The 144,179-nt window shown below is 40.2% G+C and overlaps 1 protein-coding gene across 1 annotated transcript; it reads right to left on the bottom strand.

The window, feature by feature from the left end:
• Positions 1 to 39,824: 39,824 nt before the first annotated feature.
• Positions 39,825 to 142,262, bottom strand: CFAP95 (cilia and flagella associated protein 95; the record flags this gene model as incomplete). Its single annotated transcript, XM_080709527.1, has 6 exons — positions 39,825 to 40,013; positions 72,817 to 72,874; positions 101,945 to 102,013; positions 102,852 to 102,970; positions 113,257 to 113,365; positions 142,111 to 142,262. The coding sequence occupies 6 exons, from the start codon at positions 142,260 to 142,262 to the stop codon at positions 39,825 to 39,827; spliced, it is 696 nt and encodes a 231-aa protein (XP_080565653.1).
• Between the last annotated feature and the right edge of the window lie 1,917 nt (positions 142,263 to 144,179).

Raw genomic sequence — 144,179 nt, 5'->3', positions numbered from 1 at the left:
CACCAGGCAGGTGCATCCGGCCGCCTCGATGACCTCGAAGAGCTGCACCACGTGGGGATGCTCCAGTGTCTTCATAACAGCGATCTCCTCTCGAAGGAACGGGTAGTTGTTAGACACGACCTTCACTGCCACCAGGGTCCCCGTCAGGATATGGCGGGCCAGTTTGACGTAGGCAAAACTGCCCTCCCCGAGGTCCCCCAGGACCAAATAGTTGTCCTCGAGGACATCCTCGCAGGGAGAGGGGGCCGTGAGGCCTGACCTGGCCTCTCTACACTCACTCTTATTATACTCCATCGAAAGCCGCAACAGCAACTATCGATGCTATATAAACAAAGAAAACAACAACAAACCAACAAACAAAAACTACAGCAAAATAACAAACCCAAACAAACAAACACACACAAAACAACAAAGCCTAAAGCCGAAACCAACAAATCAATGCAAAGCCACCAACCGCCAAATCGCTATCTATCTGGGAGTCCGACAGGTCACCACCAAGAGCTTCCTGCACAAATGGACAAAACCCAGCAGCAGCGGGGGCCTTATATAGCCGATCCCGGAGACCCTCTCACAGCGCGACCTTGTGAGGTCAGGGGCGGGTCACGGCTGGGCGTGGTCCACTGTGGCCTGCTCACTTTTGGGCCTCCAGGGCGTTTCACTTTAATAAGGACCCTAGAAGCTTTTTGCTTCAGTGGGTTGTGGAGGCTGATGTTTACTTGTTTAGAAATTAAAATTTGAATTGCATCTCCCTGAGATTCCATCTAACCCCAGTCAGAGTAGCAAGCATAAAGAAATTAAACAATAACAAATGCTGGCGAGGATGTGGGGAAAGAGGAACTCTTTTACACTGTTGGTGGGAATGCTAACTAGTTCAGCCGCTATGGAGATCTGTGTGGAGATTCCTGAGAAAGTTGGGAATAGATCCACCATATGATCCAGCTATACCACTCCTGGGTATCTTTCCAAAAGGGTTGAATTCAGAGAAATACAGCAACATATGCAAACCTATGTTCATAGCAGCACAATTTGTAATAGCCAAAATATGGAACCAACCCAGACCACCATCAACAGATGAATGGATAGCAAAACTGTGGGAAATACACACAATGGAATTCTATTCAGCCATAAAGAAGAACAAAATTATATCATTTGCAAGAAGATGGAAAGCCCTGGAGAGCATCATGTTAAGTGAGATCAGCCAAGCACAGAAGGAGAAGATACACATGTTTCCTCTAATATGCCCAAACTAGAAAACACAAAGGATACCAGTAGGACCCCAGATATTAGAGGGGAAATACTAGCTAAGTTTTAATGGAAAGATAGGAGAGGAGAAAGGCCAATCTGGATTAATGAGGTTCTACACCTGAACATGTGTAAAATTATGAATAAGACATGGTTAACCTGGACAACCATTGGTGGGGGGGAGGAAAGGGGGCGGGGGGGAGAGGGCACCAAATATAGTATAAATGTATACTACTTATGTTCAATAAAAAATTGTTAAAAAAGAAGAAATTAAAATTTGAAGCTGGGCGTGGTGTCTAATGTTTGTAATCCCCATGCTTGGGAGGCAGAGACAGGCTTAAGAGACCCTGTTTCCAAAAAAAAAAAAAAAAGTATAAAATAGGTCTGGGAGTGTAGCCCAGAGGTAGAAAATCTTCCAGGAACCCCAGTACCACCAAATAAATAAATAAATAAATAAATAAATAAATAAATAAATAAATAAGAAGGAAGAAAGAAAGAAAGAAAACTTGAGCTAGGAGTGTGGCTCAAGCCTATAATACCTGGAAAAAGAGATTGTTCAAGGACGGCCTCAGCAAGTAGTAAAACTCATCCACCTAGTGAGACCCTGTTTTAAAATAAAACTTAGGACTTCCGGGAAGATGGCGACCGAGAAAAGCAGCGTTTACAAGTCCTGCTAACACTCGATCTCTATTGCCACAAAATCAGCACTTTTCATAGCCATGAAAACACTATCAGCAGAGAAATAAAAAATGTAAACACAAGGGACAGAGAAAAAGACTAGAAGTACAGCTGGAGACCAGAAAAGAAACCAGCCCACATTGAGGCAGCGGAGCTGCGCCGGCACCATCTTGCCTCACAGCACCAGGCCCCAGACAGGAAAGGTAAATAAGGAGCTGAAGTGAGCAGCTGGGAATCATTCAGGTGTAATTCAGCAGATCTTTCAGCACAAAGAATGTCTAAAACTCCCAGTGGCCTTCTCATCACGCCTTCCAGGGACTCAGAACAGAGCTCAAAACCAGAAATGAAATATGCCAGCTTCATGGCTAAAGGCGTGGCAGCAGCGCCATATTGCCAGCAGCAGTGGCAAGTTCACCATGCCCGCAACAGCTTCAGATCAGCACACACAATAGCCGTAAGTGAAATTGTGGCCCCTAAAGGAGAAATCCCAGCACTGCACACCCAGGGACTTGCGCAGTTTTGATAATCTCTCTGGGTCTGAGATTTTGCAGTCCAAACCAGTGAAGGAGTAGTGGTGGCAAAGATACCACATCCTAGTCGCAGCTCCCCACGGGAAAACACCCAGCCTGGCACCCCACGGTCTTGCGCAGCCTCGATGAACTCCCGGGTTCTGAGACTTTGTGATACAACCAAGTAAAGGAGTAGTGGCAGTTGAGATTACCACAAACTCGAGATCCAGAGCACCCTAAATGAACTTGTGGTGACCCAGGGAGGAACCCAGAGAAGGCACAAACTTCTGAAATCATGGGAAAGTGGAACAGCAGTAGAGCAATGAACACCCACAACTCCATAATATCAGAACCTGATAACACAGAAATCCAGAGATCTCCAGAAGATCAAATCAGGAATATAACTGTAGAAATAATACAGGGCCATCGAAAAGGATTTAGAGAAAGTCTAAAAGAAATAAAGGATGCAATCATTGAAGTAAGGGCATCAATTCAAACTATAAACAATCGATTAGACCACATGGAGAATAGAATCTCACTCCTAGAAGATGATCACTCCAAAAATGAATGCATAATTTATAACTTAGAAAAAAAATCACACAGCAGGCAGGACTCTGGCATTGAAGCAATATGGGCCCAATTTAAGAGAACAAACCTAAGAATAATAGGAATAGAGGAAGGAAAAACCAAAGGTGAAACCAAAGGGATCAATAATATCTTCAAAAATATAATAACAGAAAATTTTCCAAATATAGAGCAAGAGGTTGATACACAGGTCCAGGAAACTTATAGAATTCCCTTTAGACAGGATCAGAGAAAAGGTTCCCCATACCACATAACTGTCAAAATGACCAATGTGGAAGCCAAGCTAAATAGATAATGAATCTCCAAAGATTTTTATATGACCACATATAAAAATCTTTGGAGATTCATTATCTATTTTAGTCTTTTACCTATTTCTAAATTTATTGTTTGCTTTTATTGTTGCTAATTTTTAGGATTTCTATTTGGAATATTAATATACCTTCAGATATAGCATTTGGAAATATTTTATCCTATTCTATCAGTAACTTTTAATTCTGTTTACATTTTCTTTGGATGTACAATTTTTTTTTATTTTTTATGAAGTTTATTTTTTGCCTGTGCCTTTGGAATCATATCCAAGAAATCACTGCCAATTTCAATGTTTTCAAGTTTTGTGACCCATGTTTCTTCTAAAAGTTTATAGTCTTAAGATTTACATTCAGGTCTTTTATCTATTTTGAGTAAATATTTGTATATAGTGTTAGGTAAGGGTCAAATTTTATTCTTTTTCATGTAATTATTATGTTCAACAATATTTAGTGAAAAGATTATTTCCTTCACTAAATGTTCTTGGAAACCTTGTGAAATATAACTTGACCATATATGGAAAATAAAAATAAAATTAAAAAACTTAAAAAATAGGGCTGGATCTAGGTGTGGTGGCGCATGCTTGTAATCCCAGCACTTGGGAGGCTGAGATAAGAGGATCGCATAGGTTCGAAGCCAGCCTCAGCTACTTAGTGAGGCTCTCAGCAACTTAGTGAGACCCTGCTTCCGAATAAAATATAAAATAGGTCTAGGAGTATAGCTCGGAGGTATAAAGCCCCTGGGTTCCACCCCCAGTACCACCAGAAATAAAAAATAAAATAAATTGGGTGTGGTGGTGCATGCCTATAATCCCAGTACTCAAGAGTATTAGGGATTGAACTCAGGAGCATTCTACCACTGAACTACCCCTCCAATTTCTTTTTTAAATTTATTAAAATGCTTTTATTCCAAAACAGGATCTCACTAAGTTACTGAGTCTGGCCTTGAACCTGTGATACTCCTATCTCCACCTCCCAAGTACTAAAATTATAGGCATGCACCACCACACCCAGCTATTATTATTATTTGTATGGTACTGGGGATGAAACCCAAAGGCATTCTACCTTCAAACTATACCCCCAACCCTATTTTGTTTTTAAACAGGGCCTCACTAAATTGCTGTTTTAGCCTTCCAAGTACAGAGATTACAAGCATGTGCTTCCACACCCAGGTTATTTTTACTTTATTTTTTTAATGTTTTTTCATTTCACCTTCTTGACCCCAATAGTCTTCCTTTCCTCTTTGTCCATATCGATAAGGATCTGAACAGTCTTGTGCTTCACAATAACCACGACTTCAAAGAACAAGGCAAAGGCCCTGGGCTGGCCTTTCATCTTAACCTTCAGTCTGTGATTCCTCCTTAGGCTCCAGAATGAATCTCAGGATCGTCCCTCAGGATTCATTTGGCTCGTTTTGGGGGTGATGGAGGTGGTGGTGGTACTGCGGATTGGACCAGGGGTGCTTTACCTCTGAACTACACTCCCTGCCCTATTTTTTATGTTTTTATTTTGAAACCTCGTTTTACTAAGTTGCTGAGGCGGCTTTGAAACCTGGACTTCTCCTGTCCCACCCCCCAGGGCACAGCTGTGCTCCCCGTGGGCTCATTGGGGTCTCTTGTGGGCCAGCTGTGTCCCCTTTTCCCATCACCACCACCTCTGTAGTATGTTTCTTCTCTGTCCCGGGCACCAGGACCCCAGGACCCCACGCTTTCCTGGCAGATCCACCTTGCCTGGCTGGTCTCCGTGGCCCTAACCAGAGCGGCCCAGCGGACAGAGGCCGAGGGGCCCTGGCGACAGGGTGGCCGCCTCCACCCCTCGCCTTACCCCGCCCACTCGAGGCGCCACAGCCACCACCAGCTGCTGCAGGACAGAGGCCACGGGAGGCCAGGAGGCGGCTGCACCCAGAAACCGCCAGGACTCGGGGAGAGAGGGGGTGGGGGCGGCGGCGGGGAGCACGTGGGGAGGGCTCGGAACCCGGGCTGGTTCTCAGGTGTCTCTTCCGTCCTCTCCCATCGCTCCCTCCCAGTAGCTCTCTGCACCTCGCCCTCCTCTTCCTTGCTGGTGGTCCCCAGGCCTGGCCGGTGCTCGTCCTGGGTGCTCGCCCTTGGCTGCTGCAGGCTGCTGACCGATCTCCTCCAACTCTGCTTTCAGCAGGTAAAGCCGCGGTTAGAAGTTAATAATGCTCTCTAACGCCAGGAACTGTCCCTTCCGCAGGTCTTAGGTCCTCCAGAATCTACCCATCGGACCTTTCCCACTTTTAGGATGGGATTTACAGATGGTGGTTTATAAAAATCTGGTATCACTCCCCAAAGAACTCTTAACAGATGTGGAGAACGCTTGGAAACCATTATTTTTATAAGTGTAAATAAGGAGAGGAATCAAACATTTATGTCTTTATTAAACATGCTGTCCCCAGGGCACCCTCATAGCGTTCTTTTAGCAGTCCACACGCCTCTGACACAGGAATGCCCCGAAATCCAGCTTGACTCTGATTCCCGACTCCAGATCTAACTACCAACCTACTGGAAGTAAAAAAGCAAAGAGGAGAGGGGAGAGCTGGAGAGTGTGAGTGAGCACTGTAAGTTAAAAGGAAATGAACAAAGTGGCCAGGCATGGTGGCGCACGCTTGTAATCCCCATGCTTGGGAGGCTGAGACAGGAAGATCGCACAGCCTCAGCTACTTAGTGAGGCTCTCAGCAACTTAGTGAGACCTTGTTTCCAAATAAAGTATAAAATAGGTCTGGGGCTGTAGCCCAGAGGTAGAAAATCCCCTGGGTTCCACCCCCCCAGTTACACACACAAACACACACACACACACACACACACACACACACACACACACAGAATGAACAGAGCCATCTGGTGGGCTGGTGGTTCAGGAATTGGGGGCAGGAGAGCCACATGGGAGTGACTAAGGAGACCTAAGGAGCATGGGTTTTGTTTTGGAGTCACAAAAATATTCTGGAATTAGATATAATGGGTTTAAAGGGTGGAAGCAACCCAAGCATCCATCAGGAGATGAATGGATAAACCATGTGTGGTGTTTACATACATTAGACTATTATTCAGCCTTAAGAAGGAAGGACACAGCCAGAAGGTGGCACATACCCGTAATCCCAGTACTTGGGATTAAACCACACCAGTACTTGGGAGGCTGAGACTGGAGTAGCGCAGGTTGAGGCCTCCTCGGCAATTTAATGAAACCCTTGGCAACTTAACAAGACCCTCGTTCAAAATAAAAAATAAAAAGGGCTGGGGCTATGACTTTGAGGTAAGACACCCCTGGTTTCAATCCCTAGTATCAAATTAATAAATAAACAGATAAATAAACAGGAGTCTAGGCGCGGCAGGGGCGGCTCTGGTGGAGCCAAGGGAAGTTCATGTTACGAGCTTTCCTTGGCTTCCAGGATCTCCAAGGCTCAGGATAGTTCACTGCAGCTCTCTGGACAACCACAATCCTTCCTCTGGTCCTGTCTGTCACCCATGTGGACATCACTTCTTAAAGCTAAGCCTTGGGGCTGCAGACACTCTCCCTGAGCCTGCACAAGCAGCAGGACCACAGCAACAGCTGCAAGACAATGTCCCCATTCTGACCAGGGCAGCGTGTCCCCTGCCCAGCTGGAGCGGCTCATGGACAGTGCGCACTCCTGAGCAATGACAGGGGTGACTTCCTTCTGGGGAAAACAGGGATTCCTAACCCGGGTCCTTGGAGGAGCTTCAAAAGGCCCACGGTGCTCCTTAGACCTCATAAAAAGTTTCTGTCTCAAGTGTGTGTGTGTTTCTGACCATGGCCTGGCCTAGCTCTGGGCTGACGAGGATGGTGGGGGCCTGCCTTTCACTTAGGGTTAGCTGGGACGGACTCAGCAAGGTGGCTTTGAGCTGCTTCTGCTCACAGAGGGTTGGGGGAGAGGCATGGTCACACAGCCACAGCCCAGGGATCCCAGCCCAGGGGGTTTTCACAGAGCCACCAAAGATAGAAGAGGCAGAGGGCCGGCAGAGCAGTGTGGAGTCCACGCACCTTCTTCAGGTACTCGCTTGTGTGCCGCTATTGAAAATTTGCACCGGTATTCACTTCTAATAAGAATATAAAAAGCAGTCGGAGTCTGGGGACCAGGCAGGCACCCAGGTACCCAGACAGGGAGAAACACAGCTTGGCCTGTGAGACTCCAGAACCTCTTATCTCCCCCGCCCTTTGTCCTAATGTTAACCCATAGTAAGAAGGTAAAGGCAATTAAAGCCTTTAGCCTTAAAAATATGTAGAGGCAACCAGTGCCTCTGTTTCCCTCCTATTCTTTGTGAAGCGGTCTTGGTAATGGGACATGTAAACTTCACAGGTTACTTCAAAGCACCTGTAATTGAGAGGCAGGCAATACAGCCTGATACAAGGTAGAAAAAGATTATTAACCCCTACAGTTAGTAAGTGCACTGCCCGGAGACAAGAAGGCACCACCTGCCTAAAAATAAGTTACTAGCCTGTTGCCTTGGCAACACCAATAAGAACATACCAATAAAAAAAATCTATATTTAAGGGCCAGGGTTGAAAAGGTGGGGCAGAGTTCCATTTTTCATTTTCAGGATCTCCAGTATGTCTGCCACGCATGCCGCTCGTCTCTTCCTTTTATATTTACTACTGAGTTTGCAATAAAGATTTGTTGAAGCTGCTGCTGAGCTATTAGGTTTTTAAAAAATCTTTTATTGGTGCATTGTAGTCATATATCTTAATGGAGAACAAGATGGTGGAGGCATACATGCACACATCACCCAATCAGCCCTTCCCCAATTCCCTCCCTCTCCCTTCTCATGTTTGGTTTAGTGATTGGCTTTGATATGTTTGTTAATGTACATCATGTGCATTAGAGAATTTCCCTCTTCCCCCTCCCATCCTCTCAGTTAGGTTGCTCATTTGCTCATCTATAGTATCTCCTTCTTTGTCTAGAGTTCCTCCTATGACTTATTTTCTCCCTAGCTTCCACATATTTGGGAGAACATCTGATTTTTTATTTTTTGTGACTGACTAATCTCACTTAGCATAATGTTCCCCAGTTCCATCCGAGCTATTAGTTTTAATTTCCTGATTCAACTTATCTATTTGAATTGAGGAAAAGAGACCTCAGTGCTGTTATAGTTGTAACACTTGCTTTATTATTTATTTATGTGGTACTGGGGATTGAACCCAGGGGAATTCTACCTCTGAGATACACCCCCAGCCCTATTTTATTTTTATTTGGAAACAGGGTCTCACTACATTGTGATGGGCCTCACTAAGTAGCTGAGGCTGGACACAAACCTTCGATCCTCCTGTCTAGGGCTCCCAAGTACTTGGATTATAAGCATGCGCCAGCATGCCTGGCTTCGATATTCTTTTTCTAATTTTATTTATTTTTTGTTGTACTGGAGACTGAACTTATGGGCATTCTATTTCTGATCATTCTATCTCTGACTCTACACCCTGCATTCCGTTTTGTTTTGATACAGGTTCTCACCAGGTTGCTGAGAGTGTCTCTAAGTTGCTGAGGCTGTCATCCTGTGATCCTCCTGTCTCAGCCTCCCAAGTACTGGGATTACAAGCGTGCCCACCACACCTAGCTTCTTTAACTGTCTTAAAACATATGGCTTCTCCAGAAGATTTCACTGGTTAAGGACTACATTGCTAAGAAAGTTAAATATTTTGCTTGGGCTGGTTCGTCCCCTTCTTCCTCCTTCCAGGCTCATATTCTCTCTGTTCACATCAACAGTAGCTTCATTTTATACACACAATAGGTAATACCCCAAGCATTTCCCTGGAGCCAGGAGGATATAATCCTGAGAGAGTCATTGCTTCCTGTGCATGAGAGGATTCCCAAGTGTGGGTTCCTCTTGGATCCTTTAAATAAATCCCTGCTGCTGAGTACTCAGGGGTACCTCAAGGTCCCCGTAGGCCTTTCTGAGCCTTCAAAATGTCTCCTAAGGCTCCTAGAGAATTATTTTAATTACATTTATTATTTATTTAGTAAATATCTCTGTCAAATAAATGAAACTTAGGTTGTTTTATTTTTAAATCTGTCTCTTGAATTCAACACAACCCCAATACTAATATTTTGAGATTCCAAGTATATTTCAAAGCTAGACTTTCCCACTGGTCCTTACTTTGGTCAAGTGACTTATTCCATTCTCTGTTACAATATTTCCTGTGGACTTTGTGTGAGTATTTTTTGGGAGTAGTGATGGTGGTACTGGGGTTCTTGGAAGCCCTTCTGCCTCCAGGCTACACTCCCAGACCTATTTTATACTTTTTTATTTTTGGAAATAGGGTCTCGTAAGCCAGTGCGGCTGGCTTCGAACCTGCACGATCCTCCTGTCTCCACCTCCCAAGCACGGGGATTACAAGCGTGTGCCACCACGCCCGGTGTTTTTTTGAAATTTTAGAAAACTGAGGACACTGTCAGGTTATATTCTCTGCCCTATTTGTCTGTCAGTCAGTCAGTCTATCTGTCTGTCTATATATCTATCTATCTGCTATTTATTTGTACTAATGATTGAATCCGGGGGCATTCTATTTCCAAGCTACACCCCCAGCCCTATTTTATTTATACTTTGAAACAAGGTCTCACTAGGTTGATGAGTTTTACTACTTGCTGAGACTGTTCTCAAACCTGCGATTCTGCTGTCTCAGTCTTCCAAGTATTAGAATTAAAGAAAGCCACCACACCTGACTTTTTCTGCGCCTTTTGAAAGTTGATTTTCTTCATTCTTTTTTAGAAAGTCTTAAAGATGGGTAATATGAAATATCTTTGTTAATGGAACAGCTTAATTACTTGAGAATATCGTGTTCTTTGTAATGTTTTAACAAACACAGATAACCAGATGCACATTGAACTTTTGAAAGAAGAAAGAAATCCCACCTTTCACTCTGGAAGTCCAAGACACTTATGCCTACATTCTCTCCACTTTGTCTACTAACCTGCGGTAAGTTTCCGCAGAAACTTGAATGTACCTTTATCTATTACCTCATTGTTCCACACAACCAATCCGAGAGAGCTGGATGTTACTCTTACCACAATGGAGAAGAAACTGAAAGTCAAAGATAAAAATCAGGCCCACTCAAGCTGTGTAGGTAAATTCCAGAGCCCAGGGTGGAACCTATGCGCAGCCTCTTTTTAGTGGGAAGGCTTAGCAGGGTCAGGCCTGGCCTGGCCTCTGTGCCCTGGAGTTGGGCTCCTCTCACCTCTGACCCTGGAGGCTGAAGTGGTGGAGTGGCGAGTGTAGACAGTCCCCGGACCCACCAGTCCCACCTTTGCTGGACGTGACAATCCACTGTTCCTTGGCTCTCACCTCTCCAGGCTGGAGTGTTTCAGGCAGTAGGATCAAGTTAAACCAGGATCAGACTTTTAGCAGAGGCTGCAGAAAGTCTGTACAGAAGCCTTCCTCAGCCTGACACCATAGTTGGGAACGTGGCCTCTGAACCTGGGGGAACCGGGGAGTGCCAAGGCTGCAGTGCAGGCGTGCCCCCGATGGCCCGCTAGCCCCAGGAGAGCGCCCGCACTTGCTTGCACCCAGGCCTGGCACGCTGTTGGGCTCCTGTTGTTCTTCCACTGACTCAGATATCCATCTTTTGTTTCCCTAGAGAATTCAATTATACCTGTACTCACCACAGCGAGCCCCTGGGCCTGGTCCTCCTCCAGCCCCGAGCCCGACACAGGCTCCAAGCCTGTGGCCATTCTCTTCCAATCCTTCCAGTCCATAGCTCACTCATCTGGAAGATGATGTGAAAATAAAATTCTCTCTTTCTGTCTCTCTCTCTCTCTCTCTCTCTCTCTCTCTCTCTCTCTCTTTCTTTTGGTACTGGGGATTGAAGCCAGGGACATTCCTCTGAGCTGCACACCCAACCCATTTTATTTTTATTTTGAAACAGGGTCTCACTAGTTGCTGAGAGTGGCCTCAAACCTGCGATCCTCCTGTCTCAGCCTTCTGAATACTGGGATTACAGATGTGCATCATCATTCTTGGCTGAAAACAGAACTCCTAATTCATTCTCTCTCTCTCTCTCTCTCTCTCTCTCTCTCTCTCTCTCTCTTCTCTCTCTCTCTCTCTCTCTTATACTAGAGATTTAATTTAGGGGCATTCTACCTTGGAAATACACCCCCAGTCCTTTTTACTTGTAATTTTGAAACAAGGTCTCTCTGTTTTGCTGAGGCTGGCCTTGAACCTGCAATCCTCCTGTCTCAATCTCCCTAGGATTGGGATTACAGGCATGCACCACCATGCACAACTTTTCTTCCTGTTCTGAAAGAGCCTACCAAAGGCAAAAACCTTTGTAATAGATGACAGCTCCCATATTCCAATATCAAGTCCTAGAAATATCAAGTCCAGGTCAAGTGAAGGGATTGGGAAACTGCTTCCTTCTGCCCATCACCCAGCTTCTACTTACCAAGGAGTGGGTTTGAAGAGGGGCTGGAGGGAGAATTCCTTGGAGAGGGAGCAGTATACTCTGTATCCCTTCAAGTGTAGAATCAGAGCTTGAATTGTGACTGTCTAGGTTGAGAATTAGGACATCAGATTTGTAAGAAGTCGTGTCTAGATCAGTTATAGACAATAGGAGAAAGACACAGGCCTGTCCACTCTTAGTGTGGGGGCTGAGGGGTAGGTGCAGAGGTGAAAACTTCCTTGGAGCAGAAGGAGACAGGGCTGGAACCTGTAGGGCAGATCCACCCAAACATGGCAGCTGGAGTGGTAAAGTGATCCCAGGGCCAAGCTCAGGAAAGCTTTCCAGAAGTCCAGGTCTGAGGTGCTCTTGGGGTATTGGTGGGTGCACTACAGATATTACAGCTCAATTGCCCCAGAAGGGAAAATTCAGAGAGAGAGAATTCACTTTTATCAGGGTTTAAAGCAAACTCAGTCAGGTATAGCTGTGTTGGTTCTTTTCCCAAATTCAGAGCTTTTCGAACTGTGCACTGTGAAATCAAATTAGTGTGTTGTAATTGACTTTAGAAAAGTAATAAGACTGAAAAATACAGCATGGATGGTATTGTTTCCTGAAGTTCTTGCTTCAGTGTTTCAAATTGGTGTTAGTGAGAATTTTATTTTTTTCATTGTGAATGCAGTCAAAAGAAGATTGAAAATCGCTGTTTTAGTTTCTTCTCCTTGTGTTAAGGGTTAGCCAAATGCAATATGGTAGGTCAGGAGCAAGGCTTTGGAGCCAGTTCAACTCTGCAAACCGGGGTAACTTATTTTACTTCTCTGTGATTTAGTGTCTTATTCATAAAACAGGATAATGATAGTGCCTACCTCATAGGATTGTTAGGTGATTAAAATGATTAAATAAAGGGGGTAGGGCTATAGCTTGCCTAACAAGCAGGAAAACCTGGGTTCAATCCTCACCACTACAAAGAAAAGGAGGGGAAAATGATTAAATGAGTTGATCCATACTAAATTACATCAGTGGTACCTAAAAGACAATTTTATTCAACAAATCTTTTTTTAGTGATGCTTAGTTCTTCCCATGGCCAAAGATAACATGAGAGTTTATAGGCACAGTAAATCTTTCCCTATATTATTTGCAGAGAGCCTGGTTTTATTTATCTCAAGACAGTGATTTCTATGAGCAAATACTCACTCCACAAGTGTTTGTGGAGCAGTCATCATGTGGCACTCTTCAATGTGCTAGGGCTCAGAGCAGATGGACATAATGTCCCTGACCCTGAAGAACATATGGTTTCCCAGAGAAATTCTAATTTATTTTGTTAGGAATAAATATCCAAGATGGGCATGGTGGTTCAGGCTTGTAATCCCAGTACTTGGGCTGCTGAGATAGGAGGATTACAGGTTTACAGCCAGCCTTTGCAATTTGTAAGGCCCTCCACAACTTAGTAAGACCCTGTTTCAAAATAAAGAATAAAAAATTAGGGCTGAGGGTATAGCTCAGAGGTAGAATGCCCCAGGGTTTCATCCCCAGTACCATAAAAAAAAAAGAAAGAAGAAAAAAAAGGTAAGCAAATAGGTGAACAAGAGTTCAAAAAAACATGTATGTTCTTGTGGCCACAGTTCCTGGGAGGCAGAGCCTCTCCATGGCCATAGCGCTCTCCTGCTTCCTGGAATACTCTCCTCTTCCCAAGTACCTCCATGCCAAAGGATGCTGTGTTAGTTTTAGGGCTGCTATACTGAAGTGCCATGAACCAAGAGGTCTGGCCAACAGAATTGTCCTATCCTACAGTTCGGGAGGCTGGCAGTCTCAGATCACGGTGTCAGTCGGGTTGACGCCTTTGCAGGGCTGTGAGGGAGAATCTTTCTGTACCTCTTTCCTGGTTCCTAGAGATTCCTTGGAATATTTGGAACTCGTTGGCTTACAGAAGCATCAGCTGCTGTTTGCCTCAGTGTTCACAGGGCCTTCTTCCTGTGTGTGTGTGTGTGTGTGTCTATGTGTCCAAAAGTCCCCCTTTTTACAAGAAAATCAGTCATACTGAATTAGGATCTACCTTTAAACTTGATTAGCTCTTCTAAAAGACTCATCTCCAAAAAAGGCCACATGGTAAATATTGGTAGATAGGACACCAATGTGTCTCTTTTGGGGGAGGGGACACAATCCAATCCATAACACATGCTAACCGCATCTACCATTGCCAGTCCTTTGGGGCGTCACCATTTCTTGTAGATTAGCTTGGATTCTACCACACCTTGATAAATGGTCCTTTCCTTAAAGTCCTTTAGAATCTGCAAGGTGCTCTCTGGGACTCTGACCCATACCTCCACTTTGGGAACTATTTAATCAGTCCACAGGACTCGGTAAGGAGTGGCTTGGGTGGTGGGTGAGGCGAGGGAAAGGGAATTGTCAATTGTAATTTCCAGTTTTCTGCCTTGTGTAATTGGTGGATGTGGTGCCTTTACTGAGATCAGGACTGGGAGATAATGGAAGGACTAGTTTGGGGATTACAAGAAAGATAATGAGTTTGTGTTTAGACCAATGAAGAATGTATCTCTCTCTCTCACACACACACACACACACACACACACACACACACACACACACACACAATTATGATGTTTACATATCCTGGACATACAAAGTCAGCAGCAAGGATGCAAGGATTCAAATCCCAGTTTTGCCATTTACTAGTTGAGCTATTTAGAACAAAAGACTTAGCTTTTTATTACTTATTATGTCCATTTTTATCTTTAAAATGGTCATGATAGCTGGGCATGGTGGCGCACGCTTGTAATTCCAGTGCTTAGGAGGCTGAGACAGGAGGATCGCACAGGTTCGAAGCCAGCCTCAGCTACTTAGTGAGGCTCTCAGCAACTTAGTGAGACCCTGTTTCCAAATAAAGTATGAAATAGGTCTGGGAATATAGCCTGGAGGTAGAAAGCCCCTGGGTTCCACCCCCAGTACCACACACACAAATGGTCATGATAGTACCTGTCTCAGTTTGCTTTAAGGATTGGTACATTGAACCACATAAAACAGTAACATACTTACTTTATATCTGGGCAAAGTATCAACAATAATAAAGGTTTTGAAATAAGTTACCTAAGTTGGGTGAAATTTCTATTTTCCACTGCAAATTTAAAATTATTTTAAATGCAGTGCAGGATGGAAATAAAGTTGCTGGCAGTCTTGTGCTTCCAAAACTTTCCCTTTTCCATTTGTTTTTGAACCCAATAAGCTTATTTAAAAGAATTCCTAACCTTGATCCCGGGAATCAATTGGAGATATGGATAAATTTCAAAGCAATGCAGATATTTTAGGACGTCAAGAGACTTTGGAAAATAATGAAGTCTGACCTCTAATTTTCAGATGATGAAATTAAGACTAGAGAGGTTAAGTGATTCATCTGAGGCCATGCAACTGGAGGCAGAGTGGAGACTGAAATCCGGTCCTCATGACTCATACACTGGCCCTTTCATCTCTAGTTATGGCAGCCTCCAGCAAAACAGTCCAGAAAAACATTTACTGCACAGAATTTTCAATTTACATAATGAACTCAACTCCATTCTATATATACAAATTAGAGCTAGGAACAAGAGGCCAAGGCAAGAGTTCAGAAATGACTATGTTCGTATAAATCCACTAAAATTATTCATCTGAAAAATAAATTAATGATGATTTAACTGGCATTTTAAACTTTTAAAACTGTATGCTCTGAGCAAGGAGCCAGACTACTTTCACACATGGGAACAGACTTCTACCCCTGAACTGTGGCTTGTTGCTTTTTAAGTTCTCTTTTGAAGCCTTTGTGATTTTTTTTTCTATAGCAATCAATTAACTTAGTGCTATGTTTAAAATTATATATCTTAAAGAGATTCTATTTTAAGGTAACCTGGTTCAAAGAACTAGTGGAATGTTAGGAGGTTGTTATATGCCTCTTTATAATTAACTCGGTTTTCTGAAGATTAAGAGAAAAAGACCTAAATATCACAACTGGGTCTTTGATGTTGTGATACTTGTATATAATTGTGTGGAACTAACTGAGTCAGTTTTCCTGCTTGGATAGAAGGAAAGCCAGAGACATAGTTTATTTTTCCATGTCACCTTTTCTGGTAGAGGAAGGAGATTTAAGAAAAAGGAATTTTGCTACAAGGCAAACTGGAAGAAAAAAAAAGGCATTTTCTAATGAGAGACATAACTTTTTGTATTAAAAATATGTTGGGTAGATGAATTCAAGAGAAAAGCCAATCTAACTGAACTGGATTATGTTAAAAGATTCTATTATCTCAAAGACTTGGTATCCATAGCAACCGGGACATCTCAATACTTGCTCTTTCTATCCCGGTGAGGGAAATAAACAGCCCACTAGCTTGCCATTTTCCTGATATCCTTATACCATGGCCAATAAATTACTTTTTGAACGTAGTGTCTTAACAAATCCTACTTTTGTTTCACTTTGAAAACGGGATCCACAAAAAGAAGAAACAACAGAATCTAGCCAAAAACACAGAAATGAAAAACCAGCTCACAAGTTTGTAGGGTGGTGTGGTGTGATAGCACTTCCAAGGAAGAAGGGAGCGGTTCTCTGGGCTGCATTCTGGGCTGGCCGATGTTCAAGGTAGAGTAGCATATATCTGAGCTGCTGACAAGCTGCAGGCCCCTCATTTTCCACGCAGCCCTTGCTGGTCTGAAATGGAGTCCAGGTAAGGCAGACACCCTCACACGCCCCATAGATACTCAAAATGGAAGGTCCAAGCCATTGCAACTGTGTGCTTTTCACATGCAGAACTGATTGCTATTACTGGATAATAATTATATTAATTCATCAGACACATGCTGTGTATCTATATGTGCCAGACACTATGTAAGGCTCTGAGGATGTTAGATGTGGGTAACATAGTCCCAGCTGACAAAGGCATGAATTTTGCATAGAATCTAGGCATCGAATTTCTTATTGACAGCCGAGAAGGCTCATTAACATCCCCCTATGGTGGGCAGGTAATTATTTAATACTCTTAGGACCCAGTACAGTTTCTTGCAAACAATTGACACATAGTATATGCTGATTGAATATAAAAGCGCTGGAGGATTATCAGGATGAAGCTATCAAACACCACCAAAGTTATTTGTAGCAAGGAGATCTTCAAAACACAAAGCTTTGTTAAAAGTCTTTCTAAAGTTGGGGAGATTATGTGAAAGGGGGTATGAGGGACTTAACCCAAGGGTATTCTACCACTGAGCTACACCCTCAGACCTTTTTTTATTTATTTTGAAACAGAATCTTACTGAATTTCTGAGGATCTCACTAAATTGCTCAGGTTGGCCTTGAACCGATGATCCTCCTGTTTCAGCCTCCCAAGTACTGGGATTACAGGCATGAGCCATCGTGTCTGGCTGCAGAAAAGAAAAAGAAAGGAAGGAAGGAAGGAAGGAAGGAAGGAAGGAAGGAAGGAAGGAAGGAAGGGAGGGAGGGAGGGAGGGAGGGAGGGAAAAGTTGCTGCAAAGTGCAAACTGCTAAAGTTTAGGAGCCAACCACACAGTTTGAACGACAGCTGCTCATTCATTCATTTATTCACATGCTAATTTATTCCACCAATGTCCATCTTGTCTTCCTGAGCCTGGAGCTCTTCCAGGCACCAGAACTAGCACAAATGGGAACACAGTGAGTCATTGTTCTCATGATCGTTTCCCTCCATTGGTCTTAATAAATAAGCAAATCATAAGCAAATACACCTTATGATTTGCTTATTTATTAAGCTTATTGATTGCTGTCTGTTTCCCCTTAACAAAATGGTAATTCTATGAAGACATAGAATTTTGTGTTTGCTTCCAGAAGTATCCCAAGCTCCTAGAACAGTGCTTGGAATGCTGCAGGGATTCAGTAAACATTTGTTGAATTAGTCAGTCATGGAGCTTATTTTTTAGTGAGGGACAGCATACGTTTTCCTTCTTGTTTTGTGCATTGTAATTATACATCATAGTGAGGTCCAGAGTGATGGACACACACGCACATGGCACTTGCTGTGTGGTTCCCTCCAACGCCTGCTCTGCTTCCTTCCCGCTCCATATCACATTATAATTAGTATTGATAACCTCACATATGAACACAGGATTATTTGAACTGTTTCCATGATCAAATCTCCCCTTTCACCTCCTTGCCTCTCTCCCCAAATCCCCTTCCCCACTTCTTCTAGTATTCCCCCTTATTTATCTGAAGTCCTCTTTGTTCCCCAATTGCCCTCTAGCTTCCACATAGAGTGAAAACATATAGCAAATATTCAGGATTAAATGCAGGGTACAAATACAAATTCCTATGCCACCTTTCTCTAAATATTAAACAGTGAGAACTCTGTCACTATTGGACTTAGAAAGATAGTATGATTTTCTTTAATTTTTTATTGGTACATTGTATTCATTCATCTTAATGGGATAAAAGATGGTAGAGACATACATGTACACATCACCCAATTAGCCCTTACCCAATTCCTGCCCCCGTATGAGTTTTAAGTAGGACTTTGGAACCTTGGAAAGACTGCAGGCCATTAAATATAAAAAAGCTTCCTCAGCCAGGCGTGGTGGCACACACTTACAATCCCAGCATTTGGGAGGCTGAGACCAGAGGATTGTGGTTCACAGGCAGCCTCAGCTACTTAGCTAGGCCCTTCGCAACTCTGTGAGACCGTTTCAAAATAGAGACTAAAAAAATAGGGCTGGGGGTGTAGCTCTGAGGTGCAATGCCCCTGGGTTCCATCCTCAGTCTCTCTCTCTCTCTCTCTCTCTCTCTCTCTCTCTCTCTCTCTCTCTCTCTCACACACACACACACACACACACACACACACAGCTTTGGAGACAACCCTGTGGGTATATTTATCATTCTCAGTGTGACTTCAGCACATCAATAAATGTCACAGGTGACTTGATGACTAGGTACCCTTCCTTCACTGCCCTTCAAAAACCCATACTGGCCAACATTTTCCCAAGTTTGAGTACTGCACTATTTACTTGGTTTATTCCTATATTCCTCATTCCTCTTTCAGCAACCCCTCATTTATTTTTAAAATAGTGCTCTCAGATATGTTACATACCATACAATTCACTCATTTAAAGTCCACACTTCAGTTTTTAGTATATCCACAAGTATGTGTAACCATCCCCATAGAAAATTTCATGACATTTTTATTACATCAAGAAGAAACCCCATACCCTTTAGTTATCACCCTCATATCTACCCCTTCCCTCATCTTTCTTAAGCAAACACTAAAACACTAAACAGGGTCTTGCTAAGTTGCCCAGGCTGGCCTTCAACTTGAAATCTACCTGCCTCAGCCTCCCGAGTAGCTGGGATTCCAGACATGCTCTACCTGCCCTGCTAGGTAGGAGGCTTCTGTAGATTTCCTTTATCAGGCTGACAAAATTTCTTTGTGCTCACTTGTTGAGTGTCTGCCTTATTTGCTGGGATACCATAGACTCACATTTCTTACCACATTTTTGTAGAGTTTCTCATATAGATGTTTCTTCGTTTGCTGTTTGTCCTTAGGAGCCTTTCCAGGGGCTTTAAATTTATTTTTAATGATTATCACTAGCTTCTCTGTGGAGCAGGTCCGCTGAGTTCCTTACACTGCAATGCAGGAAGTCCAGTTACCCTTCATTTGAAGTACTCATTTTTAGCTTACAGCAAACTGGCTATGGCATATACTTATCCACTCATTAATGCTAAATGGGGTTCAGCAACCATGGCATCCTGTAAGATCCCCAGTTAATAGTGACAAGAGGCTTTTGGTGAAGTGGCGATGTACCTGGGTAAGACCAGAGGCACTAAGAAAAGAGCTCATGGAAGGTTTGGGTTTGTTGGTAACTGGTTAAACAGTGTACGGTACCACAAATGATTAAACATTTAAAACTCCACCTATTGTATGGGCTTTGAAGAAGCTGCAAGCCAATTAGTCTTTTTATCTTTTGGAAGCAGCCTGAAAATGGATTTTAATTCAAGCCCAGTTTGATTTCTGGGCCGTGCAGAACAAGAGATGTCGATGGTAAAAAATGAAAAACCATTGATTAAGTCTCATCTGAGTTTTAAAAAGCTAAATGCTTAGAAAAGCTGTAGTCATTTGCAATAATCACGTTTACATCTACCTTGATGGAAATGAGGCAGTGCAGAACCTCTGAATGATGCTCGGTTCTGGAAGGGATTTCATACTGTATAAATCCGACAGAGGCGCTCAGCGGAGGACCTGCTGCTACATCTGAATATTAAGAACACCAAGGCCTTTTTGATTGCAATTGCAGCCTCCTTTGATGCTAAAATCCAAGAATCATTGATAAGTTTAAAGTAGAAAAGCCTGCAGCTTCTAAAGATGTTTTGGGAGAAAAAGAGAAAGTGTGTGCTCAAATATGTCTTCTTTGACTTCAAGTTTTGATTTTTCTCTCCCTGCTCTTAGTGGACTTAAAAGTCATTTTTTAGACTCCTCAATATGATGTAAAATTTATAGTGTACTAAATTAAAAGAATAAAATGAACCAGGAATCTAAAAATCATTTTCATAATACTTTTTTATCTTCTAAGCACAAGATAGGGGAACAGCAGGATTTGACATTTAGTTCATTAGATTATAGCCATGATTTCTTTCCCTGGTGCCTGTGATTCCCAAAGAGGACACTCTTCTCAGAGAACACCGACCCCTACATCTGTCTCCACAGCCACCAGGAATGTTATTTGCCTATTTTGAAAAAATAAAATCACCTTTTGAATCCTTCCTTAGAATTCAAAAGCACCATATTCATTTGTGGCATTTTCCACATACAAATTAAATAATATTATCCATGAATTACAAGGACATGAATATACATACTTACTATATAACATAATCTGCTCTAGTAGCGCTTGTATGTTCATTAATCATCACAACCACCATATGAGCAATATGAGGCACAGAGAGATAAAGAAACTGGCAAATGGCAGAGCTGCAGTTTGAGGCCCTGGCCTCCACTCAGGGTGCCACCTCTCGATAACTAACACTATCGTTTCTTTGGGCAGAGTGATCAGTAGAGTGGTCCAAACAATAAAGTCAGAATGGCTTCAGGGCTCCATTCTCTCTCTGCTCCCCAGTTAACTCTTGGTGAGGGTCTTATATGCATATACGTATGTAAGAATTATGTTGCCATAGTGGGCAGGTAAAAATAGTGCAGTGATTACTAAAGCTTCGCATGGCATCTTAGCATGGAAAGAAAGGCTTCAGGCTGAGAGGACTGGACCCTTATGGGTCCACTAGATACTGGCTAAATACTGACGTGTTTTCCAGGAACAAGTGCATTTATGGAGATTCTGATGTTTCCATTCAAAAACAACTTTTAGATCTCTTACTGGTACAAAAAAAAAATCATCTTAGAGCTGGGGAGGTGGTGCACACTTGTAACCCCAGCATTTTGGAGGCTGAGACAGGAGGATCACGATTTGAAGACAGCCTTAGCTACTTGGTTGAGGCCCTTTGCAACTCAGTGAGACTCTGTTTCAAAATAATAAAAAATAGGCCTGGGGAGCTGGGCATGGTGGCGCACACTCCTGCGCTTGGGAGACTGAGACAGGAGGATCATGCAGGTTCGATGCCAGACCCTGTTTCCAAATAAAAAGTATAAAATAGGTCTGAGAGTGTAGCCCGGAGGTAGAAGGCCTCTGGGTTTCATTCCCAGGACCACCCCCCCCAAAAAAAAAATAGGGCTGGGGGTGTAGCTCAGAGGTAGAATGCCCCTGCCATCCCCAGTACCACAAAAACAATCATTTTAAACATTAACATTGAAAACAGAATTTTGGAAGCCCATCCCAATATGCATATGACTCCACCACCCCATTCAAAGCCACCAGTTTCAAGTTTAGAAAAATAGTCAAACCCCAGGCCAACTGTATGGGCGCCAACACTGAACTGAGAAGATTAATTGGCTGTGCAAAGAAATGATCCATCATCTGTCAAGAATTAGTACTTGTTAATGTGAAAACATCATTCAGTTGAGTCTGTAACCTGGCAGCTGTGTCTAACTTAAAATTATCATTCATACAATTTAATTAATAATCTCTTTGAGGAACAAAGATGACATCTCACACATCTTTGTGTATCTATTAATGTCTGACATATAGTAGGTGATCAAAGCACATCTAATAATTTAGCCTGATGCAGTAGTCACTGTGACATGTTGGAGAAGTATATCATACATAATTTGTGATATATCCACACTGAAGATCACCAAGTGGCATGATTTGGGGATACCACTTCTTTGCAATACCTGTGCTTTCTCATCAGAAAAAAGGAGAGTTGGATTGGATCCAATTGGAGGAGAAGGTTCTGCTCTGAGAGCCTAAATTCAGACCAGTAGCCTATGTCTCAGTAAGAAGATTGATTGTCAAGGTCATGTACTTACTTGCCTTGTTAGCTCTGTTTGAAGTAGAGGATGATGGGCAGTTGGGGGCCTATTTATAAATATTGAGATGTACGAGTTTTCCCCCATTAAAAATCACAAGCAGGTCAGGGAAGCAATATCCATATATGAATAAAGAATGAAATTCCCCAAGCTGTGAATTCCTATCCAGTGTATGCTTCTTGGGCTCTAGTTAAGAATGGAAGAAAAATATCATCCTCCAGTAGAGGGAGCCAGATTTAAACCTTAACCAGACCACAGAGCTAAATATTAATGTTCTATGACAATGTTTGCCAGATCTAAAAAGAAAAAATAAGAATTTGATATTGAATCTTCATTTCTGGCTTTTATATAAAAATCAAAACTGTTTATGAGACCAATACTAATTCTCCAAAAGTTAATCTTTTTCCCAGTAGTAAATATTTGTACTTAAAACAAAACAAAACCCTTCTCTATTCATTTTATCAGAAGTGGTAGGATTTTTTTTAAAAAAATGTATTTAGCCTGTGAAGATATGAGTTAAAATGTAAAAACAACATACATATTTATGAAAGTGAATCAGTAGTGACCTATTTGTAGATGTAATTAGTTGTGTCATACAGAAGTAGGGTGAATCCTTAATCCAGATCCACACAGGAAGAACAGCACATGAGGATAATGCAGGCAGGAGCTGGGAAAGAGGCAGAGAGTGGGCTCCCTCACAGTCCTCAGCAGGAACCACTGTGGATGCCTTGATCAACACACATGGCCTTTCATAATCTGGCTCCCGTGTTCCTCTCTCACCTCAACTCCTGCTTACCATCTTCCAAGCTATGGAAACTTTCTAAAATGTGTCATGTTTCTGTGACTTCTCTAGCCATAGCTTCTGTCTGTCATTCCCTCTCCATCCCACCTTGTACCACATCCCCACACCCATTTCCTTTTAGCCACATTTATTAACATCACATATCAACTTCTTCACGTGCCAATTTGCGTGTTCCTCCTTATTGAGAAACCTTCTCTGATTTCCCCTAAGAGACCAAAGAACATCTCTAGACTCCCACTGCATTTGCATACATTGCATGATAGCAATTATTCTAATATATTATAGTTGTCAGCTTATATAATCTATGGTTTTAGAGACAGGCCAGTTCTTTCCCAGTGCCATCCCTAATAAAGAAATGGACAACATGCATTTCTAACAACAAAGTTGTTTGTTTGTTTGTTTGTTTGTTTTATGATCCTGGTGATTTAATCCAGTAACATTTTACCACTGGGCTATATACTCATATCTTTTTATTTTAACACAGGGTCTAAGTTGCCCAAGCTGGCCTCAACTTGTGATCCTCCTGCCTCAGCCTCCCAGGGTGAGCCATAATGCTCAGCCCTATTTCTAAAAAATACACAGTTCCACAAAGTCCTCAGCTATGGAATATGGAAAGTGTTTACTATTCAGAAAGCATTTGTCTGTAGTAAATTTTAAGGAATACTGGCAAACCTCTCCAGGTCAATTTTTTTTTTTTTTTTTTTTTTTTTTTTGGTGGTACTGGGGATGGAACCCAGGGAAATTCAACCTTTGAGCTACACCCCCAGCCCTATTTTTTTACTCTTTTTATTTTTTATTTATTTTTTATTTTTATGTGGGTCATACTGGAAATGGCATATATTCACACAGTGCTTGGTGCCCTTCCCTACCCCCTGCTTCTCCTTCCCCCTCCCAACAATGAGTGTCCAGGTTGACCACTTAAACACGGATACAAATGTAGCTTCTCCATTAATCGCCCTCAGCCTCCTTCCTCTCCTATCCTTCCTTTCTAGCTTCGCTGAGGTTTCCCCTCCATTTTCTGGAGTCCCTCTGATCTCCCAACTACTAATTAGGGTTTTTTTTTTTTTTTTTTTTGGTACTGGGAATGGAACCCAGGGACATTCTACCTCTGAGCTACACCCCCAACCTTATTTATATTTTTATTTTTTGTTTTGAAACAGGGTTTTGCTAGGTTGCTGAGAGTATTACTACCCTGCTGAGGCTGTCCTCAAACCTGTGATTCTCTTGTTTCAGCTTCCCAAGTACTGGGATTACAGCTGCGTGCCACCACACCTGGCTAAATTTTTTAACAAATTAAATGGTGCAATATTTTCTGCATCTATTTAGTTGAAATATCTCTATTTCTTCTTCCTACCAGATGTTTTGGAACCATCAATTTTGCTAACTTCATATAGAAGTGTTTTCATCATTTAAAAAATAAGATATTGTACCCAAGAGAATTAATTTATGGAGAAGAAAATAAAATTCTACATCACAAGGCTTGGGAGGTTTGTCTATTCCCTCCCAATTATGCATTTACTTGATTGTTTACTTACATAAGTGTGGATTCACAGACATTTATTTGCTACTTTGGGTTAGAAGCCAATGCTATTTATTTTACTGTTCAAAGTATGTTCCAGCTGTGACCATTCCACGCTCATTCAGTAGACTCTTGTGGCCCTTTGACTTATCTCCCTCAAATTGTGTGTGCGTGTGCATGTGCATATGTGTGTGTGCATGTGTATATGTGTGTGTGCATGCGTGTGTGTGTGTGTGTGTGTGTGTTTACTATCTGGAACTACAAGATAATCCAGGCTCATTTTCTACACTTCCCACCAACCCCTAGAATCAAACATTTCTCCCAGGATCTCTCATACCATAATCCCTTTAATGACATGTATCACTTCAAGCTGAATAAGTGATATAATATTCGACTATTTAATTCTAAAAGTCCAGAAAAGTTTACAAATTTCACTACTGATCTTTTTCCATGAATAATCTCCCCCTCCCCCTTTCATTAGCTGTGTTTCAGAGAGGAGACAAGACAGTGATCCTCAACTCGGGAATCTTCTTTCTCTACTTCAGGACATCAATGGAGGTAAGCCTGTCTTCAGAAAAATCCAAGATTCTGTAGTGTGCCATCTGCCTGGCAATCCCTGGAGATCAAGTGAGAGGCATTAAATTTGCCTCTGCATCCACTTCATCAGCTATATTTTATCGTCTTGTCTTGCCTTTCAACTACATATTTCCTTGAGTTTTTTTTCTTTTAAAGCCACTGTTTTGCTATTCAATAAAAACCGTAAGTGCCAACAGATTTTTTTCTATTCTCCTGATTTGTGAAAGAGATTTTTGTACATTCCATCAAACTTTAAACTACTTATGGGAAAGAGACCTTCTAAAAAGAAATACTCTTTATGACTTCTCGGGCTTTTCTTCTTTAACTGGCTTGAATGGAAAATGTTTCCTGATTTCTATATTTGCTTGACTCTTTATAGAGCTATTTCTTTGTATAATGTACTTCAACTTTTAGAAAACCACAATATATGAGCATAATTTCTTTTTGCTTCTTTAAGTCATTACTAAGGACTTTTCTGTGGCCAACTCTTGGGTCTCATTAAAACCGCCCAGTCAACCCTTTAGTTATCAGTCTTATTAACTCTCTTGCTAATAAAAATGTGAACCTGGAGCAGAATAGAAGACCCAGAAACAAGTCCACACACTTTCAGCCAATTGATTTTTGACAAAGAGGCCAAAAACATACACTGGAAAAAGCCTCTTCAACAAATGGTGTTGGCAAAACTGGTTAACCATATGCAGAAAATTGGATGTTAATCCCAGTTTTTCACCCCGTACAAAAGTCAACTCACGATGGATCAAAAACTTGGAAATTAAACCAGAGACTTTGAAGCTCCTTGAAGAGGGCATAGGTCCAACACTACAACACATAGGCACAGACAAACATTTCCTCAACAAGACCCCAAAGGCACAACAAATTAAAAGGAGAATCAATACATGGGATTGCATGAAACTGAAGAACTTCTGTTCAGCAAAGGAAACTATCAAGAATCTCAATCGAGAGCCAACAGAATGGGAGAAGATTTTTGCCACCTACACCACTGATAGAGGACTAATATCTAGAATATACAGAGAACTCAAGAAACTCAACACTAAGAAAACAAAGCATCCAATAACAAAATGGGCAAATGAACTAAATAGACACTTCACAAAAGAAGAAATTCAAACGGCCAATAAATGCATGAAAAAATGTTCAACATCACTGGCAATCGGAGAGATGCAAATCAAAACTACCCTGAGATTTCACCTAACTCCAACTAGAATGGCCATCATTCAAAACACAAACAACAGATTCTGGCAAGGATGTGGAGAAGTGGGAACTCTAAGACATTGTTGGTGGGACTGCAAATTAGTGCAACCACTTTGGAAAACAGTATGGAGAATCCTCAGAAGAATGGGAACAAATCTACCATTTGATCCAGCAATACCACTGTTGGGTATCTACCCAAAAGAAAAGAAACCAAACTACCAAACTAATGCATGTGTATCTATGTTCATAGCTGCACAATTCACCATAGCCAAACTATGGAACCAGCCAAGATGTCCATCAACAGATGAATGGATTACAAAACTGTGGGATATGTACACCATGGAATTTTACTCAGCCATCAAAAAAAAAAAACTCAATTACATCATTTTCAGGGAAATGGATGGAACTGGAGGACATTATGCTAAGTGAGATTAGTCAGGCACAAAAAATAAGAAATCAGATGCTTTCCCTATTATGTGAGAGTTAGGGAGAAAAGAGGAGCAAACAAGACAACCTAGAGGAGGAGAAACGAGGGGGGAAGAGGAAAATCTCTAAAGCTCACAATGTACTTAAACATATCGAAGTCAATCACTAAGCCAAGCAAGGGAGGGAGGGATGGGGAGGGAATGGGGTGGGATTTGGTTAGGGGTTAAATCAGCGATGAGTACATGTTTGTACACACAAGTTTTTTACCCCAATAAGTTGTATGAATATAATGCACCAATAAAAAAAAATTAAAAAAAAAAAGTCCGAGGGTTAAAGCAAGGTGTGAAGCATGGATGGAATATTTGTTTGGTTGTAAGTTTTATCCCAAGATTGTCCCAAATGGGAAAAGTAAGAAACGGGATAAAACAAGAAGGTTAAAGCATGGTGCAGAAGGTGTGTGATAAGTTGCAAAAAAAGTGTTTGTGATATGTTTGGGTATGTGATAAAGATGGATTATTAAAAGAAATACTAAAGTTCACCAGCAGGGATGTACTGTGAATAAAAAGGCTAGAGGATTACTTTTTGCCATGAAATTAGGAGACCCCAAAGTCTGTAATAATTCTTTAAAACTAGATTTAAGATTGTTTACTGAAAAAAGTTACCGTGTTAGTTTTAGTCAATACCTTTACAGGATAAATAAAAGCTTTTGCTTGTAAATCATAAATGGCCCAGAAATTTATAAGGGTATTACTCCAAAAATTAAAGTGATAATAGACCAACATTTAAATCAAAAGTCACCTCTGAAAATAGATTCTAATTTATACTATGCCTGTCATCCCCAGTCCTCAGGAAAGATAAAAAAGGCAAATGGAATTTTAAAGTGACACCTTCTCAAACTAACCCAAGAGGTACAGGCCCCCTGGTGACAAGACTTGAGTTATTGCTTATTAAGTTGAAGGCCCCCACCACACAGTCCCAACACCTTGATCCATTGCAACTGCATATGAGATGGGTCACAGGTTGCTTATTGGTAATATGAATTAAAATGCCAAGTCTGAAAAAGATTTACTTTTTTTCAAATAAAATAGTGTTATAGGCTTTATAAAATGATATTAAATAGAAAACTTCTTTTCTCAACCAGTGGTGAGTAAATGAATAATAAGTCCACTGAGGGTAGAAGCTGGATAATTTTCCTCACTCCTCCCTTTTGCAATATTACCATGAAAAGCTCTGTTAAAATAAATGTGCTAATCATATGAATCTTAATGAAGGCCATTCTGATTGTAGGACTGCAGTTGTATTATTTATCCACACATCCACTCATCCCAGTGTATGATTATGCAGACATCTTTATACTAATTCCTTCAGCATCTCTGAGTGTCCACTGTGTTTTTGACACCAGTGGCCCCCAGATGAGTATGCATGGTTCTCACTTTCCAAGAACTCATGTGAAATGGCCATAAGACAACCAGACAAGTGCCATGAAAGAGACATGCAACAAGCACAAATGTTTGGGAGAACTACTAATTCTAGACTTGAAGATAGGACCAGGGAATATTTCAGAGGGACAGAGTACCTCTCAAAATAGGAGTAATAGGACACAATTCTATGTTTTGAGCATCTTTGCTTTTTTAGCATCCATATGTCCTCAACTTAGTAAAAACGTGGTAAACAACAGCTGGTAAATACCATGGAAAAACAAGGCTTCCACATGAATAGAACATCTGACAGGCACAGACTACAAAAGAAGTGTGAGCTGGCTGTCTGGTGGAAAGATTGGGGTGGGCCATGAATCATAGGGCCATTTGATCAACTGGCCATAGGCAAGACACCAGAAAGTCACAGGCTAAATAGACCATGTCTGCTTAATCACTAAGAACTGTCACATTTGCCTCAATGGTGAGCAGATGAAGAGTGATAGAATTGTTTTCAGAGAATATTGGTTCTAATTGTAGAAAGTCCTTTACCAAAAACTTGATATTAAACTTTTCAGCCTCCTAAACTGTGAGAAAACAAATATCTGTTGTTTAGCACCCAAAAGAAAACTTTTGTTATGGCAAAACCAGGTGACTAATACAATCCCTGGGCCCCTGTTTGCTCATCTGAAATGTGGGATCGTGAGTCAAAACAATTGCTAAGATTTCTTTTATTTTTTATTTTATTTTATTTGCTTTTAAAAGAATTAAGAAATATTTGCTTGAAATCCTTTTTTTCTTTTAAATATTTTTATTGGTGCATTATATTCATACAACATATTGGGGTAAAAAACTTGTTGTACAGACATGTACTCATCGCTGATTTAACCCCTACCCAATTCCCACCCCATTTCCTCCCCGTCCCTCTCTCCCTTGCGTGGCTTAGTGATTGACTTTGATATGTTTAAGTACATTGTGTGTTTTAGAGATTTTCCTCTTCCCCCCTCCTTTCTCCTCCTTTAGGTTGTCTTGTTTGCTTCTCTATAGGATTTCCTCTTTCAAGAGTTCCTCCTATGACCCATTTCTCGCTAACTCTCACATATTAGGGAAAGCATCTGATTTCTTATTTTTTGTGCCTGACTAATCTCACTTAGCATAATGTCCTCCAGTTCCATCCATTTCCCTGAAAATGATGTAATTGAGTTTTTTTTTTTTTTTTGATGGCTGAGTAAAATTCCATTGTGTACATATCCCACAGTTTTGTAATCCATTCATCTGTTGATGGACATCTTGGCTGGTTCCATAGTTTGGCTATGGTGAATTGTGCAGCTATGAACATAGATACACATGCATTAGTTTGGTAGTTTGGTTTCTTTTCTTTTGGGTAGATACCCAACAGTGGTATTGCTGGATCAAATGGTAGGTTTGTTCCCATTCTTCTGAGGATTCTCCATACAGTTTTCCAAAGTGGTTGCACTAATTTGCAATCCCACCAACAATGTCTTAGAGTTCCCACTTCTCCACATCCTTGCCAGAATCTGTTGTTTGTGTTTTGAATGATGGCCATTCTAGTTGGAGTTAGGTGAAATCTCAGGGTAGTTTTGATTTGCATCTCTCTGATTGCCAGTGATGTTGAACATTTTTTCATGCATTTATTGGCCGTTTGAATTTCTTCTTTTGTGAAGTGTCTATTTAGTTCACTTGCCCATTTTGTTATTCTTAGTGTTTTGTTTCTTAGTGTTGTTTTACCCCTTAAGTTTTGTTTTCTTAGTGTTGAGTTTCTTGAGTTCTCTGTATATTCTAGATATTAGTCCTCTATCGGTGGTGTAGGTGGCAAAAATCTCCCATTCTCTCTCTCAATTGAGGTTCTTGATAGTTTCCTTTGCTGCACAGAAGCTCTTCAGTTTCAGGCAATCCACATATTGATTCACCTTTTAATTTGTTGTGCCTTTGGGGTCTTGTTGAGAAAGTGTTTATCTGTGCCTATGTGTTGCAGTGTTGGACCTATACCCTCTTCAAGGAGCTTCAAGGTCTCTGGTTTAATTTCCAAGTCTTTGATCCATAGTGAGTTGAATTTTGTACAGGGTGAAAAAGTGAGATTAATATCCAATTTTCTGCATATGGTTAACCAGTTTTGCCAACACCATTTGTTGAAGAGGCTATCTTTTTTCCAGTGTACGTTTTTGGCCCCTTTGTCAAAAATCAATTGGCTGAAAGTATGTGGACTTGTTTCTGGGTCTTCTATTCTGCTCCATTGGTCTATATATCTGTTCTTTTGCCAGCACCATGCTGTTTTTATTACAATGGCTTTGTAGTATAGTTTAAAGTCAGGTATTCCTCCTACGTGGTTTTTGTTGCGGAGAACTACCTTGGCTATTCTGGGCTTTTTGTTATTCCAGATAAATTTAAGGACTGATTTTTCTATGTCTGTGAGGAATGATCTTGGTAGTTTAATGGGCATTGCATTAAATCTGTAGATCACTTTTGGGATTTTGGACATTTTAATGATATTTATTCTGCCAATCCATGAACATGGACGGTCTTTCCATCTTCTAAGATCTACTTTGATTTCTTTTTTCAATGTTTTATAATTTTCTTTGTAGAGATATTTTACCTCCTTGGTCAAGTTTATACCTAGGTATTTTATTTTTTTGTGGGAGATCCTGAGTGGAAGTGTTTTCTGAATTTCTTTTTCAGTGGATTTATGGTTGGTGTACAGGAAAGCTTCTGATTTTTTAAGATTGATTTTGTATCCAGATACTTTGCTGAATTTGTTAATCAGTTCTATAAGCCTTTTGGTTAAGTTTGTTGGGTTTTCTAAATATAGTATCATGTCATCTGCAAATAGTGAAAGCTTGAGCTCTTCTTTTCCTATTTGTACTTTTTAAATTTCCTTTTCTTGCCTTATTGCTCTGGCTAGAGTTTCTAGTACTATATTGAAGAGAAGTGGTGATAGTGGACATCCTTGTCTCGTTCCAGTTTTTAGGGGGAATTCTTGAAGTTTTTCCCCATTTAATATGATGTTGGCAGTGGGCTTATTGTAGATTGCCTTAATAATGTTGAGATATGGGACTTCCAGGAAGATGGCGACCGAGAAAAGCGGGGCTTAAGAGCCCCACTAACAACCAATCTCTATTACCACAAAATCAGCGCCTTTCATAGCCAGAAAATACCATCACCAGAGAAACAAAAAAAATCAACAGCCCCAGAGAGGAGGGGGTCTCATAACAGAGCTGAGAGCCACAGAGGAGATACGCCAGCCTCACGGCCGAGGACGCAGCAGCAGTACCTTACTGCTGGCAGCAGCGGCGAGCTCACTGGACGGCTACGGCTACAGACCAACACACGCAACAGCCCACCAGGCTCCAGAGAGGAGCGGCGGGCAGCGAGGCGATGTGAGCCTCTGCAGAAGAGCCCAGACAGCGAGCTGAGGTAAGCCGCTATGGAAGAGCCCGGCGGCATTCAGCAGATTTTTCAGCGCAGAAAGCATCTAAAGCTCCCAGTGGCTGGGCTCAGCACACGCAGCGGGGACTAAGAGCGGAGTTCAAAAACAGAGAAGAAATACGCCAGCCTCACGGCTGAGGGCATAGCAGCGGCGCCATATTGCCACCAGCGGCAGCAGCAGCAGCAGCAGCGAATTAACCGAGTCCACCAGCTCCATCTGCATATTCAACAACAGTGAGTCAAATTGCGGGCTCCAGAGGAGAAATCACAGTACCGACTCCCAGGGACTTGACCCAGTGGGGGAGTGGCGGTGGCAGAGATATCACACCATAGGAGAACGAGCAACATGGCACCCCACAGTCTAAAGCAGCCTCTATCGACTCCCTGGATCTGAGACTTTGCGATACAACCCAGTAAAGGAGTAGTGGGGACTGAGATACCACAGACTTGAGATCCAGAGTATGTTAAGTGAAGTCATAGTGACCCAAGGGAAGAACCCAGAGAAGGCACAAACTCCCGAAATCATGGGAAAGAGGAATAACAATGGAGCAATGAATGCCCACAACCTCACAACATCAGAACCTGATAAAACAGAAATTCAGAGATTCCTAGAAGATCAAGTCAGGAAAATAACTGTAGAAATAATAGAGGTGTTTCGAAAAGAATTCAGAGAGAGCCAAAGAGAGATAAAAGATGCAATTAATGAAGTAAAGACCTCAATTCAAAGTACAAACAAGCGATTAGACCACATGGAGAATAGAATCTCGCTCTTAGAAGATGAGCAATCCAAAAATGAACGCATAGTTTCTAATCTAGAAAAAAAATATCCAACAGCAGGAATCTGACATTGAAGAAATATGGGCCCATTTTAAGAGAACTAACCTAAGAATAATTGGAATAGAGGAGGGAAAAGAAGGTGAAACCAAAGGGATCAACAATCTCTTCAAGGAAGTAATAGCAGAAAATTTTCCAAACATAGAGCAAGAGGTTGATACACAGGTCCAGGAAACTTATAGAACTCCCTTTAGACAGGATCAGAGAAGAGGATCCCCATGCCACATAATTGTCAAAATGACCAATATGGAAGCCAAGCAGAGAATCTTAAAGGTAACAAAAACAAAGGGCCAAGTGACATTCAGAGGCAAACCAATTAGAATCACTCCAGACTTCCCAAACCAAGTCATGAGAGCCAGAAGGGCTTGGAGTAACATATTCCAAACTCTGAAAGAAAACAACTTCCAGCCAAAAATTTCCTACCCAGCAAAACTTTCTATCAAATTAGATGGAGAAATAAGAAGCTTCCATGACAAACAGAAACTGAAGGAATTTATGTCTTCAAAACCAGCACTAGAGAAAATACTCAAAGAGATTAACTATAAAGAAGAAATAGGTAACACACACCAGAACCAGAGAAACAAGATTTTCCATCCAACAGACAACTAAGATTAGTTATCTGTGGAGATTCATTATTTATGTTAGTCTTATACCTATCTCTAAATTGTATTGTTTGCTTTTATTGTTGTTAATTTTAGGATTTCTAGTTGAAATATTAATATACCTTCAGATATAGCATTTGGAAATATTTTATCCCATTCTATCAGTAACTTTTAACTCTCTTTACATTGTCTTTGGATATACAATATTTTATTTTTTAGGGAGTTTGTATACCCTTTTGTTGCCTGTGCCATTGAAATCATATCCAAGAAATCACTGCCAATTTCAATGCTGTGAGGTTTTATGACCCAGATTTTCTTCTAAAAGTTTATAGTCTTAAGATTTATATTTAGGTCTTTTATCTATTTTGAGTTAATATTTGTATGTGGGATTAAGTAAGGGTCCAATTTTATTCTTTTTTATGTAATTATTATTTTTCAACAATATTTAGTTAAAAGATTATTATTTCCTTCACCAAATGTTTGTGGAAATCTTGTCAAAAATAACTTGACAATATATGGAAGAATGTATCTCTAGGCTTTTATTTAACTCCAATGGTTTATATATCTGCCTTTAGAACAGTACGACACTGTTTCAATTATTATAGCTTTATATGGTTTGAAAGCAGAAAATATATATCTTCTAGCTTTGTTCTTTTTCAAGATCGTTTTGGGTATCTAGAGTCCATATTCCATATTAGGATAGATTTTTTCTGAAAAATAAATATATAAATATATGATAGTTTCACCTAAAAAAATATTCTCTGGTAAGAAAGAAAGCAAAAAGAAATACTGAAATGTTATCTTTAAGTTATTAAAAGCTTGGTATCAGACAAATGAAACTGTTATGTGAGACTATCACTTTTAATTTTGGATAAATTGCTATAATACTAGATGTCAACCACTATCAGACAAATGAAACTGTTATGTGAGACTATCACTTTTAATTTTGGATAAATTGCTATAATACTAGATGTCAACCACTAAACCAAGCAAGGGAAGGAGGGATGGGGAGGGAATGGGGTGGGGATTGGGTGGGGGCTGACTGGCCAATGTGTGCATGTATGTCTACAAAAGTTTTTTGTATCCCACTATGATGTATGAATACAGTGCACCAATAAAAAATTAAAAAAAAAGAAAGGTAGCCGGGCATGGTGTCAAACACTTGTAATACCAGCATTTGGGAGGCCGACACAGGAGGATCATGGTTCACAGCCAGCCTCAGCTACTTAGTGAGCTGCGATCCTCCTGTCTCAGCCTCCAAGAACAGGGATTCTAGGTGTGTGCCACCATGCCAGTGTCAGTTAGAGTTTGCAGCAGTAGAGACACTTTACCCTTAAAAAAAATAATAATAATGTTGAGATATGTTCCTTCTATTCCAATTCTCTGCAGTGTTTTTATCATAAATGGATGTTGAATTTTATCAAATGCTTTTTCAGCATCTATTGAGATGATCATGTGGTTTTTGTCTTTGATTCTGTTTATATGATGAATTACATGGATTGATTTTTGTATAATGAACCAGCCTTGCATCCCTGGGATGAACCCTACCTGGTCATGGTGTATGATTTTCTTGATGTGGTTTTGAATGCATGTTGCTAGTATTTTGTTTAATAGTTTTGCACCCAAGTTCATCAGAGATATAGGCCTGTAGTTTTCCTTCCTTGAACTGTCTTTATTTGGTTTGGGTATTAGTGTGATGTTGGCTTCATCAAATGTATTTGGGAGAGTCCCGGTTTTTTCTATTTCACAAAATAGTTTGAGTTGTATTGGGGCTAGCTCTTCTATAACGGTTTTATAGAATTCACTTGGGAAACCATCTGGTCCTGGGCTTTTCTTTGATGGTAAGCTCTTTATTGCTGTTTCAATCTCTTTGATTGTTATTGGTTGGTTTAAGTGTTCTATATCTTCTTGACTCAGTTTAGGAAGGTTGTATTTATCTAGGAAGTTGTCGATTTCCTCCAGATTTTCCATTTTGTTGGAGTATAGATTTTCAAAGTAGTTTCTGATAATCCTCTGGATTTCTACGCTTTCAGTAGTAATGTCTCCTTTTTCATCCCTTATCTTCATAATTTGGGTTGATTCTCTCTTTTTTTTAGTTAGGTAGGTTAGTGGTTTATCAATCTTGTTAATTTTTTCAAGAAACCAGCTTTTGGTTCTGTTGATTTTCTGTATTTTTTTATTCTCTATTTTGTTAATTTCTGCTCTAATTTTAATAATTTCCCTGTCTTCTGCTGGCTTTGGGGTTCAATTGTTCCTGCTTTTCAAGGGCTTTGGGGTGTGTCGTTAGGCTATTTATTTGAAGATTTTCTGTTTTTCTTATGTGAGCACTCAGTGCTATAAATTTTCCTCTTAATACTGCCTTCAAAGTGTCCCAGAGGTTTTGATATGTTGTATCTTTACTGTCATTTGTTTCTAGAAATTTCTTGGTTTCAGCTCTTACATCTTCTATGACCCATTCTTCATTCAGAAGTGTGGTGTTCAGTCTCCACATGTTTATGTTGTTTCTCTGGGTCTTCTTATAGTTGATTTCTAGTTTCATTCCATTATGGTCTAAAATGACACAGGGAAGTATGTAACATTTTTTAAATTTGCTAGTGCTCATTTTGTGTCCCAGGATGTGATCTATTTTGGAGAAGGTTTCATGAGCAGCTGAAAAAAATGTAAACTCCGTGTAGTTGGGTGAAATATTCTATATGTGTCCAACAGGTCCATTTGGTTAATGGTGTTCTTTAGTTCTGAGACATCTTTACTGACCCTTTGTCTGGAAGATCGGTCTAGTATTGTGATAGGTGTGTTGAAGTCTCCCAGTATTATTGTGTTGGAATTTATGTGTGACTTCATTTCGCAAAGAGTTTGATTTATGAATGTAACTGCCCCTATGTTTGGGGCATAGATGTTGATTATTGTTATTTCCTCTTGCTGGACTATTTCTTTTACCAGTAAATGTGACATTCTTTGTCTTTTCTAATAAGTTTGGGTTTGAAGTCTAACTTGTCTGATATCATAGTTGCTACTCCTGCTTTGTCTTCGAGTACCATTAGCATGGATTACCTTGCTCCAGCCCTTTACCTTGAGTTTGTTCCTATCTTGTAAGGTGTGTTTCTTGTAAGCAGCAGAGGGATGGATTCTGGCTTCTAATCCATTTTGTCACTGTATGTCTTTTTATTGGGGAGTTGAGGCCGTTTACATTCAGTGTGATTATAGAGAGATAATTTTTAATTCCCAACATGTTAAGATCTTATTTCTGTTTGAGATACTGTTTATTCTTTGTTTAGTTGTCTGCTGGATGGGAATTCTTGTTTCTTTGGTTCTGGCGTGTATTACCCAATTCCTCTTTGCAGTTAATCTCTTTGAGTATTTTCTCTAGTTCTGGTTTTGAAGACATAAATTCCTTTGGTTCCTATTTGTCATAGAAGGTTCTTATTTCTCCATCTAATTTGATGGATAGTTTTGCTGGGTAGGAAATTTTTGGCTGGAAGTTGTTTTCTTTCAGAGTTTGGAATATGTTACTCCATGCCCTTCTGGCTTTCATAACTTGGTTTGGGAAGTCTGGAGTGATTCTAATTGGTTTGCCTCTGAATGTCACGTGGCCTTTTGTTTTTGTTGTGTTTAAGATTCTCTCCTTGGCTTCCACATTAGTCATTTTGACAATTATGTGGCATGGGGATCCTCTTCTCTGATCCTGTCTAAAGGGAGTTCTATAAGTTTCCTGGACCTGTGTATTGACCTCTTGCTCTATGTTTGGGAAATTTTCTGCTATTACTTCCTTGAAGAGATTGTTGATCCCTTTGGTTTCACCTTCTTTTCCCTCCTCTATTCCAATTATTCTAAGGTTAGCTCTCTTAAAATGGGCCCATATTTCTTCAATGTCAGATTCCTGCTGTCGGATTATTTTTTTCTAAATTAGAAACTATGCGTTCATTTTTGGAATGATCTTCAAGAAGTGAGATTCTATTCTCCATGTGGTCTAATCTGTTGTTTATACTTTGAATTGAGGCCTTTATTTCAATGATTGCATCCTTTATCTCTTTTTGACTCTCTGAATTGTTTTCCAAAGTCCTCTATTATTTCTACAGTTATTTTCCTGATTTGATCTTCTAGAGATCTTTGGATTTCTTTATTATCAGATTCTGATGTTGTGAGGTTGTGGGCATTCACTGCTCCATTGTTATTTCTCTTTCCTATGATTTTGGAAGTTTGTGCCTTCTCTGGGTTCTTCCCTAGGTCACTATGAGTTCCCTTAAGATGCTCTGGATCTCGAGTCTGTGGTATCTCAGTCACCACTACTCCTTTACTGGGTTGTATCACAAAGTTTCAGACCCAGGGAGTCAATCGAGGCTGCTTAGACCGTGGGGGGGTGCCAAGTTGGGCGTTCTCCAGCGAGGTGTTGTGACTATGGTGTGATATCTCTACCACCGCCACTCCCCCACTGGGTTGCACTGCTAAAATCTTCGACCCAGGGAGACTATTTGCGCAAGTCCCTGGGAGTGCAGTACTGGGATTTCTCCCCTAGGGGCCGCAATTTGACTCACGTTATTGAGTGTGCTGATAGAGCTGTAGTGAACTCGGTGGATTCGCTGCTGCCGCCACTGGCAATATGGCACCACTGCCACGCCCTCGGCCGTGATGCAGCGTATTTCTTCTCTGGTTTTGAGCTCCGCTCTGAGTCCCTGCCAGGTGTGCTGTGCCTGGCCCTTGGGAGCTTTAGATGTTCCCTGCGCCAAAAAAACTGCTGACTGCCGTCCAGCTGTTCAGCACCTGCTCACCTCAGCTCGCTGTCCACCCCTCCTCTCTGGAGCCTGGTGGCTGGTTGAGTGCGTTGGTCTTCAGCCATCTGGTGAACTCGCCATTGCTGCTGGCAGTAAGGCGCTGCTGTCGCGTCCTCGGCCCTGAGGTTGGCGTAGTTCTTCTCTGGTTTTGAGCTCCGCTGAGTCCCTGTGGGGTGTGCTGATCCCGGCCCTTGGGAGCTTTAGACACTCCTTGTGCCAAAAAAACTGCTGATTGCCGCCCAGGTGTTCAGCAGCAGCTCACCTCGGCTCGCTGTTCGCCGCTCCTATCTGGTATCTGGTGGCTGGTTGAGTGCGTTGGTCTAGGGACATCTGGTGAATTCGCTGCTGCCGCAGGCAGTAAGGCACTGCTGCTGCATCCTAGGCCACTAGGCCGCATACCTCCTCTCTGGATTTGAGCTCCGTTCTGAGTTTCCCTCCTCTCTGGAGCCTGGTGCTGCTAGGGAAGTTGTAGGCTGTGCTGTTCCATGCTGTGACTCCAGCTGCTCCTGCCGCTTTGCACCACAGCTCCGGCTGCTCCGTGACGCGGCTCAGGCCGCTCCGGCCACTCCGGCCATTTCGTGCCAAGGCTCCGGATGCTCCACGCCGCGGTAGCTGCGGCCCTTTGGGCTGGTTTCTTTCTGGTGTCTTGTTTTTCCAGCCCTCTTTTTCTCTATCCCTTGTATTTACAGTTTTTATTTCTTTGCTGGTGGTGTTTTCTGGCTGTGAAAGGCGCTGGTTTTGTGGTAATAGAGTTCGATTGTTAGTGGGATTTGTAAGTGCCGCTTTCCTCCGTCGCCATCTTCCCGGAAGTCCCTAAGATTTCTTTTATATCTAGCATGTTGACTGTGGTTTTCATAAAACCCCTATGACTTCACTAAAATTATGTTGTCTACATCCTTGCTATTTCATATACTGAAAAGATTTTTATCTGGAGTAAGGAAAAACATCATGCTGACCAAATACAGTGCAACCATCTGCCACAGATAAATCAAAGTCTGTAAAAAGACACAAGCACACACACACACACACACACACACACACACACACACACAATACACACCATTATTATAGGGTTAGTGTTGCCCAAACTTCAGCCATTTAAGTTTTATGTCAAATCAAACTATTGCCCATATTTTTATTTATTTAGTATTTGTCTTGAAAGTGGAGAGTAGAACAGTAGTCACCAGAGGCTAGGAGGAGAGTGGGGGAGAAAGGATAGAGGGATATTGGATAACAGGTGCTAAAATATAATTAGGAAGGAGGAATTCCAGTGTCCTATAGCAGAGTAGGAAGAATATGATTAAAACAATTAAAAATAGCTAGAAAAGAGAATGCTGAATATTTCTAACACAAATAAATTATAAAAGTTTGAGGTGGTATAAATGCTAATTTGATCATTATGCACTGTATACCTGTATCAACATCATACTGTACAACATAAGTATAATTGCTACATGTCAATTAAAATATTTATAAAAAAGAAAAACAATCTTGAAACAGAATTCAAGTTTGCTCACTAAAAAAAAACCAAAAAAACTAGCCACATATTAAGCAATCAGAAGTTTGACTGGTTAGTTTTATCCATTTTTTCCTAATAATTATTAAGAGAAATGTATCAGCCAACAAAATAAAACTGCCACTGGTATCACCTAGAATTTTGTGTTGTACCCTCAGTGGTATGTATATTAAACTTTGTAAACGACAGGGTAGCTTATGAAAATATATAAACATTTGTCTGGAATATAAAATTTTGTGTTTAAAGGAAACTATATAGCTGGACATGGTGGCACATGCCTGTAATCCTATTACTTGGGAGGCTGAGGTAGGAGGAGCACAGGTTCAAGGACATCCTTTCCAACATGGCAGGAATCCCAGCAACCTAGCTAGGCTTTGTTTTAAAACAAATAAAAAGGGCTGGAGGTGTAGCTCAGAGGTAGGATGCCCCTGGGGGGTTAATCTCTAGTAGATCAGATAGATTAGATAGATATATAGATGGATAGATAGATGATAGATAAAAGAAATCTACTTCCATTGTTTTTATTATGACAAGAAATCATTACATCCATTATTCTTTTATTATCCACAGACTCTGATACAATACATTATTTTAAAAAGGGAACAATAGGACTAACAGTCAGTGAGTAGAGTTTTTGTTTTACATCTGAATTAGCATAAATCCCGCTCTCGTCATGCCAAGTGTTGATGCCAAATCTTTTGGAACCATCTACATCTGTGAACTGAGAATGGCATTTTCTGTGGACTATTGAGTAATCATCTCGACAGGGATAACCCTATGGGGAGAAAAAAAGAGAAATATCACCAAATGACTAAAGTATGTAGAAAGGAGTGATCTTCAAAAGTTGATCTTAATATATTAATCTTATGATCAAAGGTAAAGTTTCAACAATTGATTAATTTGGTCTCTCAGCAAATGCTCAATGAATAGCCTCTGTATTTATTAGTAATTTAAATCCTGAAAGAAGAATCTAGCTCATGGTTCTTTATTTATAAAATTAAAATGGTAAATGGTTCTACATGTACAATTTTTCTAAACCCAAAGCACATATATAAAGATCAATTTAAATTTTGTGATAATTGAAATAAGGCCAAAACAATTACAATTTAACTACCATTAAACATTTTGCTTTAGTTATTGTTTCTGCTAATATAGTTTATAATCATTTAAAAGAACAATATCTTGGACTACATTTTTAACAATTGCATTCAAGCCATACTTCCTACAACAGTGTAAGTGCCAAGCTCTAAGATTCATTCCTATGAGAAATTTATCTCAACATAACCTGGTATAAAGAGGTTGATCTTGAGGTCACTTCATAACAGCCTCATCATTATAAAACCAGACATTATCATTGGCCATTTCCAAAGAAAATATTGATTCAGAGTACACCAGAGGTGATGGAAGACATGGAACATAACGCCTTTTAACTGATTATCTCACTTCTACTTTAAATTGCTTCTAATTTTAAAGCACCAGGACTACTGAAATTAAATCACCAAAGCTATAAAACAATGAAAGAACACTAAAGTAGTTCTAATCTTAGATTTTTAAAAAACCCTAACCATATGTTTGACCATAAGAGTTTCCATTTATCTACTGAGTAACTACTATGGGTAGAACACAGTACTTGAGTTTTTCTGTCTTTTCCATAACCAGGCTCTGAGGTATGAATTATTTCCCCCCCATTTCATAATAAGATGATTTGATTAAAATCTCAAAGGAAGAGAATTTAAAGAAAGCCCATAATAAGTGACTAAGCCAAGACTACAAACTCAGTCTGTCGATGAGTTCTACCCCCAGTGCCACAAAAAAAAGGGGTTCTAAAACTATAATGAGAATTAGATCTCAAAAACTATTGGATAAGGGCTAATTGAGTGATGTGAGCATGTGTGAATCTACCATCTTGTACTACATCAAGATGTATGACTACAATGCACCAATAAAAAGAAAAATCATGTAATCAGTTTATAAAAAATCATGTAAACACTGTAGTTTATAATACAATAAATCATTATTTGACACAAAAATATAAAATACTGATGCATGCTACAACATGGGTGAACCTTGAAAACATTATGCTGAGTGAAAGAAGATAAACCAAAGACCACATATTATATGATTTTGTACATGAAATACCCAAAGAAGGCAAATCCATAGACAGAAAAGTCTGGGAGTTATGGGAGTGACTGCTCATGGGTATAGAATTCTTTTAGGGGTGTTGAAAATACTTTGAAATTGTATTGATTACTGTACAGCCCTGTAATATACTAAAAAGCAGTGAACTGTACACTTAAAAAGGACAAACTTATGCCAGGTGTGGTGGCGCATGCATGTAATCCCTGCACTTGGGAGGCGGAGACAGGAGGATTGTGAAAGTTCGAAGCCAGCCACACTGGCTTAAGAGACCCTGTTTCCACATAAAAAAGTATAAAAATAGGTCTGGGAGTGTAGCCTGTGGGAGTGTAGCTGGAGGTAGAAGGGCTTCCAGGAACCCCAGTACCACCACCACCAAAAAAAAAAAAAAAAAAAAAAAAGGACAAACTTTACAATGTGTGGAATTGTATCTCAGTAAAGCAGTTATTTTTCAAAAGAATGAATGCCTTGATGGGGAGCAATTCTGAAGTTACTAGTAAATCAACAACCCAACTCTAAAAACAAACGAAAAATCCAATTTGTATCATTTTCCAGTTTCTTTAGCATAAACACTCTTGCTAGGGCTGACCAGGTGACCAGAATGAAGCAGTGAATACTGAGTTGGGTTAATCAGCTCAAGAAAACTGTTATGGGCTGGCTCCAGCTCACCCTAGAATCCACTTCTCCCATTTCCCAATGTGTAGCTGCCAGAGACTGAATAGGATTGGCCCCAGTCCCAGGTCTAAGGGAAGAAGCTAATTGGCTTAATAAAAAGAGCACCATCTCATCCCATTCTCAAAAATAAGGATAAGGATATGTTCAGTTGGTTGTGTGACTTGACTGTCTCCAAACAGATTAAAGCCCAGGACTTTTGCTCAATAGTTTGAGTTAAAGAGCTCTTTTTCCACTATTGGATGTAAATGAGAAAGTATCTAGCCCAGGTTGCTATTGGCAGCATCCCTATAACTAGTTTAGCATAAACTCAACACCCTCAAAGATAGATTTGAGAGTAAGAAAAGTGATCCATTGCTGTGTTTCAATGCTTTCTTAAAGTACAACATTCCCCCCTCAAAAAAAAAGTGAGCCAGTAAATAACTTTTATTGCCTGATTCAGTTTGAGCTGTGTTTTGTGCATCTTACCAAAAGCATCCTAACATATACCTGCATGACACACAGCACTGGAATACTGAGAAACTTAGTGCAAGAAAATGAGTCTAAACCAAGGGAGCAGGGCATGCATAACAAAGTAAGAATGAAGGCAAACAGTAGACTCACGAGGAGGCAGACAATGGGGAATCAGAAAGACGCACATATGGAGTAGGTGAACAAAGCAGTGTTTTAAAAACAATTGGAACAAATTGCTAGGAACCTGGAGGATATAATTTATCATAAGAAAGCAGAATGAGTATGCTTTTCAAATTTTAGTACATATGGCATGAAGTAGAATAGAAAAATAGCTGGTACACTAAGAACAACCTCAAAGGACCTTAATATTGACTGCAGCTTAGACATAAGGCAAAACTGAGGTGGTCGGGAATCTGGGACGTGCAAGTAATTTGCTGTACCAATCAAGGCAATACAGAGGGGAGTTGTTTTTTCCTTTCAGTGTATGGCACCACTCATTTGCCCAAAAGGAGATTATAATTTGTTTCAAGTACATGCCAACCAAACCGCAACATGCAAAATAGGGTTTGTTTTTTCAGCAAGACAATAGCCTCTAATCGAACACACAGTTTGAAGACCTTAGAGTATCAGTAGGCAAACATCAGATCATAAAGTTCTCCAAATGTACAGGGGAAATATTCTTTGCTCTAAAGGCATAGAGAAGAGTTAGAGAGAAGGAAGATAGGGAAAAGTTTATTTATCTGGGGAATTGTAGGAAAGTAAGAACAAGGGGAAAGGAAAGCAGGACACAAGACAGGGACACTGTATTTCCCAATTTTCCCATTTCTGGGAAATCAGACAGAGGCCCTTTATCTTGGACAGAGAGAAGAGCAATAGACAAATGAGAATAATGATATAGCCCCATCCCTTTGTACTACTCTTGAAATAGACCACCTTGAAGACTGACATGATCAGGCAGATGGATCCTCTAAGAGTTATCTATCTTGAGCAACTTTGGACATCTTGTGACAGAGACAAGATCCAGAAGGTAGCCACAACTCTGAAGAAGTGGGTCCTAACAGGTGCTTACAGAGCTGAACATTGCAACGGGGATGGAATGGGAGTCGCAGAAGGCTTCTGTGGGGTCTACAGCATTAATGGAAGGAGTAAGGCTTTCTGGGCTCCAACCAAGTTCAGGGATAAAGAGAAAAAGATTGTCAATTACACAACGCACACACATTAGCCACTAATGCCATCTAGGAAAAGAGCACTAGGGATGCCAGAGCATCACCCCCAGAGACCCAGAACAGGCAAGAAACACTATATGACACTACATATGCAAACCCTTGCTCTTCCCTCTGGCATCAGTATGCCAAGTCACATATGTCTACTATTACTAGATGTCCTCTTAGAGACAGTTGCCATTCCTATTGCTGTACAATCCCTCCCCAGTAATATAAAGCAGTAGCCATCTTATTAGGTCTTGTTTAGGTCAGGTTTGGACAGGGTGCAGCAGAGTTAGCATTTGCCTGTTTCACGGTATCTAGGGCTTCAGCTGGTAAGATTTGAAAGTTGGGGGTGACTTGAGCACGAGGGGCTGGAAACAACTCTCATTCCTACTGGTAGTTAATGCTGGCTGTCCCCTGGGATCTCAGCTGGGCTACTGGCTGCAATAACCACACAAGTCCTTTCCATGTGCCTTCTTGAGCTTCCTTACAACATGGCGACTAAGTTCTGAGAATGAGCATACTACAAAGTGAATCAGGAGGAAGCCATATTGCTTTTTTATCACCTAAAAACTCACATCACATTACTTCTACCATAGACACAGTACCCAGATTCTAGAGCGGGTAACACAGACTGTGTGTGTGTGTGTGTGTGTGTGTGTGTGTGTGTGTGTATGTCTTTCTGAGTACAACATGTATTGTACTCATGGCTATGATTTATTACAGCAAGAGGGTACAAAATAAAATCAGCAAAGAGAAAAGGCTCATAGGCTGAAGTCCAGAGAAGCCAGGTGCAGATCTCTCAGAGCACGCTCCCAGTGGAACCACACAGGTGAAAACAATTCCCTCAACAATGAGCTGTGAAATGCCGTCTCCTGGGGAATCTCATTAGAGACTCCATGCCCAGGGATTTGGTTGGGGATTGCTCACATAGGCATCCTCTGTATGCCATGTACTAAAATTTCAGATTCCCAGAAGGAAAACAGGTGTTTGCCATAAACCACATTGTTTGCACAAACAGATTAGGCACAGTGGGCCTTTCTAAAGAGGGAATGCTTATCCTGGAAGCCAAGTTTCTAGATGCCAGCCAAGGGCCGACTTTGTAATCAGGCTTTTTAAAAGAGAGTAATCTCTACTCTGCTATGTTAGCTCTTTACTGTACACAGGGGATGGAAAAAGTGAGAGTATTTTAGAGCTAGATTAAACATTTCCTAGAGGAACTATTTTAATATGGAACCAATGGAGGCTTTAACTGGATGGAAGAGTTAAGTGTTTTCCCACTGGTGATGGGCTTGAGAAGAAGGCTAATTACATCCTTCCTCTACCTATGTGAATTTCAGACAGTTCTTACATGTTCAGTCCCCTAACAAAATAGTTAAATCTTTGCTCAACACTGCTTTAGTGGAGGTGGCAAGATGTGTTCATAAATTGTGTACAGAAACAGTTTTGTGTGTTAACTGGCTGGCCCAACATTTGGTGCTGCTCTGACCCTGACTTTTGACTCAGTTTACTTTAGGTAGGACAAGCATTTTCAAGCTTTTTCTGAGCCCTGCAGGTAGGTGAGGGTAACTGGAAGGTCTTTTCTGAAATTTGCAAAGAGTGGGCTTTAGCGCAAAGGCTTCTGCAGACTCAGGGTGGATGAGACAGTTATAGGAAGAACTAAGAACACTTGGCTAATGGGATGAAGAACCAAAGATGATTCATAGCTTCAAATCTGGATGGCTGGGACAGTTATGATGCTACTGAGAAGATTAAGAAAGACACAGGGATGGGGGAGGACTTCTTTAAGGGGGGAAATGATGAGTCACATTTTAGACATTTTTAATTTGAGATGACATCAGTACAAAATGTTTATTTGGAAGGTGATGGCATGGGACAGATGGCCTGGAGAAAAGTCAGTGGCCCATGCACAGCAGTGCTCATTGGTAGGGAAAAAATAGCCATAAAGAACATTATTGGGGTGGTGGATGATATTTTCATGTGGACTATAGATTACATAATTGTACTCTATCAATTTTCCTGAGGTTGAAAACTACACCATAGCTATGTGCCCTTGTTCTTAAGAAATCCACATTGATCTGTTTTGGATAAAGGCTCACGATTCTCCAGCCCACTCTCATCTGGTTAACAACTGGGGACTCGGCCTAAAGATTATATGGGATATTATATATTATAATATTATATAATATAATATATTATATTGCACAATTCTAAGCTTGAAATTATACAACAATAAAAAGCTGTGCTCCCTGAATGATGATACAGAAGCATAGAAATGGATGAATTCTCAGATTGTGTGTAATGGAAGGAGCAGGATTCTGGGGTCCAAACATTGCTTGTGGACATAAAGAAGCCACAAAGGACAGGGAGGGAGACAGATGTAAGATTGTTGCAGTGTTACAGGTCCTGAAGGAGGAGGGAGGTTGAAGAATGCAGTGGTCACCAATAATGCTGTCTTCCAAGGGAGCATGACAGAGAGCAAGACCTGACAAATCGCAACAGGAGAAATCAATCCCTAGTCGTGTCTGAGTGTGCTGTTTCAAAAAGGAATTGGGGAGTTCAATAAAACATGCTGATAAAAGGTGGGAAAGAAAATGTCAGAGAAAGAAATGCTGAGGGCAAAAGCGGGCCCCGCAGAAACAGAACCACTGAGGTTGTAGCAAGAGAATCTCTGCAGGAGGAAGCTAGCGCAAAGAAAATTGATTCTATTATGTACAGGGACGGGTGGATAGTGGAACGGGACCTGAAGGGAAACTCAGGCACATGTTTACTTGTATGACTTTGAACTTAACTATGATGTGCAATTACAATGCACCAACATAAGCATCAAAATATACAGTATATTGTCATTAATTATAGTCACACACAAAAAAGAAATTTGATTTAGAAAGCTTTTTCCTTCCTTCCCTCCTTTCTTTCTTCTGCTTTTTCTCAAACAGATCATGGCAAGACAGGTAAGGCTGCTGCAAGCAGCCCTTCTTAATGAGTGGGTTTCACAATTGACCCCTCATCATTTCAAAGAGCAATGGGACACAATTTCACCACTTTCAGTAAAATAATGTGTCAATGTTTCTTTAAATGACAGGCTCTTAGATGCCCGTGTGACCTCTATCCCTGTTGCCTCTTGGCTACTATATTCTTATTCTCAGTATCATTGTCTCTTGCATCCTTTTTTCTGAATAAAATGATGCTGTCTTTTCGTAGTCAACAGTATACCCAGTCCTCACTCAATTTACCCCCCACTATCTGGTAGGCTGTTCTTTAGTTATACTTACTCTAATTTGATTTCATCTCTTTCATTAGGACCATTTTATTTTTGATAGTTTTATTGTTCAAGGTCACTTTCAGTGTTAGGCCTACCTTCTGGAACATCAGCAATTCTGCCTAAATTTGTATTATAAGATAATTTGAAAGCACAGTCTCAATTCCTTCATCTAGCTCATCCATAAAAATGCATAATGGGTTATGTTTCCTGGCCAAATCAGTCACTGTGAACTAACCGTGTGTCCACATTAAAGATAGCTATTAGCCACCTGGCATTAGTACAGCAAAGACCATTCTTTTCTAGGATGCCTGTACGTATGCTCGTTGGGGTACTTCCTTTACTCTTAATAGGTATTTGAAGTGGCAAACATGTGAACGTCACATTGGTTGCAATGAAAGATATAAAAGTAGGTTGCTATGCTATTTTCTTTCATTCTTTTCAGTACACACCATGTACAAAGACTTTACCACTCCCATAGAATTTACTGAAGACCTGCTCCTCCCTAATTGTCCACTAGGCACACATGCAGGATGCTGGGGAAGGTAAAGAAGCCCCTTGTGGCTGAATCCACCTGCCCTGCCCTGCCCTGGGAGCACTGGGAGCAGATCCTTTTGCACATTTCCTCCACTAACCTTCAAACCACTGTATTCCTACTTGATATTTTTGTCTCCCAGTGACTCCACTACAATTAGAGGAGCCATTGGCAAATGTAGCAATAATAAATAGGTAAGTAGAGCACTCTATTTATGCTAGATATTATGAAACATTTACTATCCCTCTTTATTTGAGAAAATGTACCAAGGAAAGCATTTGTAACCAACATAGGAATGCAACTACAGGAAATAAGTCACGAAAAGCACAAAGAAATTTAGGTTGTGCATATAAATTTAAATAGCTACACCATTAATAAATCTGGTCAACATAATAAGGTTTCATGCCAAAAAAATATGACTTTTAAAGAGTAATATCACATACATTTTAGTTATGGCCAGCATTAAAAACCAAGTGATGTGCTATGAAACACTAGCTGTCGACATATTTGTCTTTCGAATGCATGCATTTTGACTAGTCCTTTCAATTTAATCATATAAATCACAAGTATCATTTTTCTTACTATTGAGTCTTTGGTTTGTGAGGTCATTTTCCTCTGCCACTGATACATACAAACCTGAAGCCGAGCATTCTTGATGATGATGATGATGATGATGATGATGATGATGATGATTGTCATTATCATTATTATTATTGGTGGTACTGGGGTTCCTGGAAACCCTTCTACCTTTGGGCAACACTCCCAGACCTATTTTTATACTTTTTTTAAATTTGGAAACAGGGTCTCTTAAGCCAGCGCGGGTGGCTTTGAACCTGCGTGATCCTCCTGTCTCCGCCTCCCAAGCACGAGGATTATAAGCGTGCGCCACCACGCCTGGCAGCATTCTTGATTTTTAAAGCTTCCTTTTTTCCTTTACAAAAGGCAAATATGTTCACTGTAGATATAAAGCATAATTAAAAAGAAGAAAACAAAAATCTGTTAGCAGAAGTGAGCTTCATGATCTAACTTGGAAACAAAAGGGGAATGGTGGTCACTTAACTTCAGAAGGTAATATAAGGCAAAGGTAGCCAGTTGTGGTGGCTCAAACCTGTAATCCCAGCTACTCAGGAGGCTGAGGCAGGAGGATGGTAAGTTCTAGGCAGCTCTGGTAACTTAGTAACACTCTGTCTCAAAAAATAAGGTTTTAAAAGGGTTGAAGATGTAGCTCAGTGGAAGACCACTTGCCTGGCATGTCCTAGGTCCTGGTTCAATCCGAAATACACACACACACACACACACACACACACACACACACACGCCAATACAAATATATATATATATATATATATATATATATATAGCAATACACACACATATATGGAGAGATATACATGCATACGTATATATGGCAAGTATAAAGTTCAAAAGAAACAAGAAATTCTTCTACTGAAAGAACCCAACATTAAAAATTACTTGAGCCGGGAAGATGGCGACTGAGAAAAGTGGGGCTTAAGAGCCCCGCTGACAACCAATCTCCATTACCACAAAATCAGTGCCTTTCATAGCCAGAAAACACCATCACCAGAGAAACAAAAAAATCACCAGGCTCCAGAGAGAAAGCGGACTGAGAACAGAGCTCAGAGCCACAGAGGAGATACACCGGCCTCACGCCCGAGGACGCGGCAGCAGCGCCATACTGCCGGCGGCAGCGGCAAATTCACCGGACGGCTACAGCAAGCCGAGGTGAGCCGCTGCGGAACAGCCAGGCGGGATTTTTCAGCGCAGGGAACATCTAAAGCTCCCAGTGGCTGAGCTCAGCACACGCTGCAAGAACTCAGAGTGGAATTCAAAACCAAGAAGAAATAAGCCAGCCTCACGGCCGAGGGCGTAGCAGCGGCGCCATATTGCAACCGGCGGCAGCAGCAACGAATTCAACAAGTCCAGTACAGCTACATCTGCGAACTCAAGAACAGTGAGTCAAATTGCGGGCCACAGAGGAGAAATCCCAGTACTGTACTTCCTGGGACCTGACCCAGTGGGGGAGTGGCGGTGGCAGAGATATCACACCATAGGAGAACGTGCAGCTTGGCACCCCCCATAGGTTAAAGCAGCCTCTATCGACTCCCTGGGTCGGAGACTCTGTGATACAACCCAGTAAAGGAATAGTGGGGTCTGAGATACTACAGACTCGAGATCCAGAGCACCTTAAGTGAAGTCATAGTGACCCAAGGGAAGAACCCAGAGAAGGCACAAACTTCGGAAATCATGGGAAAGAGGAGTAACACTGGACCAATGAATGCCTACAACCCCACAACATCAGAACCCGATAAAACAGAAAATCAGAGATTTCTAGAAGATCAAATCAGGAAAATAACTGTAGAAATAATAGAGGTGCTTCAAAAAGAACTCAGAGAGAGCCAAAAAGAGATAAAGGATGCAATTAATCAAGTAAAGGCCTCAATTCAAAGCACAAACAACCAATTAGACCACATGGAGAACAGAATCTCGCTCTTAGAAGATGATTATTCCAAAAATGAACGCATAATTTCTAATCTAGGAAAAAATATCCAACAGCAGGAATCTGACATTGAAGAAATATGGGCCCATTTTAAGAGAGCTAACCTAAGAATAATTGGAATAGAGGAGGGAAAAGAAAGTGATACCAAAGGGATCAACAATCTCTTCAAGGAAGTAATAGCAGAAAATTTTCCAAACATAGAGCAAGAGGTCGATACACAGATCCAGGAAACTTATAGAACTCCCTTTAGACAGGATCGGAGAAGAGGATCCCCATGCCACATAATTGTCAAAATGACCAATGTGGAAGCCAAGCAGAGAATCTTAAAGGCAACAAAAAACAAAGGGCCAAGTGACACTCAGAGGCAAACCAATTAGAATCACTCCAGACTTCCCAAACCAAGTCATGAGAGCCAGAAGGGCTTGGAGTAACATATTCCAAACTCTGAAAGAAAACAACTTCCAGCCAAAAATTTCCTACCCAGCAAAACTTTCTATCAAATTAGATGGAGAAATAAGAAGATTCCATGACAAACAGAAACTGAAGGAATTTATGTCTTCAAAACCAGCACTAGAGAAAATACTCAAAGAGATTAACTACAAAGAAGAAATAGGTAACACACACCAGAACCAGAGAAACAAGATCTTCCATCCAATAGACAACTAAGATTGGGTATCTGTAGAGATTCATTATTTATGTTAGTCTTTTACCTATCTCTAAATTGTATTGTTTGCCTTTATTGTTGTTAATTTTTAGGATTTCTAGTTGGAATATTAATATACCTTCAGATATAGCATTTGGAAATATTTTATCCAATTCTATTAGTAATTTTTAACTCTGTTTACATTGTCTTTGAATATACAATTTTTTTTTATTTTTTAGGGAGTTTGTATACTCTTTTGTTGCCTGTGCCATTGAAATCATATCCAAGAAATCACTGCCAATTTCAATGTCGTGAGGTTTTATGACCCAGATTTTCTTCTAAAAGTTTATAGTCTTAAGATTTATATTTAGGTCTTTTATCTATTTTGAGTTAATACTTGTATATGGGATTAGGTAAGGGTCCAATTTTATTCTTTTCCATGTAATTATTATTTTTCAACAATATTTAGTTAAAAGATTATTATTTCCACCACCAAATGTTCATGGAAACCTTGTCAAAAATAACTTGATAAAATAGGGAAGAATTTAGCTCTAGGCTTGTATTTAACTCCAATGGTTTATATATCTGCCTTTAGAACAGTACTACACTGTTTCAATTATTGTAGCTTTATATGGCTTGAAATCAGAAAATATATATCTTCTAGCTTTGTTCTTTTTCTAGATATTTTTGGGTATCTAGAGTCCATATTCTATATTAGGATAGATTTCTTTTTCTGAAAAATAAATATATAAATATATGATAGTTTCACCTAAAAAAGAAAAGAAAAGAAAAGAAATTCTCTGGTAAGAAAAAAGCCCAAAAGAAATATTGAAATGTTATCTTTAAGTTATCAAAAGCTTGGTATCAGACAAATGAAAGTGTTATGTGAGATTATCATTTTAAATTTTGGATAAATTGCTATAATACTAGATGTCAACCACTAAGCCAAGCATGGGAAGGAGGGATGGGGAGAGAATGGGGTGGGGATCGGGTGGGGGCTGACTGGGCGATGTGTGCATGTATGTCTACAAAAGTTTGTATCCCACTATGATGTATGAATACAGTGTACCAATAAAAAAAAAGAAGGTAAAAGACCTCTACAATAAAAATTATGTAACACTAAAAATAAATAAATAAAAATAAATAAATAAAAATTACTTGAGAATCTGTTTCCTGAGAAACTAGACATCACAATTTCTATTTGTTGGTGATACATGAGATCAACAGGGAGTTAAAATATTTACTTCCTAATTTTCAAGAAGCTTTGAATTAAATGCGTGTCAAGGACTTTAATAAAAAAGATTACTTAGTCATAAAATAAACATTTTCAATGAAATATGATCAATGACATAAAGTCAAATAGAAGCAGACAAAATTTGAGAATCAAAGAGTTTGTAAAGATCATTATCTCTGTATTAGTCAAGGTGATTGAGAAAAGGAGAGGAGAGAGAGAGAGAAAATAACTCACAGAAATACATGAATTAGGGGTTGGCAACTGTTAAATCTATGGGACATGTGGGCAGGCTGGAAATACTCAGGATTTCTATGCTATAGCCTTGAGGCCAAATTTCTTCTGCTCCAGGAAACTTCAGTTTTTGCTGTTTAAGGCTGTCAACTGATTGGACGAGACCTATGCACATTATTGAGGCTAATTTCTATTGTGAGGTTGAGTGCGTTAACACAGGCAAGATCACTAGGCCAGTGCCTGGTGGATGGTAAATACTCCACAATGCTATTTCAATCCTCTCTGCCTTTCTTCCTCCATCCTTTCTTCTCCTCATCCAGCAGCAACTGTATATTCTACCCAGGAAAGTAAATCATACTATATCCCAATTATTAAAAAATTTTTATTGGTGCATTCTATTCATACATCATATTGGGGTAAAAACTTGTGTGTATAGATATGTACACATCACTGATTTAACCCCTACCCAATTCCCACCCCATTCCCTCCCCATCCCTCCTTCCCTTTCTTGGCTTAGTGGTTGACTTTGATATGTTTAAGTACATTGTGTGTTTTAGAGATTTTCCTCTTCCCCCCTCCTTTCTCCTCCTTTAGGTTGCCTTGTTTGCTCCTCTACAGGATTTCCTTTTTCATCTAGAGTTCCTCCTATGACCCATTTCTCCCTCACTCTCACATATTAGAGAAAGCATCTGATTTCTTATTTTTTGTGACTGACTAAACTCACTTAGCATAATGTCCTCCAGTTCCATCCATTTCCCTGAAAATGATGTAATTGAGTTTTTTTTAATGGCTGAGTAAAATTCCATGGTGTACATATCCCACAGTTTTGTAATCCATTCATCTGTTGATGGACATCTTGGCTGGTTCCATAGTTTGGCTATGGTGAATTGTGCAGCTATGAACATAGATACACATGCATTAGTTTGGTAGTTTGGTTTCCTATCTTTTGGGTAGATACCCAACAGTGGTATTGCTGGATCAAATGGTAGATTTGTTCCCATTCTTCTGAGGATGCTCCATACTGTTTTTCAGAGTAGTTGCACTAATTTGCAATCCCACCAACAATGTCTTAGAGTTCCCACTTCTCCACATTCTCACCAGCATCTGTTGTTTGTGTTTTGAATGATGGCCATTCTAGTTGGAGTTAGGTGAAATCTCAGGGTAGTTTTGATTTGCATCTCTCTGATTGCCAGTGATGTTGAACATTTTTTCATGCATTTATTGGCCATTTCTTCTTTTGTGAAGTGTCTATTTAGTTCACTTGCCCATTTTGTTATTGGATGCTTTGTTTTCATAGTGTTGAGTTTCTTGAGTTCTCTGCATATTCTAGATTTTAGTCCTGTATCGGAGGGGTAGGTGGAAAAAATCTCCCATTCTGTTGGCTCTCGATTGAAGTTCTTGACAGTTTCCTTTGCTGCACAGAAGCTCTTCAGTTTCAGGCAATCCCACGTATTGATTCACCTTTTAATTTGTTGTGCCTTTGGGGTCTTGTTGAGAAAGTGTTTATCAGTGCCTATGTGTTGCAGTGTTGGACCTATGCCCTCTTCAAGGAGCTTCAAGGTCTCTGCTTTGATCTCAAAGTCTTTGATCCATCTTGATTTTGGTACAGGGTGAGAAAGTGGGATTAATTTTCAATTTTCTGCATATGGTTAACCAGTTTTGCCAACACCATTTGTTGAAGAGACTATCTTTATTGCAGTGTATGTTTTTGGCCCCTTTGTCAAAAATCAATTGGCTGAAAGTGTGTGAACTTGTTTCTGGGTCTTCTATTCGCTCCATTGGTCTATATATCTGGGTTGGTTTTTTCTTTTTTTTTTTTTTTCTTTTTTTTTTTTTTTTGCCAGTACCATGCTGTTTTTATTACAATGGATTTGTAGTATAGTTTAATGTCAGGTATTGTGATTCCTCCTGCATGGTTTTTGTTGCTGAAAACTACCTTGGTTATTCTGGGCTTTTTGTTATTCCAGATAAATTTAAGGACTGATTTTTCTATGTCTGTGAAGAATGATCTTGGTAGTTGAATGGGCATTGTGTTAAATCTGTATATTACTTTTGGAAGGAAGGCCATTTTAATGATACTTATTCTGCCAATCCATGAACATGGAAGATCCTAACATCTTCTCTTAGATTTCTTTTTTCAGTGTTTTATAATTTTCTTTGTAGAGATCTTTTACCTCCTTGGTCAAGTTTATTCCCAGTATTTTATTTTTTGTGGGAGATCCTGAGTGGAAGTGTTTTCTGAATTTCTTTTTCAGTGGATTTGTGGTTGGTGTACAGGAAAGCTTCTGATTTTTTAAAATTGATTTTGTATTCAGCTACATTGCTGAATTTGTTGATCAGTTCTATAAGCCTTTTAGTTGAGTTTGTTGGGTGTTCTAAATATAGTATCATGTCATCTGCAAATAGTGAAAGTTTGAGTTCTTCTTTTCCTATTTGTACTCCTCTGATTTCCTTTTCTTGCCTTATTGCTCTGGCTAGAGTCTCTAGTACTATATTGAAGAGAAGTGGTAATAATGGACATCCTTGCCTTATTCCTATTTTTAGGGGGAATTCTTGAAGTTTTCCCCCATTTAATATGATGTTGGCAGTGGGCTTATAGTAGATTGCCTTAATAATGTTGAGATATGTTCCTTCTATTCCAATTCTCTACAGTGTTTTTATCATAAATGGATGTTGAATTTTATCAAATGCTTTTTCAGTGTCTATTGAAATAATCATGTGATTTTTGTCTTTGATTCTGTTTATATGGTGAATTACATGGATTGATTTTCATATGTTAGACCAGCCTTACATCCCTGGGATGAATGCTACCAGGTCATGGTGTATATTTTCTTGATGTGGTTTTGAATGCGTGTTGTGGTTTTGAATGCGTGTTGCTAGTATTTTGTTTAATAGTTTTGCACCCAAGTTCATCAGAGATATAGGCTTGTGTTTTCCTTCCTTGAACTGTCTTTATTTGGTTTGGGTATTAGTGTGATGTTGGCTTCATCAAATGTATTTGGGAGAGTCCCGGTTTTTTCTATTTCACAAAATAGTTTGAGTTGTATTGGGGCTAGCTCTTCTATAACGGTTTTATAGAATTCACTTGGGAAACCATCTGGTCCTGGGCTTTTCTTTGATGGTAAGCTCTTTATTGCTATTTCAAACGGGCTTTGAGATGTGTAGTTAGGTTATTTATTTGAAGATTTTCTGTTTTTCTCATGTGAGCACTCAGTGCTATATATTTACCTCTTAATACTGCCTTCAAGGTGTCCCAGAGGTTTTGATATGTTGTACCTTTATTTTCATTTGTTTCTAGAAATTTCTTGATTTTACCTCTTACATCTTCTATGACTCATTCTTCATTCAGAAGTGTGGTGTTCAGTCTCCACATGTTTATGTTGTTTCTCTGGGTCTTCTTATAGTTGATTTCTAGTTTCATTCCATTCTGGTCTGAATTGACATAGGGAAGTATGTAACATTTTTTAAATTTGCTAGTGCTCATTTTGTGTCCCAGGATGTGATCTATTTTGGAGAAGGTTCCATGAGCAGCTGAGAAAAATGTAAACTCCGCGTAGTTGGGTGAAATATCCTATATGTGTCCAACAGGTCCATTTGGTTAATGGTGTTCCTTAGTTTTGAGGAATCTTTACTGACCCTTTGTCTGGAAGATCAGTCTAGTGTTGTGAGAGGTGTGTTAAAGTCTCCCAGTATTATTGTATTGGGATTTATGTGTGACTTCATTTCACAAAGAGTTTAATTTATGAAAGCTGCACCAATGTTTGGGGCATAAATGTTGATTATTGTTATTTCCTCTTGCTGGATTATTCCTTTTACAAGTAAAATATGACTTTCTTTGTCTCTTCTAATAAGTTTTGGTTTGAAGTCTAACTTGTCTGATATCATAGTTGCTACTCCTGCTTGTCTTTGAGTACCATTAGCATGGATTACCTTGCTCCAGCCCTTTACCTTGAGTTTGTTCCTATCTTTACTTGTAAGGTGTGTTTCTTGTAAGCAGCAGATGGATGGATTCTGGTTTTTAATCCATTTTGCCACTTTATGTCTTTTTATTGGGGAGTTGAGGCCGTTTATATTCAGTGTGATTATAGAGAGATAATGTTTAATTCCCAACATGTTAAGATCTTTCTTATGTCTGTTTGAGATACTGTTTATTCTTCTTTGCTTAGTTGTCTTCTGGATGGGAAATCTTGTTTCTTTGGTTCTGGCATGTATTACCTATTTCTTCTTTGCAGTTAATCTCCTTGAGTATTTTCTCTAGCACTGGTTTTGAAGACATAAATTCCTTCAGTTTCTGTTTGTCATGGAAGCTTCTTATTTCCCCATCTACTTTGATGGATAGTTTTGCTGGGTAGGACATTTTTGGCTGGAAGTTGTTTTCTTTCAGAGTTTGGAATATGTTACTCCAAGTCCTTCTGGCTTTCGTGACTTGGTTTGGGAAGTCTGGAGTGATTCTAATTGGTTTGCCTCTGAATGTCACTTGGCCTTTTGCTTTTGTTGCCTTTAAGATTCTCTGCTTGGCTTCCACATTGGTCATTTTGACAATTATGTGGTGTGGGGAACCTTTTCTCTGATCCTGTCTGAAGGGAGTTCTATAAGTTTCCTGGACCTGTGTATCAACCTCTTGCTCTATGTTTGGAAAATTTTCTGTTATCACTTCCTTGAAGAGATTGTTGATCCCTTTGGTTTCACCTTCTTTTCCCTCCTCTATTCCAATTATTCTTAGGTTAGCTCTCTTAAAATGGGCCCATATTTCTTCAGTGTCAAATTCCTGCTGACGGTTTTTTTTTTTTTTCTAAATTACAGACTATGCATTCATTTTTGGAGTGATCATCTTCTAGGAGTGAGATTCTATTCTCCATGTGGTATAATCTGTTATTTGTACTTTGAATTGAGGCCTTTACTTCATTAATTGCATCCTTTATCTCTTTTTGGCTCTCTCAGAATTTTTTTCGAAAGTCCTCTATTATTTCTGTAGTTATTTTCCTGATTTGATCTTCTAGAGATCTCTGAATTTCTGTGTTATCCGGTTCTGATGTTGTGGGGTTGTGGGCATTCATTGCTCCATTTTTATTCCTCTTTCCCATGATTTTGGAAGTTTGTGCCTTCTCTAGGTTCTTCCCTGGCTCACTACAACTTCACTTAAGGTGCTCTGGATCTTGAGTCTGTGGTATCTCAGTCACCACTACTCATTTACTGGGTTTAACACAAAGTCTCAGACCCAGAGAGTCATTCTAGGCCGATTTAGACTGGGCGTTTTCCCACAAGGAGCTGCGACTATGGTATGATATGTCTGCCACTGCCTCTCCCCCACTGAGTTGGACTGCAAAAATCTCTGACCCAGAGAGACTATCTGTGCAAGTTCTTGGGAGTGCAGTACTGGGATTTCTCCTCTAGGGGCTGCAATTTGACTCACGGTTGTTGAGTGCACTGATGGAGCTGTAGTGGACTCGCTGAACCTCGCTGCTGCTGCTGCCACTGGCAATATGGTGCCGTTGCCACACCCTTGGCCATGAGGCTGCCATATTTCTTCTCTGGTTTGAGCTCCGCTCTGAGTCCCTGCAGGGTGTGCTGAGCCCGGCCCCTGGGAGCTTTAGACGCTCCTTGAGCCAAAAAAAACTGCTGAATTCTGCCCGGCTGTTCCACAGCTGCTCACCGCAGCTTGCTGTCCGCCCCTCCTCTCTGGAGCCTGGTGGGTTGTCGAGTGCGCTGGTTTGGAGCCATCCAGTGAACTTGCCGCTGCCGCCGGCAGTACAGCGCTGCTGCCACGTCCTCGGCCGTGAGGCCGGTGTATCTCCTCTCTGGTTTTGAGCTCAATTCCAAGTCCCCCTCCTCTCTGGAGCCTGGTGCTGTGAGGGAAGATGGTGCTGGTGTGGCTCCGCGCTGCGGCTCTAGCCCTGGCACTACAGGCTGGTTTCCTTTCTGGTATCTGGTTGTTCTTCCAGCCCTCTTTTTCTCTGTCCCTTGTATTTACAGCTTTTATTTCTCTGCTGATGGTGTTTCCTGGCTATGAAAGGCACTGATTTTGTGGTAATAGAGATTGATTGTTAGCGGGACTTGTAAACACCGCTTTTCTCCCCTATATCCCAATTGTAATGGTTTATATTTGGGGTATTTCCCAGCCCTCATCGAAACAGGGTGGCAATGCTAGAAGCCAGGCCTGGTTGTAATCTCAGCAATGGATAAGTCCATTTTAATGGTTTAAACATTATAATTTTTTTTATCTGTGCGGTGGTTCAGGCCAGGAGAGTGTGGCTAGACAAAACCTTGGGTGTTGCAGCCTTGAGGATTATATATAGTTCCTTCTCCCTCACTTTCTCTCCTGCTTCTGGTCTCCATTATGTATAAGTAAAGCCTGTGCTCCCCCCTCTACTTCCTACTGCTGCTGCACCCAGATATCTGTGGTCCCCAGCCTCACATGGATTGAATCCAAATATCTCTAAGAAAAACTGTAAGCAAATTTTCCTTCCTCTAAGTTATGTGATATGTTCTTTAGATTATACCTGTGAAAATACTGACAAGTACACCAGTCAGCTGGAGAAACTGTGGAAGCCCCTTGGAGTTGCATGAGCAACTACCAACAGATCATGAGGTTGAAGCTGAAGCCTGGGAAATTTGGCTTCTTAGAACTGGAAGAACAATACAAGACTCAGAGCTGGAATTGTCTATCAAGCTCTAAAGCCATGCCTACATGTATACATGTGATGTCAGCACACACATGTCTAGCACGCATTCAGGTCTTCCAGACAAAATATTCAGGTTGATGAAGGTCACCATTTCCTTCTGGATCCAAGTTATAGAGGGATTCATCCTAAAGTAGCATTTTGGAACACTCTGAAATGGACACAAGACACTAGGTACAACCACATGGCCTCTTTCCTCTTCTCCAATTCCACCCTCTGCCACTACCTAATTTACAGATTCTAAAACTCTTACTCATTTCATTTAAGACAGAAAGATAAACAAGAATACTCAGAATATGGCAATTAGTCTTTTGTTAGGGGATGAGTCAGAACATTAATAGGAAAAGAGAAAAATATTGGACATGTTCAGATGCAGTTCAAATAAAAGTAGCACTCAGAAATAATGAAGACACATTATGGCATTATGGAGCCTGAAACATAACCTACTTAAATCTCAGCCTCAATTTACTGGTAAAACTTTGGCAAAAACCACACTTTTTTATAAGATGTAAGGCTTATACATGATTATTTTATGCCGCCAGATTTAATAATTTTAATCCATTATTTTTGAAAACATGCTCACCCCCAAGAAAAGGAGAAGGAAAATAATAGGACTCTTTACACTGACATGAAGTCAGAGATGATGACAGGTATACAGAATGGAGATGCAATTTGGCAGCTTTCTAAAGAATTGGGCTTCGAGAGCTAGTTTAGTTCAGAGAGGTGACACTTTCTATTGAACACTATCCTATTTCAAACTCATTTTCTTCTTGTTTTTTAGCAAGTCATTCTTTCTCTTGTCTTCTTTTTAAGGCCTCTGATAAACACTTTTCGTCTTTAGGAAGCAGAAAACCAAAGATAATTCCACTCTTTGCAAAGTTCTTTTGTTGTGATGAGCTTAACTAATAAAAGGTTCCTGGTAGTGTTGCCCCCATGCCCACATCTGTTCCCAGCCAAGAAGCACTGTGGTCTGAATGATGCTTAAAGTATTTATTGGCCATGTGTGTGTGTGTGTGTGTGTGTGTGTGTGTGTGTGTGGTTACTGGGGGTGGAACCCAGGGGCTTTTCTACCTCCAGGCTTTACTCCCAGACCTATTTTATACTTGATTTGGAACCAGGGTCTCACTAAGTTGCTGAGAGCCTCACTAAGTAGCTGAGGCTGGCTTCGAACCTGTGAGATCCTCCTGTCTCAGCCTCCCAAGCTGGGATTACAAGCATGCACCTCCACACCTGGCATTTATTGGCCTTTCTGACTGAGAAAATTCTAGCAATCCCTGGTCATCCAGGTACTGACTGGTTTCCAAGAGGTCAAAGCTGAGCCCATTTAGACATCAGATGTTGGAAGCTCAGTGTGTAGGGTCCATGATGCATTTAGGGGCCTATGAAAGTGTTTTAATACCTTTTAAAATCTGAATTTTTAAAAAATAAATATAATAATGTGAATATACTTAATACCATTGAATTATAAACAGAAGGGTAAAAGTAGTAAGTTTTATTAATGTATATTTCTTCAAAATACAAATATGCAGATGCTATTTTGAAAAGCCAACCCTATTAAATAGTAAAAACTCATAGTTAAGCTAAGAAATCATGCTGGTTATACAATATCCATAAACATCACAGGGCTGAAACTAATGGTAGTGTAAACTGAAATTCTCTGAAGAATCTATCTCTACATTGAAGTTCCTGCAGACTGTTTGACTTTGGCTGGCGAGAACACATAATTGTGGTAAGATGGAATGTTGTACACCAAGAGCGAAAAATCATCTTAAGCAATCTTTGCCTCTTTAATACGCCATTTACTTTCAACCTCTGTGTCTGACATAACTACCTCATAACCACTAAATAAAACTCTCAGAAACCATCACCAAGCTTAGAAGACCTCTAGCCTTCACCAACCCTACAACTGAGAATGCCATAGATACCATTTGAGACCTGTAGACTTCCCTGCTCTGCTGTTGCATGTGTACTTGAAGCCCCCAGCAATGTATTTGACAAATGCATTGATTTATGGCTTTCTTTTGCTCTATGACTAAAAGTTCATGTAACTTCTGCCATGCCAGGTTAAAACGAATCCATGTTGTTGGGTTATACTCATTCATGTTAGATTCAGGATAAACTATTTCTTATTTCCTTTGTATCAAGACCTGTATTTTGTATTGACAGTAACTATCAAATAGAGAATTGTGCTTAAAATAGGATCTAGAAATCTGAAAGCACTTCCCAGGAAAAAGTATTATATAATTTACTCAATTTTATATAATAGCATTCACTAGTATATTGGCAATAATTTCAAGAGGGTTAATAATTATAGAGTCACATCATATGGTCACAAAATTCAGCAACACAGACAAATAGGCAAGGATTCAAGCAGTGTAAAACACATAAATAAAAGATGTGTTTTCTCTATAAAATGCAAATGAGTAATATAGCCTAAAATATATTTCTTTAATAAACCTTAAATCTTCTTAAAAGGAAAATAATCCAACTTGGATTATATTTGTATTTATACCAACTCAGTGATAACATACATTGTTTTGTTTGTTCATCTAACTACCTACCTATTTATTTAATGGGGTAAGGCACCTATGAAACTAAAGGTACTCAAAGCCAAGAAGAGTTATAATGTAGTGCTGAGTACTGGGATCCCGGGGGAAGGTTGGATCAGCAGGGAACTGGGGACTTAAGACCATAGCTTATTTCCAATCAACACAGAACTATCAATATTTTAACAATGCTATCTCAGTCCTGGTGCACAGAGCCCCAGTGGTAGGCAGACCAATCCTGCTTTTATTGGGATTGTTAAACAGATACCACTTATTTTCTTTACTAAAAAACAGTACGTATATCCATGGGGTCCATCTGGAATACATACCAACTTTAAAACATTATTATAAACTTCCCTAGCATTACATCTCTGAATAAACTATATTATATGACAATTTTTATTGATAATCACTCATATGTCTGTTTGTAAAGAAATTTCAAAAGACAGCTCCACTTAGGGAAAAATAAAGGTGTTTCACACTTACTATTGACCCAATGGGAACTCCCGAAGCTCACTGAGGGTGAGTCCACCTGACTTGCAGACTCAGGCCCACTCTTCTGTCCTGCCCTATTGCAGGATAATTTTTGGATTTGGCTGACATTTTGGTTTACTCTCCCTTCATTTTCTCACATTAAGGAATTTGATCCATTCTAGAAACTCTTTTTTTTTTTTTTGGTGGTACTGGGGTTCCTGGAAGCCCTTCTACCTCTGGGCTACACTCCCAGACCTATTTTATATTTTTGAAACAGGGTCTATTACGCCAGCACGGTTGGCTTCGAACCTGCGCGATCCTCCTGTCTCCGCCTCCCAAGTGTGGGGATTACAAGCGTGCGTCACCACGCCCGGCTTAGAAACTCTTTTTTTTGTGTGTGTGTGTGTCTAGGGATGGAATTCAGGGGCATTCCACCTCTGAGCTATACCCCCTGCCCTATTTTTTATTCTTTATTTTGAAACCAGGTCTCACTGATTTGCAGAGGGCCTAGTGAGGTAAGTAGCTGAGGCTGTCCATGAACCGAGATCCTCCGGGTCTCAGCCTCCCCAATGCTAGGATTACAAGCGTACGCCACCATGCCAGGCTTTAGGAACTCATTCTTATGGCCACACTCTAGCCTCTGTAATTTTCCAGAACTGTCCTCCTCCTGAAATAATAAAGTCTAATCTGCACCCCCTTTTATCATGACCTGCTCTTTTCCTAGATCACTTTGTTTACTACTCTCATAATTTTTTTTTTTTTTTTTGGTGGTGGTATTGGGTTTCCTAGAAGCCCTTTTAACTCTGGGCTATGCTCCCAGACCTATTTTATATATTTTTATTTGGAAACAGGGTCTCTTAAGCCAGCACAGCTGGCTTCAAACCTGCGCAATCCTCCTATCTCTGCCTCCCAAGAGGGGGGATTACAAGCGTGCGCCACCACGCCCGGCTACTCTCCTAATTTTTAATCAACATTTTCATTCCTTTGACTCTTCGACTTCCTGATTTTGCTAGTCCCTGAATGAGTTAACTCTTTTCTTACCCATCCATGTGTCAGACAACTCTTCACTGTTATCCTCAGCTCAGTGCTTGCCCCTTGTCCTAAAGGCTCACACACCAGCCAACCAGCCTTGGCCAATCCTCTAATGCACTTTCTTTACAACTTAGTCTCTGTTCTGGTTCTTTGGGAAATAGAGATGCTTTTAAGAGAAGGTATCTTGAGCTCTAATGAGCTTGAAAAGTAAAGTTCAGAAGATGCGGCTGCAATTCTATTTCATCCCTCTCTTCGGAGATAGCTTCTGAGCTTCACTCTTTCCTTGTCTGTATTTAGAGCTATAAAGTGATAACCTGCATTCCCTTTACTTCCTATAATTTTGTTCTACTTTACATAAATATGAATTAAGCAAATATAAGAGAATGTAAAAATTAACTATCAATTCATTCACATTTGAAATAATATAAACCAAAATACTTTTGTATTTCTTAAATAATTGCCTAATGGCAGACAGTAGGATGAATGGTAAAACTAACTTATGCTAAGGCCATTTGGCAAAGTCGCTAGCAAGTCTACAGATACTCTCTTTCTTTGTCAGAATTTTGTGAACATACATTTGTTTTTGTGCATGGTAACTTTATTGTCTGATTTCAATCACCGTTCTGCTAGGTTGTTTTTGTTTTGTTTTGTTTTGTTTTGTTTTGCGGTCCTGGGGATGGAACCCAGAGGCATTCTACTATAGCGCAATCCACAGCCCTATTTTTTATTCTTTATTTGGAAACAGTGTCTCACTGAGTTGCAAAGGACCTCACTAAGTAGCTGTGGCTGGCCTGGAACTGCGATCCTCCTGTCTCAGCCTCCTGAATGCTGGGATTACAAGAGTGCGCCACCACGCCTGGCTTCTGCTAGGTTTTAATCATCTCTTATTATTATAAATTGTTTTTATCTCCTTCTCTTAAATAATTCTAGCATCCTTTAAATGTGGATATTAGAAGAAGTGAGGGCATGGTGGCCCACAATTGTAACCCCAGTACTTGGGAGGCTAAGACAAGAGAGTCATAGGTTCAAAAACAGCCTTAGCAAGTAGTGAGACTCTCATCAATCTAGCAAGGTTCTGTTCCAGAAATAAAAATAAAAAATAGTGCTGGGGGTGTAGCTTGGAGGTAGAATGGCCCTGAGTTAAATCCCCAGTACCAAAAAAAAAAAAAAACAGTGTTAAAAACATGCCTCACATCACAATCTCAGACTTCAAATTATACTATAGAGCAATAGTAGTAAAAACAGTATGGTACTGGCACAACAACAGGCACACTGACCAGAGGAACAGAATAGAAGACACAGAAACAAACCCACACATCTATAGTCAATCTTTGACAAAGGGGCCAAACTCATACGCTGGAGAAAAGACGGCCTTGGCTATCCATTTGTAGAAAGATGGAACTGAATCCTTCTCACCATGCACAGGAATCAACTCAAGATGGATCAAAGACTTAGAAATTAGACCAGAGAATGTGAAGTTATTAGAGGAGGGCATAGGCTCAACACTCCAACATATAGGCACAGGCAGTAACTTTCTCAACAAGACCTTCAAAGCTCAGGAAATTAAAGCAAGAATTAACAAGTGGGATGGCATTAAACTAAAAAGTTTCTTCTCATCAAAAGAAACCACCAAGAACCTAAAGAGGAAGCCTACAGAATGGGAGAAGATCTTTACTAGCCACCACACTGATAGAAGGCTAAAATCCAGAATATACAAAGAGCTCAAAAGGCTCCACACTAGCAAAATAAATAACCCAATTAAGAAATAGGCAACTGAATTGAATAGACACTTCACAAAAGAAGAGATACAAAGGGCCAATAGATACATGAAAAGATGTTCTACATCATTAGCTATCAGGGAGATGCAAATCAAAACTACACTGAAATTCCATCTAACCCCAGTCAGAGTGGCAAGCATAAAGAAATCAAACAACAACAAATGCTGGCAAGGATGTGGGGAAAGACGAACTCTTTTACTCTGTTGGTGGGAGTACAAACTAGTTCAGCCACTATGGCGATCAGTGTGGAGATTCCTTAGAAAACTGGGAGTAGATCCACCATATGATCCGGCTCTACAACTCCTGGGTATCTTTCCAAAGGGGTTGAAATCGGGGCACTCCCTAACATGAATTCCCATGTTCATAGCAGCACAATTCGTAATAGCCAAAATATGGAACCAACCTAGGTCTCCATCAACAGATGAATGGATTGCAAAATTATGGGAAATACACACAGTGTAATTCTATTCAGCTATTAAAAAAAATAAGAGATTCTATCCTGGACTTCCGGGAAGATAGCGAACGAGAAAAGTGGGGCTTAAGAGCCCCGCTAACAACTAATCTCCATTACCACAAAATCAGCGCCTTTCATAGCCAGAAAACACCATCACCAGAGAAACAAAAAAATCACCAGGCTCCAGAGAGGAAGGGAACTCAGAACAAAGCTCAGAGCCACAGAGGAGATACACCGGCCTCATGCCCGAGGACGCGGCAGCAGAGCCTTACTGCTGGCGGCAGCTGCGAGTTCACTGGACAGCTACAGCAAGCCGAGGTGAGCTGCTGCGGAACAGCCGGGTGGGATTTTTTGGTGGAGGAAGCATCTAAAACTCCCAGGTTGAGCTCAGCACACACTGCAGGGACTCAGAGCGGAGCTCAAAAACAGAGAACAAATATGCCAGCCTCACGGCCGAGGGCATGACAGCAGCACCATATTGCCACCGGCGGCAACAGCAGCAAATTCACCGAGTCCACTACAGCTCGATCTGTGTACTCAACAACAGTGAGTCAAATTGCGGGCCCCAGAGGAGAAATCACAGTACTGACTCCCAGGGATTTGACCCAGTGGGGAAGTGGCAGTGGCAGAGATATCACACCATAGGAGAACATGCAACCTGGCACCCCCCCCCCCATAGTCTAAAGCAGCCTCTATTGACTCCCTGGGTCTGAAACTCTGTGATACAACCCAGTAAAGGAGTAGTGGGGTCTGATATACCACAGACTCGACATCCAGAGCGCCTTAAGTGAAGTCATAGTGACCCAAGGGAAGAACCCAGAGAAGGCACAAACTTCTGAAATCATGGGAAAGAGGAATAACAATGGAGCAATGAATGCCCACAGCTCCACAACATCAGAACCCGATAAAACAGAAATTCAGAGATTTCTAGAAGATCAAATCAGGAAAATAACTGTAGAAATAATCGAGGTGTTTCAAAAAGAATTCAGAGAGAGCCAAAAAGAGATAAAGGATGCAATTAATGAAGTAAAGGCCTCAATTCAAAGTACAAATAACAGATTATACCACATGGAGAATAGAATCTCACTCTTAGAAGATGAGCAATTCAAAAATGAACGCATAGTTTCTAATCTAGAAAAAAATATCCGGCTGCAGGAATTTGACATTGAAGAAATATGGGCCCATTTTAAGAGAGCTAACCTAAGAATAATTGGAATAGAGGAGGGAAAAGAAAGTGAAACCAAAGGGATTAACAATCTCTTCAAGGAAGTAATAGCAGAAAATTTTCCAGACATAGAGCAAGAGGTCAATACGCAGGTCCAGGAAACTTATAGAACTCCCTTTAGACAGGATCGGAGAAGAGGATCCCCACGCCACATAATTGTCAAAATGACCAATGTGGAAGCCAAGCAGAGACTCTTAAAGGCAACAAAAGCAAAGGGCCAAGTGACATTCAGAGGCAAACCAATTAGAATCACTCCAGACTTCCCAAACCAAGTCATGAGAGCCAGAAGGGCTTGGAGTAACATATTCCAAACTCTGAAAGAAAACAACTTCCAGCCAAAAATTTCCTACCCAGCAAAACTTTCTATCAAATTAGATGGAGAAATAAGAAGATTCCATGACAAACAGAAACTGAAGGAATTTATGTCTTCAAAACCAGCACTAGAGAAAATACTCAAAGAGATTAACTATAAAGAAGAAATAGGTAACACACACCAGAACCAGAGAAACAAAATTTTCCATCCAACAGACAACTAAGATTAGTTATCTGTGGAGATTCATTATTTATGTTAGTCTTATACCTATCTCTAAATTGTATTGTTAGCTTTTATAGTTGTTAATTTTTAGGAATTCTAGTTGGAATATTAATATACCTTCAGATATAGCATTTGGAAATATTTTATCTCATTCAATCAGTAACTTTTAACTCTGTTTACATTGTCTTTGGATATACAATATTTTTTATTATTTTTTAGGGAGTTTGTATACTCTTCTGTTGCCTGTGCCATTGAAATCTAATCCAAGAAATCACTGCCAATTTCAATGTTGAGAGGTTTTATGACCCAGATTTTCTTCTAAAAGTTTATAGTCTTAAGATTTATATATAGGTCTTCTTTTTATTTTGAATTAATATTTGTATATGGTGTTAGGTAAGGGTCCAATTTTATTCTTTTTCATGTAATTATTATTTTTCAACAATATTTAGTTAAAAGATTATTATTTCCCCCACCAAATGTTCGTGGAAACCTTGTCAAAAATAACTTGACAATATATGAAAGAATTTAGCTCTAGGCTTGTATTTAACTCCAATGGTTTATATATCTGCCTTTAGAACAGTACTACACTGTTTCAATTATTGTAGCTTTATATGGCTTGGAATCAGAAAATATATATCTTCTAGCTTTGTTCTTTTTCTAGATCGTTTTGGGTATCTAGAGTCCATATTCTATATTAGGATAGATTTTTTTTCTGAAAAATAAATATATAAATATATGATAGTTTCACCTAAAAAAGAAAAGAAAAGAAAAAAAATATTCTCTGGTAAGAAAAAAGCAAAAAGAAATATTGAAATGTTATCTTTAAGTTATCAAAAGCTTGGTATCAGACAAATGAAACTGTTATGTGAGATTATCATTTTTAATTTTGGATAAATTGCTATAATACTAGATGTCAACCACTAAGCCAAGCATGGGAAGGAGGGATGGGGAGGGAATGGGGTGGGGATAGGGTGGGGGCTGACTGGGCGATGTGTGCATGTATGTCTACAAAAGTTTTTTGTATCCCACTATGATGTATGAATACAGTGCACCAATAAAAAATTTTTAAAAAATCATGTCATTCGCAAGAAGATGGAAATATCTGGAGAACATTAAGTGAGATCAGCCAAGCACAGAAAGAGAAGGGGCATATGTTTTCTCTAATATGCCCAAACTAGGGAGTAGTGGGAATACCAGAGGGACTGCAGATAATGGAGGGGAAATTTCAGCAAAGCTAGAATGAAAGGATAGCAGAGGAAAAAGGCTGAGGTTGATTAATAGAGGAGCTACATCTAAATATGTGTAAAAGTATGAATATAGCATGGTTAACCTGGACACTCATTGTTGGGAGGGGGAAAGGGGAACCAGAGTGGGAGGAGAGGACACCAAGCACAATCTAAATGTATACCATTTTCAGTATGTTCCACATATAAATAAAATAAAATATGAAAGAAAAAAGCATTCCTCAAAAGAATTTACTTTGGCATAAAAATTAGAAACAAATGAACACAACTCCGCAGTAAATGCAAACAACTGTCATGGCATGCTGCTCTATTAATGTAGAAACAAGCAATGTGAAAATGTTGGAATCAATGCCAAAGGTATTAAAAGCATGATAAATAATATACTGGCTAATTTATGTGACCTGAGAATACGTCTTACATTCTTGACATTTATTATACTTAGTTCTTTGAATTTTATAAGTTTTTAATTAGGCATCTTGCAACTTCCTTTTATTCAAAGATAGAGCCAAGGCTGATATAAATAAGGACCCAGGCTTGAAAGCTCATTCATTCATTCAGTCATTGATCGATTGATTGTGGTACTGGGGATTGAAGACAGAGGCATTCTACCTCTGAGCTGCACCCCTAGCTCTATTTTTATTTTTTAATTTTGATACAGGATCTCACTAAAAGACAGAGGGCCTCACTACGTTGCCAAGGCTACCCTTGAACCTGCAATCCTGATCCTTCTATCTCAGCTTCCTAAGTACTGAAATTAAAGGTGTGCACAACCACACCTGGCTATTTTTTTAAATGTCCTTTTACTGGTGCATTGTTGTCTCACATCATAATCATAATGGATTTCAGGTGACAGTGACATACGTGCCCTCAGCACCTGGTTAACTTTCCCTCAGCGTCCTCCCTACTTCCTCCCTCTCCCCATATACGATTTTGAGATTGACACTGATCATTTCACACATGTACATAACATCGATGAAAGTGTTTTCTTCATTAATTCTCTCTCCCATTCCCATCCTCCTCCAGACCTCCTCCATCACTGCACTAGGGTTCCTGCTCCTTTATCTGAAGTCCCTCTGGTATTCCAATTACTCCTTAGCTTCCACATATGAGAGAACACATATAATTCTTTTCTTTTTGTGACTGGCTGATCTTACTTAACATAATGTTCTCCAAGTCTATCCATTTTCCTGAAAATGATATAATTGTGTTTACCTTTATTACTGAGTAGAATTTCATTGTATGTATGTATATATATATATATATATATAGTCATAAATGTCTATCATAATATGTCATAAATGTCTATCATAATTTTGTAATCCATTCATCTATTGATGGACATCTAGACTGGATCCATGGTGAACTGTGCTATCATAAACATGTGTATGCATTCATCACTATAACATTCTGACTGCCGGGCGTGGTGGCGCACGCTTGTAATCCCCGCGCTTAGGAGGCAGAGACAAGAGGATCGCGCAGGTTCGAAGCCAGCCGCACGCGCTAGCTTAGGAGACCCTGTTTCCAAATAAAAATGTAAAGATGGGTCTGGGAGTGTAGCCCGGAGGTAGAAGGGCTTCCAGGAACCCCAGTACCACCCCCCCTTCCCCCAAAAAACATTCTGACTTCAATTCCTTTGGAAAGATTCCCAGGAGTGGTATAGCTGGATTGTATGGTGGTTCTATTCCCAGTTTATGAGGAACCTCAACACCAATCTTCACAGTGGCTACATTAATTTGCAGTCCTACCAATAGTGTTCCATTTTTCCCATGTCTTCACCAGCATTTACTGTTGTTTGTATTCTTGGTGATGGCTGGAATGCATATTTAAATAATGTATTTGTTTCTTTATGATTTTTCTGATTATAAACAATATGTTTATTACATTGAAAATTCTAAAAATATAAAGAAAATCACCTAGAATCCCAACATTCAAAGGCCAACTTTAAGCTGGGCGTGGTGGCACACAACTGTAATTCCTGTACTTGTGAGGCTAAAACAGGAGGATCACAGGTTCAAGGACAGCCTCAGCAAGTAGTGGAACTTGCATCAACCTAGGGAGACCCTATTTCCAAATAAATGAAATCGAGTTGGGGGTATAGCTTAAAGTTAGAATACCTCTGGGTTCAATTCCCAGTACACACACACACACACACACACACACACACACACACACATACACACGACAACTTTACTAGCATTTTGGTAGCTTCTCTAGTTTTAAAATTTTCTCCATATTTTCACATAGTTTAGATAACTATAGACATAACTTAATATCTTAATTTTAACCTTAGTGAAGACTTATTAAGACACTAAGAATTGCTAATGAACATTATAAAGGTTGTACAGTACCTCTTCATGTGATCACAACATATTTAATTAACATGATTTTTAATACTAAAGAGTTAAAATACTTCTCAACTTTTGCCATTATAAACAACTCAGCAATAACATGCTTATTTGTTTTATCCCTAGTTTGAATTATTTTTCATTGGGGCACTTTCCTAGAAGGAGAGAGAATTATTAGTTAAATGGTATCTTAATACCTATTTCCAAATTTCTTCCCAGGAGGATTAAAACAATTTACGAACTTTGCAGCAACAGAAAAAAGTACCCATCCCACCCTGTCTTTACCTCACTGATGATTATTATCTTTAAAAATATTGCCAATTTTAGCCGGGCGTGGTAGCGCACGCTTGTAATCCCCGTACTTGGGAGGCAGAGACAGGAGGAGCGTGCTGGTTTGGAGCCAGCTTTGCTGGCTTAAAAGACCCTGTTTTCAAATTTACAAAGTATAAAATAGGTCTGGGAGTGTAGCCCGGAGGTAGAAGGGTTTCCAGGAACCCCAGTACCACCAATAATAATAATATATATATATATATATATATATATATATATATATATATATATATACACACACACACATATATATATGTATATATATATATATATATCCAATTTTAATAGCAAAAAAATCTTACCTCTTTAACATATCCTTTATCATTTGCAAATTGGGTCTTTGATGTATACTTATTAGTCCATTGTATTTCCTATTTTGTAAATTGCCTATATATGTCCTTAGCTCATTTCTCACAGCTCTAACATTTTTCCTGCCAATAAGTATGAGTTCTGTATGTTATTTCAACCAGCATGCTATCATATTTGCTGTTTTTATGGCTTAAATGTTATTTTAATAATAAATATTAATAAGAATATAATAAAAATGGTATCATAAATACTTTACTTCTCTAAATTTGTAATGGTGCCTTTTAAGATTTTTCATTTACATCTATTTTTTCAAATGATTTTTAAAATTTTAAATTCTATCTCTGAGCTACACCCTCAGCCAATTTTTTGTTCCTTATTTTGAAAACCTCTCACTTAGTTGCAGAGGGCCTCACTAAGTAGCTGAGGCTGGCTGCGAACCTGCGATCCTCCTGTCTTAGCCTCCCAAACCCTGGTATTACAAGCGTGCAGCACCATGCCCAGCTGAAGCAGTCTTCTTAAAGTGAGGTTGCCACTAGCAAAGGGTCTACCAACTGCCATATTCTACCAATCAAAACAATCACCTGCCAGCCCAGATTCAAGAGCTGGGGGAATGATCACCTCTTCCTGGGGAAGCAGCCTGTGCAAAAAGGAAGGCCCACCATCTCTACAGAGAAACTACCACATCTTCTTTGACTAATCTTGGCAAAATTTCCCTCACAGAAATATTTTAAATTTGTGTTACTATAACATTTTTCTTTTTCTCCTTTATAATATACTAACTGGTTCATTTTGGCATGAAGGAAAACTATTATTTATTCTAATTACAACTCATTTTTAATATATTGTTTCTCCTATGTAGATAATCATACTATCTGAAGATAACAATGACTTATTTTCATTTGCTTTATCAATACTTAAGTCTTTTATTTCTATTTCATGTTTATTATACTAGTTAAAACTTTCAAGGCAAAGCTAATAGGAAGTATCTTTGTTATATTTCTGTTGCATAATTTTTTTTTAAGTGGTGGTAGTGGTGCTAGGGATCAACCGTCATGCATGGTAGGCAAAAATCTTACCATTGAATATATCCTCAGCCCTATTGCACAATTCTTAAAATACAAATATATTCAAGCGATAAGCTAGATTTTTAAAAAATCAACATATACTGTCCCCAGAGCTAAATTAAGCCACACATTAATGTGTCCATATATTACAAATGAAAAGTAGATTCTTACTCCAGATAAATTAAGTTCAGGTTGGGGAACAATAAGACAAGGAAGAAAGTAACTAATAGCCAGGCGTGGTGGCGCACGCTTATAATTCCAGCATTCAGGAGGCTGACACAGGAGGATCGCGGTTCACAGACAGCCTCAGCTACTTAGTGAGGCGCTCTGCAACTTAGTGAGACCCTTTTTCAAAATAAAGAATAAAAAATAGGGCAGGGGGTGTAGCTCGGAGGTCAAATGCCCCTGGGTTCCATCCCCAGACAGACTCACACACACACACAAAAAAGAAAGTAACTAATATGTTTTGAACACTGCAATATTTTCTTTCTAAAATAAATAATAACTATAAAACATTCTATTGACTTTACCAAACAGCCAATCTTTTTAAATAAATATAAAATATTATAAATCTCAGCAATTTCTCCTTTCTTCCTAATTGACTATTTACATTAGATGTAATTAGTCATTTAAACTACATAAATAAGCATTAGAATGTGACTTTTATACTTACACAAGGTGAATAATCATATTGTGGAACATAATCTTCAGCATATGTTGTCAGTGTATACCTAAGAGAGATAAGTCAGTATCTGAGAAAACCATAACCACAAAAGAAAAATATCTTAAGTCTTTAGGGGAATAAACTTTACTTGGCCCTAATAAAGTGTTTAAACCCCACAACTGTCCCAGGCCCTAATTATAAATCACGTAGCATCAGCAGGTTCCCTCCAGGTGATTCTGATGCACTTCAGAGTGTGAGTACTGAGAACCAAAAAAAAAAAAAAAAAAAAAAAAAAAAAAATTGGAAGTATACTTTAAAACCAATAAACGGGATTTGAAAAGAGTGACTACTCTAAAAACAAAAGGAAAAAATAAAAAAGGAAAATGATTCCTGCTCATAGGACAAATTATAATTATAAAAATAAAATTATGAGATCTTTACCTACTTTGAACAAGTCACCAAGAAGATTTATAACAATTCAAAGTCAATAAACAATATGTAGAACATATAGACTGGAAAAGGACAGAATCCCAAAGATAAAATGACAGATTCACGGTCACAGTGAAAGACTGTAACATACTCCTCAGCCCTTTGGATCCTTAAGTCCAAATCTCAACATATACCCTTCAAAATTGTACAGACCAACAACAAAGGAAATTAAATCACACACCCATATGTACAGCATGATGGAAGATGCAGAATTCTACTGTTAAATAAAATTTATAGGAGGCTACTGGTTTGGACAGAGATCCTGCAATAAGCCTAACAGAACAAACTCAAATGGAATGATTCCAGCTGAGGTTCTATGCCACCAAGCAAAATTAAGGACCTTCCAAGCAATCAGCAGAAAGAGAGGAAGAACAGCCAAATCACCCAACAAGCCAGTCTCAAACCAGCAAAGGCTGTACTTCCACATAGAAGACAGAAGAAATGATAAGGAAAACAACTTTGAAGAAATCAACCCACTTTTCGCTCCCTATTTCTGATTTTCTCAAGTCTCCTCTGTCTGTAAAACCAGCCTCCTCTGCTTAGCTCATCTGAATACTCTTTATAGTGTGAGGGGTTGCCTGATTCTAGAATGGCAAGTAAAAGCCAATTGAGATCTTTAAACTTGTTGTAATTTTGTCTTTTGACACTGCAAGTTTCAATCTGCATATCGATAAGCAGAACAATCCAGTCTGTAGAGCCAAGTCAAAAGAGGTACTGGAACAGACTCCAGCGGAGATGGCATGGGGGAGCAGAGAGATTAGCAGCAGGGCCCTGGGATGTGTGAAGCAAGCCCTGGAAAACACATCACCTCCAGAAAGAGAGCATCCTTCCCTTTTGGGGGAGAGCAGAGATGCTGAGAATAGGTCTGAGATTGGAGGATCTGAACGGTAGTTTTTCAAGTATGAAGGACCTGGCTCTCCGGGAAAGCTCTGCTTGTCAGGGGGGTAGGAAGGTGGGGGGACTGGGAAAGAGAGAAAATCAAATGCCAGAAATTAAAGAGCATGGAATTATAAGATGGTACCACAGTATCAGAATGACCTCCCTCTATCCCACACCTTTTCCTCCACCCAGGAAAGCGTCATTAATTAAATAACTTTAATTCAGTGTTCTAACAGAAGAGGGCACTCTTGAACTGAAACACTGAGTAAACTGCCCAGACTTCTCATTTTTCCCTGGGTAAAATTACCTATGATTGATGCTGGTGCAGGAAAATCCAATATATTTTAAGTGAGCAGAAAAAGATAACATTACTAATGAGAAGAACACAATAAATGAGAATCAAAACTGAGTTCATGAAAATCCTCCCTAGAAACATTCCCAACCAGTGAACAAAAGCTCCTCATCTACCTTTCTATTTAAAGATGGACTGCAGGTCCTAGAAAATCAAATAAAATTAAATTAAAATAAAACAAAAATATAAATGTAATAATTGGAATGGATGAAACAAAAATTTTCATCCTATTGTCGCTACATTTAGAAGGCCAAGAAAATCTATAAATTATAACAAGTTTCAACAAGGTGGTTGAATACAAGATTATTATACAAAGTTGTACACTCACATACAAACAATAAGAGATTAGAAATCATAAAGTGGGGGTATATTCATTCGAGTCACCCCTCCATGCCACTCTGGCATGGGACTGTATTTCTATTTTCTGTATTTCTATCTTTTTCCTCTTTATCTGTTTTTCTGTGTTTTTCTGTTTTTTTTTTTGTTTTGTTTTGTTTTTGTTTTTTTGTTTCTTTGGGGAGTTTTTAGGAAATTATTCCCAGGGGTCTAACAAAGATCCCTGGGTACAGTTTCCCAATCCGTAACATATTTGGCGCCCACGCGGGGCTGACTTTGTTTTGGGTCATCCCACTATGTCACTGTGGCGTATTCTAAGCTCTAGTTTTCCCTCTTTCTAAGGGTGCCAAACCGTATCATATTTGGCGCCTAACATCTTGTGGCAACGTGGGGCACATGGCTCTGTATTTTTCACGGGACTTTTTGGCCAGTGGGTCGGTGGGTAGCAGTAGTTTTAGCTCCAGCTAGTGAGCTGTTGAGCTTTAAAACAACTATAGAGCAGCCTTTGCATCACGGCATCTCTGAAAGTGACTTCCAGGGCATCTCGCTGGTGGTCCTAGTACCACTGCACCCCAAAAGGTATGTACCTTCCTAGAGCAATAAGGAGTTGCCCCAGAATGACCGTGATCGTCCGGCATCTGGGAGGCAATTCTGGTTCGTGGGAAACCCCCAGCCAAGGAATTATCCTGCGGTCGAATCCCCTCCAGAAAGAAACTAAATAGTGTAGGCTTGATAGGCCCAATGAGTGCCCATCCACTATGCCCACATCACAGATAGGACACTTTTTAAATCCCTATACAAGGTTAAATCTAAGAGAAATGCCCATGGCCCACCTCCAGAAAAATTCCCAAATAGGAGACGACAGCCAGCACCCATTTCTAAATAGCAGTGAGTTTTTTTCCCGGGCAATGGGAAACAGGTTCTAAGGAAATAAGCTAAAGGAGGGTAAATGGACAGAGAAAGCTCCCCAAACTGGAGACACAAGCCAGCAAATGGTAGTAAGTTTTTTTCGGTGGCTATAAACAGGTTCTAGGGAAATAAGGTAGTTTGTTTTTAGCAGCAGGGTCTAGGAAGCGTGGCCATTATCAACTGCGGCCACATGCACCCTGTTGGTCACTATGGCAGGTCATAGTCATTGTCCCCAGCAATTAGTGGAAGCCATAATGGGTAAGCTTTTCCAAGAGCTCAAAAAGAAAAAGAAAAAAAAAACCCTAGTAAAAGTTTCAGCCAGGCAGGTCTGCTAGGTGAAGGCCACACCTGGCAGACATTGTCTGACATTCAACAGGCAGTTAAAGCTCAATTTGCATTTAAAAAGGCCCTCAGAGGAGGTATCTCAGGGAAAGGCCACACCTGGCTGCTGGCGGCTTGGGATTCTTAGGCCTTCTAGGAAGTGAAATAGTCACAAGGAAGCAAATTAATAAGACCTTTTTTTTTTCTAAATGGCAATCTTTTCAGTTAGAAAACCTCATTGAGACACGGGAAAGGCACTGTGAATGTCAGATGGCAAAGCAGGAGGGAGGTGGCTTTTAACTCCATGTTTGCCCCGGTGCTCTGGTGGACAGTACAGCCACAGTACTGCTCCATGAGGTCCCAGCTAGATGCCCCCAGCTGGACCACTGGCTTTAGGAGTACAGGGAATTTCATCCGGACAGAGGGCCATGCAGCTCAATCGGACAGGGGAATATGGAGCAAGGGGAAAGGGTGACAAAGCCCCTTCCCATTTAATACCCTCCCGGTGGGCAGCAAACTGGTGGGAAATGAGGCCACCCTCAAGGCCCACAAACACACAGGGCACAGGGACAGGAGGAAGACCTTCTGAGCACAGAATACCTCTCTCTGTCTTAAGATGAGATTCCAGCAATATCCTAAATGCTAGGTAATTCATTGGGTTTTTTTGAGTGGGAAGCTCTGGGGAGGTGGAGGCGACCTTGCCCAGACAGGCCACTAAAACCACACCCTATCTCTCTCAAGGGGGATCCCAGCAATCCAAAGTAAGTGCCGGATCTCTACTCGCATATGTTCTCCAAAGCGGGGCGGGGGGGGGGGGGTGGATCCCAAACGCTAAAGAAAGATCTCATGTTTTTTTTCTGCATCCAAGTATGGCCACAGTATGTGCTGGGGGACAGAGACATGTGGCCCCATCAGGGAGGTTTAAATTATAACACTATTTGGCAACTAGGTCTATTTGGTAAAAAGGAGGAAAGATATATGGAAGCAGCTTATCTTCAGCTGTTCTTTAATTTCAGAGACCACCCAGATTTCTTTCATGATTGCAGGATTGAGACAATTGTGGCAGCCTTGGCTACAGTAATGTGGGGAGGGAGAGTTTAAAGTTCAATCTGTCCATATGCAGTTCTTTCTTAAGGGTTGAGTGTAAGGCTACATCATCAACTCAAACAATAGGTGTTGGCATTCTTAAATCTTTACCCGTGTAGGGGTGCTGGAAAGCAGGCTGGAAGAAGCCCCCCCACCCAACATGAGAAGTTAACTAGAGAAGTCTTCTCCCATATTAGGATTAGAAATAAGATATTAGAATATAGAGTTAAGATATAGAAGTAAGGTAGGATTAGAAACAGAATGAAGATCCATAAGCCCAGCTGCCCAGGTTGCAGGATTCAAGGACCAGGGCAGGGGACCCACCAAGTCAAAGCCTCTAATCTCCAGATTGCCGGCCAAGGTCTTTGAACATGGGCCCCATCCCCATATCTCTGAGCCAGATCATCAAACAAGGCCATGCTAATCTGCTTTCCAGGCAGAGTCCTCAGCGCAGAGATAAGCCTGGCCCAGCCAAGGTGGGTGGGAAAGGCAGCCCTAGGGAATGAACACATACCATAAGGGAGATAAGCAGTCTTTAGCAGGCTCTGACCTGTGTGGATGCATGTTTTAAAATTATTGGTTGTACTTGTTTGTCCTTGTATCTGATTGGTTGTATTCTAAGGTTGGCAGGCTCAGACTTTTGGCGGGCTCTGACGTTGTAACCACTCCCTCCTGGGGCTATAAATCCAGGCTGTGGAGTGAGCCCGGGGTCGAAATTCGACCCCTGGCTAGCCGGGACAGAGATGCAGCACAATAAACCTTGCTTGCATTTTACATCTCTTGTGAGTCCTTCGATATTTGGGTTGGTGGGCGATTCTCGGACCCTTCACCCAATAGAATGGGAGGACATCCTCAGACAAAGAATAATACTGCAGGCTGCCAATTTGGTTTAACAAGGACTTGAAAAGGGAAAGACAGATGGACAAAAGCCATAAAAGAATTCTGGCCAAACACAGAAGCCTAGGCTCAAGTCTATTTAAGGGTGAAAAGCAAGGGCATTTCTGGAGGAAATGCTTTCAACCAGGAGGCCAAAAAAGGGCCCTCCGAGGCCTGGCTCATGGTGCAAAGGGGGACCATTAAATGGCTGAGCATTCCCAGTTCTGGAGGGAATTGGGGTCCCCAGACCTACATTCCCAGTGAGTCCTCCCAACTACCACCACCTGAGTTGACTAAAAGAGCCTTAGGCGATCTCAGTGAGATCTCCAAGGCCAGATCTAAGGCAGTGTCCTTCTTTCCCGGCCCAAGGTCCAAAAGCTTAGTCAGGGTGGGAGGGGGGGGCTTATCAGGCCAGCCCTGAACCATCTCTTTACTCAAGATTCAGCCTGCTGCATCCAGGATGACCTTCTGTTCTCCCATTCTTAGCCATATCAGAGATTTCAGCTCCTTTGCTAACAAGGAGAAATGTCAGTAAACAAAAGTTTTTTTTGTTGTTGTTGTTGTTGTTGTTTCCTTTTGCTGGCTACACTAAAGTTATTGCTCAAAGATTTTTTTTTTTAATCTCAATCAGTCTTAGCAAAACTGGCAACTTCAGAAAATTTGTCCAATTAGACTCCTGAAATGTGATTAAATACAATATACATTGCTTTTAAAGTTATTTTTCCTTTGACAAAATCAATGTTTTAAGACACTAGGGATGCTTTCATGATGTCGTGGATTTCCGTGGTAATTTATGATACAGTTTTTAAGGTGTGTGGTCAAATAAGATATGCATTGTCTTTAATATTATTCCTTTTGCAAAATTAAGGTTTTAAGGTGCTAGTGGTATTTATCTAATGTCTTAATTTTCCATGTAATTTATAGTTCATTTATTAAGTTAAGAAAATGCTAAATGCAATGCTTTAAAATGCTCTTAACTTCATAAGGTTTAAAGTAACACTTAAGTCTTTTAAATGGGTTTTTTTAAATTGCTGGTGTATGAACAACATTATTAAATGGTATGCTTTTTTGGGGGGTTGCTTGTATGTAACAACAGACAGATGTAGAGAGTCTATAGATGTATTTCTTTATATTTTGATAAATACAGAGAAAGGAAATTTTGTGAGACTAAGAAAGCATGTTATAAGGTTTATCCTAAGATTGCCCCAAATGGGAAATAAAGGACTAGGATAGAAAAATCAGAGGGTAGCCAGGCATGGTGGTGCATGCTTGTAATCCCCACGCTTGGGAGGCAGAGACAGGAGGATCGCGCAGGTTCGAAGCCAGCTGCTTCAGGCTTAGGAGACCCTGTTTCCAAAAAATAAAATAGGTCTGGGAGTATAGCCCAGAGGTAGAAGGGCTTCCAGGAACACCAGTACCACCAAAAAGAAAGAAAGAAAGAAAAATCAGAGGGCTAAAGTAAGTTTTATCCTAAGATTGTCCCAAATGGGAAAGAAAGGACCAGGATAGAAAAATCAAGAGGGTTAAAGCAAGTTGCAGAGTGTTTGTGGTAAGTTGCAGAGTTTTTGTGGTATGTTTTGTTTGCATATGTGATGAAGATGGATTATTAAAAGGGTGTAGGTTTCTAATAAGCCTACTGCTTGTGTATTCCCAAGAAAAAAAAAGTGCTAGAGTTCAGCAGCAGGGGTGTACTATGAAAGACTATCGGATTACTTTTGGCAATGAAATCGGGAGACCCCAAAGTCTGTAATTCTTTAAAACTGGCTTCAAGATTGTTTACCGGAAAAAAACAAAAAAGTTACAGTAGACTAAATCGTATCATACAGGGATTTCAAATTTTCTTTAGAAATTAATTCCAAAAGCTTGTTAAGTCTACCAGGCTACAATCTGGAGACACGTCCAGGTGAAGATTGGCAGCTTGGTTTCACTCATGCCAAGGGAAACTTTCAGGTCTTTTCTTACTGGGACATAGTCCTAGATAACAATGTTACCCTATTGTCAGCTACAGCAAGTTTTAAGTAAACTTCAAACAGTGCCAGAGGAAAAGGGTAAATTCTGTTTTGTCCAGGTGACCTGGTGCTCATCAAATCATCTAAAATCTTTATTCCAAAGCCTATTTCAGGTCTCCACAGTACTAATTTCTAAATTCACATGGTGCAAAATAAACTTAATACATCCCACTTTTATATGTTTAAGCTTAAGTCAGCAAAACAAGTTTTAATTTCTCATTTAAGTGCTATGTTTGGGTTTTCATAGTTAACCTGTATTGTGAGTATTGTCTCATAAGGTTAAAGCTTTCCGACAGATAGAACCTGACAGACATCTATCGAGGCCCTTTGGATTGTCATAGATGCACACAGCATGGATCCATTTGATTCCCACATGCCAACTAGATGCATGAATGTTACCCTAAAGCTGGGGCCCCCCAACTTCGCCCCCGTACAGCTTGAAGCAGTTTATGACCGACTTGACGTCCTTATTCCTTTGCTGAGGGGTACATTCATGCAATAGAAATGGGGGGAAATTTAATGGAATTGAGTTCATGTTAAATGTTTGTAAAATTGTAAATGTCAAAATGTATTTTCTGTATCTACCTTTGGCCTGACAGGTGTCAGAAAGTTACTAGACAAAGGGGGGAATGTACCAGTATTGAGAATGGCCTAGGAAGATTTGAGAAAGCTATGATTATTAATATATTTCAAAAATTGGGTGAGGGGCAAATCTGTGCAAGGACTTGGTTTCTGCCTAAAAGCAGGCAACTATTCCAATGTAAATTACCTAGCTAAAAGTAATTAACAAGTCAATAGGAGAGGAGAATTAGGCCTTTCTCTATCTAAAGACAGATCTACACGATAATCTAGGGAGGATGGAGCAGGGTTTGACCTTCATCCTTCATGAAAGGAGACACCTCGCCACACCTTTCTGGGGGAGGTACCTTAAAGGGTAAGGGAAGGTACCTTACAGGGACGTTCACTACGACAGAATTACGTAAACAAGATGGAGGTCGTGGGTACAAAAAGTCCGATCCACGTGTGATCCCTTTGGTGTATTCATTTGAGTCACCCCTCCATGCCAGTCTGGTATGGAGCTGTATTTCTATTTTCTGTATTTCTATCTTTCTAATAAACTTCTTTAAATCTTCAGGAAAAAAAAAGAAATCATATAGTGGGAAAATCCCATTTATAATTGTAAAAAAAAAATCTCCAAGTTTCTTATATGAATATGTGTAACAGAAAATATATGAGACACTTATGGAGAAAGTTTATAAAAATCTTTAAAGAACATGAAATAACTCCTTAATTTATAGATGAGATGGCTCAATATGATGATTCCAGTAATTCCATCTTACAGATCTAAAGCACTGCTGACCCAGCACAAACTAGGTGTTTCATGGAACTTGATACTTGATAAACAAGTCCTAATAGTCATATGATTCTAAAAAATGCCAAGGAGAATCAGGATGACTTTGAAAAAGAATAAGATGATTAAATTCACTCTGCTAAATGTCAAGGCTTAATTTAACACTGTAGTAACTAATATAATATTGCATCAGTGCAGGAATATACAACTAGACCTGATAGAAGGGAATACAGAGCTCTAGAGCTCAGAAATGGATCTGCTTAAATGTGTGAATTTGGCATATGATGGAAATGGCTTTGTGAATTAGTGAGCAGGTAGGTCAATTGTTGGACTGACTTGTCTTATTAAAATGTTACATGCAAGCCAGGCACGGTGGCACACGATTGTAATCCCAGTACTTGGGAGGCTGAGACAGGAGGATCTGGGTTCACAGCCAGCTTCAGCTACTTAGTGAGGCCCTTTGCAACTCAGTGAGACCTTGCATCAAAATAAAGAATAACAAAAAAAGGGCTGGGATGTAGCTCAAAGGTAGAATGCCCCTGGCTTCCATTTCCAGCACCGCAAAAGAAGTTACATGCATAATCATATATGTTATATATGTCACATATACATATAAGTGTGTATATATGTCCCTATATGTGACTTCTAAAAGGTTTATAGTTTGACATTATACATGTAAGTCTTGATTAAAGTATACTCTAAAACTTCTGTTGATCACAACATACCAAATATAAAGTTTCAAGAAAAGTTGTAGCTTTGGAAGACATTTGTTATAAATTAAACCAAAATAGAAGACTCAGAATAAATTTTAAAACACAAATCAATGAGACAAAATCTCAATGAAAATGGACAAAGGTTATTAGCAGTCAATTCACAGAAGAAACTAGCATGGTTAATTAACACTTGAAAGTAATTTCAGTTTTAAAATTAGGTATAAATTCAGTAATTGGTGAAATTCAAAGTAAATCAACAATAAAATGCCAGTCCACATCCATTAGGTCGGTAATTAAAATTCCTTATAGCATTTATGATGATACTAAATAATGAGTATATCCATACACTATAGCAATATCTTTTTTTTAATTTACTTTTATTGGTGCATTGGAATACAAGTCTTGAGAGGATATACAAGCACATATCATCCAATTAGTCCTCATCCAGCCCCCATCCCATTCCCTCTCCCTCCCTCGATCCCATGCTTGTTTGGTGATTAACTTTGATACATTTATGTATGTACCTCCTGCATTTTAAAGAGGCTCCATCCTCCCCTATTCCATACCCTCTGATTGGTCACCTTAGTTGCTTCACTATAGGGCCCTTTCTATAGCTCAACCTCTTTCTGTTGCCCCTTTTCCTCCTAGTTATTGCTGATTAGGGGAAACATCTGTTTTGTTTTGTTTGGTTTTTTCCTGCGATATTTCTCTGTGCATGCCGTGTTGCAAGTACCGATCCCACTCTCGACAGCCCCAGTAGTGGCCTGGCTACCTGGTGGACTAATCCAGACCTCGCTGGCTCAAGCAGCAGCCTTGCCTCATGGGAGGCCCTGATTCTGGCCTTGCTGGCCTCCACATCGGCCCAACCCCTCAGCTGGCTCAGATCCCGGCTTCGTTGGCCCCAGCACCAGCCTAGCCTCAAGGCAGGCTCCGCCCCAGCCTCACTGACCCTGGCACCAGCCTAACCCCTCAACAGACTCCTTTCCTGGCCTCTGGGCCCCGCCCAACCCCTGCCCAGGACCCAGGGTCTTACGACCAGGCCCGGTTTCTCCAGGGCTCTGGCGTGCTCCACGTGGTCCAGCCCAGGGCCCAGAGTCCTGCGACCCAGGCCCCAGCTGTTCCGGGGTCCGGCATGCCCTGCCCGACCCCTGCCCAGGACCCAGGGTCTGATGACCGGGCCGGTTTCTCCAGGGGTCTGGCGTGCTCTGCACGGGCCGGCCCAGGGCCCAGAGTCCTGCAACCCAGGCCCTGGCTGTTCCCCTATAGCAATATCTTGCAAGGTACACATCACATATCTTATTACCCAGCAACACTACCTACCTAGGGAAGCAGTGTCCTGGCTCTACTCCATTTAGTTCTGGGAGCAGAGCTGGAGCACATACATGTCAGTGCAGCAGCGAGACCCACGGGCAGCCAACAATGACTTCAGGTCATTGCTTGGAAGTACTAGAAGCAGCAAGCCTGTGCCCAGAGGAACTCCTGTTCCTAACCTGAGCTGATAGGTACAAACATCAGTCTCTGTCCACAAGTGGTTAGGGCTCTCCTTTGAGATTTCCCTTTCTCAATAAAAACCAGTGGGAAAGGGTCTGTCACTCTTCTGTGAGAAAAGCCGTGGTAGGCAATGTCCCACTGAAATGGAAAAAACTGTCCTCAGGGGAAGCAAATGGCACTAACTTGGAAGAGAATTGTGGAGGTTTTCTATTCCTGTTTTCAATCAAAACTGAAGCCAGGTTCCACTATAGACTTTACCATAGTTTCATGAAGTAGTCCAGTAGTCTTAATTTTTGCCCAAGATGATTTTAATTGTGTTTCTGTAAGCTACAACTGAAAGACTCATATTACAATCAGGCCATCGGAGTCTAGGGCCATTAATCATTATCATCATATAACCAACTCCCCTGGATCGGATTCCAAATACTGAACTACATTCTGATTATAATCTGGCTTCCCATATGGTTTTTTACAGAAAGAGAATGCTTTTATTAGGCCAACATGACTGTCTGGTGCGCTTGAAATTTTTATTTCTCATTATAAATTAACTAATTAGAATTCTGGCTTTTCTTGTGAGTTTAATGAGTACAAGTCAGTCTCCATGAGTCAGATAAATTCTGAAAGCAGAGATAAAATGATCTTTCTGGAAATGTAAAACTAAAGACCAGATGCTGACAAATTCACTGGGATAATGCCACTCCACACTGTAGGGTTACGTGGAAGGTAGACCGCTGCTTGCACCTAGCACCACCCACGACTTGCCACGTGTGCCCTCTCTGACCTTCAACAGGTGCAAAGTAAAGAACAACTAATGAGGTTTTGTAAGATGAGAAAGGAAAAGAGGTTTGATAAAGAGGTTAACATTAGAGCCGTGGTGTCAGTTAAAATTTCCACACCTGCACTAATGCCAGTGGTAACATGTGTGAATCGGTAGCAAGATGGTATACCCAAGCCCACAGAGTCACAGTTTCCTAAACTTGGAAGAACCTTAAAGGTCAACTGTTTCTTTTCTGTTTTGTCTGGAGGAGGGACAGATATTTTCTCACCCAGCTTCCTGGCAGCCAGAACCAAGGCATGTGAGATACACCCACCGAATGACAAGGTCCCGTATCTAGGCATCTGAATCTGAGTAACTCAAAGAAGAGAAAATTAATTGGAAATTAGTCTCATCACTAGTATCTATAGAAGGCATCCACTAGTAAGACAAGCCTGGCCACAGAGGGCCAAGCAGTCTTCATGTTGTAGTGGAGGAGGGGGAAAGCACATGACTGACCACTCTGGGAAATTCTGTCCCATTTTACCAGCAACTATCATTAAATAAGAAAAGAAATCTTACATTGAGCTGGTATGAATGTCTCTGTCATTTCCTTCTATTTCTACCTACTGAATGAAGTCACACAGATAGAATCTAATAGGTCTTCCACAGCTGCTGAATTCCAGGCCTACTTTTTAGAGATCAACTTCTAAGAAACTTGTGGTAAGAGGTAGAAAAGGGAAAGAATTGGAGGATGACTTGAATCTGCTGTTACTCTTGAAACCAGCCAGGAACTTGCTAAGATCCCTACCATCTTTGTGATCAGTTCTCTGCTCCCATCAGAAATACAGAACTGAAACCCTAAAGTTCTAGTTTCTGCTTACGCTTTAGCACTCATGGAGCCTCAAGAAAGTCCCTTCGACATGCTGCAGCTTGACTCCTTCCACTAGTTATAAAATAGATGAATGGATTAATTAATGAGCCATCAGAGTCCTTGATTATTTCCGTGCTTGGACTTTCTCCTCTACACAATGAAGAACATGCCTGTCCAAATAACTTGGTATGACTGTCAGGAAGAATGAGATAATGGGTAATGGTATAGAAATACTTGAAGGATTTGGAGCACCGTGTGCATTTAAGCATGAAACTCAGGCAATGCAGTAGCATTGAAATGGACTCTGCAGTCAAAGGCAGATCAGTCACAACTGCAGCTCTGGGGCCTACTGGGTAAGGAACTTTTGGAAGGTTACTTTACTCTTGAGTCCTTTTTAGTGCAGTATCTATCTTTAATAGTGAGAACTAAATGAGATAAGGTATGCAAAGCCTTTAGCTTAGTGTCAGACACATAGTAAGTTCTAGTGAAGAAGAGAAAAATATACTGTGATATTAATTAAGCAGTGAAAGGGCATGTTTCTCTTTGTCTTTAAAAAAAGATTATTCAAACCACAGGGTGGAGAAGGGATTAAGAAGAATAAGAATGGAGGTAGAGGAACCAGTTCTGATACTTATATCAGCAACTGGGACTGGATTAGTGATCTCTAGTGCTCCAGTCTCAAGTATCCACTTGTTGACCCAGTGAATCAACAAGATGGGGGCTCAGAATGAACCCATCCCACCCCAGTTACCTAAGCCAGAAGCCTAGGAATCGACTTGGAGTTATTTTAGTCCATAACAATTCAGTCACCAGGTAACTGTCGATTCTTTTTTCATGCACCTAAACTCCGTACCCTTCTCCCCTCTGCACCCTCACTGCTTTAGGTCAGGCCCTTACTATGTCTTGTCCTGAGAAGAGCAAGTGTCCTGACTGCAGTCTCCATTGCCTAGTGCTCTGTTTTGACACAAACCTGACCATTTCTGCCTCGTGCTTGTAACCTTTCATGTCACCAGCATGACCAAATCTAAACTCCTTACCATGACTTTCAGCCCTCACTCGCCTGGCCCCTCCATCTCCATCCAATGGGAGCTGTGGTCACTGCAGATGCTGTGGTCCAGGTGTGCCTGAAGGAGCTGCCACCCTCCCTTCCTTGGTATGTCCTCTCTTCTCTGCCTAGGGTGCCCTTCTCCCCTGTGGCCAACTCCAACTCACATTCAGTGACTCAGCCCAGGTGTCACTTCTACCTGGAAGCCTTTCCTAGCTTCCCAAATCTGAGTTATCCAGTCCCCTCACATCCTATGTCCACCCCTAGCATGCTGTAGCTTATAGGCTGGCCTGTTGAACTTCTATTCTAGCCTCCCTTTACTTTGTCTTTCTCTACCTAGAAGCTGAAAATGATCTTGTAATAATGCCATAGTCTATACAATCGTTGTAGGGTAAAGATGCTGGAGAGGGTTTCATTAGATGTCTTCACTTTCTCACTTCTTTTCTGGAACAGGTAATGTTTTGTGGCATAGCAACCATATTGAGACTGCAAGGATGAAAGCAACTAAGAAGGTATGTAGAGGAGAAAAACAAAAATATCTTGTATCCTTGTGACACTGCTCAGGTGCCATGCCAGTCTTGGACTCTCTGCCCTTGTATTTCATGGCAAGTGACCAAATAAATCCCTTAGTTATTTAAGCTGATACTAGCTAGGTTTTTCTATTACCTTTATCCAAGTGTATTCCTTATTGATACACAAATATCAATTGTTTTTGTTTCACATATTAGACTACAGACCATCTTTTTCCTACACTCCCAATGTCTAACTTTTCCTAGTACATAGAAGACACTCATTAAATGGTTATGTTGAAGGAATTAACTCATTTATATGGAACAAATGTTAATTTCCCAGGCCTAATAATTTTTGGAAGCCATTTGAAAAAATTATATAAAGTTTACATGTTAGGGTCATAATTTAAATACAGCCCCCAGGCTGGAGGGTGGGAGTGAATAGGTGATGCTGCAGATCAAAGGGTACAAAGAATTCATGTAAGCCTGCCGTGAGGCAAGGCCAGTGCTGGGGCCTCCGAGGCTGGGATCAGAGCCTGCTCAGGGGTTAGGCCAGTGCCAGGACCAGCAAGGCCAGGATTGGAGCCTGCTGTGAGGCAATGCCGGTGCCGGGGCCAGTGAGGCCGGGATCAGAGTCTGCCGGGTGGCCAGGCCAGTGCCGGGTCCGTCAAGAGTGGGATCGGAAATTGCAATGCAGCATATACAGAGAAATATCACAGAAAATAAAAAACCAGATGGTTTCCCTAATATGCAAAAACGAGGAAGAAATAGGTAATAGGAGGAGATCTAGTTGAAGAAAGGGCCCTACAGAGGAGCAATTAAGGTGACCAATCAGAGGGGATGGGATGGGGGAGGATGGAATCTCTTTAAAACTCATGATGTACGTAAACAAATGTATCAAAGTTAATCACCAATCAAGCATGGGATCGAGGTTAGGGGGAGGGAATGGGGTGGGGATTGGATAAGAGTTAATTGGATGATGTATACTTGTATATCCTCACAAGTCTTGTATTCCATTGTGATGTATGACTACAATGCACCATATATATATATATATATATATATATATATATATATATATATATATATAGTATCCATGTGGAATAAATAAGTCATTCATTAAACAACCAAACCTGGAATCAAATGAAACATGAATGGCAGCAAAGGTTTCTGTAATTCTGTAATGTTCATATTCCTATAAGACCATGTCTGTGGTTCAGAAATCCATGATATCGTACTATCAGCTAGAACCATTTACATTTATAATTTTAAATTATAAATTTTAAATTACTTAAAATTTATAATTTTAAGTAATTATAAATAATTCTATTTTTGTGACAACTACATGAACTTTCCATATTTTGAAGAGTAAAACAAATAACACTGGGTCACCATTAATATACAGGGTGTAAAAAGAAATGTCATGTCACTGTTTCAAAATAAAATAGGGCTGAGTGTGTAGCTCAGAGGTAGAATGCTCCTGGGTTCAATTCCAAGCACCACAGAAACAAGTGAGTATTATGTATATTTAAGATATGTGGTGTGATATGCAGTGAACTGATTACTACAAATTCATTAAAAGATCCACCTCCCTACATAGTTACTTTTTGTGGTAAGAATACTTGAGGTCTACTCTCTTAACAAATTTCAAGTTATAGTTTCTGTGCTGTACATTAGATCCCCAAGACTTATGATTTTGTATCCTTTGATCGGCATCACCCCATTTACCCCACCCTCAAGCTTGGGGCAACCACTACTCTATACTGTCTGATTCTGTGGATTCAAATTTTTAGATTCCACACATAAATTATACAGTATTTTTCTTTGTGTCTAATTTTCACTTAGCATAATATTCTCCAGGTTCATCCATGTTGTCACAAATATCAGGACTTCTTTTTAAGGCTAAATAATATTTCATTGTATGTGTATATCACAATTTCTTTACCCATCCATTCACTGATGGATATCTGACACTATACCATGGCTATTGTAAATGATGCTGCATTGAAGATGGGAGTTCAAGATACTAATTTCATTTTCATTAAATATATACTCCAAAACAACAGTACTGGATGGGAACACATGGTGGTTCTATTTTTTAGTTATTTGAAGAACTTTCATATTTTTTCTATATAATTTCACTATTTTACATCCTCACCAACAATGTACAGGAGTTCCAATTTCTCCACATCTTGCCAAAGCTTGTTATCTTTTGTCTTGTTGATAATTGCCATCCTAACAGATATGAGATTGATATACCATTGTGTTTTGATTTTTATTCCCTTGACAATCAGTGATAGTGAGTACATTTTCATATAGCTATTTGCCACTTGTATATCTTCTTAAGAAAATTGTCTATTTAGATTCTTTGTGTCTTTGTGTGGTGGAGGCACTGGGGATGGAACCCAAGGGGCATTGTACCTCCGAGCTACACATCCAGTTCTATTTTTTATTCTTTATTTTTTGAAACAGGATCCCACTGAGTTGTAAAGGGCCTCACTAAGTAGCTGAGCCTGTCCATGAACCATGATCCTCCAGTCTCCACCTCCTGAATGCTGGGATTACAAGCTTGAACCACACCTGACCTCTTTGCATCTTTTAAAATCAGGTATAAAGTCGAGCATGGTGGCACATGCTTGTAATCCCAGCATTTGGGAGGCTGAGACCAGAGGATCTTGGTTCATGGACAGCCTCAGCTACTTAGTGAGGCCCTCTGCAACTCAGTGAGACCCTGTTTCAAAATAAAGAATAAAAAATAGGGCAGGGGCTGTAGCTCTGAGGTCAAATGCCCCTGGGTTCCATCCCCAGACCCTCAAAAAAAAAAAAAAAAAGAAAAAAAATCAGGTATAAGTTATATGAGTTTTTACATAATTTGGATGTTAACCCCTTGTTAGATATATAGTTTGGAAATATTTTCTCCCAATCAGTAGGATGACTTTTCTTCTTGTCGATTATTTCCTTTGCTGTACAGAAGCTTTTCTGTTTAATGTAATATGGCTTGTTTATTTTTGTTGCCTGAGCTTTTATGTTCTCTCCCAAAAAAATATTGCTAAGACTAATGTCCAGGAGGTTTCCCCGCTATGTTTTCGTCTAGTAGTTTTATAGTTTGGGAGCTTACATTCAAATCTTTAATCCATTTTGAGTTGGTTACTATATCACGTTGATTTATTAGCTCATTAGTTCCCCAAATTTGAACTCATGAATCTTTGATTAGCAATGATAAAAATTATACTAATATTGGAAGAAGTAATCATATAACCATGACACTTAGAGATATGAAAGTTGTTTTCATTACCTACTGCTGTGACTTAAAAGTAAGTTTAAAACAACTACTGTATTATGATGGATTATTCTGTAGGATGATTGGGCTCAGCCGGGTAACTTTTCTGTTCCATGTGATGTCAGAGCTACTCCAGCAGAGGGCCTTGACTGAGCTGTCCTAATATCCAGGACAGCTGCCTCACAGGCCTGACTGTTTTGTCTACTGTGTGTGAGCTCGGTTGAAACTGTCAAGCACAGGGTCTTGATTCTCCTCCAGGTGACCTCCACCTGCATCTCAGGCTTCTCACAGCCCATCAGCTGGGGTCCAAGAACAAGAAAGTAGAGACTACCAGTTTTCTTAAGGTTTAAACTCAGAAGTAGTCCCAGAACATCACCTCTGCCACATCTTATTGATCACAACCTGTCACAAGGCCAGCCTAGTGCAGAAAGGCAGTCAAATAACCTTTGCCTTTTGATGGGAGGGGCAACATGCATGTGGAGAGTAGGCAGGAACTGTTGGGGCCATCTGTAGAGAACAGCAACCAGAATAGGGACATCATAATTTTGGGGGAGCCTTATGTAGCACATTTGAAAGCACAAAGAAAACTGGTTTGGTTGATAAAACTTGAATAGCTATGTAATGAAGTCAGATTCAGCAAAGACTTACAGGGAATGAAGAATGGCCTGAGTCAGTCATCAAGGTTTTAAATCAAACAGGCATTTTGTCATGCCTTGACATCAATTTTCTCATTTAATTATTTGAGTTAACAGTGCAAAGATGGCAATAGAAGAAGTTATTGTACCAGTCATTAAAACAACCCTGTGCCAAAGCACACAACTCAATTAGGACCTGTGTCACAACCTCAAACATTAACATATGGGAAAGTATCTCACCTACTCAGCCATTTGGCTTCAACAGCCATCGTTTAAGAAGGGATTCCCTACGTAGAAGTCATGCAAAGAGAAATAGCATTAGGGCTGACTCTGAAATCATTTCAGCAAATTTGGCAAGACAGAAAGCCAGCATTACTCAGTATCAGCCAAAGCACCCACTGCAGGAGCCAGGTTGGTGATAAGAGCATAGGTAAGACTCCTGCCTACAGGGGAAATTTTTCTAGGTATGTCTGAAGAGCCAGTAGCCCAAGTTGTTTAAAACATGGAAAAATTGATTCTAGAAATTTCAAGAGGGGTAAAGAAGCTTGTACCATCTTTTCTTTTCTTTTCTTTCTTTCTTTCTTTCTTTCTTTCTTTCTTTCTTTCTTCCTTTCTTTCTTCCTTTCTTTCTTCCTTTCTTTCTCTTTTCAGTACTGGGAATGGAACCCAGGAGCATTCTACCTTTAAGTGACACCCTGAGCCCTATTTTTTTTTTTACTTTTTTTTTTGGATCTCCAAAGATTTTTATATGCCCAATAAACACATGAATATCACTCATCATTATCATAATATAACGAATAATTAAGGAAATACAAAAAAATCTCTAGTGAAAGACTACTTCACATTTGTTAGGATGTCTACTTAAGATGAATTACCTTGCTTCAGCCCTTTACCTTGAGTTTGTTACTATCTTTACTTGTAAAGGGTGTTTCTTGTAAGCATCAGATGATGGATCCTAGTTTTTAATCCATTTTGCCACTTTCTGTCTTTTTATTGGGGAATTGAGGCCATTTACATTCAGTGTGATTATTGAGAGATAACTTTTAATTCCTAACATGTTAAGATTTTATTTCTGTTTGAAATACTGTGTATTCTTCTTTGCTTAGTTGTCTGCTTTTCTGGGTCGCCATCTTCCTGGAAGTCCAAGATTAACATTTGAATCAGTAGGTTGAATAGAGAATTATCATCCTCACCAATGTGGGCAGTCACCATCTAATCTACTAAGGCCCACATAGAATAAAAATGCATAAGAAAGGAAAATTAGCTCCCTCTTCTTGAGCCAGAACATTCATTTTCTCTTGTCTTCAGAGAAACTAGTTCTTGGATCCTTGGACTCTGGGACTCATACCAGTGTGTGGGCCCTTAGCCCAAGTTCTCCTGCCTTTAGAGGTGGACTAGGAATTACATCAACTCCCCTAATTCTTAGACCTTCAAGATTTAGGTTTTCCTGGCTCACAAAAACAGAATTTCATTAGAAATGTATTGTCTTTAGACCTCTGCTTAACTCTGTTTTAGGTAGATGCTCCCCCAAAAGGAAGATGTATAGCTTGAAGACAGAATATGGTGGGACTTCTTGGCCTCCATAATTGTGAGAGTCAATCCCCATAATAAAATATCCTCAGATACACATATGGATGCTGCAGTACTCAGGGCCTGGCATGCTTAAGTGTAGCAATTATTATTTCTATGTTTACACAGGAAACTGATGTTCAGAGAATTAAAACATGTAGTAGAGTTTTCCTAGTTGGCTCATCATTCAAAGAGGCAGCATAAAAGAGTGCCTAAGGCAGGGAGCTTTGGCATTAAACCTTCTCAGTTAAAATCCTGGCTCTATCAAACTGTGAGAATTGAGATACGTGCCTTAACTTCTCTGTGCCTCTGTTTCACCCTCCACAGAATGCAGATAATGGAACCAACTTACAAAGTTTTTGTAGGGAGTAATGAATCAGCACTGGTAAAATACTTGGAGTACTGCCTGCCCCGTGTACATATATGATTTTTATTAATATTACTTTTACAGTTATAAGGTAAACCAACTCAACTCAAGCTTGAAGAAGGAAGGAAAATTTCAGCTCACAAAAACAGAATTTCATCAGAAATGTATTGTCTTTAGACTTCTGCTTGACTCCGTTTTAGATAGATGCTCCCCCGAAAGGAAGATGTATATCAACTAGCATCCTGGAGCAGGAGAGGCATCTCCTCCCCGAGGTCTCTGATTGGCCTGGCCTAACTGATGTGTCCAACACTTGTGCTTGGGAGGTGAGAACAGGGGCTGACTCAGCCGGTCCATCATACAGCCTGGCGAAACTGCAGTGAGTGGAGAGAGGACACATCTCCAAAACAAACCAAAACAAACATCCTAAAACAAAAACCTGGACACATAAAAACGAAAGGCCCTACAACGAATAAGATGCATAATCAGGAGTGGAATTCAGCTCTGTCTCAGCCCCAGAGCATGGTCTTGTTGCCACACCACTCCCCTATGCATTTCTTTAAGAGTCTTCTCCTCATCTTCCTCCCAGGGTGATATTTTAAACATTTTGAATTTTTTTTCTGAAAAAGTATTCAATAACTGATAGGTGGTTCACCAAGAGACAAGTTCCTAAGCAGAAAAAAAAAATGGGGTACATGCGTTGTAATTTACTTTGAGAAAAAGGAAAAATTAAAAAGCCCTCTTATGCTTCCGGGAAGATGGCGACCGAGAAAAGCGGGGCTTAAGAGTCCCGCTAACAACCAATCTCCATTACCACAAAAAGAGCGCCTTTCATAGCCAGAAAACACCATCACCAGAAAAACAAAAAACCACCAGGCTCCAGAGAGAAAACGGACTGAGAACAGAGCTCAGGGCCACAGAGGAGACACACGCGCCTGAGGACGCGGCAGCAGCGCCATACTGCCGGCGGCAGCGGCGAACTCAGCGGACGGCTACAGCAAGCCGAGGTGAGCCGATGCGGAACAGCCAGGCGGGATCTTTCGGCGCAGACAGCATTTAAAGCTCCCAGTGGCTGAGCTCAGCACACGCTGCAGGGATTCAGAGTGGAAATCAAAACCAGAGAAGAAAAAATACGCCAGCCTCATGGCCGAGGGCGTGGCCGCGGCGCCATATTGCCACCGGCGGCGGCAGCAGCAGTGAATTCGCCGAATCCAGTACAGCTACATCTGCGTACTCAAGAACAGTGAGTCAAATTGCGGGCCACAGAGGAGAAATCCCAGTATTGTGCCTCCTGGGACTTGACCCAGTGAGGGAGTGGTGGTGGCAGAGATATCACACCATAGGAGAGCGTGCAACCTGGCACCCCCCATAGTTTAAAGCAGCCTCTATCGACTCCCTGGGTCGGAGACTCTGTGATACAACCCAGTAAAGGAGTAGTGGGGTCTGAGATAATACAGACTCGAGATCCAGAGCACCTTAAGTGAAGCCATAGTGACCCAAGGGAAGAACCCAGAGAAGGCACAAACCTCCGAAATCATGGGAAAGAGGAATAACACTGAAGTAATGAATGTGCAAAACCCCACAACATCAGAACCTGATAAAACAGAAAATCAGAGATTTCTAGAAGATCAAATCAGGAAAATAACTGTAGAAATAATAGAGGTGCTTCGAAAAGAACTCAGAGAGAGCCAAAAAGAGATAAAGGATGCAATTAATGAAGTAAAGGCCTCAATTCAAAGCACAAACAACCGATTAGACCACATGGAGAACAGAATCTCGCTCTTAGAAGATGAGCAATCCAAAAATGAATGCATAGTTTCTAATCTAGAAAAAGATATCCAACAGCAGGAATCTGACATTGAAGAAATATGGGCCCATCTTAAGAGAGCTAACCTAAGAATAATTGGAATAGAGGAGGGAAAAGAAAGTGATACCAAAGGGATCAACAATCTCTTCAAGGAAGTAATAGCAGAAAATTTTCCAAATATAGAGCAAGAGGTTGATACACAGATCCAGGAAACTTATAGAACTCCCTTTAGACAGGATCCGAGAAGAGGATCCCCACGCCATATAATTGTCAAAATGACCAATGTGGAAGCCAAGCAGAGAATCTTAAAGGCAACAAAAACAAAGGGCCAAGTGACATTCAGAGGCAAACCAATTAGAATCACTCCAGACTTCCCAAACCAAGTCATGAGAGCCAGAAGGGCTTGGAGTAACATATTCCAAACTCTGAAAGAAAACAACTTCCAGCCAAAAATTTCCTATCCAGCAAAACTTTCTATCAAATTAGATGGAGAAATAAGAAGCTTCCATGACAAACAGAAACTGAAGGAATTTATGTCTTCAAAACCAGCGCTAGAGAAAATACTCAAAGAGATTAACTACAAAGAAGAAATAGGTAACACTCACCAGAACCAGAGAAACAAGATTTTCCATCCAACAGACAACTAAGATTGGTTATCTGTGGAGATTCATTATTTCTGTTAGTCTTTTACCTATCTCTAAATTGTATTGTTTGCCCTTATTGTTGTTAATTTTTAGGATTTCTAGTTGGAATATTAATATACCTTCAGATATAGCATTTGGAAATATTTTATCCAATTCTATTAGTAACTTTTAACTCTGTTTACATTGTCTTTGGATATACAATATTTTCTTTTATTTTTTAGGGAGTTTGTATATTCTTCTGTTGCCTATGCCATTGAAATCATATCCAAGAAATCACTGCCAATTTCAATGTTGTGAGGTTTTATGACCCAGATTTTCTCCTAAAAGTTTATAGTCTTAAGATTTATATTTAGGTCTTTTATCTAGTTTGAGTTAATACTTGTATGTGGGATTAGGTAAGGGTCCAATTTTATTCTTTTCCATGTAATTATTATTTTTCAACAATATTTAGTTAAAAGATTATTATTTCCACCACCAAATCTTCGTGGAAACCTTGTCAAAAATAACTTGACAATATAGGGAAGAAGTTAGCTCTAGGCTTGTATTTAACTCCAATGGTCTATATATCTGCCTTTAGAACAGTACTACACTGTTTCAATTATTGTAGCTTTATGTGGTTTGAAATCAGAAAATATACATCTTCTAGCTTTGTTTTTGCTTCGAGATTGTTTTGGGTATCTAGAGTCCATATTCCATATCAGGATAGATTTTTTTCTGAAAAAGAAATATATGATAGTTTCACCTAAAAAAAAAAGAAAAAAATATTCTCTGGTAAGAAAGAAAGCAAAAAGAAATATTGAAATGTTATCTTTAAGTCATCAAAAGCTTGGTATCAGACAAATGAAACTGTTATGTGAGATTATCATTTTTAATTTTGGATAAATTGCTATAATACTAGATGTCAACCACTAAGCCAAGCATGGGAGGGAGGGATGGGGAGAGAATGGGGTGGGGATCGGGTGGGGGCTGACTGGGCGATGTGTGCATGTATGTCTACAAAAGTTTGTATCCCACTATGATGTATGAATACAGTGCACCAATAAAATAAAATTAAAAAAATAAAAAATAAAAAAAAAATAAAAAGCCCTCTTATAATTCTATGCAGTACCTTTTCTCTGGAGATTGTGGAGATGCTAAATGCCCCAGTGAGAGAAATACAATAAAAGAATTTAGACCGTGCCTGAGTTTGCTCTGGCTACTGTGAAGTGACCGCTGCTCACAGATGGGCAAGGGCTCTCTGCCAACAATGAAAACATAACTGCCCAAACTACTTTTGGGCTTCATTTAACTTGCCTATTTACACACCCATAAATGCCTTTCTCTTTAGAGCCATAACATTTTAGCATGGGAAGGGACTTTACAGATCATTTGGTTCAATCCCCTCACTTTCCAGATGGAAACAAGTGGAGTCCAGAGAGGGTTATTAGTCAGCACAAGGTCACTGCGCAGGTTTTATGCAGGTGTAGAACTAGATCCCAGGTTTCCCGTCTCCCCATACCATCAAAAAGCTACCCAGTGCTAAAATGCTGTTATTTTCCTTCTCCTACATGAGAATCATGTAAGTGGATGGAGTCTGAAAACAAGACACATTCATCATAAAATTTCAGCAAATATTCACTAATCGCAACCACCAAGAGGCAACAAAATTTGGTAAAATGACAAGATGCAATAGTTAGTGCTGACCTTGTACAAGGTCCATCTTGGAGACTTCTCATCCTCCAGTGAGTGCTCGGTGTTCAGTACTCTTGGAGTACTCTCAAACTGATCCTAGCACAGCAAATACCCTCTACTATAACTGAGTTTTACCTCTTGAAAATAAAAATACTTCTTCTGTAGACCTTTATTCTAGGACCACACACAGTTACGTAAGTATATTTAAGTTATACTTTTGAGAAATAAGACCTTCATAGAAATTGTATTTAGTACATCTCCCTTTAAAATCAGATCTTTTCAATAAAGTTTTTGTTGTTTATTCTATTATTTCGTTTTTGACCTATTCATTTAATGTTCATAGATGCAGTTCAGATATTCTTTACGTAGAAAATCTTACTTCTTTCTCTTTTTCTTTCTCTTTCTTTTCTTTCTTTCTTTTGTTGTTACTGGGGATTGAATCCAGTGGCATTCCATTTCCAAGCTACACCTTCTAGCCCATTTTATTTTATTTGTTTGTTTGTTTATTTATTTATTTATTTATTTATTGGTGGTACTGGGAATGGAACCCTTCTACCTCCGGGCTACACTCCCAGACCCATTTTATATTTTTTATTTGGAAACAGGGTCTCTTAAGCCAGCAAGGCTGGCTTCGAACCTGCGCAATCCTCCTGTCTCCACCTCCCAAGCGCAGGGATTACAAGCATGTGCCACCACGCCTGGCTTTTTTTTTCATCTTATTTTGAAACAGGGTCTTGTTAAGTTTCTGAGGCTGTCCTCAAACCTGCCATCCTCCCAATACTGGTATTACAGGTATATGCCACCCTGCCCAGCAGAAAATCCAGCTTCTTAAAGTAAATGATAACTATCTGAGCCTATGGACAAATTATAAAATGATTTTGTATTAAATAATCAGATGTCCAAGGACTTTCTGGTGATTAGTGAGTTACACTTCCATCAGTGACTTACATTTCCTCATAAAGTACTTCCAAACTGAGTTAAACGTACTTGAGATGCTTGAAAATCAGGTAAGAGGATAAAAGAAGACTCTTTAATGGAGTGATGGAGGGGGATTAAAAGGAGTGATGAAGACATCAAGAAGATACACTGCAATGCTACATAAGTACATAAAATTAGCAAAGGAATGTTCTTGCGTTAACTCACTATATTCACATTTCCATTCACTTTTCCTGTGTGCTTTGTAATGTTTTCCCCATTACCTTTCTACACCCTGTCTAGAACCATATATTAAAATAATTCATGTCCGATACTCCCTGCCCAGGCAACTGTGTCAGAGACCGAGGGAGCACGGTTGAGCAACAGATCCTTCGGCCCCTCACCACCACCCTTCCCAGTCACCAGCCAGTGTCAATTCCTTAGAAACTCATCAAGGGAATGTGGTCAGCTCTCTAGGGAAACAGTAGCTCTTTTTCTGGAAGCGCTCCATCATAACTCAAAGTTTATAAAGCTCCCGTTTATAAAGTGTAAGTCTTTGATCTTACATTGAGTGTACCTAACTGCTCCCTATAATTACAATTGTTTCCATTTATCTCCTTCTCGCATATGAGGAAGAAATGATTCACAGAGCCCTTTTCTCTTAAGTCAAGAGTGACAAGTCCACATTGCAAACACTGTAGTTCTGACTTTCAATATGTTTCAATAAGATGTCTGTTACCAAGGTGTAGAGGAAGAGTACTGAGTCTTCATATTGGTCCAAAGTGGAGTAAGTGGCCAAGTTGAGTTATAAGAAAAAAATAATCAAATACCATACAACATAATGGATGCTAGCTTAAAAATTAAGATAAGTGCATTGGACTAATAGCTCCTTAATAACAAAACTGTACTTTACTCTGAGAATTATTTTCCTTAGGAGGTAACCTGAAGTTTAAATTTACATTATGATTACAGCCTTTCTTTTATAAGTCAAAACACGTTATTTTGGTCCATTGAGCAAACTCATTCTTATTCATTGCCTTTTAAGGTTGACATTTAACTTCCACAGCTGTACAGCTGGCAAGAAGCAAAAGAATACTTAATATTCAGGACAGTAGATTCGGAACCACTAAAGAATTCTATTGTATGAAATATCCTATAATTAGTGTATATTAACTGAAAGAAAAAATTACACATAGATTTAGCAAAGGACAGTTGAAGGTGCTTATGTATTTACTTCCTTGCTAATATTCATAAATAACACAAACAATTCTAGCAATTCAAACTAATAAGGGCTGGCTTTCTAAAGGAATATGTCTTCTAATGCATTTAACAAAATAGGATTGAAAGCAACTTTTGTTAAATAGAATTGAAAACAACTTTTGGTTCTATAGACCTTCAATTACTAAATCAAATAAGATGGGAATTAGACATATGCCCTTCCATTATAATTTGCTGTTGAACATCAGAAATAATTAACTTATTCATTCAAGATCTATCTATAGCATATTTGCTAAAGGTCAAGCACACCGTTGGGCACTGGGGATGGAGCTATGACAGTCCTGCCCCTCAGAGCATTGATTTTAGCAAGGAAGACAAGAATGTAAGTAATTACAAAAAAGATGAATAGTTCTAGGATAAAGGAGACACACAGTTCTCTAGACATTCACAAGAAAGAACCTAATGAATTCATGGGAATAAGGTTGACAGTAGGTAGGGGAAGGTCCTTTGGAGGAGGTGACCTATCTGGTGAGACTTGATGACTTCAGAGTTGAGAGTGAATATACTCATCGTATCCTCAAAAGTTCCACTAAAATTCTATTAAAGATTCTAAAATGTTTAAAACCCATAAGAACATACCCAGGAGGGAAAAAAAGGGGGGGAGGAGAATTTTGAAAGCTCAAGAGAAGTAGACTAGTGGTCTCTGGCTCAGCAGAAAATGGAATCCTAAGTCAGTAAAGGATGATTGAGGGAAGAGCTCCGTAAAACACAGTTAGAGCTCCCAGGGTCCTCTTCCACTGCAGAGCACCTGCACCTCCTCTCCTTCACTGGAAAGAGTAAAGGAGAAAGTCCTTGCTCAACAGCACAATTCAGAGACTTTGCACAATGAAGGATTCAGATCAATGTCCCAGCACAATTATCCTTCACTCCAAGGTAAAAGCACCAGCCTTTCACTCTGCAGGTGGGAGACTGGGAAGCCTCCTCCAGCAATCTGATCATCCCAAGAAGAAAGACTGAACTTGCAACACTCGAGCTGCTTTGCAGAAATGACCCACTGAGAGTCCTTCACTGGATTCCAAACAAACATGCATGCCTTGCACAAACATCTGAACCCCATCAGGTAATCATGAACAAAACTAGACACTGAGGAAATACCTTTTGCATGAAATACAGACACCGTACAAACAACAACAACAACAACAACAAAAAAAAAAAGAATCTCAGAGAAAACAGAGGCTATGCATGAGGAAGAAAAGAAAAACAAACTGTCATTAATATCCACGGATATTGTGGTTATGAAATCCAAAAAGGATTCTATAAAAATAGAACAATTCAGAAAACCAAAAGAGAACTCAGTAGTACATTGAGGTAACAAAGAAGAAAGTAGATACTAAACACAAAAAGGAAATATAGGAAAAGGAGAGGGCCAGGTCAAGAAACCCAACATCCAAGTAAAGAATTTCTGAAAGAAGAACAAAAACAAAATAAATCAAGAATGAAATAAATCAAGAAAATTTTCCTGAAGTCATCTTAGTTTAGAGACTGACCAGGTATACCAAGCGTACACTGCAGCAATTCCTAAGTAGAAATTAATTATCATCCTGAATATATATATATATATATATATATATATATATATATATATATATGGTGTATTTGTATATATGTGTGTATTAATTTGCTTAATCTTCATGACAATCCCATAATGTACAATCAATGCTAAGAATTTTACATGCTTCTAAATATATTTCCATACCACTTATCTATACATTGTGAAAGTTTATCTTCTTTATAAAGATGAATGGATAAAAATTTTCTTTTTGTGTAGTAACAATGAATGCTGCCCTAAATTTCTTTTATCAGTAAAAGTACTTATCTCTTAGCCAGGCTTGGTGGCGCATGCTTCTAATCCCGGCATTTGGGAAGCTGAGACAGGAGGATCGCAGTTTGAGGACAGCTTCAGCTACTTAGTGAGGCCCTTTGCAACTCAGTAAGACCCTGTTTCTAAATAAAGAATAAAAAATAGGGCTGGGGCCGGGAGTGGTGGCACACACTTGTAATCCCTGCACTTGGGAGGCAGAGACAGGAGGATCACACTGGTTAAGAAACCCTGTTTCCAAGTTAAAAAAAAACATAAAATAGGTCTGGGAGTGTAGCTTGGAGGTAGAAGGGTTTCCAAGAACCCCAGTACCACCAAAAAAATAAAAATAAAAATAGGGCTGGGGGTGTATTGTGGAGGTAGAATGCCCCTGGGTTCCATCCCCAGTACCAAAAAAAATTATCTCTTGTTGTACATTAACTTCTGTTGTTTACAGTAGTGCTTTAAAACATTACCACAAACATGGAATTAGCAAATATTGAACCAGCATTCTTAGGAGAAACATAAATTCAGATTCCTTTAAGTGTCTAGTCACAACATGTCACTAACTGATCAATACATAACCCTGTCTTATGTGTAAATCTGCCCAAAGATGCCCTATGTAGACTCTATTTCCAATTCCTTAACATTGAACTACCACCACCAACACTAGCACATGCATATTCTTCAGAAGGCACAACATAGCTTTTTTGCACTTAAGAACTTGATGTCACTTCAGCTTGAGGGACATTTTAACAGTGACATCAACAAAAGGCATAAAAGTTAGAAAAGCGTGGCCACTAAGTAGACTGTGAAAATGATGCTTTGACAGCGTGACAGCTGAAAAAAGGAAAGCAGATCATCTCTCCATTGACCACATCAACTCCACATGTAGTGATTTGGAGATTCCAAATAAATCTTAGTAAGAGACTTCATATAGACTATGCAAATAATGAACATTGGCTCTTTTATGATTACATTATTATTATTATTATTATTATTATTATTATTAATGTCATCCTTCTTGATGGACAAAAATCTTTTGTTAAAGGAAAATCCCATATGTCATATAAAGGGCATTTTGTTGGCCATGGCACTCCCTTCAAGTCCTCACCCCTGCACACAAACCTCTTTAATCAATAAGCATTTTGTACATTCTGCAACAGTTTAAGAACTACTTACATTTTGTCCCAATTTGGTGCATGTCTAGTAAAAACAGCCCCGAAGCCTGTAGCAGGTGACCCAGTGTCCCTGTAAACAGGATAACAATTTTTATAACACAGTTTTAAAAGCCATGGCAAACTAATTTGGGATTGAATTTTTATGATTAAAGAATTCTTAGGTTGGCAACATTCAAACATTTTGTAAAAAAAAAATACCAAAAAGTAAACAGAAGTTTTTAGCATTTTGTCATTACTTTGACTGCATTTTCTAATAGCTACAACATAAGTGAATGTTTATGTAATGTACTTCCACAGAGATATACCATTCCAGATTGCATGACTACGGGCATAATTAAGAAACAGTTCGTAGCCTCAAGGAACTCTCTATCTGGGAAAATGCATACACACAAACAACTAGAATGTAAGTCTAGCCATAATATATGACCCAGTACTCTGATAGCAAGGACGCCAGAGCAATAAACTCTGATTAATGACATCTTACCAAATTCTTACTGAATTTCAGGCAGTTATGTTTAAGCATATTTCATGCTTTATTTCATCTGAACTTTAAAACAACCCTACAAAGTGAACACTTTAATAATTCCCATTTTATGGGCGTACAAACAGGATCATAGATACCAAAATAACTTTCCCAAGTAAATTGGGGAAATAGAGTTCAAACCTAGACAGTCCAATCCCTGGGCCAGAAAAATGTATTGAGAGGAAGTGGAATTTCAGCTGGACCCAGAATAAGTAGCATGTTGACTGGTAAACTATTGAGCAAAAAGGAATTCCAAAGAGAGGGAACAACATGAGCTTGAGACAGACGTGTTTGATGTGTAGCTGGGACCATAAACCTCTTTACTGAAAATACAAACATTTCTGCATGTGCATGTTCTGTAAGGTGAAGAAGGTATTAATAATACCTTTTGATAATTCCAGAGCACAGCGTTTCCTCATCTAAAAAGCTTCTGCTCTTTATTTCAGCCAATTCTTTCTTTAAAAAAACTTGTGACATCTGTTCGTGTGTTTCTGATATCCAAATCTGGGGATAAAGTAAAAGCCACATATAAGAAAAATAAATTAATCACCAAAATGGTCAGTTGTTAAAATACATTCTAAGTACATTCTAATTTTAATCATAGACTCCAGTTGACACTGAAATATAAGTACTATCTCATAGCCATCAACCATTTTATTATAAATATCTAAAAGTAGCAATTTTTACTGTGTGTTATTGGAAAATAATGAGTTGTTCCTATATAATGGAAAGTGCTTCACCTCACCACATACTAATTCTATATACTTTCCATCCTTTCTTTATCATTCCCAGTGTTGGTTTTATCTTAACTTCCCTAAGAAAATGTTTGCGGTGCCCACATTGTAAATAAAAAAGAACTTCTGATATCATTATCATGGTCGTCATCTCTGCCGTCCTTGTCATCCATTCTCCACCACAGAGGTTAATCCAGTGAGTTATCAAACAGTTATTGCTATAAGGAATAATCTGAAAGTCGTAATATGTACTCAAACCAAGTGCAGAAGCATCCTGAGTATCATCTAGGGAATCTTAGGAGGCTAAAGATTCAGTATTTGTTTTTCAGAAAAAAATCTATCCTAATATGGAATATGCTATCTTTAAATCATCAAACGCTTGGTATCAGACAAATGAAACTGTTATGTGAGATTATCATTTTTAATTTTGGATAAATTGCTATAATACTAGATGTCAACCACTAAGCCAAGCATGGGAAGGAGGGATGGGGAGAGAATGGGGTGGGGATCGGGTGGGGGCTGACTGGGCGATGTGTGCATGTATGTCTACAAAAGTTTGTATCCCACTATGATGTATGAATACAGTGCACCAATAAAATAAAATTTAAAAAAAAAAAAGATTCAGTATTTGACCATACAAATCTCTTGAAGATGAATCTGGAGTTCAGAACAGAGCACCAAAAGAACCATTCTTTTCCTGAACATGAAGACTAGGTTTCCCAAGACATCCAACGAATCACAGAACACATTAATCCCACTAGATTTTTTGTTGAAAGAATAAGTAAACATGCTTTAGAAACCCACAACTTGCAACTCAAAAAGATTGTGTCCACTTTGGGTTAGCAACAAGGTTCTGCTGCAACTAGGATTCTACCCTACTCACAACAATTTTAACTTTAGTCTCCTATCCTGGTTCCTTGGTCTGCACCACAGCTCTCTAGATTCTTGGCTTCTCTGACCACTGATCTCTAAGACCTCAGCTTCCTAAATCACTAGCCTCCTAGCCTTGTTTGCCAGCTTTGACCCATATACCATTAGCTCAGCTCCTCTTGGATTCTTGGCTCATCCGTCAATGGCAGAGGATACTGTACTGGGGCCTCATATTCTATATTTATTTATTTGTGTGTGTGTGTGCTGGGGGTCTGGGGATGGAACCCAGGAGCATTCAACCTCCGAGCTACACCCCCTGCCCTATTTTTTATTCTTTTTTTTTTTTTTGTGGTACTGGGGTTTCTGGAAGCCCTTCTACCTCTGGGCTACACTCCCATGGGCTACACTCCCAGACCTATTTTTTTAACATTTTTATGTGAAAACAGAGTCTCTCTAAGCCAACGAGGCTGGCTCCGAACCAGCATGATCCTCCTGTCTCTGCCTCCCAAGCACAGGGATTACAAGCGTGCTCCACCACGCCCGGCTGATTCTTTATTTTGAAACAGGGTCTCAATAAGTTGCAGAGGACCTCACTAAGTAGCTGAGGCTGTCTGCGAACCTCGATCCTCCAGTCCCAGCCTCCCGAATGCTGGGATTACAAGTGTGCGCCACCACGCCCGGAATATTCTATATTTAATAACAAAAATATTTTAGAAAAAAATTTATTACCCACCATTTTGATTGAAGGTATAAGACTAAAAATATAATCTTAGATATATTTGCTTTGATTATTTTCAGCAGTAAAATATCTCAAAAATCCAAAAATCCTTTGAAAATTATGATGTTGCCAAACATGAAATAATGAGGAACAAAAGGAAACAGATAATAACAGCATTAGTTAGTCTGTGCCAAACACTATATTAAGTACTTTATATGCATTACTTTATTAAATATTCAGAGCAACCCTATGATTATTGTCTCAAAAGGAAAAGACCAATCAAATGGAAGAACTGAGGGGAAATGAAGCATCTATTTATAACAGTGAGTCAGACCTCAAGAGAGCCAACAAACACGTTGAAGCACTCTGAGGAGAGCAGCAGTGCATTCAGAGCCATGGGATGGAGCAGGGCCTGGAACCCAGAGAGCTGCACGGAGAGAGGACCACCTGAGAGCTGTGGATATCAGAGCAGACACGCAGTGATCACGAAGCCACAGGAACAAGTGGCCATGTCCACTCTCCTCCAGCCTCTACTCACCTGCCAGGGCCTCCCATGGGCCAATCCCCGTGGGACACAAGACCCCAAGGAAGCGCATTGGTGGGACCTACAAAGGCCAGCCTCCTTGGCACTTGGTTGACAAAGGGAGAGAGTAGATCAGGAGGGGCGAGGGAAGAACACTTGGCATACCTGATTTCTATTTTAGAGATAATAAAAACTTTAAAATGAGCTGAAAGGAATTAAGTAATGCCAGGCAGAAAGAAGTTAACATGACTCAAAACTCATTCATTCAGGTCTCCATCTTTGCCTGTGAAGAGCCAGGCATCATGCTAGGTTCTAGGGTGCTATGGATGTGACTTAACTGCATACCCCAAAGATTCATGTAATTGAAGGGGGGGCTGGTTCTCAGGACATAGCACTGGAAGGTGCTGTGGAACCTTTAAGGGTTAGGGGTCCAGGGAAGGTCCTCAGGTCATTAGGGTAGCTTTCTGTGACCCTTGGGGGAGAAGGTTGTTATAAAAAGAGGAAGCCTGGCCTCACCCAGTTCTTTCTCCCTTCTTCCTCGCTGTGTACTCCTCCTCCTACCTGAGTTCGTGCCGCCTGTGCTATGCTATCTGGACTTTCAGCCTCCAAAACTGTAAGCTAAATAAACCTCTTTTTCTTTAAAATTTGCTGGGTGTGGTGGCTCATGCTTGTAATCCCAGCATTCAGGAGGCTGAGGCAGGAGGATCTTGGTTCAAGGCCATCTTCAGCTACTTAGTGAGATGCTTTGCAACTCAGACCCTGTTTCAAAAATAAAGAATAAAAAATAGCTCGGAGGTAGACTGCCTCTGGGTTTTATCCCCAGTACCACAAAATAAATTAATAGATAAAAATAAAAATTAGATACCTCCATTATTTTGTGGTAGTAGCAAAAGCTGATTAATACAAAGGACTAGAGTAGTAAATAAACCCCAGTGGCTATAGCTTAGAGAGTTATAACAAAATATAGGGATGATTATAACAATAGCATATGTCCAGACATCATTCTGAATGTTTTTATGTTAAGAGTTCATGACAACTCTACTACTCTCACTTTATACATGGGGAAATAAAGATCCGGAAATTTTTAGCTATCTATGGTGGATCACGCTTATAATCCCAGTACTTGGGAGGCTGAGACAGCAGAATCACAGATTTTCTGCCAGCCTCAGCTACTTTTATTAAGTGTGTGTGTGTGTGTGTGTGTGTGTGTGTGTGTGTGTGTTACTTGGGGTAGAACCCAGGGGCTTTCTACCTCTGGGCTATACTCCCAGACTTATTTTATATTTTATTTGGAAACAGGGTCTCACTAAGTTGCTGAGAGCCTCACCAAGTAGCTGAGGCTGGCTTCGAACCTGTGTAGTCCTCCTGTCTCAGCCTCCCAAGCACAGAGATTACAAGAGTGTGCCACCACACCCGGCTCAGCCTCAGCTACTTATGCCCTTCGCAGCTTAGTGAGACCCTGTTTCAAAATAAAGAATAAAAATAGGGCTAAAGGTATAGCTCAGAGGGAGAATGCCCCTGGTTTCAACCCCTAGTGCCCCCCCCACACACACCCACACACAAAAAACGATGGAGCCAAGAATCAAAGAGAAACTGACTCCAGAGCCTACTCAGAACCTATTTCCTGAATCAGAGGCAAATGTTAGTTCCCCCAAATTATGTCTTCTTCCTTCATCACTAAAAGAATTCCCAATTTTATCTAGACACATGGAGTTCCTAAGCAAATTTTCCAGCCTCCTTTATACTTAGACATGAGCAGTGACTAGACTGAGCAATAGAGACTAAATGAAAGTCGTTTGTACAAACTCCAGAAAAAGTCTTTCTTTTCCTTGTCCTACCGCATAGAATCTGAGCATAATGATGCTCCCAGCAGCCATCTTGGATCCTACTCAATAGGATGGTAGAAAAGAAAGCTGGAAGGAGTAGGTCTCTTGTGTCAGTTTGTGGTACTTCCGTACCAGTCCCAGGGTGATACCCTCCAGACTTTTTACATGGAAAAATAAAAACCATGTGAACAGTCTCTGTTGATTTCTGGTTTCTGATATATATAGGCAAGCCTAATCCTACACCATCTTAATGTGAAAAATCACTTTAGTGTAGAAATGTTCCTCACCTGATATAAGTGTAGGTAATTCGTATATCACAAACTGGAGATTGGCAACGTGTTACGCGAGGTAGCTAAACTAATATAACACAAGCTCACAGGGTAATCACTAAAAATTTCATATAATTTGCATAATAAAACTTAGCTTTATGCCGGGCGCGGTGGCGCATGCTTGTAATTCTTTGGGAGGCTGAGATAGGAGGATTGCACAAGTTCGAAGCCAGCCTCAGCTACTTAGTGAGGCTCTCAGCAACTTAGTGAGATCTGTTTCTATATAAAATATAAAATAGGTCTGGGAGTATAGCCCAAATGTAGAAGGCCTCTGGGTTCCACCCCCAGTACCACCAAAAAATAAATAAATAAATAAAATTTAGCTTTAATCACATGGTAATGAAAAATATAAAACTTTTAGGAAGCTTATTTAATAAAATCACTCTTATCCCATTTTTATGGGTATCAGTTTTTTTTTTAAGTCTCAATTTTTAAACTTCCAGAATGAACTCTCCCATATGTGCTACATAACTAAGTAGAGCCAGGGTGGTGGCACATGCCTGTAATACCAGTACTCTGGAGGCTGAAACACCCGGAGGATTGCAGGATCTAAATCAGCCTCAGCAACTTAGCAAGGTCCTCATAAACTTAATGAAACCCTGTTTCAAAATAAAAAATAAAATAGGACTGGGGGTATACCTCAGAGGTAGAATATCCCTGGGTTCCATCCCCAGTACTAGAACAAACGAATGAATGAATGAATGAATGGGGCTGGGGGTGTGACTCGGAGATAGAATGTCCCTGGATTTAAACTCTAGTACTCTACACACAAGAAAAGAAAAACTAGTAGATGTCAACTACTGTGGATAATTGGCTTATATATTTAAAATAATCAAACATTCTTCTTTCTCAGCAGTAGTTTTTTTCTTGGAAATATTGACTCTTTTCACATCTACATTAACTCTGTAGTGCCACATATAGATTATAAATGATGCCAGAGAGGTTTCTATAAATATAGTATTAATTTGGGCAAATGAAACTTGTAGGGTGCAATGAAAAAATAATTTTTATAAATAGTTATTGGTGCATTGTAATCATACACCTCAATAAGATAAAAAAAACTTGTGGAGCCGGGCGTGGTGGCGCACACTTGTAATCCCCGTGCTTGGGAGGTGGAGACAGGAGGATCGCACTGGTTTGAGGCCAGTCTTGCTGGCTTAAGAGACCCTGTTAATAAAAAAATAAAAATAAAAATAAAAAATTAGGTCTGGGAGTATATCCCAGAATTAGAAGGGCTTCCAGGAACCCCAGTACCACCAAAAAAAAAAAAAAAAAAAAAAAAAAAAAACTTGTGGAGATAATACATGCCCACATCATCCAATCAGCCCCTACCCAATCTCTAGCCCCTTCCCTCTCCCTCCCTCCTACCCATGCTTGGCTTCCTGATTGACTTTGATATGTTTAAGTACATCATGTGCTTTAAAGAGTTTCCCTTATCCTCCCTCTTATCCCCTCAGATATGTCACCTTCATTGCTCCTCTATAGGGTCCCTTCTTTATCTAGAGTTCCTCCTGTTCCCCATTTCTCCCTAATATTTTGCACATTAAGAAAAGTATCTGACTTCTTATTTTTTTGTGACATTTCATTGGGCCTTGAGTAAGTGAGTAACTTCATTTGGTCTCAGTTTCATCATCTGTACAATGTAGGTCACAGATGGTACCTGCTTGAGAGTAGTCCACAGAATAAAACGAGGCACCTTTAGTGCAACATCTTATTGAGTTGGTCCTATGGCATCAATGAGATGCAGTCATGAAGCAGTTTATTATTATTATTATTATTATTATTATTATTATTATTATTACTACTACTATTACTATTACTATTATTATTTTGGTGGCACTGGGGGTAGAACCCAGAGGCTTTCTACCTCAGGGCTATACTCCCAGACCTATTTTATATTTTATTTGGAAACAGGGTCTCACCACATTGCTGAGAGTCTCACTAAGTAGCTGAGGCTGGCTTCGAACCTGTGCCATCCTCCTGTCTCAGTCTCCCAAGCACGGGGATTACAAGCATGTGCCACCACGCCCGGCTGAAGAAGTTTTATTTTAATCAAGCTGTTCATTCCATGTTAGATGCATATCTAGGTCTCTCAATTTGTTTGATGGAACTATTAGACAAGTCTAGCTTTTCCTGGCCCCTCAAATCTCAAGGAGGATCTCATTCTACTTATGAGAGTTCCCAGTGCAGTGAAATAATCAGAACTTCTAACTGCATTCTATGGAAGCTTCCCTCTTTCCAGTCCAGTGCTACTTTATGCCTGGGAGCTCTCCCTCCCTCTCTCTTCTCAAGGATGCCTCCCTGGTCTGGTTGAAAGGGAGCGATTAGGTGAAAAGGCATAGCACTGAGTGGCCCTTACTTTCCTGACCTGCACTAGTGCCTCTGGGCTTAGAGAACACACAAAATCTACTTCTTTTCTTCTACGGTAATTGGCAATGGTTTTCAGGGATTTTCTTTCTGAGAACTTCCAACTGCATCTGGCTGGAAGGAGGCAAAACCCCTCTCTCCTCCTGGGTGGAATGGCGCCTCCTCCTGAGTTTTGGACATCTGGAGGATCTCTTGTGCTGAGCCTCTGCAGTCACACTCCAACCCTGGCAGTCTTTTTCAAGAGGACTCTGGCAGATTTTCTTTGATGGCTGCCTTAAATGTGCATGTACGAATCCTTGGCCACTGGCCTTCCTGATCCAAGGGTAGCTCACTTCCTCTCTCCTTTGGCTTTGTCATCAGGTATGGTCTCTCACATTCTGGTGTTCCAGAATTTGTCATGTACCAGGACCCTAAATCCTCCACACAGCAATCTGAGTGGCTCCTGTGATATTCCTCTCAAATGGGGGAGAAGGACCATGCAACCCACAACTGCATAAATCCTGTTTCAACTCTTCAGGCCCTAGCTTTCAAGAACATAGCTACTGGTTTAACCTCACATACAGTCTTTCAGATGGTTCTGCTTAGGTAGTCCAGCAACTTGCTGTGAAATATATGCTTCCTGGCAGCTCTCAAGGGTGCTCTTGTCTTGAGGCCTCTCTCAAAATTCTAACAGGAACAGAGACTTATCCATTCATCACATGTATCACCCTCCTTCTCTGTACTCGTCTTGGATAAGTCATGTAAGGCCTGGAATACTTATATCAGAATTGGAATACTAATATCTTTCTTGCCAACTTTGAAGCCTTGTTGTAAAGGACAAGACCAGAATGAATGGGCCAGTAATTAGTGTACAAAATTCTATTAGAGAAAAATAAAGCTTATCATTTTTATATGAGAATAGCACAACAACTTAGCAAGGCCTTCCACAACTTAGTGAGACTTTTTTGAAATAAAAAAAATAAAAGAAGGCTGGAGGTATAGCTCAGAGGTAGAATGCTCCTGGGTTCAGTCCCCAATACCACAAAGAAAAGAGGGGGGAAGAAGTATGATAATAGAAGTTTCATCAGAAATAGTGATTCTTCAGTCTATTTCCTTCCTATCTAACACATAGTAGACCTTGTAGAAAAAAGAATTTCCATGGACAGCAAAAAAAGAGGCACAGAAAAATAAACATTATTTATACATCTTCTATTAAACCTAGTATTTTAACACTATCATGCATAGAGTCTAGGGGGGAATATTTGAGGTTCCTATACCTCCACAACTCAGAGACCACTTAGAGGTTAAAAAGAAATTGTGTTTTTACAAACTAAAGAACCTAAGTACATGCCTGAAAATGCTCGTCCTATCCAACTTTCTCTTTTCTGACCATAGCTCCATATTCAAGAAAGCAGCAGGGAAACTATCTACCAACTGAGTTGGGCATTAGACTTAAGAGCCCTACCTACCTCCTAGCTAATGCCCAACAAGATAGCTTGATGCCAAAGACAAGAAGGTTGAGTGAAAACAGAAATCTCAGATTGCTGCTCAAATTTAGTCTACAGGACAAGAGAAAAAACTGACCACACAGAAATACAGATACAAAAAAACCTCAAAAAACTAGTATTTGTGTATGTGCCAGAGAGGGGTGTGGAAGAAAATGTCTTCCTTCGAAATACCTTGCTTCTTGTAAGTTTACTCATTTTATACCCATGCAGCTATAACTTGACAACAAATCCCCATTGTTCAGGCTATTATTATTCTCTGTCCATTGCAATTTTAAGTTTTGCAATTATTTTCAGAGGTTCTTTTACTGAGGACTTCCAACTGTGTCTGGCTGGAAGGGGACAAGGAACAGAGGATCTTCCAAAACAATTTCAAATACGTCTAGAAATAGGGATCATCTTAGGCCTTCCCTATTTGAAATGCTGGTCTGAAAGTAGCGCCACCTCTGGGGGCAGAATATAATACAAACCCAGTGCTCTCCTCACTTTCACATCCATGCTTCTGGCCCTGAGGCCATCCTCTAAGGGTGAACTGAGTCTTCATTGACCCCAAAGCTGCTGGCTTTTATGGAACACAGTTTGGGAATTTTTTGGACAGTCATCCAGGTAGCTAAGCAGTAACTCACAGCAATTCAAACAGGAATTACTTATGCAATGCACATTCTTTTTGTAACTAGGTCATACAAATGTTATTAGAATATTAATAGCATGTCTTACTTCCTTGCAACTCCTTTGCCTTGAAACAAGTATAAAAGACTTGAAATCAAAGACCTGAGTCCAAACTTTTCACTCTTCCAATCCCTAGCTGTGTGACTTTAAGTTGCTTAACCTCTAGGATTCTCTTTCCTTTCCTCTATAAAATAAGAACTAGTAATAGCTACTTGGCAGGGTTACTGTGAAGGCTGAGGGAGGCACCTAGAAAGATGCTTCTGCAACAACAACATCATAATAATAGTAACAATTGCTTGAGGGTTTGCTATGTGCCAGTGCTATAGTTCGGATACTGAATGTCCCCCAAAGGCCCATGTGCGAAATACTTGGTTCCCAGGGTGTTAGTATTGGGAAGTCCTAGGGACCTTTTAGAGGAAGGCCTAATGAGAATCACTGGGGAGTGCCCCTGAAAGGAATTGTGGAACACCAGTCTCGATCTCTGTGTTAGTCAGCTTTCTTTTGCTGTGACAAAATGCCAGAGAAAAACAGCTTAAAAGGAAGAAAGGTTGATTTAAATCATACAGCGCTGTTGCTTTGGGCCCCCAGAGAGGCAGAATCTCACAGCAGGAGGGTGTGTGGTGGAGTAAAGATGCTCACCTTGTGGTGGCTGGAGACAGTGTGAGGAAGACGCCAGGGGGCCATTGTACCCTTCAAGCCACATCCCCAGTGACCTCCTTCCTCTAACCAGGCTCCTCCTCCTAAAGGTTCCAACTATCTCCCAGTAGTGTCACCAGCTGGGGACCAAGCCTTCAACACATTAATCGGGGAACATTTAGAGCCAAACCTAAAGTCTCTCTGCTTCCTGGCTCAAACTGTGACCGCTTGCCCTGACACACACCCACACGCCCATCCTCACCAGAGGCCCAAACCAATGAGTTCAAATGATTTTGGACTTGCACCTCTAGAACTGAAGGCCAAAATAAGCCTCTCTCTACTTTATAGGGAGCCCGTATCAAGGACTCCATTCTAATGACTGAAAGCTGACTGATACAACCAGGCACTATCCTAAGTACTTCACTTGTATTATTTAATTCTCCCCCAAAACCGTTATGACATAGTTGACATTTATTTTATAGGTAAATTTTGCTAAAGCATATAGTGGCTAAGTCACCTGGCTAAGTAATTTAACTGAGGGTTACTGCTGAAAAATGACCCTCCCCTTCCGTTTTCATGTTTCACTCTGACAAAGATTCCAGGCAAAACAAAGAAATTAGCAACAGCTACTTACTGGAGGTTCGTCGGTTCCGAGTCGCCAATATGTCGAGTTACACAGTTTTTTTACTTTCTCAGGACCCTCTATATCATAATCCTTGGGAAAAGCTTCTCTATCATAGTGCCTTTAGAAAGAAAAATTAAGACTCTATTAAAAGATAAATCCTATTTAGCATGCACTGCATTAAAATTCTTTAAGTTAGCCAATGAAAATTCACCATATTTGTGGTGTCATTTTAATTACAAATTTATTGAATTTGTGACAAAGTATTTTCTATTTCTTTTCAAGCCACGCTGAAACTACTTCCTAAAAGCAACCCAGCACATGTGATAAAACCAGTAACATTGCAAAAGCACTATTTATCCTGCATACTAATTATTCAGTAACTCCAATGAACTGAATCTTTTTAATAATGTAGATTAGTTACCGACAGTAAATCCTAAAATAAGACATGGTAATATCTTAGAAAGGCAACTTGCCACTTTAGAAATTCTCTCTACCATGAATTTTAATTACAATTCTTTTCAAAAGGCAGCAGCAAAGTATTCGCTCATGTTGATGTATTGCCTGTTGCTCCCTGCCTAAAGAGCAGCTAGAGGAAGCTAACAACATAAACTTAAAAAACAGTTCTTAAAAATGTATATGGTAACAACCTTTAAAAATCTGTAAATGAATATCACTTCTAAAGGAAAAAATGAAAATTATATTTAAAAATGTACATGGAGGAGAAAAATATGTAAACCAAGCATCTCAACTAAAGGGGTGGTTAAGAATAGTAAAAAGAAAAGGGGGGTTGGGGATAAGGCATGATAAGGAGACGTGCTGTAGCTAGCAGCAGAACCTGCTGCTCTTATATAGCTTTCTTAGATGAAATAAAGGGGGCTGAAGCCAAGCATCCCTTAAAAGAGCCTCTATTAAGGGATACAATACTAGGACTATAGCAGACACCCAAGTACCCAAGAATTCATCCATCCTCCTGTTTGTACATTCAGCAGATATTTTTCAGGACCTACTTGCTATGGGCCTGAATACTCATGAAACTCATGTTGGAAGTTGATGGGCACTGTGGCAGTGGTGAAAGGCAGGGCCTTTAAAAGGTAAGTAGATCGTGGAGAGGGACTAATGCTTCTTTGGGCTGGGCCAGTTCTCACAGGAATGGCTGTGCTCTCACTCTCCAGGGACTGGGCTCTCCCAGAGAGCAGCCCGTGCCGAGGTAAGGCCACCTCCTATGTTTTGCCTCAGTTAGGCTTGCTCACTGTCCTACTTTTTTTTTTTTTTTTTTTTTTTTTTGCCATGAGAAGATGCAGCAGAAAGCCATTGCCAGATGTTATCACCTGGTCTTGGATTCGTAACATCCAGAACTATGAGCTAAATAAACTTTCTTCCTTTATAAATTACCCATTCGCCGGTGTTTTGTTACAGCAGCGGAAAATGGACGAAGATACTATAACATGCCAGGCATTTGGCTAGGTGCAGGGGAGGTGATAGGGAGCAAGTCTGAAGGAGTCCCTGCATTCAGTTACTTACAGTCTAGACAGAGGCGGAGATTATAAAATAAGAAAAATGTCCAGTGTGCTGAGAAACACAGCACAGAGCTGTACAAGCAGAACAGCAGCCTCTAGTCTGAATGCGGTACCTAGCAACCAAGTCATGAGGCCAGTAAGGACCTGGCCCTCTGCCCTGTCCCACTACAGTTCATCCTGGCCCCCGCTCTGCCTTCCTGGGACACCCTTGGTTCCTAGCACAGAGAATGAGGACAGAGTTCTGCATCAGAACACCACAGCGAGGGAGCCCAGGGCAGGACAGCAGGCAGCGCACCAGCAGGAGCTCCCTTCATATCTGAGCATCAAATTGTAAGCACCAAATGTTTTTTTTTTTTTTTTTTTTTTTTTTTTTGGTAACCTAACAGAATTTTATAAGAGCTTAAAAGGAAGCTCTCACTTATGTCCCTAGGGGGACTACTGAACAGCATTAAGAACCAGAGTGGTAGAGTAAACCGGGCCCTGGGTCTGACTCGTTGCTCAGCTAGGTCTTAGCTGTGTGACCTTAAGTAGGTCACTTAAGCTTTCTGTGTTTTTGTTTTTACATCTTATGGAGATAACAATGCTTTTTAAATTGCTATAAGAACTAAATTTAAAAACCTAAAGTGAACGGCCCTTTATAGACTGTAAAGTGTTATAAACATCTATGTAGAGTGCACACTCCTCGAGCTTCAAAATCCATTACATGACAATTGAGCTTTATTTTCTCATAACCTTTTTTTTTGTGGGTCTGAGGATGGAACCCAGGGGCATTCGACCTCTGAACTATACCCCCTGCCCTATTTTTTATTCTTTATTTTGAAACAGGGTCTCACTAAGTTGCAGAGGGCCTAAGTAGCTGAGGCTGTTGGTGAACCGCGATCCTCCGGTCTCAGCCTCTCAAATGCTGAGATTACAAGCGTGTGCCACCACGCCCGGCTTTCTCATAACTTAATTTCTCTTCCAAGCTCTTCTTTGGCTAGGTGGGCGCACCTTGATCCTGGTGGTGTTATGACACTTGGAGCCCATTTTTGTCGTCACTGTTTTCCTTTGCCTACATCTGCTGAAATACCCCACACCCATGTGCCCCTTTGTTATGGATCCATTCGTGATGCTGAGTATTTTGTCATGTATCCGTTGGCCATCTGCATGTCTTCTTGTGGAAAAATATCTATTTTTCTCTATTGCCCATTTTTATTTTTTGTAGCACTAGAAACTGAATCTAGTGGATTTTAACCTCTGAGCTACACCCCCAGCCCTTTTTTATTTTTATTTTGGAACAGGATCTCAGTAAGTTGCTGAGGCTGGATGTAAACCTGCCATACTCCTGTCTCAATCTCCCAAGTACTGGAAGTAACTGGTATTACAGATGTGCACCACACCAGGTTTATTGTCCTTTTCTTTTTTTGTGGTATTGGGGATTGAACTCAGGGACATTCTACTTCTAAGCTATACTCTCAGCACTATTTTATTTTTAATTTTAAATAGGAGCTCACTAAGTCAGTTGCTGAGGTTGGCCAAAAACCTGCAATCCTTTCTGTCTCAGCCTCCTAAGTACTGGGATTACAGGTGTGTTCTACCACACCCAAGTATTGTCCATTTTCAAATTGGATTATTTGGATTATTTTTTTAGATGAGTGTTTTGAGTTACTTATCTATTCTGGATATTAGCCCTTTGTCAAAGGTATGATTGGCAAATATTTCTTCTTCTTCTTCTGTAGGCTGTCTCTTCACTGGGTTGATTGTTTCTATTGCTAGGCAGAAGCTTTTGTTTGATGTAATCTTATTTGTCTACTTTTGTTTTTATTTCCTGTGTTTTTATAGTCTTATCCTCAAAACCCTTTCCCATTCCAATATTCTGAAGTATTTCCCATTTCCTTCTAGAAATTCCATAGTTTCAGGTCTTACATTTAAATCCTGAATCCAAGCCGGGTGTGGTTGCGCACGCTTGTAATCCCCGTGCTTGGGAGGCGAAGACAGGAGGATCACGCAGGTTTGAAGCCAGCCTCACTGGCTTAGGAGACCCTGTTTCCAAATAAATATATATAAAAAAATATAGGTCTGGGAGTGTAGCCCGGAGGTAGAAGGGTTTCCAGGAGCCCCAGTACCACCAAAATCAATCAATCAATCAATCCTGAATCCATTTCGAGTTGATTTTTGTAATTGGTGAGAGATAGGAGTCTAGTTTTATTCTTCTGCACATGGATATCTAGTTTTTCCAGAACCACTTACTGAAAAAACTATCATTTCTCATATATTTCATTTTAATGCTTCTCATAATCCCAAGCATTGAAGTTCACAATGCATTAATGGGTTGAGATTACAGTTTGAAAAATACTACTCTAGCTGGGTGTGGTGGTGCACATTTGTAATCCCAGTGCTTAGGAGGCTGAGACAAGAGGATCACAGGTTGATGGCTAGCCTCAGCAATTTAACGAGGCCCTCCACAACTTAGTGAAACCCTGTTTTGAAATAAAGAACAAAGAAGGGCTGGGGTGCAGCTCGGAGGTAGAATGCCCTGAAGTATGGGGAGAGGGTCAGTTTGCATTCCTAACCCCCACAGACAACACAGACATAGACATTTGTTAATGTGTAGAGGCATTTCTAGTTGCAGCATCTGGGTTGGTGGGTTGCTATCTCTGTTCAGTGAGTAGCTGCAAGTGATGCTTCTTAACATCCGGCAATGCACAGGCAGCTGCTCAAACAAAGAAACAGCCAGCTCCAAGAGCCAGTGGTGCTGAGGGTTTAGAAGGTTCTGGAGGGAAGTTGCATCCCAGAGTCTTAGATTATAGTTGTCAGTCCTGAGTTTGTCACCAAACAAGCAGACTTGCCTTCAAAATAGGCAGGACCACTGCAAAGCTGCCAACTTGCCATTTGGACAACATTCAAAATAAAATAATCTCCTTGAATAACAAGACCTTTCACACCAAAAAAATCAGTAAACAGAAACTCACAGGGCTTTAAACTGAGTAAATCCAGCAAAACAAAAAATATGCCTTATTGTCTTTACAGTTTTTATATCACCATGGGTTGTCAAAAGGTCATCAGTGACCAGCACTGGGAAAGTCTATGTCTTTCCCAGGTATTAATTCATCCAGACATGAATTTGACAAGCGCTGGTCATAGTTAGGTCACGGTTAAGGATGCTCAAATGTAGGTATTCTATGCTACTGACTGAAGGAAGAGCTGAGTCTTTGAAGTCAGGCTGGTGGGTACAGGCCAGCATTCTGGTGAGAGGAGGGTCCACAGGGCTTCTTGCCAGGAGAACCAGAAACTTCCTTGAGCAAATTTCTCAAGTCTTTTGCTGAGGACCTCAAAGTTATTGCTTTTTCTTCATGAAAAATCCTGATCTGAGACACCCTTAATGACCAGTAGAGAAAACTTTCTTTTTCTACCTTTCTGTGAGAGACAGTGGGACAACTATTAAAGTCAATGGATGAAGGAAAGAGTTCAAATAATGCTATGTCCATATATGAACCTATCACTACGAATCTTCCCCCAAATGTCTAGAGGGTGGGGAGGACAGAGTGGGGAAGGGATACGGAGAGAAACATACCAAGGGCTTTGTGCTTGTATATTACTTTTAACCTCACTATGTTGTATTATTATAGTGCACCAATAAAAGTATTTTTAAAACAAGCATATAGAAGACCATTACCTTGCATTAGCTCTCTGGACCAGACTACACCAGCATGGCCTCACTTATGCTAAGTACTACAAAATCCAACTGAGCTTTGAAGTGGGCCAGTTTTCCCAAAACAGAAGAGGCCCAAGTCTACCTGAGTCAGTTATATGGAAGTCCCCTCTGTCTTGACCCTATAAGGAAAGTAACTTTTGACATAACTAATCCAATCCCCTCTTTTTATTCTACTTCTGTTTTCTTCAACCCTTCTCTGCTTAAAAAATCAGTTTTTCTGACTTTCTACTCAGTTCAATGGAACACTTATTGTATTTCTTAGGAAGTAAATAAAGCCTGTTTCTAGAATTACAAATAAAAGCCTATTTGATCTTTAAACTGAATTTGTTGAAAGCTTGTGTTTTAACACTATGAATAGAATTAGGAATCGGGAGAGCTCATGGGACAAAATCCAAGCTGCAAACTGTAGGAAAAGGAGCTTAGGATCCCAACCCATTGTCAAAAACGCTATGTGGAATGATTTTAAGAGGGTTCAAGGAATAGACACCAGCAGGACAAAGACCAGGACGAGTTGGTCCCACTGTGGACAGACACTACACAAGTGCAAGTGGTGTACAGCTTCCAGCCACCAGCCCTCAGTCACCTGCCCTCCAACCTGGACTCTCCTGTCTCCCCTGGTGCCTACCGGGGTGTACCAACCTGGGATTTCTCAAGGGGGTCTGCTAAATAGGTTTAAAGGCTCTTTGGGAACATGGAGTGGGTTATTTCACATTGAACTGGATCTGTAAACCCCCTTAAGTAAACACGCAACACCCCCAGGGAGTTGTGGAACTGAACAAACTCTATCCCAGGTCCACCAGCCAGGTGAGGACTCACATCCCTGCTGGCTGCCCCAGCCAGAAGGGCCAGCTCATGCTCAGTGGAGAACAGGGAGGGGTTAGGCCATACATAGGATTCTCCTCACAGGAAGGAAACAGGGCGCATTCTAGGGTTTCTGTGGTCCCATGTCAATGTGGGGGAAGAAAAGTAGGAGTGTATCAACACTGTGAGAGACCCAACTTTCACAGTGTTTTATAATTATCCATTAATGCATCTGCCTTCACATTAGAAAAACTAAGAGTTTCTTAGATACAGAGATTATTTTTTTTTATTTTATTTTATTGGTGCACTGTATTCATATATCATAGTGGGATACAAAATTTTGTAGACATACATGCACACATCGCCCAGTCAGCCCCCACCCGATCCCCACCCCATTCTCTCCCCATCCCTCCTTCCCATGCTTGGCTTAGTGGTTGACATCTAGTATTATAGCAATTTATCCAAAATTAAAAATGATAATCTCACATAAGAGTTTCATTTGTCTGATACCAAGCGTTTGATGATTTAAAGATAGCATTTCAATATTTCTTTTTGCTTTCTTTCTTACTAGAGCATATTTTTTCTGTTTTTTTAGTTGAAACTATCATATATTTATATATTTATTTTTCAGAAAAAATCTATCCTAATATGGAATATGAATTCTAGATACCCAAAACGATCTTGAAAAAGAACAAAGCTAGCAGATATATATTTTCTGATTTCAAACCATATAAAGCTACAATAATTGAAACAGTGTAGTACTGTTCTAAAGGCAGATATATAGACCATTGGAGTTAAATAAAAGCCTAGAGCTAAATTCTTCCCTATATTGTCAAGTTATTTTTGACAAGGTTTCCACGAACATTTGGTGGTGGAAATAATAATCTTTTAACTAAATATTGTTGAAAAATAATAATTACATGGAAAAGAATAAAATTGGACCTTTACCTAATCCCATATACAAGTATTAACTCAAAATAGATAAAAGACCTAAATATAAATCTTAAGACTATAAACTTTTAGGAGAAAATCTGGGTCATAAAACCTCACAACATTGAAATTGGCAGTGATTTCTTGGATATGATTTCAATGGCACAGGCAACAGAAGAATATACAAACTCCCTAAAAAATAAAAGAAAATATTGTATATCCAAAGACAATGTAAACAGAGTTAAAAGTTACTAATAGAATTGGATAAAATATTTCCAAATGCTATATCTGAAGGTATATTAATACTCCAACTAGAAATCCTAAAAATTAACAACAATAAAGGCAAACAATACAACTTAGAGATAGGTAAAAGACTAACATAAATAATGAATCTCCACAGATAACCAATCTTAGTTGTCTGTTGGATGGAAACTCTTGTTTCTCTGGTTCTGGTGAGTGTTACCTATTTCTTCTTTGTAGTTAATCTCTTTGAGTATTTTCTCTAGTGCTGGTTTTGAAGACATAAATTCCTTCAGTTTCTGTTTGTCATGGAAGCTTCTTATTTCTCCATCTAATTTGATAGAAAGTTTTGCTGGATAGGAAATTTTTGGCTGGAAGTTGTTTTCTTTCAGAGTTTGGAATATGTTACTCCAAGCCCTTCTGGCTCTCATGACTTGGTTTGGGAAGTCTGGAGTGATTCTAATTGGTTTGCCTCTGAATGTCACTTGGCCCTTTGTTTTTGTTGCCTTTAAGATTCTCTGCTTGGCTTCCACATTGGTCATTTTGACAATTATATGGCGTGGGGATCCTCTTCTCCGATCCTGTCTAAAGGGAGTTCTATAAGTTTTCTGGATCTGTGTATCAACCTCTTGCTCTATATTTGGAAAATTTTCTGCTATTACTTCCTTGAAGAGATTGTTGATCCCTTTGGTATCACGTTCTTTTCCCTCCTCTATTCCAATTATTCTTAGGTTAGCTCTCTTAAGATGGGCCCATATTTCTTCAATGTCAGATTCCTGCTGTTGGATATCTTTTTCTAGATTAGAAACTATGCATTCATTTTTGGATTGCTCATCTTCTAAGAGCGAGATTCTGTTCCCCATGTGGTCTAATCGGTTGTTTGTGCTTTGAATTGAGGCCTTTACTTCATTAATTGCATCCTTTATCTCTTTTTGGCTCTCTCTGAGTTCTTTTTGAAGCACCTCTATTATTTCTACAGTTATTTTCCTGATTTGATCTTCTAGAAATCTCTGATTTTCTGTTTTATCAGGTTCTGATGTTGTGGGGTTGTGCACATTCATTACTCCGGTGTTATTCCTCTTTCCCATGATTTCGGAGGTTTGTGCCTTCTCTGGGTTCTTCCCTTGGGTCACTATGGCTTCACTTAAGGTGCTCTGGATCTCAAGTCTGTATTATCTCAGACCCCACTACTCCTTTACTGGGTTGTATCACAGAGTCTCCGACCCAGGGAGTCGATAGAGGCTGCTTTAAACTATGGGGGGTGCCAGGTTGCACGTTCTCCTATGGTGTGATATCTCTGCCACCACCACTCCCTCACTGGGTCAAGTCCCAGGAGGCCCAATACTGGGATTTCTCCTCTGTGGCCCGCAATTTGACTCACTGTTCTTGAGTACGCAGATGTAGCTGTACTGGACTCGGTGAATTCACTGCTGCTGCCGCCGCCGGTGGCAATATGGCGCCTCTGCCACGCCCTCGGCCATGAGGCTGGCGTATTTTTTCTTCTCTGGTTTTGATTTCCACTCTGAATCCCTGCAGCGTGTGCTGAGCTCAGCCACTGGGAGCTTTAAATGCTGTCTGCGCCGAAAGATCCCGCCTGGCTGTTCCGCAGCGGCTCACCTGGCTTGCTGTAGCCGTCCGTTGAGTTCGCTGCTGCCGCCGGCAGTATGGCGCTGCTGCCGCGTCCTCGGGCGCGTGTGTCTCCTCTGTGGCCCTGAGCTCTGTTCTCAGTCCGCTTTCTCTCTGGAGCCTGGTGGGTTTTTTTGTTTTTCTGGTGATGGTGCTTTCTGGCTATGAAAGGCGCTCTTTTTGTGGTAATGGAGATTGGTTGTTAGCGGGACTCTTAAGCCCCGCTTTTCTCGGTCGCCATCTTCCCGGAAGTCCGAAATCCCTCCAGAGATTATTTTTTATTCATCTTTGTGATCTCAGTGACTAGCATAGTCTGACATATCGCAAATGCTCATTAAATCTTTATATCATACGCCGGGCGCGGTGGCACACGTACGTAATCCCTGAGCTTGGAGGCAGAGACAGGAGGATCGTACAGGTTTGAAGCCAGCCTCACTGTCTTAAGAGACCCTGTTTCCAAATAAAAATATTTAAAAAAATAGGTCTGGGAGTGTAGCCCGGAGGTAGAAGGGTTTCCAGGAGCCCCAATACCACCAAAAAAAAAAAATCTTTATTTCATGATTGAGTGATTGATTGAGTATTCCTACATTGTGTTCCTGTCACCTTCATGTAAATGCCGAAAGCAAAGGCTTTTAAATGTGTCCATAAATATGAGGAGGATCCTGGCTCAGTCTGCAGAGCACACATAACGAGGGAATGCCTGAGCATATCGAGAAGCTAGGTCTTTGCAACACTCACTTCTCTCCAGAGGAATCATAAATCCACCCCCCGAATGGGGAAACTCTCAGTATACATAGGCATAACACTGACTGCAAAGGGGTTTGGATCTAAGCAGTATCTGACAGGAGAACAATGACAATCTGAGCCAAATTCCAGCTTCTCTTACTTGACAAGAGACACATTTTCTTTGCAGATTTCAAAGACATTAAAAATGTTTAGTTAAGACTCCAGATGGCAGAATATATTAACTTTAAATTTTAGAATTATTAATGTAGTGCACAACCATGCTGTCAGCGATTGTGTTTTCTGATGTTAATGTAGCAGAAATGTGAAGAGAAAGATACCTTTTCTATTAGGTGTTATAATCATTTGCTATCTAACTTAAAAATTACCACTGAGAGGCAGGCACATTCTATAACACATTAGGAGCATAAAACCAATAGAATCAAAAGACTGCAAGGAAAGGTTTAACACCCCTCTTTAATTTCATGGGGAAAAGATGTGATTTGGTGGCATATCCATCAAACTGACAGATGAAGACTTTTAGATATATTTGCAGAGTCATAAAATCTGATGTTCTTGGGAGATACATTGACATTTCCAACTTATGAAGAGGGACTTTGTTTTTCAATGTGTCTTTTGTGGTATGTGATTTGTGTGTCTATACTGTGAAACCACAGAATTTGAAGACTAAACTGCACTCAAAAGGAAAACATTTTATAAAGACAGATAAATCATTTTCTTCACTCAACATATATTGAGTGACATGTAAATAAGACCTATCATTAGTGTGAATTTTCTTCATAGAAAATCTTCTGAAATAGTCCCTATGGATAATATGGGGAGGGGATAAAAGGAATATAGCAGTCAGAGGCACTGTCTACCTTAAGAGCTAAGTAAATGTCAATCCAATTAACTGCCAAACGCCTGACTAAAAGCAGCCGAAGGACATGTGTCAAGTAGGGTGACATTATAATTGATTATCCCTTCTAGGGTACTTTTAGAGGAAAATGATGTTATAAGTCCACTGGCGTGGTGATAACCAGGACTGTTTTGGTCAAACCAAGATAAGGACATTCTGTTCTATCCTTAGATAACTGGTTCTCAATTATATTCAAATTTCAAAACATCTCATATGGGTTCTTTGATCCTTTTCTCCAAAACTGCTTTATTTTAGCTGCTAAGGATATTCTGAGTGGTGGAGGAGTGGGACTAAATAATATTTTTAAAGTGTATTATACATTAGCAATCACAAAATAGTCTGATGTATTAGCTGACAAGAGTGGCATAGAAATTAGTTTTCCCTCTCTACCAAAAAATCAAAAGCAAACACACAAATGTCAACTCCTATCCCTGTAACCTCACTGTTATTCTCAGAATGACATTAAAAAACTATATGTGAGTTTAATGCCCCTTTTAATGCACATTTTATTGTGATTCCATGAGCTATACATATTGAGTAAGTAATACAAGGTTACTTGGTTACAGAACAATGTGTTTCATTTTAATTAAAAAACAAGTACTTTTCTTCATAAATAGAATTTTGAGTTAAAACATACTTTCATTATGAATGCACATTTTCCCCCTTTTCTTCTGAGAAATCACTCAAAAACAGTAAAAGAAATGGAAATATTGAAAGAGAAGTTATAACTCCCAGATTATATCACACACAAAGGTTACCAAATGCAGTTAGGGTTCAGTCAAAGCCTCAGGAAAGAAGTTCAGACAAGTGGCTGTTGGGGAGGTCTCGGTGGTGAGACTGTCCACGGTCAGGAGCCCTCTGAGTACCAAACAAATTACATTTTGTGGTTGTACAGAAAAACTCTCTCACCAAGAACAATTTAAAAATGCTCAATAAAGTATATTTTTAAAAATATCAAACCGGGCGTGTTGGCGCACTCTTATAATCCCAGCATTTGGGAAGTTGAGACTGAAGGATCGTGGTTCGCGGACAGCCTCAGCTATTTAGTGAGGCCCTCTGCAACTCTGTTTCAAAATAAAGAATAAAAATAGGGCTGGGGGTATAGCTTGGAGGTAGAATGCTCCCAGGTTCCAACCCCAGTAATGCAAAATAAATAAATAAATAAATAAATAAATAAATAAATAAATAATATATGAGCATATTAAAAACATCTAAGAGCTAAAAATCCAGTGAGGAATTTCCAGGCCAAATTTTTTGAATAAAATCATATAGCCCGAAAGGTAAGTAGAAGTTGAAAACATCAAACCTAGTAATGCCCTCAGGGTGTTGGCCAACTCTGCGCGTGGGCAATGGCAGCAGGGCTAGACGTTCATAGAAGTTCAATGACCTCAAGGTTAGAGGGGAAAAGTCTCTCCAGAGCCTACCTTAGGAGGGAAGTTTTATGAGAAAGTCTTCCATATGTTACGGACATTGTGCTTGCCAAAATGATTTCTTCTGGGAGGTTAAAACTCTCAGGCCTTGTACTTAGCAGCATTATTTGACTAGCTCTGGCTAATAAAAAAAGATACATATCAACTGAATTATCTGCACCATTTCTGGGGTAAGACAGTAAAAACTCTTGTACAATTCTCAACTTTTTTATTTCTCCTGCCAGAATAACAGGTGACTTTTTAAAAGAGTGCCCTAATCTGTTTTCTGATGCTATAACAGATACCAGAGATGACACAATTTATAAAGAACTTTGTCATTGTAAATAATGAGAGAAGGCTACAAGGCTGAAGTATTAAGGTGATGGCATTTGGCGAGGGTCTTCTTTCTGTGTCATAACATGGCAGAGGGCTCAATAAATTTTAATTGTGGTGTGTGTGTGTGTGTGTGTATGTGTGTGTGTGTGTGTGTGTGTGTGTGTTGGGAGGTGGTATTCCAGGGATCCAAACCAAGGCTCACACATGCTAGGCTAGCACTGTACCACTGAACTCAACCCCTATCCCCCAATACATACACACACACATACACACATATATACATACATACATACATACATACATACATACACACACTGTGTGTGTGTGTGTGTGTATGTGTGTGTGTGTGTGTTTTGCAGGGGATTAAATCCAGAGGCATTCTACTTCTGAGCTACACCTCAAGACCTATTTTTATTTTTTATATGGAAACAGGGTCTTGTTGTTGAGAGCCTCTCTAAGTTGCTGAGGTTGGCCTCGAACTTGCAATCTTCCTGTCTCAGCCTTCCAAGTTCTGGGATTCTAGGTGTATAGCTACCATGCCTGGATCTAAATATATATTTTAGTAAATTCCCTTTAGAGAATGGCTATGCATCTAGAAATAGGTAATAAAAAAAAACTCAGTGATTTTTTTTTTTAAGCGTAATGCTCTGGCTCCTGGTTGTGAACAATTCAGGGTTTTTCTAACTGCTTGAAAAATGGTGACAAGTTATCATTGTTACATTTTAATTTCAAAATACACTTTCTATTGATTTTTACAAAATGAGGCTATATTACTTGCATTAAAACTTGTTTTCCAATAAATAAATTATGTCAAAATAATTCTTCCATTTAATTGAACCTGAAACAATCTGATTAGAGATCTAATATCTTACAAAAAACATGTTTCTGCCAATTATCTTTAATACATCAAAACTTATTTAAATAAAAATAGAATATATAGTGTGACTAATAAAAATTAAGTTTAATTATATTTCAAAATAAAATAAAAGGAACAGAGCATTAAAATATTCGTGTTTATCAAAAACAACAGCACAATATTTCGATTTGTCCATAAACTTTCAAAGCACCACAGAAACATGCTCACCTAATATCTTCTTTTATCTGTTAAGATTTCTTTTATCTGTTCATTACACCTAGGTAAATTTTTGTAGCCTACACTGAGTCAATACAGGTTGGACGGGAAGGGGAATTTAAAGTCAAAATATTAAATGTTGGAAATCCTTAACATTTTAATGGATTATATCCAAAACTTGCCATTTAACTATTAATCATAACTTGGATTCCTTCTCAGATATAGGAGCTACCTCTAGGATCGCCAGCCTCGCTTTCTTAGCCTGGCTGTCCACTCTGCTCCACGGCTATTAGAGATGCCATGTTTTCAGTCGATCTTGACCATTCAGATGAGCCCCCAAACAGATATGTGGCCCAGGAATAGACACCATTCCAGGGCTTTTTTGATTTGGAACTGAAAACATCTTAAAGTCAGACTTTCTTTTTGGGAAGTAGATACAAGGTATAAACTTCAACTGTAGCATCAGTGCTCCCCACAGTCTTCAATGATAAGTGAAACAACACATAAAGAGGAGGAGAGAAGAGAAATGAAGGGAGGCCTGCTAGATTTGCATCACTTGTTCCAGCTGCCTAAGGTCCAGGGGGACCTCTGCCCCTTTCATCTGATAACCATCCACAAAGATCCTAAATCCGTTTGTTCTGGTTACTTAAGCCAGTGCAAGCTGAAAGCTGTCACTTGTAACCAAGAGAGAACCTAGAGAATGTTACCAATGGCTATAGCTGCCCAGAGAGATTCAGAAAAGTATATTTAATAATCACCCTGCTGTTGAGCCTTGAGCTTGGGTATCTGACTGTTCATAGCCTGAACCTTTCCTTAACAAAATGTCACTCTGCCCTGCACTTTTCTTACCTCCTTCCTTAACCCTAATACCCTCACCTAGGCAGAGACCATCAAGGAGGTCAAAGCAGGAAAGCTTGGTGAAAAAGTACTTGCTACAATCTGAGAGGAAAGATTATGGCAGCATCACAGGTCCCAGTTAAATAAAAATAAAATATACAGTGTGAGTAGTAAAAATTAAAGTTTAATTATATTTCAAAATGAAATAAAGGAAACAGAGCAATAAAATATTTGTGTTTATCAAAAACAATAACACAATATTAAGATTTGTTCATAAACCAGCCCAGCTAGGAGAGAGTCAAAGAGACCTGAAAAAGCAGTCCCTTATACACAGCAGTGATTCTTTATAATTCAAGGATGTCCACATGGGGGTCTTGTACTCTCTGGCTCCCAAGGCAACACCTTGCAGGCAAAACTTTTATTTTTGTAAATGCCAGTTAAGTTTAGTAAACCTCCACATGAAGGTCATAGCACCAAAATCTTATATAACATTGGTTTTCTAAAAAGCATTTGTTTAGAATTTCGAAAAAAGATAAGAGCGTTGAAAGAAAAATGTGGTCAGGCAAACGAAGGCACGGCCTCTTGAATTTTATCTCAAAAAATACGATGTGTGCATGTATGTCTACAAAAGTTTTTTTTTTTATCCCACTATGATGTATGAATACAGTGCACCAATAAAAAATATGAAAAAAAGAAAAAAAATAGAAAATAAAGTGCTTTTCTTAAAAAAAAAAAAACTACTCCATTCAAAAGCTTTTATGAGGAATGTGTGCATTGAGGAATAAAAACGTAGGACTAGATTAAAAATAACCGTGGCGTAGGAGCTACCATTATAGAACACAGACAAGGATGAAAGGGTGGATAGACCAAATGAGTGTGCACAGCATCACCCTTTTTAGTCAACATAAACTAGCAATTAAAAAGATATTTTAAAAAGACTCATAATAAGCCACTGAGAGTGAGTCAGACTCTGCAAAGACAAGTATTGTGTCTACGTTCAGATCATTTAGAGAGTGTTTGCTTCAGGAGGAAAGCTAGAGAAAAAAATATCAAAAAAATCTAAAGGAATTTTACTTTATTCTTATGATAAAAATAATATGTGTTCTTTATGGAAAATATAGAAGTAACAAAGAGAAAAAATAAAAGGATCCAGTAATCCATCATCCAATAATAAATATTTTGTATTATGCTGCAAGTATCTTTTTTTTGGTCTCTTCAATGCAGATAGACTTTTTAAGCAAAGAAAGGCTCAGCACACACTTGTTTTAAAGCTTGGTTACAATAATATTAATCTTTGCACTCTGCTGAACTTCCTTCACCTTTGCCCTGATATATAAGATGCACCCATATTTGCCTTGGGAAAAGTTATGACAGTTTCACCAGAACCATGAGGAAAAAATAAGCATTGCTATTTAATTTCTGACTGAAGAAATTAAATTTTGGAGTTCCGAGTGAGCTATTTTTCTTAAAAGCTGGCATCTTTGAGAAATAAAACGTTTTCTAAAATTCCTGATGCTATTAGCAATCAGAACCAGAAGCTCTCAAGCACACCACAGCTAGGATGACATAATTTATCTTCTGAAGTAGGACACAGAAGAAAGTGGAAGAGGGGCTTTTGATACATTTCAGACTAACAGAACTAAACTATTCCAGGCACAGCAAAGCACACGCTCACCCTCTCTCCAGGGCACTTATGTGGAAGCAGAGTGGAGCATCCTTGGGTTAGGGGCAGACCACCACGCTGGGGGATGAAGCGCCCGACCTCCAGGGCTGCAGGGTGGCCAGTTGAAACCAGGACCTGACTACCTGGCCATCAAAACACACATACTCTCTCTCTCTCTCTCTCTCTCTCTCTCTCTCTCTCTCTCTCTCTCTCTCTCTCTCTCTCTCTCTCTCTCTCACACACACACACACACACACACACACACACACACACACAATTCTCAATGGGCATGGTGGTGCATGCTTGTAATCCCAAAATTTGGGAGGCTGAGACAAGAGGATTGTGGTTTGTGGACAGCCTCAGCTATTATTACTTAGTGAGGCCCTTTGCAACTCATTGAGATCCTGTTTCAAAATAAGAATAAAAAATAGGGCTGGGGGTAGAATGCCCCTCGGTTCCATTCCCAGACACACACACACACACACACACACACACACACACACTCTCTCTCTCTCTCTCTCTCTCTCTCTCTCTCTCTCTCTCTCACACACACACACACACACAAACACACACACACACACACACACACACACACACACACACACATATGGCACTGGGGGAAGGAGAATGTGGAGGAGGAAGGACTCAAGAGTGGGCACTGTTCTCAAAGGGGCGCTTTTAACCTAAAACAAGCTGTTTCAACTCAAAAAGGAAGAGATAAGCTTTAACTGGCATACTTGAATTTGTCTGTAGTAACCAACAGTTGAAAACTTATGAGAATCAGTTTTAGAAAATAAATTTTAAAGCTGGGCGTGGTGGCGCACGCTTGTAATCCCAGCATTTGAGAGGCTGAGACTGGAGGATGCTGTTCGCGGACAGCCTTAGCTACTTAGTGAGGCCCTCTGCAACTCAGTGAGACCCGGTTTCAAAGTACAGACTAAAAAATAGGGCAGGGGCTGTAGCTCAGAAGTTGAATGTCCCTGGGTTCCATCCCCAGACCCACAAAAAAAAAAAAAAGAGAGAAAGAAAGAAAGAAAATAAATTTTATACATGCATCTGAGTTGTATGCAAATTCTTAGCTCTGCTACCCTCTAGATGGTGAATACATTTCCATGTCCTTATTCCTCTATGATATCATATTAAATGCCCACATGATATTATAATTTGAAGCTGTTATAAGTTAAATAAAAATACTTGTTTAAAGTATAAATATATTTGTTGCTAGATTAACTAAAAATCCCCTTGGAACCTGCCAGTCACTAGTGGTGTCTCATGAGCCACAACTAGGAACGGTGCACGCTGGGCTCCCGTTTTCAAATTCCCCATTCAGAACGGAAGACTAACGTGTGACACCTTTCAAAGTCACTGCTGTGTTTTCCCGTTGCCTCAGGACCATGGCTATGGAAGTCAGTTTGGGTTTTTATTGAGGATAACTGCTCTACTGTAGCCTCTTACACAGGGCCTTTTAAAAATAGATAATATAGGCATTGTGGCATATACCTATAATCCTAGTTCTAGGTAGGCTGAGCTAGGAGGATCACAAATTTGAGGGCAGCCTCAACAACTTAGCAAGACTCCATTTTAAAAAAAAAAGGCTGAGGGTGTATCTCAGAGGTAGATGCCCCTGAGTTCAGTCTCCAGCATATATATATATATATATATATATATATATATATATATATATATACACATATACATATATATACATATATATACACACACATATATATACATATACATATGTATGTGTATATATGTATATATGTATATATGTGTATATATATATATATATATATATATATATATATATGAGTTGGATATAGTGGCACATCTGTGGTCTCACTGCTCAGGAGGCTGATGCAGAAGGAATCTGGTTTGGGGGTTAGTCTGGGTAACCATAGTACGATCCTAGCTGAAAAGAAAAAATAGATGTATATACACATACAAATGCATAGGGCAGTAGAGTGCAGCACCCTACAGAGTATGCAGAGCCCTATAGAGACCTTTTGGGGTTCTCTCTGTATTCTTTCTGCTTGATAATTTGTTCATTTGGTGGAGAAATACTAATTAAGCACTCATTGCGTTCTCAAGTAGCTGCTCTCAAACCCTTGTGCAGAAGTTTGCTCTTCTCACTTCTCGCTGTTGATCAAAAAGCCTTTTAAAACACCCCTCTACGCACACAACAGTTGAAATTATATGCTGTGCTCATAGAAACCATATAACCAAAAGTGTGGGCACTGTTCTGAAACAAATGCTTTTAACCTAAAACAAGCTGCTTCAACTAAAAGGGAGAAGAGATAAGCTTTAATTAGTATGCTTGAATTTGTCTGTAGTAATCAAAACAGTTGAAAAGTTATGAGAATCAGTTTTAGAAAATAAATTTTATATATGCATCTGAGTTTTATGCAAATTTCTAGTTCTGCTACCCACTAGCCAGTAAATATATTTCTGTGTCTTTATTCCATTATTACATCATATTAAATGCCCACATGATATTGGAATTTAGAACTATTATCAGTTAAATAAAAATACTTCTTTAAAGAATATAGCCGTGCCTGGTGGCACAGGCTTGTAATCCCAGTACTTGGGAAGCTGAGACAGGAGGATTGTATGTTTGCAGACAGCCTCAGCTACTTAGTGAGGCCCTCTGCAATTTAGTGAGACCTTGTTTCAAAATAAAAAATATAAAATCGGGCTGGGAGTAAAGCTTGGAGGTAGAATGCCCCTGGGTTTAATCCCAAGTACTGCAAAAAAAAAAAATTATATATATGTATATGTATATAATTTGCCCCTAGATTAACTCAAAATTCCCATACACAAAATGTATACAAAATAAGAATAAAGACGTTTCTGTGGAGGCCCGCATCTATGGAGGTGTCACGGGAAGGGAAGCGGGGAGCCTGTGTGAGCTTTGACCACAGTCAGACATGCCTGGAATGTGGTTGGTAAGGGCTCCCCTGTACCCCGTCACCTACCTTCCTTTTTTTTTTTTTTTTTTTTTTTTTTTTTGGTTGTACGGGTTCCTGGAAACCCTTCTACTTCTGGGCTGCACTCCCAGACCTTTTTTATATTTTTTATTTGGAAACAGGGTCTCTTAAACCAGCAAGGTTGGCTTCAAACCAGCGCGATCTTCCTGTCTCCGCCTCCCAAACGCAGGGATTACAGGCGTGCTCCACCACGCCCAGCTGCCACCTGCCTTTTACCCCAGCTCTTGTGTGTGCTGAAGGTGTTGGGAGATGAAATTGCTGACTAGCAAAATCCACATAATTCTAGCTTGCTGCTCAGTGATGTCAGAGACTACATACTTCCATTTTAGTACCCAAGTAAGTCATTCATCAGATACAGAAAAAAATGATAAAGCCAGTTAAAACTTCAGGTATTTTATTTTCTATTTAAGTGCAATAATGGTGGGACCTGAGTTCTCTACTGCATATGGAGTGCCTTAAACACGCAGAAATTCCCTGTTCAAAGAGCACAATGGGTTAGAAGTCTGAAGAGTCTCAAAGAAAAGATTAGTTTTCTCCTTTAATCCTAATTTATTATCCATGCCCAAATGATTTTTGTGAAAAACCTCTAAAGCTATGAGGTTTCTACCCCACAATCATCACATTTGATTTTTCTTCCTTCTTTTCTCTTTGTCTTTCTCCTTTCTTTCTATTATGGGGTGAGGGGCAAGTAAAACACCCAGGACCTTTAATTTGCGGCTTAGGCAGGAAAGAAAAGTAATTGAAATTACAAATACATAAAATTAACCCAAGTCTTTAAAACTAAGTGTCACCATGGAGACCAGAACAGGAACTGTCTCCATGGAGATCTGAATGAACTTTTTTTTTACTTTAAATTATTATCAATTATTACTGGATGGCCAAGGAAAAGATAAAAATGAATGAATGAATATAAAAACTAGCCCCCCATGAGGGAATTTATTAAGGGCAAATGTAAATTATTAATTCATATTATTCCATTATTCCAATACATGGAAAGATATCTCAGGAAAAAAATTCTCCTTGTTTCAGAATTTTTCATGGAGACATCTGATGATTTGGTTTCACAAATGTTACAGAAATAAAGTGTGGTGGCACACACTTGTAATGTCAGTACTTGGGAGGCTGAGACAGGAGGATTACAGGTTCAAAGCCAGCCTTGGCAACTTAGTAAGGCTCTCAGCAACTTACTGAGACCCTGTTTACAAATAAGAAATAAAAAATAAAATATGGCAGAGGTGTAGATTGGGGTAGTGCCTCTGGGTTATACCCTAGTACAGAAAAAAATGTTACAGAAATGAATAGAAAAGGATAATTTTTAGAAAAAGCACCTCTCACTCAGAAACATCATGGTGTCACAGTTCTATTTACCACTTTAGCTGAAAGGAAGAGACAGCTCTTTGGCAATGTCTTATCCCCAGATATGGACCAGACATATCCTTTAAGAACTATCCTGGTTACATCACTTTATAATGTCTGTTATACACATCTTTTAAAAATGTATAGTATAATCAAACAGACTTCTATAATGTGCCACATTAAAAAAAACAGGAAAAATTCAAATGTTTAAACTATATAATCAAAAGTAAATTAGAATTTCTCCCCATTACAAATTGTATTGTATAAATATAGGTATGGTTACTTAACTGGTTAAATAGTTGAGAGGCCAACCAAATGGTATATTATAGATAGCAAGTGTTCATCAATTAAATAAAAGACCACTAATAAAAGGCATTAAAATTTAATAAAAGTTTTAATATATCATAAAACAAGTTAATAAAAAGCTAACAATTATGACCAAAATGAATAAAAGCAAAATGGTCACTGTCATTATTCTTTTAAAACTGTATGTACTCTGATTTTTATGCAGTTTCTTTAGCACAAATTTCAGTGGTAGTTGAATATGGAAGGAAAACAAAGGTGCTAGATATACAGCCACCTTAACAAATGCTAGTATTTTTCACATTTTACAGTTAATTCTCATTATTTGTACATTTTATAAAGTTGGCATGAGCACTCAATTAGGGGATTCTGAGCCACTTATGCTAGAGGAAACAGGGTTAGGTTCCTGTAAGCCCCTGGTCACAATATTTTCGTGAACAAATCAACACATAACCTAGCTTTCTGTGTGTTCCTGTTTGGAGACATCTTATTTAATACATGTTACTGTTTTATTAACATTAAACTTACTTCCAGCAGTAACAAAGCTTATTTATCACACATTTTCTTTGTAAGGTACATCACAGCCTTCAAGTGCTTAGGTCTCCAAGACAGTGATTCCACAAAATGCACAGGGACCTCTTTAACAACAATATCACCACCAAAAAAAAAAGGGCAAAAGTGCAAAAAATTTTTATGGTATGAGAGCAGAAACAAAAAGAGTATTGTTTTGTTTGACCCTAGTTGGTAATGTGCATTTTGGGGGAAAAATTTGTGGGTTTTTTTTTTTGTTGTTGTTACTCCACACATGTAAATGACCACAAGTGTCTCCAGTATTGATTTTGAGTTACAAGCTAATCTTAGCAAGTAGGTAGATTTCCACATTTAGAATCCAGAAATAATGAGGATCACTTGTGTTTGCCAACGAACAGGAACCACTTCTATTTTCTGTGGTGTTCTGTCTCCCTATTCCACTTTGTCTGTTCTCTTTTTGTCCGTCTATGGAGCTCCTATTCTCCCTTCACAACTCTGCTTAAGAAACCACACACACACACACACACACACACACACACTATTATCTTCTTGTTACCTTTACTCTCTAAACTCATCTCTATTTTGTACAAATCTGATTATATTAAATTTATTGATATTATTTTCCTTTACCGACCTATGAAATTCTTTGAGGACAATGGTTATGCCTTAATACACATGAATAACATTTACTGGGCTATATCTCATTTAATCTTACAATAATTCTATTGCCACCAGTACGAAGTTGTAAAAAATAGATGCTTAGAATAATTGAGCCACTTGCCACATACATAAAAACAAAGCTGACATTCAAACTACCAACCAATCTTTTATATGCTAAATAAATAGCATTAGCTATATTATTGACCAGCTACTATGTTCTAGGCATGTTGATAAGTGCTTTACACAGATGATCTCACTGAAAACTATATTTCTTTTCTTTTTTCTTTTTTTTTTTTTTTTGTGTACTGGGGATGGAACCCTTCTACCTCCAGGCTACACTGCCAGACCTATTTTATATTGTTTTTATTTGGAAACAGGGTCTCTTAAGCCAGCAAAGCTGGCTTCAAACCTGCACTATCTTCCTGTCTCCACCTCCCAAGCGCGGGGATTACAAGTGTATGCCACCATGCCCAGCTGAAAACTATATTTCTACCCGTGTCCCCAACATATAGCAAAGTGCATGACAAATACATGTTTGCTGGGTTGAATTTAAGTCTTCCTGTTCCCAAATCTTCCTTCTAAAGTGATCTACCATGATCTTGGATAGGCAGAATAAATATTATCAAAATGGCCATTGTATCAAAAGTGATTTGCAGATTCAATGTAATTTCTACTAAAATATCAATGTCATTCTTCGCAGAGCTAGAAATATTAGTTCTAAATTCCATATAGAAAAATAAAAGACCCTGAGTAGCCAAAACAATTCTCAGCAATAAGAACCATGCAGGAGGCATCATAATACCTGGCTTCAAATTATACTACAGAGCAATAATTTTTTTTATTAATTTATTTTTTAAATTGGTGCATTGTAGTCATATATCAATTACATTGGAGTACAAGACTTGAGAGGATATACAAGCACACATCATCCAATTAGCCCTCCTCCAGTCCCCATCCCATTCCCTCCCCCTCCCTCCATCCCACACTTCTTTGGTGATTTACTTTGATACATTTGTTTATGTACCTCCTGCGTTTTAAAGAGGCTCCGTCCTCCAGTATTACATACCCTCTGATTGGTCACATTAGTTGCTTCACTATAGGGCCCTTTCTATAGCTCAACCTCTTCCTGTTGCCCTTTTCCTCCTAGTTATTGCTGATTAAGAGAAGCGTCTGATTTATATTTTCTGCGATATTTCTCTGTGCATGCTGCGTTACAAGTACCGATCCCACTCTTGATGGTCCCAGTAGTGGCCTGGCTACTCAGTGGACTGATCCAGACCTCGCTGGCTCAAGCAGCGGCCTTGCCTAATAGGAGGCCCCAGTTCTGGTCTCGCTGGCCCCTGCACGGGTCTAACCCCTACGCTGGCTTTGGTCCCGGCCTTGGAGGCCGCAGGAGTGAACTTGCCTCACGCCAGGCTCCGATGCTGGCCATTGGCCCCTGCACCGGCCTAACCCCTTGGCAGGATTCCAATCCTGGCCTCGGAGGCCCCATCACCGGCCTAGCCTCACGGCAGGCTCCAATGCCGGCCTCGTTGGCCCCAGCTCCGGCCTAACCCCTCGGCAGGTTCCGTTCCCGGGTTAGGAGGCCCCAGCACTGGCCATGTCTCACGGCAGGCTCCAATGCTGGCCTCGCCTCACAGTAGGCTCCGATGCCGGCCTTGCTGGCCTCAGCACTGGTCTAGCCCTACGGCAGGTTGTTATCCTGGCCTCGGAGGCCCCAGTACCGGCCTTGCCTCACGGCAGGCTCCGATGCCGGCCTTGCTGGCCCCAGCACTGGCCTAACCCCTCGACAGGCTCTTATCCCGGCCTCGGAGGTCCCAGTACCAGTCTTGCCTCACGGCAGGCTCCGATGCCGGCCTCACTGGCCCCAGCACCGGCCTAACCCCTCGACAGGCTCTTATCCTGGCCTCGGAGGCCCCAGTACTGGCCTTGCCTCAAGGCAGGCTCCAATCCCGGCCTCGGAGGCCCCAGTACCAGCCTTGCCTCATGGCAGGCTCCGGTGCCGGCCTCGCTGGCCCCAGCACCGGCCTAACCCCTCGGCCGGCTCCGATACTGGCCTCGGAGGTCCCAGCACCGGCCATGCCTCACGGCAGGCTGCAATGCCAGCCTCACTGGCTCCAGCACCGGCCTAACCCCTCAGCAGGCTCTTATCCTGGCCTCGGAGGCCCCAGTATCGGCCTTGCCTCACGGCAGGCTCTGATGCCGGCCTTGCTGGCCCCAGCACCGGCCTAACCCATCGGCAGGCTCCGATCCCAGCCTCAGAGGCTCCAGCACTGGTCATGCCTCACGGCAGGCTCCGATGCCAGCCTCGCTGGCCCCAGCACCGGCCTAACCCCTCGGCAGGCTCTTATCCCGGCCTCGGATGCCCCAGTACCGGCCTTGCCTCAAGGCAGGCTGATGCTGACCTCGGAGGCCTCAGCACCGGCCTTGCCTTACGGCAGGCTCCGATGCCGGCCTCGCTGGCCCCAGCACTGGCCTAACCCCTCAGCAGGCACAGAGCAATAATTTTTAAAAATAGCCAAGCGTGGTGATGCACGCTTGGAATCCCCGCACTTGGGAGGCGGAGACAGGAGGATCATGCAGGTATAAAGCCGGCCGCGCTGGCTTAAGAGACCCTGTTTCTAAAAATAAAAAATAGGTCTGGGAGTATAGCCCGGATATAGAAGGGCTTCCAGGAACCTCGGTACCACCAAATAAATAAATAAATAAATAAATAAATAAATAAATAAATAAATAAATATTTTAAAAATATATATAACATGGTAGCCGGCCGAGGTGGCACACATTTGTAATCCCAGCATTTGGGAGGCTGAGACAGGAGGATAGCACAGGTTTGAAGCCAGCCTCAGCTTCTTAGTGAGGCTCTCAGCAACTTAGTGGGACCCTGTTTCCAAATAAAGTATAAAATAGGTCTGGGAGTATAGCCCGGAGGTAGAAAGCCCCTGGGTTCCACCCCCAGTACCACCCCCCAAAAGAAAACCCATGGTATTCACACACACACACACACACACACAGAACAATGAAACAAAATAGAAAATACAGAAACAAATCCACACATTTACAGCCAACTGATTTTCAACAAGGGTGCCAAACACATATGTTGGAAAAAAGACAGCCTTTTCAACAATGTTGGAAAAACTGATTATCCATTTGTAGAAAAATAGAATTAAATCCCTACCACTAACCCTGCACAAGGGTCAACTCAAGATGGATGAAAGACCTGGGAATTAGAACAGAGACTTTGAAAGTACTAGAGGAGGGCATAGGTCCAACATTCCAAAAGCACAGGTAAAAACTTCCTCAAAAAGACCTCTAAATTTCAGGAAATTAAAACAAACATTAATAAATCAGGTGACATTAAACTAAAAAGTTTCTTTTCAGGAAAGAAAACCATCAAGAGCCTAATGAGAGGCTATAAAGTTGGAAAAGATCTTTGCCAGCTACTTCTCTGATAAAAGATTAATATTTAGAATATACAAAGTATTTCAAAGACTTAACACTAAGAAAAAAAAAAACCTAATCAAGAAATGAACAATTGAGATCAGGTGTGGTGGTGCACACTTGTAATCTCAGCGTATGGGAGTGTGAGACTGGAGGATCGCGGTTCCAGGACACCATCAGCTACTTAGTGAGGTCCTTTGCAACTCAGTGAGACCCTGTTTCAAAGTAAAGAATAAAAAATAGGGCTGGGTGTGTAGCTCAGAGGTAGAATGCCCCTGGATTCCATTCCCAGGCCTGCAAAAAGAGAGGGGGGGGGAGGGGGGGAGAGAGAGAGAAAGAGAGAGAGAGAGAGAGAGAGAGAGAGAGAGAGAGAGAGAAGAAATGAGCAATTGAACTGAATAGACACTCCACAAAAGAAGAAATACAAATGGCTGATAAATATACAAAAAATGTTCAACATTATTAGCAATCAGGGAGATGCAAATCAAAATGACATGTAGATTTCATCTAACCCCAATTAGAATGGCAATTATCGAGAAGTCAAGAAACAAATAATACTAGCAGGAATGTGAGGAAATAGGGCCAGGCGTGGTGGTGCACACTTGTAACCCCAGGACTTGGGAGGCTGAGACAGGATCATCTTGGTTCCCAGCCAGCCTCAGCTACTTAGTGAGGCCCTCCACAACTTAGTGAGACCCTGTTTAAAAATAAAGAAGAAAAAATAGGGCTGGGGGTATAGCTCAGAGGTAGAATGCCCCTGAATTTAACCCTTAGTTACACACACACACACACACACACACACACACACACACACACACTACAAGGAAATAACTCTTATAACCCATGGGCAGAATTTCAAATTAGTACAGCTGCTATAGAGATCAATGTGAAGATTCCTCAAAAAACCGGGAATGGATCTGTCATATGATCTAGCTATTCCACTCCCGGGTATCTTTCCACGAGGGACTAAAATCAGAAAATTATAGTCATATGTGCACATACATGTTTAGAGCAGCACAGTTCACTATAGCCGAATTAGGGAGCCAACCTAGGTGCTCAACATCAGATGAATGGATTACAAAATTATGGAATATGCACACAATGGAATTCTACTCAGCAATAAAGAAGAACAAAAGTACGTCATTTGCAGGAAAATGGATGAACCTGGAGAACATTCTGTTGAGATGAATCAGTCACAGAAAGTGAAGCATCTTCTCTCGTGTGCAGAAGCTAGGGAGTAACTGGGGGATACAAGAGGGAGATGAATTAGGGGAGGGTGAATTAATGCAGGACACATTTCCATTGGTGTTAGGTACATACCAATGCCAACCTCAAATTACGTATGGGGAAGGGGAAGGAGTGGAGGGAGCCAGAAGAGCCTCACAAAAGTGCTGTGTGCATACCTGTCATCATCACTCCAAAATACCTTACAATGTGAGACTACAACGCACCAATACAGTATATAAAAGTAAAAAATAAGCCAGGTGTGGAGGCGCATGCCTGTAATCCTGTAACCCTAGTACTTGGGAGGCTGAGACAGTAGGAGCACAGGTTGGAGGACAGCCTCAGCAACTAAGCAAAGCCCTCTGCAACTTAATGAGACCATATATCCTTATAAAAAATAAGATAGGGCTAGAATATATCTTGGAAGTAGGATTCTCCTGGCTTCAATCCCCAGTATCACATTAAAAAATAACAATAGAAGCCGGGCGTGGTGGCGCATGCTTGTAATCCCAGCATTCCGGAGGCTGAGACCTGGAGGATCGCCATTCGCGGACAGCTTCAGTTACTTAGTGAGGCCCTGTACAACTCAGTGAGACCCGGTTTCAAAATAAAAACTAAAAAATAGAGCAGGGGGTGTAGCATCCCCAGACCCACAAAAAAATAAATAAATAAAAATAACAATAGATCCAACAGCATGAGAGACATCTACCTTTTCAATCTACCTTTTCAACAGCGGCTGGAATGACAGAGTTCCACTACCCTTCCCCCTCACCAGGTAGTTCTTCTCTTTCTTATGTTCTTCTGTGATTTTGTCATGTACATCTATGATGTTCACAAAGAATTTTTGTGTGTGTGTGGTACTGGGGTTCCCGGAAGCTCTTCTACCTCCGGGCTACACTCCCAGACCTATTTTTACATTTTTTTATTTGGAAACAGGGTCTCCTAAACCAGCGCGCGCGGCTGGCTTCAAACCTGCGTGATCCTCCTGTCTCTGCCTCCCAAGCGCGGGGATTACAAGCGTGCGCCACCATGCCCGGCGTTCACAAAGAATTTTGAAAGCAGTGTTAGTGTAGAAAAGAGCAGAAATCCTGTTTCTTTGCAATAGTTCTTTCCCTTTAACAATACTCCCAGTGGTGATTCGTTTTAGGACCCAGTCCTCCTGGGGTAACAGAAACACAGAAGAGCTAGTGTTGCTCAAGGGCCAGACGGTAACCCCCAAAGATGCTAGAAGAGGACTGTGCGTTTCCAGTGTGGCTTTGGATTCCAACCCTATATAACCTCTCACACTGAGTTCAAAGTAGGCAGAGTCATGAGAAAAGAAAGTAGGGTAGTAAACATGTGGGAAAGCAGGAAGTAGGCTTTAGGAAGTTTGTTTGCAAGACAGAAGCTGCAGGGCTCATAAACATTACATGAATGAACTGGAGTAAGCAAAGCGGGAGTCAAAATCATTCATAAATCTTTTCAAAGGCAGAAGCGTAAGACTGACAAGATTTGTGGCTTCTCTTCACTTCTGTACACTTCCTCCAATACTCTAAACACTCCAAAAATAATCATTGTTAACTGTATAGCCAGGGAAGCTGACCCCCAAAAGGGGAGTCTCTACTTTGCTGGCAGTTGTACATCATGGTGTTACTATTGGTTACTGTAATATTTAATAAAAGAAGTGACTCTCTAGATGAATTCTAAGCATAAACCCTAAATTATAAGAAGTAAACCAAATGCCTGTGGGGTCAGGCAAGAGCTACCTGAGTGACATTCCTATAGGAAGAAAGGTTTCATTTGAAGGGGGATCCTGTGCTCAGCCCCTGTGCATTCCTAGTGCCTACAACCCTGGATTTTTACACGAATCTCCTAATTTTAAATGTGACCAGCTAATTCAAAAGAAAAAAACATATAAGAGTATATGACAGACAAACGGTTTCTGTTGGCCTTACCCAGTGGGGAACTCTTGTTTGCTATCTCTGGCTAGAGCCATCTTAGTAAATATCCTTGGTGATATTTAGGGCCTTTTTAAAAAATTTATTTATTCAGTGTGCCACTCTCCCTACTCCCAAGAAATGGAGCCCTGGAGGCTAGTTCTCTGAAGGACACTTTTCTCCAGCCCCTCCTTCGACTAGGATCTGCCTTTAAAGAGTAAGTACTTGTCTCAGAAAGCTGAGTTCCAGGTCTCCTAAACCTCCTGCCCACTCCCTCGCCTGCGTGGATGGTCTGAAACCTCAGACTGCGGGGAGCTGGCCACCTGGGTCTGGGTGTGTGCTGGCCGCAGGCACCTGGAGAGCTCCACCTCCTTGGGCTGCACCCAGCCTGCCCATCGCTCCCCGGAGGACTCGGTTTCCCCGTCCTTCTCTCTTGCTTCGAGCTTCATTTCTCGCTCCTCACTTCTCTTTCTCTCTTTCTCTCTCTCTCTCTCTCTCTCTCTCTCTCTCTCTCTCTCTCTCTCTCTCTCTCTCTCTCTCCCTTTTCTTTCTCCTCGCCTTATTCTTGACCCCCCTTTCTTTTTTCTCGCCCTTTTCTCAATCCCTTCTTCTGTTTCCTCTCCCCTCTTTACTCTGTTTCCGTCTCCTGTCCACTCCCCCCTCCCCTGGCTCGCTCACCAGGAGTACACCAGCACTGGCTTTGAGTACTTCTTGTGATGGGAGCGGAGGGTCAGGGAGCCCTTGCGCTCCAGCACGTCGGTGGGTCCGATCTCAAACCAGAATTGGCCACTGTCACACCAGCCGGGGCAGGAGCTGTCATGGCTCCCCATGGCGGCGCCCGAGGAGAGAGGACCTCAGAGGACTCGCCTCTGCACGGGTTCTGCCCCCAGGACCAAGATTCGCGTCCTTCATCTCCTAAGCAACCTGGGGCGGGGTCAATGGAGAGGGCGGAGTCAGAGCCACTGCACGAAGGGGTGTGCGACAGAGCTTAGAACCTTTTCAGCAAGAGGTAGCAGTAAATTAAGAAAACAAAGCAAAACAAACGTAGCTTTTAGAGTGTCTTGTTCCAAGCGCACTGCCCATTTCCGTATGTGAATGTACCTTCTAAATTCGTACTGGGGATCAAACCTAGAGCCATGCTCCTGCTGAGCAAGCTCTCTACCACTGAGCCACATCCCAAGACCAAATTTATTTAATAGCTTTACCAGATCTCTGAAAAGACTGCCAAGAAGAAATGGGTAGCAAACTCAAAGAAAACCCCACTAGATTTCAGTGGCTACAGGAACAAACCTCCTTGCCCCTTCCCTTCACTTCCAGTCTTAACAATCTGCTGCTCAATTCCCAGAAAGCCCTAGCTCAGGTCCTTCCAAAGTCACCAGCATGTGCTCCCCTCCATTACTAAAATCACTTCTTTCTACCAAATGTCTTCCAATTAAACTAAGAGACAAGGATTTTAAATGACTTAAAATTCATTCATATTATCTCTCTATGTCAATCTGGCTTAAATACATTAAAAAAAGTATATGTATATTGCATAGTGCCCAGAAGTTAAAAATCGAGTATCTGCATCCCAATAAAGGATGATTTTTAATTCTCTGGGAATAAGGGCCTTCTATCACCAACAATATACATATCTATGGGTGCCCTTTTGAATATTTGATGTAAAAAGGTTGGAGCCCACCTGTTACATCAAAACGACAAGAGGTTCTTACACCTCCTGGTCCTTTCCTATCTTGCCTGACCCCTGTCTTCTTTCTCCTCTCCACTTCCTTCTTTTCCTTTGCCCACTCTTCCTCCCCTTATCCTTCCTTCTTCTGTAGTCTCTCCTTTTCTTTATATGTCCCGTTATTTTTCTCTCTTCTCCTCCGGTCTCTCCCTGTTTCCTTTCCCTCTTTTTCTCCTTTAAGAAGTGGCACGGAGCCGGGTGTGGTGGCACGCGCTTGTAATCCCAGCATTTGGGAGGCTAAGACAGGAGCATCGTGTAGGTTCAAAGCCAGCCTCAGCTACTTAGTGAGGCCTTTGCAACTTAGTGAGACCCTGTTTCAAAATAAAGAATAAAAAAAATAGGGCTGAGGGTGTTGCTCGGAAGTAGAATGCCTCTGGGTTCCATCCCCAGTACCGCAAAAAAAAAAAAAAAAAAATAATAATAATAATAATAATAATAATAATAATAGAAGTGGCATAGTTTTGGAATTAGAATCTTTTGCAGAATACCCAGAATATGATACAATTTAAAGTTATATGAAAAAATATATATTCTTATATATGTATAAGAAAAACAATCAGACCTAGAAACCAGAAGCCAAAATGTATAGGAATTGGTTGCATGCCTTAATGAATGACTCAGGACTTTAGGGATCAACTCTGGCAAAAGCTTCAATCTTCTTTCCTTTAACTATCTATAACCACCAAGAGTCACTTTTAGAATGATTTTAACCTCATGTAACTCCTCTGTGCTTCTAATTTGGATTATGAACCAATTAGCTATACACTTGCTCTTAAACTATTATCATTAACTAGTATTCATTAAGTGTCAAAATGCAACAGGCATCCTTTTTGGAACTCCTATTATCATCATGGAGAGTAATTTATTAAATATTCAACATAGAGTATTATATAATTCAGCACTTCCATTATTTTAATACCTGTTCTAGCCAATAAGTGAAATTCTTTGGCAGAATTGTCCATAACTATTATGATAAAATTTTCATGTCTCAGATTAGTAATGGCATGCTCTAACATAAATG

The sequence above is a fragment of the Muscardinus avellanarius genome, assembly GCF_963383645.1.
Source record: "Muscardinus avellanarius genome assembly, chromosome: 13".
NCBI lineage: Eukaryota > Metazoa > Chordata > Mammalia > Rodentia > Gliridae > Muscardinus > Muscardinus avellanarius.
Note: the sequence above shows the minus strand (reverse complement) of the source record. Positions and strands in the feature narration are given on the sequence as shown.